We start from the raw sequence: 141,651 nt of genomic DNA, 5'->3' as shown, positions 1-141,651 counted from the left end.
AGCCTCTGTGAGGAATTTCCAGCTCGCTGGATCTTACTGAGCAGGATCACAGCAATCACCATGTACCCTGGAACTGCATCTCCAGCTCCCTGAAACACCGGCTGTGCAATGCCTTTCAGAGGTTGAGTCAGGAAGCTGGGTGGCAGGAGCCCTAGGTGTGTGTTGCATGACTCTCTTGCTATCTCATCCTCAGAGGAAAGATCTACTGCAGCTCCATCCAGACAGCCTTTGGTGTCTTTAATCCTCACTGTGGCAGATCGCCATTTTAGGCTTTAAAGCCTCCAGGTTTGGCAAAGATTGTGGTCATAATAGATAGACTTATCAAGTTACCTATTGAGATCACAGCCTGATGCTGCAGATATGGCAAAGACTGGCTCGAGGGGAAGGAAGGAGATCACGATGAGGGGAAGGAGATCATGAAGCTGCTTAATGCATTCATGTAGTAACATCCATTCTTTTAGACCAGGGTTCGAGCCAAGCTATGCTAAGAAGAAATAAAAGCTGATTTGGGTCTGCAAATTATCCATGCTCCAAACTCCTATTTATTATACCAGAAAACTGCTGGTGAAGGGGAATGAGTGCAGTAAGTGAGGCTGCTCTGTACTGGTAACATTTTGTCTGAATCAGGCACATTTCTCTGCTTCTAATTTCTTTGCTTTGCTGCTGGGCTTTGCTTGCAAATGGCACTTTATTGTTATTATTTTTACTTTTTAATTACAGTAGTTTAGTAATTGGAGGATTTTGGGGTGGGTTCTGTCAGGTCCAACGAGTCCTGTTCTTGGAAATCTCCTTTTGTTCTTTTTTTATTTTTATTTTTTTCCTGGCAGTGTTTTGGATAAATCTCACTCTGGTTTCAGAAAAAAATCTCTTTTGAGAAGTTGGCTGAGCTTTGTTTGTTTGCAGAGTCATTCCTCTCCCAGGAAATGCTCAGACAAGTTGAGAAATGGAGAGCAGGAGATGTTTTTGAACTGTGGAAGGAAAGAAATGTTGTGGGTGTTCCTCCTTCCACAAACATCAGTGGAAAGAGTAGTACTTGATGATGTTTTGAGAATTGATGGATTAAGACAAATTACAATCTCCACATCCAGGGCATACCGCAAAGTACTGAGGAAGAGTATTATAAGAGTTTGCACCCAGGTCTGTCAGCCTGGGCTTGTTTTATTTGAGCCCTGGAGAACCTGGGAGTTTTAACAGTAGACCAGTAGAAAAAGATCAAAGGTACCTTTGTCAGGTACACATCTTCAGGGTTGTAGCTATCCTGAGAAATTTTCCAACCCAAACAGTGGCGAGAGGATCACCTCTTAGAAATATCTTGTCCATGGTCTCCACACCTGAGTGAAAACAATTCTACAGACATGGGCTTGGCTGGTACTAAATGATTTCTCTGGCTGATCAGTTTGAAAATCTTTCCTTAATTAGTGAATCGATGCATAAAGGAGTGATTCCAACTCCCTTTTGAGGTTACTGTGCCTTGGGCCATGCTCCCATTGACACCCTTTTCCAGTGGAAGATGGAGCAAGACTGGGAGTTTCTGTTGGGGTCTCGCTCATTGACCATCTTGAGCTTCATCATACCGTGAGCTTGCATTACATACACGTACACCATCCCTGGCTACAAGGTACCTACAATATGAAAAAACAGGATGAGTACAAACATAGCAAGGAACCATGAGGCAGCAGGAAGATAATTGCAACTAGCTTGAAAGTATTGTGGGCCTCTTGGCCACTGCTACATCCCCACTGCAGTGTTTGAGCTACTGTGTGCAAACAAAGAGCAGGGAGGACGAGTTTCTACAATGACACTGCAGTCAGAGAACTTCATAAAAAATTCTTTATGCTTAGCCTCTATTAGTCTTGCAATGTTAATTAGGTCTCCTGGGATGTAAAACGTTCTTCCAGGACAATCTTTTGCTGGGAGGCAGAGTATGGATTGGAGAGATGATCATTCGTTGGGAACAGAAGGCTCAGAAATCCCCTTAGATAATTGGCAGGACCAGCTTATTCACTGATTCCCTGCAATAATAGCTGTCTATCTATGTGGGATATCCAAAATCCAGGAAACCTAATAGATAGAGTTAATTTTCCCTTTGTGTAGTCATCATTTTTAACTTTAGAAAACAATGGCTCTTTACAAACCAACACTTAGCCTCCAGAAATTTGCTGTTGAGGTCTCCTTAGGGCTCTGACTATCATCACTGATGTGTTTGACATGTTTAATGCTTAGATTCAACTAGCTAACTACCAAGAATTAGCCCTTAACCAGCTCTGCTGTGCCTTTGAAGTGAGAGGAGACATACGGTACACAGGGATGCTGCAAACTTCCCTGCATGTTTCTGTCTAGGGACTTCAAAACCTGTGGCAGCAAGAAAGGCTCCATCCAGAGGGATGACCATTTGCATCACGGTTCTTAGAGAGTCTCCATCCAGCATTTCCAGGGAGCCGTTTACCAACAACTAAAAAAACTTTACCTGGTCTTCCAGACTTAGCAGAGCAAGGCTACCAGTGTATTATACAACTACATCACACAACCTCCAGACAGAATATGTTATTAGGATTTATTAGGTTATAATCCTTTTTTGATTAAAAATTATAAATCAGCTCATGTTTGATGTTAACCCATAAATGCGTAGCACATGTTAAGCAAGACGGAGTATGCATGGCCCCTGGGCACGCATGGAGGAGCCCACCATGCCTCTTCCATCGATTTGCAGAAAATAAAGGACCTGATCAAAGGAGCGTGGCCCACTCTGTGTCGGGGACATGGCTTTCAAGAGGTTAACTCTCAGAGATGGAGCACGCTAAGCTGTTGTGTTTGATTTATTGTCCCTCCTTTCTTCTTGTTTCTCCTTGAAACATAAAAGCTTGCAGCCCACAGACTCTTGACATTTCTTTTAAATGCTCTTGTCATTCAGAAATTGCCACAGTCATCTCCCGTAACTTTGCACTTAGTGTTTCCAGCTTGTTTGGGGTTACTTGCAGAAATTGAAAAGGAAATACGAATAGATTACAGGGCTCAATCCTGCAAGATGGAGAGTCTTCTAGCTCTGAACCACTAAAGCACTTAACCATTTACTTAACTTCAAGGGTAGGAGTAGTCTGACAGAGCTGCGGTACCACCAACTGAATTATAATCTTGAGAATGAAATTGTGAAGATGTCTGCAAAATAAACAACCACTCCAGCTACCGAGGGCAGGTGACACTGTGGGGTTTTTAAAGGATCTTGTTGATTTATGAGCACAGATCTTACTTGCAGTGGAACCTGCTGCTTAAATGCTTCTCTAAATTCCTCCCTTCTGATGATTTGGGTTAGGTCCCCTGGCTCTTTGAATTCTCTTTCACACTGCAGGACTATTTTTCCACTCATCCTGACCATACCACGTAGGCATCCTTTTCTCTAATGCATGATAATGACGGATGGAGTGTCTTTCAATGGGTGAGACAGCTGAAGAGTTTTGCACCTTGTTATCCCAGGCCTGAACAGCTCAGTTGGAAACTCAGGCGTGGGCCTAGGCAGTCCTCTAGGGCTAAGAATAAAAGTTGAGGGTTAAGAAAATCCCAGGCTTCTGGAAAAGCGCCTTTATTTACTGCAGCACAGTGCAGGAATGTTCTATATTTGAATGGGGATAGAGGTGATCAGCTTGCAAATGGCACTACATGCAATATGAAAGCAAAATATCACCCACAGTACTGCCTTCTGGAAGACAGCCAGGGTGAAGACACCTATTAGGACCTGCACTAATTGCTGATAGGAAAGATTCTATGCTTCTAACCCGGGTGGTGTTGGTTACAGTCAGCACTTGGGTTTCTTACCTGCTTTCAACCTGATCTTCAATCCAAAGCTCATCTCCAGGAAACATTCCTAGTGACCTAGTCCTTGCATACATTTAGGTTTTTGTTTTTTTTTTTTTTTTTTTTTTTTTTTGGAAATTGTCTTCACTTACCCTTTCTGGTAGAATTTATTTTATTTTATTTTTTTTGTGACTGATGGTTCCAGAATCCTTTTCAGCCCTGAGCACTAGGGAACCTGAATACTAGCCAGCTCTTCTAAGGACACATGGAACTCATATTTCCTAGCTGAATCCTGACAGTTAACTTTGCAATAAATTTTTTTTTCTTTTCTTTTTTTTTTTTTTTGGATCCCACACACACCATAAATTGGAATAAAATTCTTAACTTTTTCAAGTTGCTTGTGGCTGAATTTAGCAGCTATTTAAATGAAAAGGCCGTGTAAGAAAAGCATGGCAGAGTGGTGGCAGACAGAGGTTTCAGATGTCCTCAGGCTGAGGAAAGGAATGGACCCAAGTCTTCAACTTCTTGGGTAGGTGCCTGAAGACAAGATTACTATGGAAAACGTGGTTCCTTCTCTTTTCACTGTGTCCTTTCAAATGCAATGCTTCTGGAGTCCAGAAAGCACCTTGCCTTCTGGCTAGGGCATCCTGGGCACTTCAGGCAAGCATCAGTGCTTGCAGGTGCCAACATCTACCTGGATATAGGACCTGGGTTGCCTTAGTGAAAACAAGGCATCCCCAGACACAGGGAAGATCAAATCTTCAAGGAGCCTCCTATGAAGCTTTTGCCATGGAAATGGAGACTTACAACTTTACAGGCACCCAAGTAGGATGGCATCATCTTTTTCCCAGATCACTCAGTTCAGCTGACGTGTTTCTGTTTTATGCAACTGCTGTTTTAAATGTTGCCCTTTGTGATTTGCAAGATGAGGCCTCAGGTGGCTTCAGGAAGCTGTGCTGTGTTGAGCAGGCACAGCTTTTTTCTCAATAATCCTGGCTAAGATAACAGCGACAAGTGACATGAAAGGTGCATTTTGCGTGACGTACATGGAAAAGCCAATTACATGTAATTAATGTTGGTTAAATGCTTTGAAGATGAAAAGCTTTTATATAAGCGTGATTAACATCAATTCTGTTGAAATGATTGTCTTTCTAATGTTTTAAGAAGCTTAATAGCATGTTTCAGCTTTTCAGTGTTTATCTCTGAGATGTGATGACCCCATGTAAAGCATTCACTGGAAAACTACATAAGAAAGACCTTCGGTGGGAGTTGACATTGGTCACAAACCAAGAGAAAAGACTGAGACGTTGTGGGACAGAGATGATTCACCTGTCAATAGCTCAATCTCTTACAAAGGTTCCTAATCAGCAAACCAGTTGAGTGATCCTCAAGCATTGTACTGATATGAGTTCTTAAATTGTGAGCAATCGCTGCAGGCTGACTTATGGAGTCGTCTGCAGAGCCTGCAGGATGGATTCAGTGTTAGAAGGTGCAGGATGAGGAACACCAGCTTATGCCTAGCAGGCATCCAGGATCTGGCCCAGGACCTAACAGACACCTCAGAATGGGAATTTTGCCACCAGTTTCAATGAACACAAGAAACGGCTACACTTTTGCATGCACAAAACTAAGCTGTTATTGACTGAAAGCTTATAGTCAATTGTCTTGCTCTGATGTACTTTGCTTTCCACTGTAAATAAAGTTGATTTCATTGCAAACCACTCGCAAGAGATGAGAAACAATGAGGGTTGGACACTGAACAATAGGCATTCTGAGAAAATAGTGAGTTCATACGCTGGCAGTTGTTATTTTCTGAAAATGAGTGCAGATGTTTTAGTATGCTGAAATCACTCAAGACTTTTATGGCAGAAAGAGGGCATGGAGTAAATAAACTGGTGACAGGTATAATGAAAGGCATTCAGTTTATTTTCTTGTTCAGAGAGATTTTATTCAAGGAAGCCCTGTTTTGCCTACCACAGGCAAATCCTTGAGACCATCTTGAAGACGTATTTCTGTGGGGAAAAAAAAAAAAAAAAAAAAAAAAGAATCGTGCAAGATCATGTAACAAACACAGGACTTCTGGATGACAATCAAGTGGGTTACTTAATTCTTTGTATGCAATTCCTAGAAAGCATCAGTTCTCAGAAAAGCCAGATATGAAGGCTCCACTCTTCATTTGCTGGGGCAGAAACACAAGGGCTCCATTTCCAGAAGCAAGGGGAATGCTATTTGTTCATGGTTTCCTTAGGGACACATCTCTCGGTGGTCAGCACATCCCCCAGAAACACCAGTGACGTGGCAGCGAGGAGCACTTGGGTCTAACAGAGACCTACAAGATCAATGCTCACCTTGTCAGCCCCCACCTGGCAAACAAGGTGAGACAACCCCAGCCTCATTTGGACCTGCTGGCACACACAGAAGATGGATGAAGTCCTCAGGGCTCATCTCTGTCAGTTCACTTGTATTAATACTTTGGCTGCTTTGCCTTTGCTGGGATTTCACCTCCAGCTAATGACTCTGTATTTGCTAATGCCATGTAGGAACATGCACTTTTTTTCCCCGTGGTGAAGATAAGCTGGTTCCAGAGAAGCACTCACCTTCAGCACAGCTCACAGCACGTTGCCAGCTTCGTCTTTCAAAAATACAATGTGTACAAATGTCAGCATCATTCCCGTGAGGCTGTTTCAGGAGCTCTCCCTGCAGACCCCAAGGTGTGCTGCTGGAAAATGGGCATTGCTTGTGCTGTACCCTTCCCTGACTTCTACCCTGCTTCAGGTTTTCAAGTCTTCCACCCTTCAAAAACATGAAATTCCCTGAAAAAGTTTTAGAGGAGAGAGCTCCTCAAAGGGAGGTGTGTGATAACTTCAGCTTTTGTTCCTGTGACCTGCCCTTGCCGGACTGAAAAGAGCTTCGAGCACACACCCAGGAGAGCAGGAAATCTCTCCTATGGATCACTTGTAAAATGGCCCAGTTTGAAAAACATGCTGCAGAAAGAATGAAGCCTGACTGCAAAGGAGAGTGTTTTTTTTCCTCCCGTGAATAGGATTTCAAACTAGCAGCCAAAGTGAATCATTATACATCCTTGCCATATGCCACTTTCAATCAATAAGGCCTTATGCTCTGCTAACAATCATCCTAAACTATACCTATTAACAAGAACGCACATTTTCATAGTAATATTCCATGCATGTCCCTGCACACAGACTGCAAACAGCCAAGAGTGATCACAGCCAAAGGGAGACGGAGTTTCTGAAACAACGGGCTAAGTGTGTGGACGTACACCACGCTGTAGAGGCTGCCGCTCTTACACGTGTAGGCTGCTTTTTGCTTTTAATGGCATACGCGTCTACAGACAGACTTTTTTTTTCTCTCTTGCAAGCTTTTGTTTTCTTGTTGATCCAGCCGGTGTCTCTCCTGATGATCCAAGATGATCTCAGGAGTGGCTGATGTGCTGAGGATATGGTGCAGCAGTAGCCACAAGGGGTACCAGATATGGCTTCAACAGGACCCCTTCAGTTAGAGGGGTGACAACAAAATTTAGCAAATCCTTGAACCTGAAGACTTGGAAAACTGCTATAAAAGAGATGCAGAGTTTCAGGGGTGCAGGAGCAGGAGGTATAGGTTGTATTTGCTGCTGTTCACCCTTGCTCTGATTCCCAATCACTATTTCTTTCACCTACTTTTATTGCAAACTCCTCGTGATGGGTGTCACTCCTCCAGAAATACTGTGCTTACTGCGGAAGTTATTGACTGAAATGCCACAGTCCAAGCTGCTCAGAGCAGCCGAGTCTTATTCCACGGGCATGAAGCATTGGGTAGATTCACCCGACTAAAGCAGAAATCTGTATTTGAGCTGGTCACCTGTGGCTTCCTTGCTAGTCAATGGAGAGCCAGTCAATACAGTCAATGGAGTCTACAGTGATTCATCTCATCCTAAAGCAGATGGTTAAAACAGAGCAGATGAATCGCATAATAAAACCGCTTATTTCTTCTTGCTGCCTGGAAAGCCCAGTGACTGTCTGCATGGAGACATCTACTCTGTAGAGACCTGAAATGAGGTGAGTCTAGTCCCACCACTCATGACCTGGCCCTGATGCAATGCTCTGTGCACATCTTGGGCTTTTGGCAGTGCACCTCTCTCTGAATTGTAGGGTGCACACAGAGAGCTACTGTTGGCCTGAGAGATGCCAGAGCAGAGGACAGTTGGCAGTCCCACACTCAAAAACATACTACCCCAGTCAACAGCCCACAGCCCCAGGTCCTCCAGTGTGTCCCCAGACCCTCCCAGACCTGCTCACATGTCAAGGACACAGGACACAAAATGGGTTTTGCATTGGGATCACATCAGTCCTGGGTGTCTGATCATACTCAGGCCAGACCATGCAATGTTCTAATGTCTACAGGTCCTGGAAAAGTAGAGTGGTCCCAATGCAGCTGAAACCTGTGGACACTACTAGATATAAACCAAACCAAACAAACAAGCAAAAAACAACCCACAACCTAACCCAACCAACCAAAAAAAACCACCCAACTTTTCTCTTTCCCTCAGATGTGAATTGAATCTTTGCTTATTTTCATGTTTCATAACTAAGGGTTGTTTCTGCAACCCCTGTGTAGCTATCTTACATACGGTCTACGTGATACCCTTCATGAGTAATCCTTGTGTGTTTTGCAAGGTTTGACATACTTTTTTTTTTTTTTTTTTTTTTCCAATCGAAAGCCATCACTGCTCAAACATTTCTGTGCTGTGAAATGACCCCCAGTCAACCAAAACCCCCTTCAAAAAATCCCTGCCTACGCTTAGTGCTGTGTGACCTTGCTTCCTGTGGGTGAGGGTGGGAAAGGGGAACGTGCTTACCTTTGAGTAAAGAGATGTGCAACTGTGGGTGTCAGGAATATCACCAGAATATAGCTGAGGTGGTGCAGTGCCCCTCTACTGGCTTTCCATGCAAGCACATACCCTTAATTGCATCACTGCAAAGATTTCACTTGTTTTTCTCCTCTCTGGCATGGTATGTGCTCACTGAATCTTGAAGTCCTTATACCTCAGACAAGTCTTCTTGCCTTGGATGAAGATTTGTAATCCTGGAAGGGTTGTTCAAAATTTATACCGGTAATTTTTCATATTTGAAGGTATTAATGATGTACAAGCTACCAGATTCGGTACAAGATAACTGGCTGAGCTGCTGTAGCCTACTTTATCTGTGAAGTAAATATGTGATCAAAGGAGAACTTCTGGCTTGAGAATGCATTAACACTACTGATATCAGCTGAAGTAATGACACTGCAAGTATTTGTTTAAGCACTTAGTGTAGCTGTTGACCCTACAGCATCCTTCTTTTTAACATCCACATACATTTCAAAATCTGCGGGACCTTTGGCAATGAGGGTAGTTAAAGCTGGACAGGAAATAGTTTGCCCATCATGAGAATGCTCAAGATTGTGAAATAAATCCAGCTTTATTCCTTGTGAGGATGAAAGCTCAGAACCACAGCCCCAGCACCCAGTCTGACCAAAAAACAAAACAAAACAAAACAAAAACATGGTCCCACCTAGCTTCATATACGGAAAAAGGGGGAAAAAAAATCCATATATGGAAAAAATCCTAACACTTTTGGCTACTGTTTGTGGAAGCTACAGGATGTGCCTGCCTCTAAAAAAGCCCTAAATCCCTGGGCATCCCCTGCAGGCACACACTGGGAACCCAACTGACCTTAGAGGGATGCCAGCAAAGGAGGTAGTGGGTACTTCACACAGGGAGGCTGCATTTACATCACTTTAAAGGTCCGTGGCTAATTGAAAGGGAGATTTGCATTTGCCAATGGAGTTTCAACCCTACTCTGTCCGCAGGCATGGTGTATTGCATAGTTTGGGATGTAGGACTGATTTCTTAAACGTGTCCTCTGTGACCCTTTGGAAGGATGGCAACTATTAAGGTCACTATTTTGTTACCAGTACTAAATCCAACAATGCAGGACAATCTCCTTCTCTTGGGTTGGTGTTTCAGAAACGGCCAGTGGGGCTGGCTCAGCATGGACACGTTGATCAAACACAAAAACTTATCCTGCAGCTGATAGAAGGTGCTTCCAGAGGGTGAGGTACTGGAGAAGTGCTTTAACCATGGCACACCACGGTCTCTCACCAGATTCAAATCCACACCCCCAGCAGCACCAGAAGTGTGTTTCCTACCCCACGCAGACCACATCTATTAGTATTTGTCATTGTTTTTTTCATCCTTCATTTCCCTTTACATAGTTTTATTTTTCCCAGTCAATAAGAATGATTTCATTCTTCTTAATTAGATTTTTTTTAGGCTTCCCATAGTAATTAATGCACTTTTCTTCAGCACTATAACCTATTACAGTAGTTAAAATATTAAATCATGACAGCTGCCAGATCTAAGGGACCAAGAAACATAGGTTTTTCAGTAGCCACTTTGTCTTCATCTTTTAAATTAGTTTGCAGCCTGCTTTACATTTTTGGGTAAGTAATAAGATTTGTTGATTGGAATGAAGAACGATATAAAAATAAATTGCATTGTACTTTTAATTACATAGTCTTAATTTTTGTGGTGACACTCCAGGCTCTCATATAATGTTGTTTAATGTTCGTATCTCTTTATTGATTTGATAATTTAAATACAAAAATGTTGTCTAATTTGCAAATTTCTACTTTCAGCGTTGGGGTACTGTGCTCATTAAGGAATCAGGGGAATTCTCTCTTTTCCCCCATCTCTTTCATGCACACCCAGGCATGTATGTTCCATGTTTTTTGTTGTTTTTTTTTTTTAGGCTCCAAATCCCAGCTACAAGATGTTTTTCTCCATCACCCTGAGCCTGAAATCCTCCCTGTACTCGACAGTTCAAGGAACTTGGTGTGAAATGAGCTGCTGCTCTGGGGTGGGGCTGGTTTGGGGAATCCTTGGAGGTGGTTGAAGGTAGAGGTGGGTAGGACAAGAGCTACCATTGGAAGACTTTGGCAGACTCTTTCTTCACCTGGGAAGTCAAACACCCTCACGGGACCAAGCATGTTTGGAGTCCACCCATCCTCTGCAGGGCACAAGGTGGAAAGATCTCACAAAAGTCCACAGAAATGGTAGGAAGAGACAATTTTGGTGGGTTCTATCAGTTTAGATTTTCCATGTGCCATTTTATAAGAACACAACCAGCCAGTGGTGTCTCAAACCTTCCTTTCTCCATCAAAAATGACACCTCCAACCTAACTCTTCCATCCACGTCAGCTCTCTTGGAGAGGAGCCACAGACATTGCTCCATCCTACCCCAGGCAGCCACCCTGCCAAATCCCACCTTTATGGACTGGTTTTGAGATGTTTGTCTTTCAGTTTTGGAGCTGCAGGCATATTGCAGAGTTTCTAGAAGTTCAGCAAAATTCAACTTTTCTTGCAAAAATCCATCACCATAAAACTGTTTTCCACCCCCTCTTCATTAATGATTTACTTTCTGTGGAATAAATGCACCAACTGAGGACAGAATCATTATTAAAATCTCAGTTAACAACACAATATCACTTTGGTCCTTTCATTTCCTCCACTATTATAAAATTCAAGATTCATTTCATCTATTAATATTAGCAATCTATTTTTTTTTAATTTTGACCAGACACAAATTAAAGGCAGAATGATATTATGGAAGCGACACCAGAACTTATTCCTTTTTCTGTAAAAGCTATTTTTTCCCCTTCCATCAGTTCTCTCCTTGCATCTAACGTTGGCTTCTTTTGCTCTGATATTCCCAGTGACTTCATTTGGTACCTGGCATTACTCCCATGGAAGTCAACTGGAAGACGCCAACAGCCTTCCCTGGAAGGCGATTAAAATCCAGGGTCAGTGGAAAGCTGAAGGCTGGCAGATGGGTTTGGGAACAAGAGAGCTGGGTTCTGGTCCTAGCTCTGCCACAAAATTGCTCTGTGACCCTGAACAAGTCATTTTATTTCTCTGTGCTGCAGTTACCATGTGTTTAAAATAGGAACAAGAGTGTTTGCTGTTTACCGTTCAAGTCTCCTAGCAAATAAAATGTGATGTATAAGAGCTAACTAAGCAAGAAGGCACAGATCCTGCTCGCTGGAAATCTGTCCTAAAGTAGCAGCAGGCTGTGAGAACAGGGCAGAACAGAGATGTACTTTATTTTTTCATAGAGCTCACAAATTGCTTCTGTTCCTTTTATAACAGATCATTGTCAGTGGGTTCTAATGAGATTTTCTTTGTGCCTCTGTTACACTAAACATAACTGATATTTCTTTGCAGCATTTCACACGGAAATGCTCTGCTCATCTGCAGTGTTTGCTTGTCAAAGAGAGGCTGGATTTTTAATAATCTCGAATAACTAACTTCTGTGGCTATGGCGCAGGTATCTGTTAACTTGTGCCTGCACCCCACAGCCCTGGGAGCTGCACAGCAGCTGAACATGCACAGGGTTGTTGTGATCTCCTCGGCTGCAAATGGAGGTTACTGCTGTTGCAGGGCCTCCCAAGCACTGCAGTGCTGAATTCCAATGATTTTGGTACCACCACCACCATCCCTGCATGGTCTTTGTCTAAAGCCTGCAGTGACAACAGGAGTACATCCCCATGCTGAGCTATTCCTAGCACTGGTGTTTTTCCTTTACCAAAATGGGTAAGGAAACACCTTACCCATTGAGGCTTAACCCCATCACTCTCCCCACTTGCAGAAGATACAAGGATATGTTGTGCTTTGCATGCACTTGGCAACTTGCTTTGTCTCACCCCGATCCCCCCTTCAGACCACACGCTTCTCTCTCCCTCAGCCTTTCCTCAAAGCCAGGTTTTCTACACCTCCAGGCATTCTTTTTGCACCTCTCTGGGCTTTTCCCAGCTGAGCCGTATCTTTCCCGAGGTGTGGAAATTGTTCTTGAGCCAAGCCCCTGCCTCTGCCAGGCTGAATGGAGAGATTGTCCCATGCCTCTTGCGGGGTGCCCCTCTGAACAGGATCCCAGCATCACTGCAGGATTTCAGCAGTGCTGGATTCCTGCAGAGCTCGTAAGCATCACAGCCCTGGATCCTTTCCGCACGACAGCAGCCTGGCCAATTGCTCCTCGTCTTGTATTTGAGAAATTGATTTTAACTCTCCTGACAGGGAGTGCAACATTTTAATTACTTCTGTGGATAAAGCCCGTTGCTCCCATTCTGATCAGGACTTAAGAGATAAGCAAAGCAAAGCTTATCAGAGATTCTGCAGAACCTCGAGCTGGAACCCAGGCCACCAGAACGTCCCCGGAGAGTTTGTTTGCCATACATCCTTCAGCCTTCTCATCCTTGTCCCATGTCATCCCTGGCACAGGGTTTGAATCTTTCTCCTCCCTTCATTATTACTGAAATCTTTTCAGATCTGGTGTTCGTAGCTGCAATCATTTAAATTATGGTAGGGGAGGTAATTAAGTGTCTGTGCGCTATCCCTCAGCATGGCTAGGCTACAACAACAGGGAAACATTGGTCACTTGATGGATTATTGATGACATCCCTGCTTCCAGCTCCTGCTTCTCAACACAAATGAGTGGCATTTGGTGACAAAAACAAAGAATGAGATCAGTGGCCTTTGGGAGCAAGAGCGGCCGAGTGGATATGAGGCCAGCAAAGTCAAGGTGTGAAGTGCAATGTTCTTTCCAAAGGACCTAATCCCAGTTGAGGGGACACCAAGAGACCTAAAAATAGATTAAACCTTGAGGTTCTTGCTAAACACATGAAGAGGCACTGCCCGTGCCAGGAACCTACGATCCCCTGGCATCGCAGCCAGCAGGGCTGGCTGCTCTCACTCGTGAATGCATTTCTCACCGATAACAGGCCAAAATGTCCAAGAGCTGAACTCTGGGGAGGGCTGGGAAGGGTACCAGATTCTTCTCAAAAGCAGCAGTGCTTTAGCTGCACCCGTATTGGCAATGTGTCACTTCTGTCAGGAAAACTGATGGACCAGTGATGGGAAGCTTAACAGAATAGTTTTTACACTTGGTACTTTTTATGATATGTGGTATGAAGCTAAGAAAATTGTCCGAAACAATGCATTTGAGCATCTGGGCAAGAAGCAGTTGATACGAGGGTGAAGACATAAGGCCCTTGTGGAGGAATATGAAACATGGGAATAGCTGGGATGAGCCCAGCAGGGATCCCTTTCCATTGAAAGAGAAAGATCTCTTTCAATGCTTGCTCCCCACATGTACATCACCAGCTGCCAGTACATGGAGATGAGCCTTCTCCGGGTGGTTTACACCAGCATTCCCCCATGAGGATAAAGAGGCAGTCACTTTATGCTGTAAAAGAAACCCCTGGACCCAAGGAAAACCACCACGATAGAGATGTCCAATTCATTACTCAATACATGTAACACAGTAATGTTGCACTTTAAAGCTCCGCGCATCTGCCTTGCTCTATTTATACTGTGGTCTTGAGTGTTTATCACCTTCTGCTAATGGCAGCAGAGTATTTGCCACAAAAACTTAATTATTTGCCTTCTCCAAGAGGGAATTTTTCCTGAGTCAAGCCTTCACGAGAGCAATGCAGGAAGCACTTGGCCCCACCGGGCATTCTTATACCCTAACCGCTGAAATCTGGGACAAAGGCCAATAATCCGGGACAAACTCTAAAAATACACCAAACACTCCGGGACATATTTTATTGGTCCTTCCAAGCATGCCTCGAGCGTGTCGGGAGGCACAAGGCCACAGGTAAAGGGTGCTGAAAGCCAAACCTCCAGCACGGTCCAGCTGGCTGCGGGCGTTTTGGCTGGGTGGCAGGAGGGATGGGGATGCTTCTCGTCAAAATGTTCCTGCTGGCATTTCGCAGGCAGAGTGATTTCAGAGGCACAGCGCCTCTGTACGAACCTTCCCATTGTTAGAGCTTAATTGCAAGTGGTTTAAAAATGCCAAGTCTGGGCTTTTCAATAAAAATTGGAATTTGAAAGATGTTCTTCTGCCAGCTGAACACCTGGGGAGGGAGGAAGGCGAGGGAGCTGGAGAGATGACAGGTCTTGGCTCCGTAGCTCCCGTACGCACTTTAAAACACCTGCATTTTCAGGTACAATATCAACAACTAAAGATAATGTGGGTAAATACCTACTGTCCTCCTTTATGGTGCTAACTCAAGTGGAGTTTCAGGGACCAGTCTATGGGCAGCAATCAAACACGTTCTTCTCACAGCTGAAGGGCTGTTGCATTCCCAGGCTCATTTTTAGGTGTTGCTAAACTCTGCAGGATCTGCTGGCAGGCACCCAAATAAGCGTGGCACTAAATGCTGCCCTGACCTGCTCCTAATGCACTCCAAGCCCAGAGGATGCTTCACACTCACCCTCTGCCTGCTGCCCCAGCCAGTGTCAGCACCAGCAGCTGCTGCATGAGGCAGAGCTGAACGACCAGAGGGACCTGGGGGGTCCTCACCCCAGCCCCAGGCTTGCAGCATTGCACCCTGGCATTATGCTGATGATGGGAAGATTTTTTCTGTCCTTGCTGCTTGCCCACCTCGTGCAGAGGCTTCGTAGACACACTCTATGGGAGCAAAATGGTCTGACGGTGGGACCTGTGTTTATTTATCTTCAGCCTTTCATGAAAGGAGTGTGGAGTGTTTTATGTGCACGGAGCAAGAAATTAATAGATTCCTATTTCTGGTGGCTGTCACACTTACTGTGATTGTCCCAAAGACATGATTTTGGTGTTTCAATCACCCATTTGGAGCATGTGGGCAGTCAAACATTTTGAGTGGAAAGGGTTTTACTGCCAAAGCACTTGATACGTTTGAATGGTTAAGGTGTTAGAAACATCTTGTTTCCACTGAGTTTAAGATGCATTGACTTCAGCTCTGCAACACGCCCTCTGGGAAGTCAGAGAGATTTAGTTTTTAGGAGGTAAGCATCATCAATATGAAACAATCATATTTGTATTTTACAGGGAAACTGAGGCAGGGGGCTTGAAACAATTAATGTGAATGTCTAAAGTGAGGTACAGAAGTCCACTTCCAGAAGCACTCAGCTTTTTCTGAGCCCTGGCCAGCTGCTGCAAAAGGAGCTTTAGTCCATGCAGTGCAGGGACATTCCTGCAGTGTTTAGGGGAAATTTGTTTAGGGGAAAATTGAGTCTCATCACTAAAAAGCCTAACAGACAAAAGCTTAATAAGACAAAGCCAGCAACCACATAACCTTAAGTACAGTGAATCTCAATGAAGAAAACACCTGAAAGGAACCTCAAGTATTAGGCAGCCTTTGATGCTATGTCCTGGGTTAAAAAAAGATAGGAAATGCAGCCCTTTACCGATTAAGCATATACCGTCTCTGCGGAATTAGTCATATGATGTCCATAATCCTTGTCTGAGCACAGAAGTCTCCAACTTGAGCATGGGTATGGTTGGTTCCCAGCTAGCTGGCAGGGCTCGAGGTAAGGATTAGAGCTGGACTCTGCTTTTTTGGGGAGGTAACACGGTAACGGTGCCGCCAGCACCCAGTGCTGGCAGCCCTCTGGAGCCTCCTCGCAATTAACTTCCCCACCCACAGTCCGGGCAAGTGTCCCTGGATTTAAAGGGAAATAATTACACAGCGACGCTGCTGCTTATAGCAGTAAAAATAACGAGCTATGCCCCAGAAGCCCTAGCAAAATTCGTGGATGAGTAAAGCGGCGCTAAGGATCCAGCGGGAACCAAGCTTCATCGTGTGCCAGGAGACACGTGCCGGCTGCTGGAATTTACACCTCAATATAATAAAAAACAACAGGGAAGAGCTCAAATTCCAGTGGCCTGCAAAACTACTGGGTTTTGGGTATCTCGGGAGCAGACCCCTTTTCTTGGTATGTTCCCCCCCGTCTGTCAACATCTGATGCCTTGCTCTTTAGTCTGGAGCTAAGAAAAGCTATTGAAAATAGCACCGTATTGCTTAGGGCCCGCTCTGTCTGCCCTACCACTCACTATTTTTACCGGCCTCACTGAAGCCAGACCGCAAAGGGCAAATTTGGCAACGTGGGTGGGCTTTTTTAGTGCGAAAATCAAGGGCTCGTTCAGACAGCAGCAAAGACCATATGCAGGAACGTCTGGAGGTCCAGGCTCTAATTTAAAGCTGCTTCAAGTATAGAAATCCCAACAAAGTTAATTGTAGTCGTGTTATGGAGAGGTGACACCAGTGGCTCCTTCAAAAGCCGAGGAAGGTTTAAATCTGCCTTTTAAAGTTATGCAAAGCCACCGGGAGCAGAGTCAGGCCGATAGCAGGTATGCGGTCCTCCTGGGAAATCCTGCAGGTGAGGCACTGACTGCGCAACTCCTGCATTGCCACACAGCACGGATAAAGACCTGGAGCAAAACCACCTTTCCTCCGTGCCCTGATAAGCACGCGACACCGCCCTGCCGTATGAATTGGCCTGTGCTTTTAAAACCTTCCTAATTACGACTGACAACTTCGAGTACTGTTATATTAAGAAACCGCTCTGTAGTGTGGGTTGGGTATTACTGCAAAGTACTGAATTACAATACAATGTGTAAAGTGACAATTTATTTACTCAAAGTTATTAATATATATGCATTATTTTTTTTTGTTTAGGGTGTTTTGTTTTGTTTTGTTTTTCTTTTTCTTTTTTTTTTTTCTTCTTTTCTTTCTTCTGAGGTGCTGGTAGCTTCTTTAGGCTGGGTGTTTTCCTACAAACAGCAGTCACTTTAGAAACCAGCATGGGAAGCCAGGTTGCTGTCTTGGGGTCCCAGGACATGGCTTTCGCCTACTGCAAGGAGCACAGATTTGGCTTCACAGGCCTGCAGAGGGGTCACTGCTACTGTGTCAGGGCTCTGCACCCTGCAATGAACCATGAGCTGCAAAATAAATCCATGCCAGTGAACACAGGAAAGGATAAGGGAAACACTGGGTCCCCTTACCCCAGTATTTTCCATGTTTTATAACACCTCTGTCAGTATAAATTTCCATTTGCTGAAGAAATTACATTTCACAAGAGCTACAATAGGATTTTAAGATAAATGACATGTGAGCACTGCAGTTTCGTACAGGCTTAAGTGATCCAAGTATCTTTATCACGTGCGGGGTATCAAAATACATGAATTTGACTTGTTCCGACAGTCACGCGAGAAAGATTGAGTGTCATATGATGCTGTGAAGCATAAAACCATCAGCTAAAATTTATTTTAGTGCAGGAGGGTTTTTTAACTGCTAAGTGTAATTATTTAAAAACGGCCTGAGCTGCGCAGCTCTAATGATAACTGGAAACAGGAAAAAGCTCTTGAAAACACCGCTCACAAAGGCACTGCTCTTACAGCTTGCTACCTTTCTTCATCGCTATTTCCGAAATTCTTGGAGGCTGGCAAAGTTTTCAAGTGTCATCTGGCGGAGGCTGTAACACTATCCCCAGCGCAATACTCAGTCCTGGGTGTTCACGTTGCAAGAGGAGAAAACATTTTAGCTTTTCGGGCCAGTAAACACCTCCCTGTGAAACAATGTAAGCAAGGCAGCCAGCCGCTGGGCTGCTCGGGGGACAAAGGAAAATTTGGGGTGCCATTTACACCGGGAAGAAAATCACCCCGGGCTCTGGCTCTCGGCCTCTTTGCTCCTCGTGGTGCCCGTGGCAGGGTGCCCAGGCACAAATGGCCACGTGTGTGGAGGCCTCAGGACAACGGCCAAAGAACACCAGGCCTTTTTCCGCAAAAATGATGATAGCTGTGTGTGGAGCTCTTTGCCTGAAGAGCACAAATTTGGGTGCTGGGGAAGGGGCTTCTTTATGGGGTGTAGAAATAGGGGCGGCGTTGGCCAGGGAGCGTTTCAGCGGGCGCTGCCTCAGCCAGGCCGGGCCGCCTGTCCCCCAAACACCTCCTTGTGGCTAACCATGTGGATGCCGGCACTAAGGAACAGATCACATTTTCCTGTCCCACACATCGCCCCATACTTCAGCTGTTTCATTCCCCTCGAATGAAATGAGCAGCCTTATAGGAAATGTCGGCCTGTTCCCTGTCTCTCCCCTCAAGGCGCTGCCCCAGCCAGGCCATCCACCTCTCCCTGTACCGTGTCCCTGTCACACCCTGCAGGGCCCTCTCAGCACATTGTTCCCCAAGGGTTCAGTGACAAAACAAGCCCTGGGTGCCTCCAGATTAAAAAAAACAACAACCAACCCAGATGTATGAGAACTGTTTCTGAATGGCCAGGGATGGATCCTTGACCACCCTGTCACAGACACACCCTCATCTTGTTTTCCCTGCATGCGAGGTGACATGACCTGATTCCCTCCTCACCTACCCATCACTGACTTCGTGGGCTTGCCTTTACTGCTTTTCACCCCACAACACCTACATTATTTTCTTGACCCTTTTTTGTGGCTTTACGGCTTGTCCTGCCCCATGTGCAGGCTACCTCTAACTTCTCCTGGGAGCCCGGTGTTGAAGTCACAGCCGCTGCATTCCTGCAGATGTGCCCTGCTGTACATACAGCAAACATACCGTGAATGATCCCATTAATCAGTTTATTGCGACTCCACCTAGGAATCCCATTCACAGCTACCAGCTTGTTACACAGGTGTTACACAGACAGAAAAACAAACCTCCAGCTTCAAAGAGGTTACAAGCTCGCACAAAAAGCCTCCCGCACTTTCCTGCGAGCTTCTCATTGTAAATAAATAAATAAATAAATAAATATTGAGGTATTTCTTCTTGGACCAAAACGCTTCTCAAACTTTCAAAGGAGTGATTCACATTTACTCTTATCTCCCTCCAGAGGGAAAAACAAATGGTTTTATGAATATTTTTGGCCTCACTCCCCATCAGATAGTCGGCAGGCTGACATGCCTTGTCCGATGATGGGGTTTCTGCTCCCCAAAGTCGGGCATGGCCGAACTTTGTCACCTTCCCTTCCTCTTCCTTCTCCCTAAGATTCCTTCGGGCTCCCTAATGCCGCGTTATTTAGTTTTAATTAAAATAAATTGCAGGCAGAGTTCAATTCCTGTAGCCCTGGCAATAGAGAAAACCCTATTAACCCTGAAAGGGCCTGAAAAATGGGGCTGCCGAGGTGCTTCCCCAGCGCTGCCACCCCCAGCTGCCGTCCCCATCCCTCCTGCAGCCTCCTTGGGGACATTTCTGGGCACGGGGGTGCTACGGGGCAGGCTGATCAGCAGCAGGACCCCCACGCCTGAAAGAAGAACCCTTATTCCAAGCAGGACACAGCTTCTTCCTACCACCTCCCCCCATTCCCCAGCTTCACCCCTCGGCCCCCCAAGCCCCCTTTTCCCCCTTACACCCCCATGCGGGGCGCGGCCGTGACGGGCAGCCCCGCTCCCCATTCAGCGGCCGCGGAGCCCCCACGCCGCTCCGCCTCCCTCCAGCCTCTTTGTATCAAACATCCGGGTTTCCCCCGCTGGCTCCGCTTCGCCTTCTCCTTTTTTTTTTTTTTTTTTTAGAAGCCATTTTGGACTCGGTTCAGGTTTTTTTTTTTTTTTTTTTTTAAACCTCCCTCCGACACCCGCTTTATTATTTTTTTCCTGCCTTTTTTAATCTTTATTTTTTCATCTTTATTTTTTAAGTGTCTTTTTCTTTTTTTTTTAATTTTTATATTTTATTTTTTTTTATTTTATTGTATTTTTGCCCCCCCCCCCCCCCTCCCATGTACATGGCAACTCCCGCGCCCGCTGCGCGCCCCTTCCGCGGGCTCTTGCCTTGCAGCTCGGCACCCCCCCGGGCTTCCAGGGGCCGTAACCTCGCAAAGTTTCGCCGCCGCTTCCCCTGTTTCTCTTGCCTGCGCTGGGAACGAGCGTGCCTGGCAAAGAAAAAAAAAAAGGGGGGGGAGGAAAAAAATCCCAAAAAATCGAGGAGGGGGGTTGCTGAGCGCCTGGCGCACGGCTGCGCGCACATTGCGCGGAGCGCAGCGGGGTGCGCGCAGGCGGGCGGGGGAGCTCGGGCTGCTGGGGGAGCCGGAGGGGCTGGGTTGGGAGGAGGAGGAGGAGGAGAAGAAGGAGGAGGAGGAGGAGGAGGAGGAGGAGGGGGAGTCGGTGTGTGGTGCACGCCGCGCTCCCAGCACAAAAGCCCAGGGAAAGAAACTCTTGGAAAGCTCGGAGCAAACGCCGGGGCCGGGCAGGAGCAGGTCGAGGCGGCCGGGCGCTGCGAGCGGGGCTGCTCCTCTCCACTGGATACATTTTGCAACTGCGAAGGAATTAAATCCGATTTTTCGGGATTTTTTTTCCTCTTCTTTTTTCTCTTTTTTTTTTTTTTTTTTTTTTTTTTAAAGAGGGCAGAGCCTCGCTTCCCTCCTCCTTTCGCTCTATCTCTCTCTTTTTTTATTATTATTATTTTATTTTTTTCCCCCCTTGGGGATAGAGGGGCGCACGAGGAAAAAAAAAATAAAGGGAAAGGAATTATGATCGCTTCGTGGCTGACTTTCGCCTTGCTTTGTGGAACTTTCTGTGCAGGTAAGAGCATTTCGGCGTGTTTACCTCCCGCTCGGGCTTGCGGTCGCCTCTCCAAATGCAGAATTGAATGGGCCGTGCAATTCTTTGCAGCCACCCTCCGGGCCGGCCGACTGGGGGAAGACCCCAACCCATTGGGGAACAGTCCCCCATGCCGCGATTTTCATTTTCTTTCATTTTTTTTTTTTCTCTTTATTTTTTTTTTTCTCGCCCCTCTCCTCCTGTTTGCCCCCCTGCTCTCAGGACGAGCCTTCCCCGTGCTGCTTTTTGTTCCCTTTCAGGCAGGCTGTGGGAATTAATGGCAATGTAAACACGGCGAGATATCGAGGAAACTTTACAAAAAAAAAAAAAGAAAAAAAAAGAAAGAAAAGGGTATTTGGTCCTGGGGCGGGGGAGGTGGGAAGGTGCTGGAGGAGTCCGGGGAGGGGGGAGAAGTTGGGAGCAACCCGGAGGAGACCTTTGGGGTGCCCCGGAGTTGCTCAGGTGGTGCCTTGTGTGCGCCCCGCTCCTGTAGCGCTGCGGTTGTGTAAGCCTTGGGAGGGGAGAAAGGACCCCCCCAGCACCCATGGGACCCCCCCGGGTCCCCCTTAGGGCCGCCGGCTGTTTGCACGGAGCGAGCATTTAATGGGGCCGCTCCGCGCTGCGGGGAGCTGGGAGAAAGTTGGGAAAAAGGGGGTGTGAGCGTGCGTGGGGAGGGGGTTAGGGGGGAGCACGCCCCCCCCGGGGGGACCAAGCTTTTGTTGCTCGGGGGTGGGCAGCTTTAGGATTGCTTTCAGTCCTCCCCCCTCTGTGGGACCGGCTTGAACCCCGAAGTTCAGCTGCAGCCTGGGGGGGGGGGGTGGGGGAGTTACCGAAACCGCCAGGAGCATCCCTGGGGAAGGGGGGGGCCCTCTTGTGCCCCCCTCTCCACTTGAAGTCCCCTTACCCCCCTCTTTCTTTCCCTCCTCTATTATTATTATTATCATTATCATTATTATTACCCCGCTCTTTATTATTGCTGTGTACAGACATCAGCTCTTTTGCCCCCCCCTCCCTCTCCTTGGTGACCCCCCCCCAAATAACCCCCTGCCCCGAGGCAGCGCTGGGCAGTAACTTGTTACTCTCCAGCCCCCCCTGGAGAGGTGGGGGGGACACCCATACACAGAAAGGGGGGGGCACATCAAGGGGGGGGGGGGGACACATCAAGGGGGGGGGGGCACCTACCCGAGGAGGGGGAGCCCCTTTCCTCCTGGGGGCTCTCAGGGGCTGGGATGCTGCAGCCGAGGGGTTCCCCACGGCGCCAACACCTCGCTCTCATTGCATTGCGAAAAGGTGTTTTTGGGGGGCTGGGGGGGGGGGTCCCTGCATCCTTTACCCCCCCCATTACCCCCTTCCTACCCCCCCCCAGCGGGGCCGGCCCCGGGGCTCTCCTGCAGCCGGGCTTCCTTTGTTCCGAGTGCCCATTAAATATGCGCTGCCACCGCCTGCCTCTGGCATGACAAACGGTGCCATCGCTTAATTATTACCATTTTTTGGTAAACTCACCCCAAAACCGGAGGAGGGGTGGGAGGGGAAAAGCGAAAAGAAAAGGAGCGGGGGGGGGGAGGCAAAAAAAATAAAACATGAATGGATTCGATGATGGGCAAAGCCAGCGTGGGTTTTTTTTATTTATCGTTATTATTATTTATTTTTTTAATATCTGATGGCTGGGACACTTGTGCGCAGCTTTGTTTCCGTGTGTTGGGAAGGGGGGGGGGGGAGAGAGGGGCTGGGATTTCCATCTCGGGGCTGCGAGGGCAGGTATTTGGGAGGCAGCGGGCGGTGCGGTGCCATCAGCAGTCGCGGGGCTCGGCGTTGCTATCAGCACAACAGCTCTCTTGGCTGGAAAATTCTATTATGTGCATAAAGGAGATTTATGGTCAATGTATTTTCTTGCCATATATCTTGGAATCCTTTTATCTCGTGTGATTCAATAAAAGGGATGGCTTCCGGGTCGTTTCTTTTTTTTTTTTTTCTTTCTGTTACTGTTGTTGTTTTTGTTTGGGGTGGGTTGGTTTGTTTGTTTTGGTGGGTTTGGGGTTTTGATTTTTCTTGTTTTGGTTGGGTTTTAACCTGTTCCTAGAGCTGTGCGTACAGTGGCAGAAATCTAACTTGGAGGGAAAAAAAACAAACAAACCCACCGTTGCTTTAAAAAAAAAAAAGAAAAATTAACCCCGAAAGCTTCTTAAATGTATCATGTTATAAAAAGGATAATCTGATTGGGCATACCTACGCTGATTCCCCCCCCGCCCCCCCGAAAATATGATAAAGAAACCCCAGAAAAATGAATATTACTCTGTTTGTTTGGAAGGGTCCCCTTGGATCATTCAGTCAGTGCATTAGCAATTCTGTAAATCCCTCCCTCTCTTTTAAAGCCTTTTCTGCGTTTCTTGTGATGTTTATGAGCATTTATCAACGTGATCTTTATTGTCCAGTTTTTCCTTAAGCTGCTCAGTCAGAAAAAAAAGAAAAAAAAGAAAAAAGGAGTGAAACCAACCCTGAATACCCAAAGTTGCAGCGTGTTGCTGGGGTTTCCGAGCGCTGGGCTTTGCTTGAAGTATGTCTTTTGTGTGTGTACATGTCAGGACTGGGCGAAAGTGGTGGGCTTTTCGAAAATCGCTTGACCTCCATTGTTGATGCTTCTCATCGCTACCTTGGCTGGCTGTAACAAAGCAAGCACGGGCTGCTATTCTTTTTTTAAAAAAAAAAAAAAAAAACCAAAAAAAAAATCTGCTATGCTTAATTTTTTGGAATACTGAGGATTCATTGAGGAAAACATTATGTTCATTTTTAGCCCTTTGTTTGCAAATTTTCTGCAGCCCAAATGTTCAGAAATCATGTTTTAATCTAGGAGCTATAGAAAATACAGAAGGTGTAAAAGGATTTGTCTTGCAGAAGGCATTGCTAGCACGCTTTTCCGAGCCATTACATTACTTTTATTTTGGTGCAAGTTTAAGTAATGCCATGCAGCAATGAACTGTGCTGCAAATGGATCTGGTCTGCTCTTTCACTGTCTTGTATTTATCCTCTTGTGCTTGAGAAAGGGAATAAAACTGGCTTCATTAGCTTGCTAATTAAACACAATGAAGTGTATGGCCCAAGGTTAATGGCAATGGCCTTTAAAAACACAAAACTCTTGAACAGGTGTTTGAGATATATATTTTTTTAATCTGTCATCAAATCCAGATAATTATACCACCGAGATAACCATTGTCACAGTTCCGTGGAGAAGAAAATGCCGTGGTAAAGGCGCGAGTGGTGCGGTGCATTATTTTTAGTGGCATTATTTATAAACTGGGTCCTGCGCAGCCTGGGTTTAGTCCCCCTCCCTTTCCCCCCTCCCCATTTCAGAGCATCTCCCGCGCTGTTCCTTCAGCGCACGCTTCTGTTCCTTGGGCAGGGTCACAAATTCGGGATCCCTGGACCAGGGCGAGAGCCTGATGTGAGCCCGGCCGGTCAGCCCAAGCATCCACGCACCGAAATTTCTGCCATTTCTCGTGTCTCTGAGCAGCCCATCGGGGCTGTGACACCCCTGCTCGCTTGATGAGACAGCGAGAGGCAGCCAATTAAAGCGGCGGGCTCTTGCTCTCCGCGTCAGGGCTGTCACCAACCTCCTGTCCAGTCTGGTCTCCATCAGCTAAAACATGCTTGTCAGGTTTTTTTGTGCTTGGCGTGACGCAACAGTTGTAGACCTCCCCTGCTGCCACTGAATAGATGGTAGAGAAGAAAGAAGCCGGCCAGCTTCACTTCTTATTTATTTATTTATATTTTTAAATTATTTTTCCTTCTTTTTCTTTATTTACTTCTGTTCTCTTTCCCTCCCTCCCACCATCATCCGTCCCTGGCACTCACACGGTGCCGCGCAGATCAACCCCGAGGGGTGTCCTGGCCTCGCCAGCCCTCGGGAGGATGCAGTGCTGTGGGTAGATGAAAGAGCAGCAGCAAATTCTGGAGCCCTGCTGCTGGGGGACCAGCCCAGGGGCTGAGCCACTATGCTTTTGTGGGGTCAGTTCCCTTGCAGGAGGGCTGCAGGTGTAAAAGGAACCAGCGGCCCGTCTGTCCTAGTTTATGGAGAGCAAAGGAGGTGGGAGGAAGAGGCAGTTTGAGTCTGGGCATCCAGCGAAGGCGTCCTTACGTGCTCTGTGCTCGTGGTGTTTGTTCCTCAAAAGGCAGGGCATCTGGAAAATAATTAAATAAAATAAAGGGAAGAAGTCAAAGCGGTTGGACTTTTGGGTGTTGTAGTGATAAGTGTTTTGGCTGTTGTGTTTCGGGGCCTGGTTCTAGGATTTCTAAAATTTTCTATTGTTGATAACTATTGACCACCTGGAGCTATGCTAGGACAGATTGAGGACTGTATGGGGTTGTGGTAGCACTACACCTCTCAGGCCTGTTAAAATCCAGCACCACCTACCCACCGCACCCAGGCCCGTTACTTCCAGCCCTGCTCTGAAAGTTGTAGAAGCGCTCGATAACCTGCACTGCTGCTTGTACAAGGCCAATTTAAGGCAGTTTCCTGGAAATCCCATCTCCAGGGAGAAGCAGAGGAGCATCCCCTTGGGGCTGGACACCCGCTGCAATTTGGGAACGCTGGAGGCAGGGAGATGATAACCTGTTGAGTGCAGCCCTGATTGGGACCCTAGTGAAAGCCCTGATGGGTTTTCCCTGGGCAGCTTCCTCTGCTGAAGGGACAATTTGTCCCTTGGAAAGGGTTGGTATCTGCTCTGGGGTGGGCATCCCCTCGCTTTGGGGCTGGAGGAGCAGGGTGGGAAGGGAGGAAATGCTTCCCAAAGGCAGCTGCAGGAAGCGGTGCGGCAGCACAGGGCTGCGTTCGGTGTCCCCACAGGACCCGGGTGCTCCAGAACGGGGTGGGAAGTTGGGAAGTGAGAACCACGGGGTTGAAATCTCTGCTTTAAAGAGGTGTTGTCTTTCCCTTTTATCCCTCCTTGGCCTTTGATTTTAAAACTAGCAGGGGGGTGTGATTTTCTTGCCTGGCCAATAGCGCTGCCTGGACCTGAATTATTCAGTGTAGCACTTGGCATTCTGCGCCCTGTTCCCACTTAAGCTCTTTTTCGCCTGTTCCTTCATGTGGAGATTTTCACATCAGTGAAATTGGATGTGTTTAAGAGAGGTGTTTGTGGCCACAGCCTGCATCAGTATAAGTTCTTCCTTCCCCTGCCTTTCCCCTCCATTAACCATTGAGGATCAACTGATGTCTAATATCCTTTCTTCATTAGTCCTTCATTCTGAAATAATTCTGAGTCTCATTAGTCGTTTGTTCTGTTCAGGTGTTTTAAAGAAAAACTCATTGCTATTTTTTCCCCGCTTTCCTAAACCTTCCTCATAAGTTGTCTTGGAGCCGTTGAAGTGAAGGGAGCAGAGAAGTAAATTAAAGATGAAACACTCTGCCTGCGTTCTGCAGACCCAGCACATTTTATGCTTAGATTTGAATATAACTGTTGGTCTTTTCCACCAATTTCATGTTCTTTTCTCTCTGTCATCTTCCTTCTTTAGTACAGGATGGTTTCAATTCAAACTAAAAGTTAAGAGCAGCAATTGTCAGTGTACACTGTAAAATAATAATATACTTCCCTCCAGCACACAAGTGCCTCTTATTTTGCCAGTATTTGAGTTTGGTCGCTCTGATTATGTTATTGCGTGTGGCATCAGTCCATCATGGTGCTTAAGAAAAAGAAAAAAAGTGTTACTGATGTCTAGGTGCTTTGGAAAAAAATGGCTCCTCTTTTACAAGGCGATACTCGTGTGGAGAGGGGGCCCCTGCCCCAAAGACAGAGCCCTGGGGGACAAGCACAGGAAGAAATTGCTGCACCAGGGACATGCTTACCCAAGCTCATACCAAAAATTTGCTCTTGGAGAAAATCTGCTCCTTTTGGGTTGGGCTGGCAGTGAGCAGGGACAGGTTTGCGCGCACAGGTTTGGGAGTTTGAATGGAAAAGCAGCACGGTGGAAAGGCTGAGCCTGTTTGTGAAGGTGCTGGTTACCCACTGTCATGAATAATTCCGCTGTGGCCAGCCCGGTGTGGTGTGGTGTTTCAGGGCAGGCTGGGTTTCTGGGCCAAGGGAGGCTCAGGGAGGAGGCCGCAGGGCTCGGTCTGCAGTGGTGGGCCTCAGAGGTGGAGGAGCTGAGGGGAGCACAGGAGTCAGACCCCTCTCTGTGTATATTTGTGTCCTATTCCTACAGCACGCAATGTATGGGACACAACAAACGTTTACCAACCTGTATTTGTTATTTTAACACCCAATGAGGCAGAGACCTACTGCTGTTTGGCACTGGGGGCCTGCCCTTTTCCATGACTGCCCTGAGGTGCTGGGAGTTGGATGCTGGTGAGCGTGTTGCTCATGGGCCTGTGACACAAGCTCTGACCACCACATAAACCTTTTTCAGCCACCTGGAATTAAATTTGCTGGAAAAAAGAGTGCTATGTTAACATATGATACCAGATGTATCAATGTGTTGTTTCCTGTCCCAGTCTCATACTGCCATGTCCATACATGCGCTCCTCTTTATTTAAAAAAAAAATAAAGTGTGTTCATGAAAAGATGCAGTGCTTTGCAGTCTGAGCTGTATTAATTTTCCATCCAAGTGGATGCTTGTGCGAATGCAGACCTGTGTTTTGAACTCTGCTCTTCACGTCTGATTTCCACCCTCATTTGATAACAGCAGAAGAGGCTCACAGCAGCAGAGGTAGTGCATGAACCCAGTAAAGCTGCAAGAGTCGAGTTCTCTGCAAGAGCAGAGAAAGGAACCAGCAGTGGGAGGGAAGAGCATGTCCCTGGCACTTGTCAGGGCAATCCGACATCCCAGGCCTGTACCAAATTGTCCCCAGCACAGCAGCAAAGGCTCTCATTTTAACAAGTGCACAGTAGCTGCCACTGCATGGTAGTATCCTAGGTGTTGTGACTGTCTTTCCTTTTTTTTTTTCTTTTTTTTTTCTTTTCTCTCTTTTTTACTACTGTTATTATTATTATTTAAAGCTTTTCCCATTATATAACCTGCTCTCTAACTGGTGGCAAAAGTTGAACTTTTATGTGCGGTGACTGTAGTGTTAATGCAATGCTTATTCCTAATTTATGGCTCCAAGGTGTGAGATTATAAGCCTCTTGAGTGGATGAGAGGGATAAAGTTAGCTCCATTTGTGCCTGATTTATCAAATGGTCAATCCGGGCTGCTAACTCTTCTTTCCTCTAATGTTGTCTGTTTAAAATGCATCACATAACGTGTGAAGCTTTTTTTTTTTTTTTTTTTTTTTAATTTTGCTTTTAGGAATAGTTTACGTGTACCTAATTTACCTCTGTAGACAGGTTTGAATTTGTGGGGAGGAAGGAATGGGAACGTGGGTCGGAAGGGAAGAGGTGTTCAATCACGCTCTGTCTCCTTTTTGCAACTTCTTAAAAGTGTTTCATAAAACGAGGGCATTTCAGGCTTTTTAAGCCCTTTTAGTGCTTTGCTCGTGTTTTGCAGTCTCTGGTTTGCTCCCGTGGACTGGTGCTGTTTGCAGTTCAGCTGAGCCCTGCAAACTCCGCCACTCTCCTGGGGCTCTATTTGCCATCTATACATCTTTTTATTATTATTTATTTATTTATTTTGGAAACAAGGGTGTTCAAGCTTTGCGGAGTTGACATTGAGGCAGAAAGCTGAGCACTCCTTTAGTGAAGCTGTTAAGGAGACCGGTACCGGTGTCAGGAGAGCTGTGAGCTGCCCTCACCTGTGTTTGAGTGCTGGGCATTTGCTGCGTGTTTGAGACTGAGATGCTACCAGGTGTGCTTGCAGAAGGCTCAGCAGCCAGCAGGGTGACACCGTGGCTGCTCATCGAGGTAACCTCAGGGGGAACTTTGTCCTGGCTGGCTTGCCTGGGACAACCCAGATGGCAGCACAACCCGGGCGCACGCGGCTCGTGGGTGTCTTGGTTCTTTCCCCAATGTGACAACCGAAACACAGCCGGCTTTTGTATTCCTGCTTTAGTTCCTGAGAGTAACTAATCGCTTCAGAATGCTAATTCTCCTATAGATGTGCAGGCTGAGAAGTTCAGCTCTCCTTCGGTTTTCATGGTGGGAGTATCCAGTTACAGCCCAGCAGCTATTGGGCAGCGCTCTGGTGCACTCCAGTTTGAACTCGACATCACTTTCACATGCATGCACAACTCACCAAGCAGTTTATTTTGGTAGGAAAACCTCTGCCCAGCCTTGTGCCTGGCATAACACATTTTCCAAAATACCTATTGTGGTCGTGCTGCCAGTGCTCTCCCACTTGGCAGTGAGATGCTACAAAGCGAGCTTGAGGTGGTGCCAGCAGGCACCAGTGCTGAGATAAAGACCTTAAGGAATGCCCTGCCATGAGATTCCTGTTCATGTCAAGCTTAGCTCAGCCAGGAGGAGAAGGGAAGATGCTGTGGCTGATACGCGGTGCTGCCTTGCCGGGGTCTGGCTGTGGGTAGGTTTGGTGGGATGCTGCAGGACCGGAGCATCTCTGGCTGAACCACTCTGCATGGGCGCCCTTGGGTGGGGATGTTGTCACGCTGTGCACTCTGTCATGCAGCCTCCTACTCTGTGTTTCCTTCTAAATAGTCCGAAGACAAATGTTTGTTTGTTTTTCTTTAGTAAAACATAAACTCATGGAGGTGAACGTTTTCATCTGCTCGCTGTTGTTTTTATTGCCTTGCTGTTATGATAGACCATAGTCCCTTCCTTGAGCTCCTGGTGCATCTTTTTAAAGTGCAAGCATGAAGCAGGGGGCAGGCTTGGCATGCTTCACCATAACACGAATTCCCGTGTAGATTTAATCACCTTTTAGTGTCTCGGAGCGTGCTCTCGACTGCCAGGCTTCTTCACATGGGCACTGATGGAGCATTTCTGATGGGCACGCCACGCTTGCTGTTGCTGGGCAGCTCGGTTCCCCTCCTGGCCAAAACTGGGTGGCACAAAGCTCCTCCTTCCTCTGTGTGGAAGGTGGTAGGCTCAAAAAAAAAACCTGCAATAAAAATAAACACTTCCCTACAACCGTAGCGTCATCCACCTGGCCCCGTGCCTGCTGGCACCAGCAGGGAGTTTGTCCCTGTGCACCCCTTCCTGGGGGGGCATTTTAACATTTATGTTGTACCTGAGATAACCGGGGAAGTCTTTTATAGATAATTTTTATGGCTATAGATAATTTTCCGTAGATAGCTTGTGCTGTCGTCTAATGGGACAGAGTTAGTGCTGCTAAAAGCAAACACGGGAAACCTCTTTCGATTGATGATAAAATTTCCTTTCCCACGCAATCCTGTACGGATTGACTATTTATTCTGTAAATAACAGCTACAAGAAACCCTTCAAAGGTAACGGGAAGCCCCAGAGGTAAATGAGATCGCTCTTACCCTGCTAGCAAAGTCAGATGCGAGCGTACCTCGGCGTGTGCCTGTGTCTGCAGGCTCCTTCCCGGTGCGTGGCTGATGAAAGAAGAAACCTGAGCGAGGGACGCGGCGTTCCTGCAGGAGAACCAGGGCCGGTTATTGCCCGACCGAGGCTTTTTGTGCATGGAAATGATTTCGAAAGAGCCAACGTGTAAAACTTTGAAGCGCAGTGCGACGAGATAAAGTCGGCTAAAAATAGGCCTGGATATGAAAGGCGGTTGAAAACTCAGAGGGAGGCGAGAGTCGTTTTACAGGCATTGTTGGTTGAGTTTCAGGGTCCCGGGAAAGGAAGATGAATGTCTTTCTGTTATAGTAACAGCTGCTCTCTGTCCATCGGGATCCAGTGTTTGCCCATCCAGCTCATAATAATTAAACAAAAGAGTTATTTCATAGCAGCCGTGGCAGAGGATTACGCTGGAATTTTATCTTTCTCCATTTAGACTTATCTCCGTCTATTAAAGAAAAATACAAAGTTAACCTCTCACCTGGGCTGGCTCTGGCTAATTACTACTGGGAGGAAGCCAGCACTTAACTGAGCAGCCAGACTTATCTTTAATAAATAAATAAATAAATAAAAAAGATCCAAGTGTCACTAATGCACTTGTCCTTAAAGAACACTTCAGCTTTCTTGTGTCCTGAGCTCTTGTGCTGTTGGTAACCCTGCAGGGTCATTCGTGGCATCCTAGTCTGGCTGCTTAGTGTCATGTACAGATTTTTGTTCTTCCCCTTTGAATTCTTTGGGATTTTTTTTGTCCCCTTCATTGCTACCCACTTGGAGGGCTAACAGATAGGGCCGTTGGCTTATCCACCCTAAAAGAGTTGTGGATGTGAAGTCTCGATGGGGCGCATCCCTCCGTGCAGCGAGCCCTGCTCACCACTTCGGTGCCACTTACCCTGCCCTGAAGGAGAAGAGGCCTGGCTGGGTTGTGGGGTTAGCAGCTGAGCGGCGCTATGTTTTTATTAATAATTTCCACTGGTGAAATATGGATCTGAGGTTTTCCTCATTCATTTAACCCTCGTAGTTAATAGGCAATAGTGGAAATGTACCATGTACACGATGATTGCGCTGACCTGATTTCACATGTATTTCTGATCTGACTTCTGTTTAAAAACGAGAAGAATTATATATAAAATTGATTTTGGGAGCCCTGGGAAGGAGAAGGAAACCATTTATTTCAACCCCCAAATTCCTTTGAGCTGTAGAAACATTGTCAAAGTAATTGTAGCCTTTTCAATTTTTCTGTGTAGATTTCTTTCTGTGTAGTCTAAGAAAAACTGTGCTCTGTTGATGGATGTCACTGTTTTTTAACTTGTGACAAATATCTCCCAAGGTATTGTTTGAGTGATGTAAAATTGGTTCATGTGTAAAATTCTAGCTTTTTCATGAATGCTTTATCATGGATATGTGAATGCCAGCTTCTTCTGGATTAAGGTGTTATACCTTTAGTGGTTTGCTGTGGGATATCATCTTAATCATTTTTGCTGTAATTTAATCATCTTAATTAAAATTGCATTGAATTGTGGAAAGTAATTTGGGTCTGGAGAGCAGTGGGTTTTGTATTTGTAGTTTTTTTTTTTTTTTCTTGTTAGGAGATGGTAATGGTCTTGGCAAGATTCTGCTAAAAATTAGCACAGTGTACAAAAACTCATGTTGCCAAGTTAGTACAGTATTTCTCCAGCTAATTGTGGCCTTGAAGGGTATAATATAAAAGGTCATCTTTGTTAGTGAACTGCAGGCTTCTCCTGCGAGACAGAAATCCATGTCCTTATCAAGGATGAAATCTTGGCTCCTTGGTTACACAATTGAGCTTTGCTATAATTTGGACATCATTAGGCTCTTTATTAAAGCAGCGGAACACTCTAATCAATCTTTGTGCTTTGCTTTCTTAAACGTATTTCTCTATGAGAATTTGTGTTATGACTTTCCTTTCTTCTTCTCCGTGAATCCTGCAAAGGGGTAGGGTCTGAAGATGGGGTTGGTTGCATTTTTTGTTTTGTTTTGTTTTTCTTCCATTTGGGATGGTCTTTGTGGAGATGGTTCCCATTTGCGGGCATGGTTTTGAGAGCCAAGGTGTTTGACCTCCTCTTCTCTTCCTCTTGTATTGAGAAGATGTAGGGGGTGGCCCTTCTGGAAGGAAGAGCTATTCCTTTTGGTTTGTGCTGTTTGAAAAAACAAATACACAAAACTTTATGAAACCAAACTGAATCGTAAAAGTGGTTACTTTTGTCTGTCTTTAAGCTCAAGCCAAAGGGTTCAATTTTTTTGAAAACAAAAACAAACAAACGCAAACAAAACTCTGTTTCAGTGGCACATAGTCATAGGGCAGAACTGTGCAGGAAAGGAGGTTGTGTGCTTTTTCCCCTTTTTTGTTGCCCCCTTTTTGTATCCTGGGTCTTGTTTTCATTCATGCCACATGTTGGCATTCCCAGGGACATAGTTTTGAGGCTCTGACTTCTGCATTGTAAAACATAGCCAGAGCTTAAAATCTCTTTGTTTGGCTGTTGTTTCTTTAACCAGCAGATATTTTTCTAGTTGGATAGATAAATGGATCTTTCTCACTTACTGGACAGTTTGATTTGATTTTGCACAGCTATAAAAGTTAAACTCGTGCTTTGGCAGAGCTTCATTCGCAGGGTTTTGGAGACTAAATCTTGGTGCCTCTCTCCCCGCTGTATTTGGGTTTGTGATGTTCTGGAAATGCTCATGTCCTTGAGACATTCACCGGTGTTAGAAACACTTGCAGAAGCAACAACAGCACAATCGGATCATCTCTGTAAAAGGCTGTCTCCTGCAATGGAAATGCCAGCTTAGCTTTCAGACATCCTGAAGATGATGCTCTGGGTGTGCCACACCAGTGGGATGTGAACATGCTGCTGTCACCAGCACAGATGGGACCAAAGCAGGGACATGCTCTATGGGAACAATGCCTGCACCCTTGGTGGTGTTTGGGTGAGTTGAAGTCTGTGGCCTGACACCCAAAGGCAGGGCTTTGAACCTCTAGATCATCTCAATGTTCCCATCATATGTTAGGCCAGGGAAAATGCTAGGAGGTGAATGCCTACAGTTGTTATCATTTTAATAATTTACCACATAGGTAGCTTCACCTCAAGCTCGGGTTCTGTGTCAAGCTCCTGGTTTTGCAGTTGGTCAGTGGGTGTGCCATGGCTTTGTTCAGAGTTTCACAGAATCACGGATTGCTTACGGATGAAGACAGCTCTGTCTAGGGACTTGTGGCATCCAGCAACTCCTCTTCAGGAATCCTGATTTTTCCTGAATTGGCTTTCCGAGGGCTCCCGTCTTCATGCTGGTACCACTGTCAGTGGCTCCTTGCTGTGTGGATGCACGCCAAAGATTTGGTGGCGTCTGAAATATTTTGCACCCCACCTCATTTACAGCCCTTCCAGCTGGTGCTTCCCCAGTTTCTGTCAAACAGATCCATGTGCTCTTCAGGAGCTCTCTCCAGGTTTCGTGGGTTTGTGCAAAAATTTTCTCTTTGAGCAATTACGGGAAGCCAACATTTCGGCTCAGAACAGGAGAGCTCTTTTCTTGGGCTGCAAGTTTTTAATGAAAGCTTTAGGTTATGAATGTGTCATCATCTCATTACTGTTCTTTACCGCTTGGCGTCCTGTTGGTGTAGGCTAGTTTAACTGTCTCCAGCCTAAATTGAGTGCTGCTTTCAGTATTTATAAACTCTACAACTGTTAAAACAAACTGAACCTCCAATTGCAGCAATGGTAGTGAGGTTGAAGACAAGGAGTTGTCTCCGAGGAATAGAGTCTATTATATGTTGGGTATAAATCAACCTCTGACTTGTGGGTGTTGGGAGGAAAATTTCCTTGGGGACTTGTAATCCAGAAGCAGCCTCCTATAAATCTGCTTGGGTCTTCTCCTGAAGCGTGTGGTGGTGCTGGAAAGCTGATTATGGATGTAGACTGTAGGTCTGGGAGCATGAAATACTACTGCTCCTTCCCATCCCGCCGCCGCGCCGGACGAACAGGTCTGAGCAGCAGATTATTGTCAGTGTTAAAAATGATGAGTTCGTTGTCCTGTTCTCTCCCTCCCTCCCAGTAAAACCTGCAGACTTGGCTTTAGATATTGGGAATTGAAAGCAAACAACTACCAATATAACTGGCTTGTTTTTATTTGCTATCTGGGGCTTCAAGTGTGAGAACGCACGCTGGTGGTGTTCTTGTGCTTTTTGTATTTCTTTTCCCATTGCTTGAGGGCTGGAAAGTATTTTCCTTTAAATGGAAGGTAACATTTTACATCTCCTCTAAATGTCTCTGAGAGATGGGTTTGCAGCAGACAAAAATCCAGCTCTTCACAGGGTAGTGAGAAACCCTGTGAAGGAAGAGAAAGGCAGAAGCTGATGCCGCCACATCTACAGGGACAGGTTGGCTGCTGTCAGCTGGGCATGGCAGTGCGTGAAGTTTGTCCTCTCATGTTTTCTTCAAACAGAGGATTTCTTGTCTTACTTGGGGTGTAATCCAGTTGCTAGCAGCTCTTTTAGTGCTGCAGGTTAAGGTACGGCTTGAAGAATGGGTTTGTGAGAGCAGCTCTGGTCCTTTTGGGGCTTTCCATGAAGGGCATGGTCTCCAGGAAGGAATATGGATGATGTCCCTGAGCTCTTCAGTCAGTGAAATTTTCCCGAGATGTCATCCCTGTGTTGTGCAGAAAAATAGTCTCAGGGGAGTTTTACTCTGTTCAGTTGCTGGGTGGGGTTCTTAGGTCTTCAGATCCCGGAGGCTGTAGGATCAGGCACCTGTTATAGGGCACGGAGCTTGTTCATACCTCATGTTGGTCACCTCCTCCTCATCCATGTGTCCATCCAGGTTTGTGTGCTGCTGATGGGGTATTTATAGAAGGTTTCTACTAATAGGACATGTGGCCAGTAGCAAGTGATACCGGGGCTTGGGTTGTGTTTTTTTATTTTTACTAACCTTTTTCTTTTAACATTTCTCATGCAACTTGTCGGCTTTTCTTGCGTCTTTTTGGGTGTGTGCTCTCCACCTTTCTCTCTCTTCAGAAGAAATTGTCAGTTCCGACTTCAGTAAACGTTTTCTCACTTGTCAGAACAAAAGCAGGCGAGCCTGGTAGTTTTTTTTTTTTTTATTTGTGTGTGTGCAGGGAATGTGTCAGGGTGTTTTTATGGGCAGTGCTGCCGAGCTTGTCAGCGGTGGCTAGGCCGGGAAAGCCAGGCTCCTTTGCAGATTACATATCTCCACAGATGTTTATCTCCTGTTTGCAGGGAAGGGTAGCCTGAAGTCAGTCCTGGTAGTTCAGTGAAGGTGACAGCTGTAAACACCGCTCCTCCAGGACCTTTGGCAGCAGACGCGTCCTCCTGCCTGATAGAGGAGGCGATGGGCGCTGTGGATGGGGCCTTCTCATGGCTTCTCCCAACAAGAGTGAAGTTGTCCTGTGGCGATGGTCGTGTTAGTCCCTCTGCTTTTGCAATGAACTCTGCTCCCTTGCCATCACGCACATATTTGTTGCTCCTCATGGCTGGAGGATCCCAAGTGGAAATGGAGGAAGCTCTCCCTGTCCTGTCCCTATGGAGGGGAAGGCCCTGTCCAAGCCCGCTCTTCAGAGCTTGAGTGACAAAGGGCCTGCTATTAGTCAGGAGTCCTTAAGCCCCTTGCCTGATAAAGGCTTTTTATTTATCTTTCTCCCAAGTGGCTGTTTGGGGTGGATGCTTGCAATTCTTTATGCATATTTCTTCTGCCGCTTCTCCCATTCAAAAGGCCCTGGAGAGGGGTTGAACCAAACCTGTGGGGCTGGAGCATCTGCGGCCCAGGGCAGCTCCCCCAGCTACTTTGATGTATAAATTACAAAAATCTGATACAAAATACAGATTTTGCAAAATCTGGGCATTGCTTGCTGTGATCCGATGCATTTTATCTGCAATTTAAAGATGTTGCGTGGCCTGTTCATGTATATGGACACTCACACGTATTGCTCCCCCTTTTTCCCCAATGGCATCTGGGTTGTGATGCTCTGCAGTAGTTTGGGGTTTTGTGGAGGATGAGCTGTCAAGAGTTAAATCGCAAGCAGGCAGCAAGTAACTGTGCTGAATTCAGCTGGCAATGCCCTACTAAGCCCTCTCTCCTTACTGTCACATCTTTGGAAATGCCTTTTATCTGGACTGTAAATTAAATTACTGTTGTTGATGTCGCTTCAAAGAAGCTGCAAGAATGAGTTAATGGGAGCTCCTGAGAGAGGTCTCCCAACGAAGTCTCCTCTTAATAAAATGTTAAGGCATCTCCTTTTGTCTCTTCTGTTCTAACTTTGGAGAATTAGGGAAATAATAGTTCTGTCTTTTCTGCTTCAACTTCTGTGGTATGTTTACAAAGGGGGGGGGAAAAAAGCCCTATAAATGTCTCAAGTATTATCTTTTCTTGCCAGTTTCATCATAAAAATATTTATTGAGGCCTCAAGGGCTCGAAGTGTTGTGGTCAATTTCGTGAAAGTAATGTGTTTGTTTTTATTTTTAGTGGTACTTCCAAAAAAAAAAAAAAAAAAAAAGGCCTGGAAGTACTTGTTTCCCTGTTTTTTTTGGTATTTCTTTACCAGATATGAAACTGAAAGAGGGGAGAATCAATTCCTTTCTGTTGCCAAAGCTGGCCAAGTGGCAGAAAGTGTATGTTTACAATAATGCTGGAGTTTAATAGCATGCAAAGCTTGTTGTTTTGTTTTGTTTAATTATCCTGTTTTTGGAGTTGTGGAGGGCCTGGTTCCCAGGGGAGGAGAGGAAGGGGACCTTTAGGAATGCCAAACATTAGTAGATTTGGAGAGGAAAGAGTGGGGTAGTCGGAAGATTTGCAGGAAGAGAGACAAGGAGGCTCGTTGATGTTTCCTTTCAGCACTTCCCTTGCTTTTTTGTTTCTGCACCTCTTCTGTCTCCGGATCTTGGTATCATGCGACTTAAAGCTTTTGATAGCTGCATCTCCTGTGTGTTTGTCTGTCCCTCTTTAACAGGAATTGAACAAACACGTGGTGTTTTGGTTGGAAGGCTGGTGGCATGTATGGCCCTTTGCTGAGCACCTAGGGACCCATTTACACAGAAGTCCTGGCAGATTTTAGCGTACAAGCTCTGAGAAGGATGGATTCAGTGCAGTGAGGCCAAAGCTGGAAAGAATTCAGATGTGATTGTAGTGTAATGGAGAAACGTTCCTGAGCTTTCTCAACACCGATGCCCCCTTTGAATTTTTCATGAAGAAACTCCTATTTATGGTCAGCCGTGCAGTTGAAAACCTACACTGACTCTGGGGCACTGACAGCCTGGTGGGTCCCTGAGCACCACTCAGGAATCCCTGGGTCAGAAAAGCACAGGGAAAAAATAGCTTGGAAGGTGTTTAAAAGTCTCAGACTGGTACCTTTGTATGAAATGTAGCTACCTATGTTGTTCTTAATATTTCCACCTGCAGCTGTAAAGACATAGGGCCCACTCCTCTCACGAGCTGTGGTGGCATCCAGCCAGGCCCGTAAGCAGGGCAGACGCTGACCCTAACTGAGACCAGGTTTTGAGGCAAGAGACTTTCTGAAAGTAACTGATGAGCTAATTCCCCTCATTTGCCATTGGAAGTGCAAACTTTGGAAATCCTGCCCTCAAGTCAGCCAGGAAAAAGACAAAAACCAGGTGGGGAAGGTCTCTGTGATGGGACATCGATCCAAAACCCAGCAGCAGCTTCTTGCCTGCCCGAGCACCCTGCAAGCTCCTCTCCTGGAGATGGTGCCTGACACAAACCTGATTTTTCCAAGCAAAAAATCATCTTTTCCACAAAACACAAAGGTCAGGGTGCGTGTGTGCAAACCTGCCACCTCTGAAGGCAACCAAGCAACCTTTGTCCTGTCAGGCCTCACCTCAGTTGCTCCATATCGCGTGCCCTTCAAGGTAAGCCGGGTAAGTGGCTAGGAGTCAAAGCAGGGAAAGAGAAATCCCATTTGAGGCTGACCTGATGCTACCTGACATTTTGCTTATTTGAGAAGAGGAGGTTCCGCATGGAAATGGCTAGTTCTGAGTTGCTACAGACCCTCGTGACATATTAATCTTGAGGGTGAATGACAGCTTTATAAGGCAAGGGTATTTTTACTCTACGGTAGACTTCTCTTCCACGTCCACCTACGTCTGCTTCTGTTGACCCGGTGCCAGGAGGAGATTTCTCCAGCCTGCCATCCAGCTTTCCATGACTGTAGGGTTTCGGGCACGCTGTCAGCACAGGACAAACCCAAGCCTCAGCATGGGAGCTGCTGTGTGCCATGCCCTTGTTGCAGCTCCTGGGACTTGGACTGGTAGTACAGGTGCAGCAGCGATTAAAAGGCGATTAAAAGCCTGTTGTTGGTGCTAAGAGTTGCTGGAAGGCTGGATTTTTGTCACTTTTGATGTCACCAGGAGGAAAGGCAGCATCTTGTTCCACTTATCCCCTCCCTCCAACCTCCAAAACCTGGCTGGCAAGGCGGCTGCTCCCCTTGCCCTTCCATGTCCTGCTTGGGGAAACAGCACGTTTCTCCCCATGCTCTCTGCTGGAAGCGACCAAAGCATGGGGAAAGCCAGAAGAAAGGGCCCTGTCCCACCAGGACATAAGGAGGAGGACACTGCCAGGGCAGCCAGCGAGCCAGGCACTTGGCCACACGGCTCTGTGCCCACGTACACTCCTGCAGTTGCATCTCATCCAACATTCCTCATCTCCTTGGCCCAATGCTCATTTCCAAGATAACCTGCTGGGTGCTTTTTAAAACCTACTGTAATCCCAACAGTGGCTTCGCCTGGTCTGAGGGCCACCACCCAGGCTGTGGGACAAGTGACACTGTCCATGGCAAGATCCAGCCTGGCAACCATGGGAGCAGATGCCAGGATGGACCAGGAGATGTGTTGGTGGGACATGAGGGTGGCAGTGGGAAGGTGAAGGACATCTGGGGATCTTTGGGTGGCTCCCTGGGTTTTTCATTTCCTACAGTGCTGTTGGTGTGGCTTTCAGTGCTCTTCAGGATTTTCCTTCCTAGAAGTTGTGTTAAAATCCCTGTGTGGAAAAGCTGCTGTTATCCTCACAGGAGCCAAGTTTTAGAGTGCCCTCTAATTTGAAATCACAGCTGAACCAAACTTGTTTCTTTTTTTTTTTTTTTCTTGTATGTGTGTTTGCATTCCTAAAAGTCATCCAGACTTTTCCTCTTCTTAAAAGCAGCAATGCTGCAAACCTCTCCAGCTGCTGTTACAAAACGAGTGAGCTGCTCTAGCTCCATTGAGTACATTGTCCTTGAAGCACTTCTGGAAATACCATGCAGATTGTAGGCCAGCTGCTGGTAAAAACTAGCTAGGTTTTCATACATACTGGACCCCAAAAAAGAAATGGTGTTTTGCTGTAGTGAGCTTTTTTCTCCTTCCCTTATTCTACAGCAACACATGTGAGGGGTCAGAAAGTGGAGTGAGAATCTCTGTGATTTTGGACTTTCCTTGTTGTCCTCACCTCTTTGTGAGCTGACTCTACTGTGCTCAACAGTTGTCCCGGCAGGAGAAGGGAGTAAGGGACAAATTTTCAATGAATGAGATAAATCAGACGAGGATGGAGTGGGGAGCAGGAGAGCTCCATCGGGGACAGGTACACTTGCACTGATCTTAATCCAGGCTGGCACTTGCAAATGTCTGTTTCCTCTAGAGGTTTCTCCAGGTCTGTCTCAGTCTAATACTCCTGAGCCCTATCCAGCTTCTCTAAAGTTTTCTATGTTCATAAGAGCATATCCTGGGCGCTTTTAAATTTAAGCCTGTGGTTTATGCACAGGTAATGATGAGCTGTTTGGAGCGTTCCCTGCCTAACCAACAGCATGGGTCAGGACCAAGTGCAGAGCAGCCAGTGGCTTCTGACTTGTTTTTCTTTTGGATATGTAGTCAAAAACTCCCCCAGCAGCATCTCCCCTCCTTTATGGAGGGGAATATTCACAAAACAGATCATGAAGAGCCAACTTCTTCAGCCTGTGCTACTCTGATTTATAAACCACATGTCCTTTGTGACCCCCATCTTAAACGGCCTCCTTTCCTGTTTGAGTCACCTCTTAATCCATAAACATTTTAATAAGGTGCAATTTTGGTTTTGTTTTCTTGCTGCACTGGCTTTTTGTCTGCAGTCATGTATCCTGCCTGAGACGTATTCAGGTGTCTGCAACTTTCTGCAACCAAGTGACCGAGATGTTGGCAGAGCTGATGAGATGCTGATGGTTGTATCCCGCTCACTGCTAATACGCCCAAGAAGTTTTGATTCTTTTGGGACAACTTGAGTTAGTCTTTGTTGAGTGAGATATTCCTGTTCTGCACTGAACACAGCATCTAAAGCAAAAACAAACAAAAAGCAAAGAGAAATCAAGATCAAGTGAAGTATTATGAGGTTCCACCTCTTCCAAAGTGAGCAGTTCTTCAAAGCCAGAGGCACTTACACTTGTACTTATTACAAGTAGGGTTTAAGCTTTATCATGAGGCTGATTTGCCATTCCTAGAGTCCAAGCCACTACATCCTCTGCCAGGGAGGATGCACGTCTCCTCCGCAAAGACCTCCCCATGTGTGGGCAGCAGAGCAGGTGAGTGCCAGCCCCTGGGTCTCTCTTGCTATGGGGAACCTTCAGCGCGTTGGCCATTCATTTCTCCTTGCAGAATTGCTGTTGTGTGAGCTCCTACAGCAAACTTTGCAGCACCAAAATGAACTCTTGAAATGTTGCTCGTGGTCCCGCAACGTGTGGCTTTAGACAACAGCTTTAAACTAGGCCACGCTCTGATTTTGGGGGAAGACAAGGCAAGCGGGAGCTGCGGCTCTGTGGCTGAGTAGGCGTGTTGTTGCAGTGAAATGAGCTACCACGTCCTCCCCTTCTGCTAGAAATTTTGCTGGAGATGAGATGTGAGAGTTGTTCACGGGGACACGGTTAGGTGACCTCCCAGGACCTCACTGAACTGTGGGTGAGAGCTTCCCTGCTACAATTTTAGAGCAGTACAGCCATCGTGCAGTTGTTACCTTACTGGAAAAAAATAAAATTTGGGGGGAGATTTTACTTGGTGGCTGCTTTAACTTAACTCTGGTCGTAGCTTGAGGGAAAACACCCATCTCTTCCTGCTGCGCACGAGGTCAGAGACCCCGCATACCTCGCCTGGAACCTAAAAGCACTCGGGGAGCTACGTGGCTAGTTTCACTAGGTGCACTCCAGATTGTGCTATGCTGATACAATGCCTGAAAACGCTGTGCGTGCTGTTTGGCCGTGGTTGTGTACTCTGCAGGCTCTGAAAAGCGCTGCTCTTCTCCAGGCAGGCAAGCTTGGAAAAGGAGGCTCTGGGGGGGGCTCAAGTGGCTGCGGACAGCTTCACAAATCCTCCCCCCCAGCCGCATTGAGCCTGGATCCGGTGGGGAGGGACGCTGCCCTTTGGAAGCGATTCACGAGCGTGAAATGCCGTCCAGCAGCATGCATTTCCCCCCCAGCCCCCCTCCTCTGGACAGCGAAATTTTTGTTTGTGCAAAAAATCAGGCAAAAACGTTGCCTTGAATGTTTAAAGCGTGCCTTGCGAGCTTGAACCACGCTCTCTTCCCTGAGCTGTAAAACATTTTGAATGGGCAGCCTGCTTTGAGAGGAGTTATTTAAGCGCGGAGAGCTCGGTGCAGTAGGTCATCAATGTATTGCACATATTACGGCCATGCCTTGGCATTTGTTTTTCGTTTGTAATCCAACACCCAGCTGCTTCGGCCTCCAACTACAAGCAGCTATTTAGCGGGTTCAGCTAGTGTGGAGGAATGCATTGTGGTGCTGTTTACTTCATTACGTGGAAGGCTTGTATGGAGCACAGGGAGGTTCAATTAAAAAAAAAAAAAAAAAAAAAAAAAAAACACAAAAGCTGAAAACCCAGGCCAGGAAACGAAAGCTTAATATAGACGTTAGCCCAAGACGGGGGTGAGGGATCCGACGGAGAAAATCGGGTTCCTGTTCTGCAGTCATTGCAAACATTCTTGGTGATGAGAGCAGAGATTACTTACACTGTGATAGGGAACTGGACCAAAAAAAAAAAAAGAGTATCCATCTCCTCGTCTGCTGCAGCTGTTCTGTTGCTTCTCCATCGCTGGCTGGGCAAAAATCTCGGAAAAACCCCACCCTGCGCAGTAAATGGGGGTTTCCTCTGGTGCATTATGCTAAATAACCTCTGGGTAGCCTGGCTTGTTGCTGGTCCCGATCCAGGTTAAGGCTTCCCTTGTGGATGTGGCAGTGCAGGTGCTTTCACCGAGCCTTTCCACTCCCCGTGCCCTAATTCCTGCAGTGGTGTGGGGCCAGCTGCCCTGCGTACTGGTTTATGCCCAGTGCCTTGGAAAATAGCTTTGCACAGAATCGCAGCCTGGTGAGGCTGGCAGCACCTCGGGGTCCCTCGGGCCCAGCCCCTGCCCCCGCAGGGCCACCCAGAGCAGGGTGCCCAGGCCCATGGCCAGGTGGCTTTTGGAGCTCTCCAAGGAGGAGACCCCACAGCCTCTGGGCTGCCTGGGGGTCAGGGGAACCTCCTGGGCTCCAATTTTCCCAGCTAATACATTGCCTCCAAAATAAGGAATGATTAATGGAGGCTTCTCCCATCTCCGTGCTGCAAGTGGCAGAGGAGGGATTTGAGGACAGAAACGGATTCAGGGAGCCCAGCCCATGTCCCTGACCAGTGAGTTTCAGCCACGGATGAATTTGGTGGGATTTGGGTTAGGGTGCTTAGCAGGACACCAGCTTGAGCTGGCCACGCTGTGTGCACCACAGCAGGGTGCATGTACCGGGTGTTGCTTTAAAAAAAAAAAAAAAGTGAGAGAAAGGAAAAATGGGCTTTCTTTTTTTAACTGGAAGCGCAGCATATGGTTGTAGCCTCTTGGAAGAGGCACTGCAGTGCAGTAGTACCTGCAAATCCTCCAGCAAACGGGGCGTGATGCTTGGCAATAGGGCTCTGAGGGTCTGAAGTGCTAGCACCTGCCCGGTTCACTTTGTGGCTGGGCTGAAATAAAACAAGAGTGATATAACAGCGTGGTGCTGTTGAACTCTGGATTCTTATAAATAAATAAAGAAATGTACAGCCTGAAAGGAACGAAGGTGGGATTAGGAAAAAAATCTGAAGGCAGCTTGGCTGTGTGACCTGGGTATGCTTCCCAGCTGGGCTTTTTTAAGTATGGGGTAGAGATCAGTCATTCCAGTTTTATTTATTTATTTTTTTTCCCCCCATTTTCTCCATTTGTCATTGGGCTTTCTCACGATGATATTGTCCTTGTTAACTGCTCACTCCTCTTGTGTGGACACTAAATGCCTCCAGGTAGGCGGTGAGGAGTTCAGAAGTGTAGATGGACACAGCTACTCAATGAGGAAGTTTTGAAACGTGTTTGTTTTTATTCGAGCAAAACGTCCCTTGGCATACGCTGCTGCTTCTGACTTGGCATTTATTTTTTTGGTTCAATGATCTGCTTTAAAGCCCATGTATCACTGACGTGGTTTTGGGGGATGCTGTTATATCCAGCAAACAAACTCTGCTGGGCTCTAGGAAGGGCTTAATGAGTAAAGGTTGGAGCCGTGACCTTTTCCACGTCTGTTGTTCCTGATGTGATCCTGCCACACAGCCTGGTGTCTGCCTGTCCCGCGTTTGCGGCAGGAGTCAGGGTTTTATCAGACCAACTCAGCATTGCTTATCAAATCCCTGGGCAGGAGTTCAGTTTCAGTGCCAGGAGGAGAAACTCCTTTCTGCAGAGGAATGAATTTGAGAGAAATTAGAGAGACCGTGAGTCCGTTCCTGCTCCCGTTCCCAGGGTATCGAGGTGATGGAGGCTGGGCAGTGAGTGTGGTCCCTCTCCCCGGGCAGAGAACCACGCAGAGCTCCCAAAATGAGCACGCAGGCAGCATCCTTCAGGAACGTACCATGCTTCTGTGTTGAAAAGAAAAAAAAAACAACACACACACTAAGCCTATTTGTAGCACAGCAAATAGGAAGAGGGAGTATTTTATTGAGAAGGGACCGAGACATCCCTTAATTCTGGTAAGCTCTTTGTCCTTTACGGCGGCAGTGGAGAAGGATCTTCCTGCCTCAAAGCTGATGCTTCCAGAAGGGCTTCTCCCCGTTCCGCAGCAGTCTTTACGTTCAGAGAGGTGTCGGATCCTTCAAACGTATTCAGCTGCGAAATGGTTATTATCCAGCTATTTTTATAGCGGAGGGCATGTAAAAGTGGCTGTGTGGATTTCATTTCGCTGTTTCCCCTGTCAGCGCAGGTTAGGTATCTTGTCATATTCTGCGGCGGCTTTCATTAAAGTGGTTTCCAAGCAATAGCACTTCAGTGTTTGTGTTTTGTTTCTCCCTCTCTCCCCACTTTTCTGGCAGCACGTTTCAGGCAGTTGAAGAAAGCTGGGCACGTTTGCGGCGCTTTCTCATCTAGCATGCACATTCTTCCCTGCAAACTGGGACCAGCTCTTATCTGCACCCCGTTTTTACAGATTCCCAAACCTTCCCGGTACCTGAAGTAAAAGCTGGTGGATGCCTTCTTATATCTTATAGGATAGTCTAAAAATAGAACGCTGCCCTTTTTAACAGAAGCATGTATTATTAAAAGAAGAATGAACAGGTGACAGAAATGGAATGAAATGCCCCATCTTCTTGCTTGAAGATGAGCTTTAAAATCCAAAACCCGAAACAGTCAACGTTTTTAAAAATGGGTGCACCTCTTCTGGAACTGCAGTGTAAAAACTTGCAATTTCTCAGCTGGTGATGAGGCTGTTGTTTGCCTTCGCAAATCTAGTTCCCAGGTGATGGGTGATTTTCCTCCAAGGGGAGCATCAGCAAGGATAGAGCTGGAGCCAGCATTTTCCTAACCACTACGTGCCCTTGCATCTCTGCCAGGGACTCGTGGGTGGTTTATATATAGTGATAACGGGGCCGATTGCGTTTGTCTTGCCTGGGATGTAGCAGTATAAAATGCTCCTAAATTGGGCTGGTAGCATCTGACACTGCACAGTCATTCACACGGTGCTGCGCTGTGTAAAATGATCCCGAGCTGCTGCGGTAGCATCTTGTATCCTCTGCTGGTGGAAATGGAGCGAACGAGATGCTCTCTGCCTTTTCTCATCTGAATGACCGGCTGGGACAAATTATTGAAGGGTGTTTGTAAGCAGTAGACCCTTCTCTTTGGCTCGGTTTTCTGCACGTTGCTGGTTGAATAACAGTGTGTATAATAAGCAATTAATGCCTATACATTTAATTTTAAAGGACACCGTAAATAACAGGTTTTACTTCCCTCCCTCCCCCAACTGTTGCATTGAATTTCCTTCCCTTTAATTATACTAACAAATGTGGAAAAATTTATAAATATTTATAGTGGACTTAGTGGCTTTATTCCACGAGCGAGTGAACATCCCAAGGTTGATTATAATCTTCCATTCAATTACAAATCAAAAGTATCTATTATACAACTTCAAGAATGAAACTCCAAACTTCTGCCAGAGGCAGAATGAAACATAATCGGACGTCAGGAATGCTGCTAGCACGAACCATGGTGTGGCTGACAAATGCATGTTTGTTATCCTTGATCTCAGCAGCTAAAAAGTGAATTCTGTGACTGTAGTTCTTGTCCGAGCTGTTAGCTGGGGTGGCACAGTGCATTTTAGATGCTGCCAATAACTAATTTCTGGAAAACAAGTGCCAGGCATTGTGCTTTGACGTTGACATTGATTCAGCAAATCTTTCAAAGTTTTAGGTTAATAGAGGATATTTAGGCAGGCATATTTAGGCCTGGGGGACACAAGTATTTTTTATTTTTGCCATCTTTTAGTGTAAAACCTCCAGTTTCAATAGCGCGTTTATATCCCAGATTTCGGCGCTCTGAGTTTCTTTTCTCATCCTTCCCATGTGTACTGGACTCAGGAGAAGAAATCCTCCTGACAGAGCAGGATGTTACATGGATTGCTCTGTATCTATTTATCCTGAAGAATATTAGAAGCAACCCCCCTTTATATTTCCTCAAAAAGCATTTTTACTTGTTTTTCTGCCTTTTTTCCTCACTGTAGAAGTGCCCTGCTGTTTCAGCGTGCCTTCTGCTGCTGCAATAAGAATATGTAGAGCCAAGTGAAGCTGTGGAAGGGTTGAGCATTGAGCCCATGGTGGGAAGTGAGAGCTAAAAGCTTGATACAGGAGGGATTGTTCTAAAACTAGTTTAAAACCAGTTAGCTTGCATCAGCACATGCCCGCCTTTGCTGTGTGACTGTATTCATCTGCAAAATTAATCTCTGCTAAACTGCTGGGACTGTCTCTGCGTGCTCCAGTTGCGTATCTGCACCAACTGCTCCAAAGGAGAACCTGCCTGAGCTTTCTGCAAATGAGAAAGGAGAGGAAATCTGGTCGGATGTGGCACGCTCAGCCTACATATGTATTTATTAGCATTGCAGATACAACCACTGAGTAATGGTCGGTCTGATTAAAATTTTCTTTAAAAGAAAATAGAAGACTTTCAAAGCTTCTCTCAGTTCTTTATTAGCCATTCCTCTTTGTGTCCTCCAGCTGCTGTAAGCCAGACAGGTAGACTTAATGGTACAGATTGTATTTTATAAAGAGTCCAGCATAAAAGAGTCCTAACTGGAGCTCATAATAGAGACAGTGATCATTATTAGCAATAAAAACTGGCAAAATCACTGGAAATGTATTGTGATTTTATAACTTCAGATGTTTTCCTTACATTATGATTAAATAAACGGGTCTCAAATTAGGAATCAAAGGCTTAAATTAGACTAATGTTCCCACAAGTTTCATGACGTTTGTTTTGACTTTGAAGAGCTGAAATAAAACCGCATCGTTTTATCCCTCTTCCCCCTCCCTTTTTATTAGTGAAGAGGATTGAAACGACAGCTTCGAAATATTGTGAATGTGTTCAGATGAAATGTGTTGGTACTGTTGGCTTTAATACGTGCTTTCGACTGCAAATAGCAGCTTTGAGTTGAAGTTTGAGTGGAAGACATGAGACACAGATTTTAAGCCTTTTTGTTATAATTTTATTTTATTTTATATTTTGAAAGTAAGTTGCAGTGATAGGTAAATATTATGTACTCCCTGTGTCTAGGCCCCTGGCGTTTGCCTCTTTGGTCTCTCGTTGCTTTACATCCCCATTACAGCCAACCCCATGGTATCACGTCTGTCAGCACCCCCTCCTATTCCTTCTCCCTTTCAGTGTATTTTCTCTGTACCCAGTATCACCACCTTTTTTAATATCCTTTTCCTCATATTTAAAGCACTGAGGTATCGAGGTGCTTTCCTGCCTTGCTGGTGTGATGCTGGTCTTCACCATCCATTTGCCTGGCTCTCCTGTGGGCCTCCTTGGCTGCAATTTCATGTACTTCTTAAACGGGTCTGTGAAGCAGCTTCTTTTTCCTCCAAATTGTTCTTTAAGATTCCCCAGCTCCCACAGAGAGCTGGTATTCACACATGCTAGGAGAAAGGCCCTTTGGATTTGCTGAAATAGATAATTCAGAGAATCCCGGAGAAGTGGTTCCATTGGAGGCTGAGGGCATTAACTTGCCAAGCCCCATGAATTTTAGATGGTGCCTGTGTAAATCACATTATCCGTGTGTCTTGTTTTGGATTTCTGTTCTTGTCTACAGTGCTGTCCCTTACCATTGTTTCTTCTCAAATTAAATTGCAAATTAAGGGATGGCAGGGCAGTGCAGAGCAGGAGGGAGTACAGGAACATTTCCTTATGTGCTTAACTGACTCCTAGCACAGGGAGAGCTGGGCCCTCATTATACCTTTGGATACTACTTTAACACAGCCCTTTCCACTGAGTGCCCCAACACCATGGTCCATTTTTGCCTTCCTGGAGCCTTCACATGTCCTTCACATAGACAACAGTGTCCTTCAGGTACTGAACAATGGCCAAATTTATTGCCTTGTGGCTCCTTCCTGATGCTGGAGTAGATAACGCAGCACAGTTGCTGGTTGAGGCCTAAGTCCAGTTCCATGAACCAAAGTCAGTGCTCTCTGCTGTGGGCATTCACCGTGTAGCTTTTGCTGTGTCCGATAAGTCACATCGCATCATATTTACATCGTCCCCATCCTGAATATCACCGATTTGGCCTTTCCAGCCCAGGAGGCCCCCAAGTGTGTGCAGAGCTTGAGCGCTTGGGGCAAACCGGGAGCCAAGAGTGAGGAGGAGGGGGAGAAAGCAAGGTCCTAATTTTTCTAAAGGAAAGCATGGCTGAACACCTGCTGTTCCCCAACAGAATAATATGAATTTGCATCAAAAAGAGGTCCCAATCAGTTGTGCTGGCTGCTTTTGAGGAGAGCAGTTGTGTCTGGAGGCATTCTGTTGGGGGAGATGTCTTCCAGTGAAAGCATTTTCCACACAACGGCCGTGGGGCCCACCCTGCGGCTGGCATTTAGAGAGGGGTGGAAATGCTATTTAAATTTCAAATGGCCTCAAGTTTTCACAGTTGCCATGTCAATAGATCAAGTTCCTTGAAATACATTTTAAGCGGAGTTTACACAGAGCCGCAGGAGCCCGCATTGACTCCCAGGCCTGCCTTTATTGTGCCTCCAGCAGCGGTAAGTCAATATGGCACATTGAAAGCAGCTCTGCTCCGCTGCCGAGTGAAAGTTAGTAAATTCCCCCATCTCCTTCCAGCTCTTTTCCTGGGCAGCAGCATGTTTAACTAGAGCCATTTAGCTCATGCTAAACTGAAATGGTCTTTCTTTTTTCTCCTTTTTGACTCCTTTTTTGGGAGGTGGTGATTAGATCAGGCTATGGAGCTCATCGCTCCTTCCAAAACTCCCAGCTGAAAAATCAACGCGGTGCAAGGGAAGGTAACAGGAAAACACGCGGGACCAGGGCAGCAGTGATAAGGGCCGACAGTTACTTCGTGCAGAACAATAGAAAATAAAACTCGGAAAACAAGAGGGGCCAGAAGAGTGGTCGTATTTCATTGCGGGAGCTGATAAAGGTTGCAAATCATAAATGCAAAGGTTCCAGAAACAACATCCTCTGGGACTGACCTGGTCTGACCCTGCCTACAACTGTCACCCTTTTCTAGTTGTAGGTCTTGTTCATTTGTCCTTGCTCCCAACCCAAAACACCTTTGAACCACAACATTTAGGGCTTGCAGCAGATGTGGCTTGTGGGCAGAGGCTGCAGGAGATGGGATCGTCTCCGAAGAGCACCAGGATAGGAGCTCCAAGTGTGGCTGGAGGTGGCTGCCCTGCACTTTGTCATAGCCCAGCTGTCAGAGTATGACTGTATCTGACAGAAATGTCAGGGGTTAAAACTGCCTGATGTTTTTCCCCTTTCTCTTTCCTGGGGAAACAGTGCATGGAGCGCTGTGCTTCTGCAAGCTATTGTTTATGGCAGCCGCTCGAATCAGATTTTGTCTCTGGTCTTCTAGCGCGCATATGTATTTGGTGTGTGGGTGCACGCACAGCACTGGAAACTGTTTTCTTTGATTTCTACAAGACGTTTGAAATGCTTCTGGGGATGTTGTGGCTCTAAACGTGTACTTCCTTCTCCATCATCTGTGCATGCATGAAAAATAGTCTTTTCTCCTTGGTGCAACTATCTTATGTAGTGACCCCGTTTGAGGTGCTCACAATAACCATTTCTTGACGCACTTTCCCAATGGATCTGAACATCCCCATCCATGCTGAGCAGATGCTACCAGGTACCTTTGGTTTTGAGTTTGACCTGCTTCAGTGCTTTGGGCTGTGGCATGATGCTGGCTGTCTGCAGCCCTAATCTTCGTGCTGTTGTAATGCATGAGGAAGCTGGTGCAGTACACAAGCTGGTGTCTAAATTTTGAATTCTGAATGCTCTGAGTTGTTTTGTTTCTGTTTGGATTGTGCCTACTACTTTTATACACTAGTGCTATCCTGCCAGGATAAATTGCTTTTGAAGTGACCACGCATTTCCTGAGAAATACAATTAACTTAAGCAAACAAATGAATGACCTGAGAAATTGCCTTGTGATGTTAGGCAATGGTGATGGAGCCTTTGGATCTACCACACAATAGAAGTTCCTCCCCCTTTCCCAGGGCTCTGGTAAAGCTCTGTGATTGTGGTGCCCCAAAAAAGATGCTAAAGATGGTTAGATTTACATTTTACTGGAAACAGAGAGAGGGTGGCATGGGAGAAACATATGCCTTGATTCCTAAATGGAGAAGAAGAAAATATTTAGGAAGGAAAAACAGTTCTGTGACTAATTATTTTTAATTGTTTTCTTTATAAAAAAGATCAAGATTGTTAGAGTGTTTCTTCCCCTCCAAAACATCTACAAGTGATCAGGCTACCAAACAGACTAATTAGATGTCAAATAGACTTCAGTTCTTAAATTGGTTTAGTTACACAATACAAAACATCGCATTGGGAAGCAGATGGCGTGTCATATTTAATATGTCTTGTAACTTGCCTGAAACCACTTCAAAGTTTTCTTAAAGAAAATGTTGCTACTACTGACCAAGCAAGATGCCGCTGAGCATCTCTCATCATAACGTCAAGGTGTTGGGCCAGGGTCTTGCAAATAGTCACTGACTTCAGGGGCTTTGAGGTATCATTTGAAAGGGTTTCTATTCAGAGGATAAAGAGCTGGCACTCTCTTAGAAAATTGGGACCTTTTAACGCTGGGCAAATTGGACGTCAGAAAAATTCAAAGCTGTAATATAAATAGTTTTGAAAAATCTTTCTCTGTCCCTGGACTACATAGAGAGATGAGTTCAACTGAGAAGCCTTTTGGGCTTTGCCTGCCTTCCACTGGAATCTAGAAGATATTTTTAATAGGAATATGGAGAAAGAAAAACCCGGCAGCAGCGTGGGGAACTGTTAGGCTTGTTTGCAGAAACATGAAAATGGCTCGATATCTTGTAACTCGAGTCATTACAGCATTAATAAAAACAGCATTAAATGCCGCCAGGCTGTTCCATTGCAACCTTAATTACTGAAAGAGTAGGAAACGAGTGTTTGGGTGACAAACAAGTTTAGGATTGTGGTGGAGATTAATACGAGAGTGGAGGGAGAGCTGTGCTTGAGTAATCAAAACTAGGGGATAACCTCAGTGGTATTTTGAATCCATGCCCACAGCTATGCTTCGGTGGCCTTGGAGGGTCTATTTTGTTGCATAGGTGGAAAAGTCTGTGACATGTTGACAGTGGCAATGAAAACAAAGTCAGTAACAGGTGAAGAGATGGTTTTTTTTCATAGGCTCTGGGATATATAAAAGGTCAGCGTAAGTATCCTCAGATGATTTCATGCTTGAAGAAACACAGCTCCCCATGGTGGGTTTACTAAATGTTATTAGAAGAACGTTAATTTGGGTTGGGGTTAAAAACAGAAAATAAAGCAGTGTAGGCAAAGAAGGTCAAGGGTTTAATTTCTCTCTAATATTCATTATTCATAAACAGTATTAGTTCCATTATTCAAAATTCATATTTCTAAAGAAAAGTGGTAAGCACAAAGGATTATTTCCAAATTAATATTTTAACCTGCTGTGCAAAGTTTAGACATATGGTATTCTCTGATCAAAACCTTATCCAAACTAGTGAAATTTCCTCCCTCTCTTCTATCTCTGTCTTCCTGAGCACATATATGGCTGGAGAAGCTGGGTAAGCTTTGCCATGGGGCATCCTCTTGTCAAAGATGCTTAATTGCCTTCAAGTCTACTAATCTAATATATGAACAAATACCGAAGCAATTAATTGTGTTGATTTAAAACCCATTTTTCCTCTTTTCCTCCCATTTCCCCCTCCCCAATCTCTTGCCACAGCCATCCTGTTGGGGACAGATTATCTATAGTAAAATTGGGCAGCACGTGGATGGTTTTGGTGGCCAAAGGAGGTGGTTTTCAGGGTGAGCGCTGTTTTAGGAGGGAAGGAGGAGATGAAGGAGCTCTGTTGTGTTGGTGGCAGAGGATGGGACAAGGCACAGTCTGAAACTGCTGTTGGGTGTGGGACCTTTGGTCATCACCATGGAGAAAGAGGAAAACCAGGCTGGATTACAGCTTCCCTGGGCAGGGAAAAGGGGAGCTGGCCCTTTCGAGTTGTTTTCTCACCCTTTAGTCCCCCTGCTGGTAACAGAGTTTATAATTAGCCTCATTAATACGGTACACGGGGCTTCAATCAATCTCTGGGCAATCGCTCCAAGGATATCCTGCTAAAGGAGTATATGATAAGTGCGTTTGGCACCAGGACGTGCTGAAGATTTTTGTCCGTGGTGCTAATTGCTGGTGTCAGCCTTCTGCTGCTGCCAGCGGCACGCGGGGCTGGAAATTTTCCTGAACGGCAAAGAGTTGCCTTGAAATGCAAACAGTCTTGCCTATATTTTGGTTCCTTTTATGCAGCAAGGGTTGTTTCGTTGGTACTCCTGGGAGGGATTTGAGGAGATGGTGTGGGAGCCCCTGCAAATGCAGGGGAGAGATGGGGTGGGCTTGAAAGGTGTTTCTCACCTTCAGTGTTTTAGCAAAATGTGTTTCTAAAAGCAAAGCAGAACTGAGAGTGTAAAATGAGAAAAGCACGGAGCAGGATGGCTTTGTGTTTTGTGTTTTTTCTTGCTTCTCCAAAGCACGAGTGCATGACAGCATGGTGCCACACAGAGCTGCAAGATTCATGCAATAGTTATTAACCAAGTGGAGGAGAATGGGAAAACGAATGCAAAAAGACGTTGATTAATTTGAGGTTTTCAAAAAAAAAATAGGCCATCCATGTGTTTGTGAGGTAGGCAGCTTTCCATCACGTGCATATCATGTCATCTCCTTTCATTCTCCTGTTGGCATGATTTTTCTTTTGGTACCCAGTAGGTTTCGTCCTGCGTGGGTTTGTGGACCTCAGAATTGTGCATTTACAGATCTTGTGGAACACTTTTCATTATTCTGCCAATAGACTTACTTTTAGTAGCTTGCTTCCTAGACCCTTCACAAGTAATCCCTATATCCTAGGTCTCCTGTTAGTGGTAGCTTGAAACTCCCCATCCTTTGCGTTGCAGCGGTGCCTCAGCTAATGGACTGGGTCCCATTCAGCTCTTTTATTTCTTTAAATGCAGAGGAAGACTGGAGACTTCGTTGTGTTGCAAAGGAGTTATGGAAACTTTCAGTACGATCGCACTTCTAATCTTGCGGTGGGAGTAAAGACGCTGGAGCAGTTTTGAGAAATCTGGGGGGAAGTGGGTTCTTGGGAGCCTTGACTGACTGCTGGTTTTTGGATGTTTGCTCACAGTTGGCTTCTCCACCCATCTTCTCTGTAGCTGGATACTAAGAAAAACTATTGGGAAGGGAGGTTATATTTTGCAGATAGTTCAAGTCTCCGCAATGTCTGTGCTGTTTAGAGAAGGTGAGAAAAGGAGAAAGTAAGAAGGTGGAAGCCAACAGAACGAAGCACCAGCCGCAGCGTGGACCTTGAGGATGACGTTGAATCCTGCCTTGCTCATAACTTTAATTACAAACATTTCACCTTTCATTTGCATGGGGGCAGGGCTCCAGCAGGAGCTCCTTGACCGTACGTTGGAATGAACAAAAGCAACTCAAGAAATGTGACCTACCGCCGCCTTTTGTTCTCGAAGCTATTTTCAGTGACTGTAGGCTTTGTTTGCGCTACGTCTGAAAAAACCTGTGCGGCAGTCTCAACTGGTGGGCTCCGGGAGGATGGGAAGGCCCTGTAACCATTTCCCCCATTTTATTTTCCATAAAGTGCAAGCATTTTAAACAGAAAACCTGACAAGTCGTTTCCTATCATGCATTGTAATTATCTATTATAATAGGGAATAAAGGATTAATTAGTTTTCAAGCTGCAGATATGATTTAATTAGTTTTCAAGCTGTATCTGAAACACCTGTCTTGGCAAAATCAAAGTGCTTTCAGTTAGGGGAATAAAAGAAAAAGGGGAGAAGGAGGGGAAGAGAGGGGGAGTCCAAACCTGGCAGTGCTCACCCGCTGCGGGTCGCTCCCCTACTTCGCATCCTCAGCAAGGCTTGATGTGCCTCTTCTTTTTTTGGGGGGAAACCCATGGATTTGGGGACAGGTCAGTGCTGAGTGGTCATTTTAGTTCAAACCACATTTTTTGTCTAGGTGAGCAGCTCCACGGTGGGCAGAAGCTTCTTTCCATTAGGATTAAGTGTGACTCGGGAGGAAAACGGGTGTAAAAGGGGAGGATTTGGGTAGGTTTTGCCGTGGCACCTGGCACTTGCAGGAAGGTGACCGCCCCAGCTGCAGCGTCGCTTGGGGCCAGCTCTGCTTCGAGTGCAGCTGCATCCTCTCCACTATCTTCATTTTCCAAAATAATAATAATAAAATTATCCTACAGGAAAATAAGCTGCTTCTTCCCCTTCTCCCCCCAAAACATATTTCTGGAAGAAGTTTCCAAAGGCGACTTTTTCATTTTTGGTGATCAGAAGAAACCGACCATTCGTATTTTGGGGCAGTATCTACAGATGTTTTGCTTGCATCTTTTTTATTTTTTATTTCCATCTCCCTTTCACCCCAACACTTTTATTTTGCCTTCTGCCTCGCACAGCAGCCCTACCCACCCGGCCAGCCGTGCCGCAGCGCGCTCTCTTCCTGTAGTAGTAGTATAAAGGTCGCGCTTCCCCGCCGTGATTTTTTTTTTTGGCCGGGTTATTTTTAACTGGGCACAGCCCCGGCCGTGCTTCTCCTCTCCCTGCAATCCTCCCTGCACGCGACGCAGCCCATGCGAGCAGAACCCCAACCCTGTCGCAGCTCCCTTCCTTTTTGCCTCCGTTGCTGTTATGCTGACGATTATTTTATTTATTTAATTATTATTATTATTTTATTTTTTTTTTGGAACCGCTGGGGCTCTGCGGTCGAGCTGTGCCTGGGCGCTCGCCAGCGGCTATAAATAGCCTTGTGTACAAGCAAGAAGCGCCTGAATGAGGTTGAGCGGCAGGAAAGGAAAAGCCCCTTTTGGCTTCCAGCTGGCCGCCGGCCAAGCAGCGCATTGCTTCAGCAGCCGAGCGCTCGGAGGTAGCGTGGGAAGGAGAGAGAGCAGGGAAGCGAGATGGTCTTTCTCCGGTGAGAGGTGCGTGTCTGGGCTTCGGCTGCCTTTTATGAATGGCAGCGCTCGAGGCAGGGGGGGTGCTGCCCGCTTGTTGCCCAGCTTTGAGTCCTGTAGGTTTGGGAAAGGGGAATGGGAACGGGCAGGCTGTGCCCGGGGCAGTGGGGAGGGTGCTGGTGTTACGGCAGCACCGAGAGGGTGCTGATGCGAGTGGAGAAAATACCCCAAATCAACCCTAAATATACACACGTTTCCCTCAATGCATAGACACCTGATTTAAATACATATTTTTTAATTTAGTCTTTTAGTTTTACATATATTTGCAAGAAAAATTCAAAAGTGCCCTTAAGTGCCATGTATAAAAGGAGGGATTAAATGGCACTGTTACTGGTAAGTGAGTTTCTACCAGAATACTCACAGCCACTTTTTCAATGAAGACTGAGCTGGAATGGGAAAATCCTGACCTTGCCCTGCGCTGTTCCTCTCTCCGCACCGATGGGCTTTCGAGGGGCTGCCATTGGCATGAGCTGGCTTTGTGGGAGGGCAGGACGAGGGTTTTGGCTTTCCATGTGCTAATGGAAAAACATCACGAAAGCCCACCGAACCTCCCTTCCGAGTACAGGCTGAATTCGCGATTTTTAATCTAAAGTTGGAGTATTTCAATGGGTTGTAAGCTGCCACAAATGGGGAAGAAATAGAAAAGTTTAGGCAATTTATTAATTCTTCTGTCTCCCAGTTATCATTTGTCTGCAAACTCAGCGAGGAACATTTCTGCTGAAAAAAAAAATAATGACATCCTTCAAGAAGTACAGTCAGTGATGTACTTAACTGGGCAAAGTTTCCTAAAATTTCAAAACTGGTGAATTAACACTGCAAAAAAAAGTAAGCAGGGCATTACGGATCGGCTGATATGCCGGGGAAGGCAGCATTAGTTTTTAATAGTGCTGGTAATGAGTTAATGATTGCTTATATGGCAGCCCCATCTATTGCAACGTTTATGGTCGTCTTTGCTGTGCCATGACTGAGCAGTTGCTGAAAGCATCCCTGCCCAAAATATTTGGAGATCCTGCAGGGTTTGCTTCAGAGGAGCCACACGCTGTGGTGCTTGCTCCCTTCACATGTTTTGGAGACCTTCTTTTTGGATGCTTCCTTCTAATTACATCGACAGTCCTGCAGTATAGATAGTGGAGCAACAGTAGAGTAAACAAATAAATCCCCTCTTTTTGGTTTCGTACCTATTCGTGTGCTATTGCTGCATTATAGTGCTGGCTAGTTTTTTCTTCTATAATTGAATAGTCTCAAAATGCAGAAATGGCACGCTATTTATTTGAACTGTTTAGTGGAAAATTAATTGGACTGTTTTTATGAGTGGTCCTTTGTGTCAGAGTCTTATTTTTAATGGGCTGATTTATGTAGCTAGAGTAAAAGGACTAAAAAAAAAAAAAGTCTCCCTCATGTGAACTGCTGAGGCTTCTTTTATGGAGTTCCAGGTTTGGATTTTGTCATTTCTGCTTCTGTAGGAGGGGGCGGAAAGTTTCGAGCAGCACAGCTGCGTGGCACAGCCTCGTCTGTGTGTGTGCTTCTGGTGGGGGAGAATGCAAAACATCCACGTTTTCCCTTGTGCTGTCGTGACACGGGGGCTGCTTTGATCTCCCCCGGCGAAACGCGAGATGCTGCAAGGGGATGGGGTGCTCCTGACACCGAGGGGGCTTTTCCAGCCCTTCACGTTCCTTGGGCAGCTGGTTCAGACAACGACCCTCTGGAGGCAGGGGCTGGGGTTGGGGCTGCAGGCTGGGAATGCCATTAGGGGCAACAGGAGTGACTGAGATCCACAGGAGCCTTCTGGGATGACACCAAGAAGTGTTTTTCCCTTGTTCGAAGTAGGCGATTTGTTCTGCTCCTTGGGGTTTGCTATCCGAGGTCAGCGACCAAATGCCAGCCCGAGCAGGGAGTCTGCAGATGATAATTTGGGGTGGCTGCAAAGCAGAGGAGGTGAGGGCACTGCCTGCAGTCCCACGGTGGTTTTAAGACTTCAGAGCTGTGGTTTCTGCCTTTGTTGGCACCGTGCTTGGCTATGGGAGGTCTCCATCCAAGGCACGGCGGGGGAGCCTCTCCACAGCGATACCTTCCTATCCAGGGAAACGTTCTTATCTCGGTGATAAAATTCTGGTTCTGTTGGTTTTGGCAAAGAGCCTGCTCCCCTTACAGTCACGACGACTGCACAAGTTAAATCGTTCAGCACGGGACAGACCTTTCGAGGGACCTGAGCAAAGCAAGGTGGCTGGAGAGCTGCTGCTCCGGTCCCTGTGAGCTCCCTCCTTCGCGGCGTCGGCACGTTGGTGGCAGCACGGGTTGTTGATAGGGAAGTGTTGTCCTCTAATAACTGAGAGATAGTGGATAAGGACGCATTAGTGGGGAAGGCGCTGCATGAGAAATCAGCACCAAAACACTCCAGAGTCTGCTGGCCGCCTGCAGATCTCGGGGCACTCCTGGGCTGTGCAATTCGTGGAAAATCCAAGAGTTGGTGCTAGCCCTGAGGCTGAAATTTGGCTTATTATGCTACAATACCTCTACATTTCACAGTTTTTTGTTTGTTTTCTTTCAGTTTTGACTGTATTGAGACCTCCTAGTCTGTAAGCACAGAAAACGCTGCACTGGGAGGCTGAAAATAATCTACCAATGTTTGCAAGATATTCGAGCCATCACGTGGAGCTTATGTATGCATCCAGCATGTGCTACTTGAAACTGTCTCCTGGCTAGGTGTACAAAAACCTGACATTGTGCTCAAACCACGTGTATATAAGGTGCTCCTTGCCCTAGGTGATCAAGTTGCATCACTTCGGGCTGGGTTGAAGGACTGCCAGGTCATGACAAGTGCGTTCAGTATGCGAAGAACAAGACGCGTCATCCCCGATCAGCAAGTCTCTGTCTTTGTTACTACTGTTAGGTACATCTTGGGTGTATTTATACGTACATGCATTGAAATTGTGGAAAGCGTGCTGGGAGTTCACACAGTTTTGCAGGGCTATTTCAGGAGCAAAACACCCTGAGTGATCCGGCTGCCTGTAGTCACTGGAGAGAGTGGGCTGCAAGCATCCCTACCTCATGTTTTCTTTCTGTATTTGAAACTCATGCTGGAGTATGAGATCAGAGTTGTCTTTTTGAGAGATGGAAAGCAAGTATTTGGGTGCACAGTGTAATCAGCAGTGTAATTACCCTTCTAATTAATGAAAGCCTTAGTTCTGACATTGGAAGGAGTGGTTGGGAAGAATGCACATCAATGTGCTGGGTTGTGGGTGTCCCTGACTCCTGCACTGAGCTCTGCTGGCTCAGGGTGCTGGGGCTGAGCTGCCGCAGGTCCCCGATGAGATACGCAGGGCAGGGACGCCAGCTATTAGGAGAGTGCTGCAGGCACCCTGCCATGGAGATAGAGGTGAAATCGCAGTGGCCTAATGCAGATTGGCACTAAACCTTGCCAAATTAAATGCTCAACCTTTCCTCTGTCAGGGGTTGCATTAACGGGTGGTGTAATTAAGAAAAAAACTAGTAATTTTGCGCTGAGAGAGAGTTGAGAGGGGTCTTGTGCCTAGAGTTGCAGGAGCCAATAATGTGGATGTCTGTCCAATTCAAGTGTTTGTACTTACAGGTTTCTAAAAAAAAAAAAAAAAAAAAAAGGCAGTAGGGAGAATTAATTCTAGTGCCAAGCAGAATTCCAGTTCCTGCTGTACCTGCTGTAAAACACTGTGACTTAAAGAAGTGGAGAGGATGGAATATGGTTAAAAGGAAAGGTAAAAACCCTTTCCATCAGTGGAGTGACAATAACAATCAGTTGCTCACTGCTGATCAGAGTTTTAGTTGTATTAAATGGGCATAGTTTCAGACTGTGCCTTCTTGTCACTTGTTTTGGTAAACTATAACAATAAAAACCACACAAATTAGCATGTGCACATTAAGGCAGAAGGAGGTTTTCATCCTGGCTGCATCATGTCCTCTCCCAGGGCTGTGCTGTCTCCCCAAAAAACTGCTGCTGATGGTTAACCATCATTTATTAAACTATAGTTCCACCTGCAACAAGCTGCATCATTGCAGGGAGAAAGGAGCTTTGTATCAGTCTGTTTTGGTGATTCTTACCCTCCTGGGCATCACAAGCTCATGTTGGCAGGCTTGCAGGCTGGATGCGGAGAGAAGAGCGAAGCAAAGAGAAAAAGCCTGATTTCTGCTTTTTCCCACCAAAGGAGAAGATCCCTGGGAGGGTAGCTCTTGTGCTGGGGTCTTGCTTTTCTTATAGCCCCATCTTTATAGCAGTTTAGAGCCCTGCTAATTAAAAACTTGCTCTTAAATTAGTTAATTGGAACTACATATTTCTCTTTTTTCTCTGTTGAAGAGGCAGATGTCATTCTATAACCCTTCACTTAAAAACAAGTGTAACATAACTTCCCTATTCAGAGAGGGTAAAGGCTGTGGGAGAAGGAGGTTGAAAATCAAACATCTTCTTATTCATTCTTAATTCTCTTTTGGTTTAACGTGCAGGGAAGTGGAAGCCTGGGTTGCTCACATGGTAAAGTGGTTTTAAAGCAGCTGAGCCAATTAAACTAGACTTTGTTTTCTGCTCCAGAGATGGCAGGATCTCAGCTGAAGCAATGATTCTGATGTGGTAGCCCAGACCTTCCTTCGAGTTCATGTTCCTCTGTTGAAGCTGTTTCTGATATTTGTTGGTTTTATTTGTTTGTTTGTTTGTTTGTTTTCGAGCCCTGTTGTTCAGTAGCTCTTCCATGTCTTCACGGGAAGCTGTGCAAAACTGAGCACTGTGGCTGTGGTGACTCTGCAGTGCTGGAAGGAAAATATTTGGGTTCTGGGTTGGGATTTGTGGGTCTGCTGGGTGGGAAGACAGAGCTCTCCAGGTCCTGTGAGGCCCCCAGTAGCCACGTAGGTGCTGCTGATCATGCCTGGGCTGCCTGAAGAGGCTGTGCTTGTCCTTCCATCTCTCTGAGGTGGCCCACATAATGGTTTAAGCCCAGCACATAGCTGAGCTCCACCACACTGATCCTCCTCCTGTAAAGGACAGGGGGAGAAAATGTGATGAACAAAGTAAATGGGTTGAGATAAGGACAGGGAGATCACTCTGCAATTACCATCACGGGTTGTACTCAGTGGAGGGGGATTAATATAATTTATTACCTATTACTAACAGGCTAGAGCGGTGAGAACCAAAAGCAAACTAAAAATACCTTCCCACTCCTCGTCTGCCCTCTCCTCCCTCCTCCCCCTGAGCAGTGCAGGGGAATGGGAATGGGACTGGGGGCTGCGGTCAGTCCCTGAGGCTTCGTCCCCGCTGCTCCCTCGTGGTCCCTCTGTGTCGTCCTGCCCAAACTGAGCCTGCGGGGGCTGCCCACAGGCAGCAGCTCCTCAAGAACTGCTCCCACACGGCTCCGTCCCACGGGGTCCATCCCCCAGGAGCAAACTGCTCCAGCACAAGTCCCCCATGGGTGGGCAGCAGCTCCCCCCAGTCCTCCTGCTCCTGCGTGGGCTCCTCTCCACGGGCTGCAGCTCCGGCCTGGGGCCTGCTCCTGCGGGGGCTCTCCATGGGCCGCAGCCTCCTCCAGGCCACATCCACCTGCTCCACCGGGGGCTCCTCCACCCATGGGGGGGCTGCAGCGTGGAGATCTGCTCCATGTGGGACCCATGGGTGCAGGGGGACAGCCTGATCCACCAGGGGCCTCTCCACAGGCCACAGGGGAACTTGTGCTGCATGCCTGGAGCACCTCCTGCCCTCCTGCTGCACTCTCCCTGGGGGCTGCAGGGCTGGGTCTCCCACAACTCTCACTCCTGTCCCCCAGCTGCTGTGGTACAGCAGGAGTTATTTCTCTCTTTCTTAAATCTGCTCTCCCAGAGGTCCAACCAACATTGCTCATGGCTTGGCTGTGGCCAGCCGTGGGTCCCTTTGGAGCAGCTGGAGCTGGCTCCTCTCTGACACGGGGCAGCTCCTGCACTCCTCACAGAGGCCACCCATGCAACCCCCAGCTACCAAACCCTTGCCACGTAAGCCCAACACACACTGTCACAGGTCTCCAGCTATCACAACTGCCCCAGTTGAGTGTCACGGCTCCTTGCAGGACACACAGGGCTGCAGCATCCAGCAGAGCCCTTCCAGCAGCAGCCCCAGCGAGGGACTGAAGGTGCTCCTTCAAGCAGTGCCACCTCACGGTTCGCTTACAGCGAGCAGGAGGTGTCAGCAGTTCTGTTTACGAGCCCCTGTCCTCTCCCCTGTAAGTCATTCCTGACAAAAGGAAGTTTAAACACTCGCATTGATTCCTGACTGGGAGTGCAAAACATCTGCACATGGCAGCGACGCTGAGATTTTTCAAAGCAGCCTGGAGGATTTAAAGTGCTTTTAACATCTCCGGCACGGCACTCCCAGGCCTTGGACCGTTGCTTTTAAGCATCTGTAAGTCACAAATAGATTTATGAGATAAAATGCTGGAGGCTGTTAGTCGTCTCAGCGCATACTTTTGTTATTATTTCTTTTGAGGAGAGCACGCGTGCTAAATTTACCCTTTTTAATGTTTGGAGATTGATACTCACAGATCTGGCCTCTCTAAAAGCATGTTGGGTTTTGTAAACAACGTGATGGCGAGGAAGTGAGATTTCTGGAGACTTTTTGTAAGTCTCCTTCTCCCTGTCTCTGAAGAAACTACACAAAATATAGTTCTTATGGTTTAACACATGATACATATAAGAAACCAAGATGCTTTTTAGTTTTCAAGGAAAAGCTGCTTTTTTAAAAACAACATTTTTTTAACAGAAGTGGTTAATTTTTTGTGCTTTTTAATAGAGTGAAAATGTTTCATACTTGAAAGCTCCCTTTGAATTTTTTTGAAGTGGCTAATTACATCTTTGCTGAGAAAAAAAAATAAAATCTGAATATTGTATAAGTCCCAGTATTTAGGGAAAATGTGGGAAAAGAAGAACTTCTATTCTAAACTATTTTGTGTGTCGGACATTTTGGAGATTCTTTCCTTTTGTGTCTTGCTCATCTCCATAGGAGGTACCCGGATAGTGCAGGTGACTGCTCCGCCGGGTTGGTACCTGGCTCCGTGCGATATCCCCATGCAAGCAGCCGGCCACGGCTGTGAAAAAGCTTGCGGGAGATCCCCGCAGATTGGCGCTGGTGTATGTTACCAGCTTGTCAGGACCCGCTTGACAAATTGAAAATTAGCCAAATGCTTTCGCGAGCCAAAAGTAGCCCGAGATGATGCGCCTGCTTTGTACCGAAGAGCTCTCTTCAGTCTTTAAGGTGACTGACTCCAAAATTATTAATAGTGCCCTAATAAACCTGGACAGTGATCCTATAAATTTCTACATGTTAGGGGGGTCAAGCAATGAAGTCAATATTAATTAATAGTCAAATGCAGTGTTTTATTTCATGTAATCAGCCTCCTGACAGCCTGAGCAGCCTTGGAGGTTCGTTACGCTCGAAGAGTGGGAGCAGTGCCAGAGCATCCCATGCTCCGTTGTTATAAAACAGCAAATAATCTTGAGCTGTTCCATGTAATAGCTGCAGATTTAATGTCACCTCTGTGATATGTGCCTCCAGGCCTTTTCAGAAGGGGAGATATTCTGGTGGACCTTCTGGTGGCTTCTCCATACTCTCCCACCAGCTCCCAGAGCAACCTGATCCCATCCATGGTCCAGCACAATGGGGCAAATTGAACTCTGGCATCACTTGAAGCTAATGTGGCTTCAGCACAACGCTGCTATAAAGGTTATGGGTTCTTGTCATGTGGGAATGTTGATGAAGGATCGTGCTGGAGGAAATGGGAGGAACAAAGGGAGAAGCAACCTTGGTGTTCCTCGAGCAGGGAGCGGAGAAATGGGGCTGTAGGAGGATGGGGGTGATGGGCTAGTGTGTTTTTTTTTCTGACTTTTTGTTCCCTTTATTTCCTACCTCATTTTCTCATGGAAGACTTAAATATCTTCTGAGGAGAAAGCATTAGGAGCAGGAAGAAAGAGAAAGCTAAAGAGTGGCTAGGATCAGACGGGCCAAAGCAACCAGCAAAAGTTGCCTTTATCATCAAGTTGCCTTGACCTCGGCATCAGGGGAGCTGGGGTGGTTGGTGGCTTACATGACTTTGTGGCGGCAGCTCCGAGACAGAAAGTTTCAGGGAGAAAGGAAGGACATGTGGAGAAGGAGAGGGGCTCCAGAGGGAGGGAAGAGGATGCCCTCAGGGGAACGTGCCAGCTCTGGTATAAACTAGATGACTTCAAAATTGTCTAGCATCCAATATGGGGGATATGTAAAGCCTTCAAGTTCTTTTTAAGGAGGAAGGATGGCGTTTGTGTATCAGGACTGTCAGTTTACTGTGCTCAAAAGCAAATCCATTTATTTGGAGGAACAGTTTATAGATTTTTCTACCTTTCAGTAGCTGCTCTGCAGCTTCTGGAAGTTCCTCATAAACTCTTCTCCTGTGAAAATACCTGTAATGTGCCCCAAATGCAAGCCTTCACTCCCTGAAAAGGGGGTGATGGGGAAGAAAGAGGATCAAAAAACAGCAGAATATTTTCCAGGCAGATGTGCAGATGCCTCTTGGCTGAGGATGTTTGGCAGCTCCAAGATTAACGCTTCATCCAGGTATTTGTATTTTCTTTCTAATCCGTTATTAGAGTGAATTAGGATACCTTTTGGCTGCCATCTCTTTTCCACACTGCAGGCTTCTCATAAGTTATTTATGTGGGAGATGTCACCTTATTAATTATGTTCCTATATAACCTTACGGTGCTGATGCAAAGCATTCCCCAGCGAGGAGGATTCACATGTGATGGAGCCGGGCTGGATCCACAGTCCTCGTCTTCAAACCTGCATCATACTTCATTCTTGCTGAAAAAAAAAACAAGAATTTGCAGAGATTTGTGGCCAGTTAACCCGGGCAATACTTCATTTTTGTTGAAGAAAAAAAGAGATTTGTGACTACCTAAACGTAGACTATTGGATTTTAAAAAGATCGCGTATACACACATGCACACATAAATACAATATGTGAATGTAAAATAAACACATATTCACTGCCAGTGCTACTTATGGTACATTAGTGCTTTAATTCAGCTGAAATATGTTGTGCCTGTCATGCTGTTGGAGTCAGAGTCGCAGTCGCAGGATCGCAGCATCCTCGCTGAAGGATCCTTCCCTGCGGGGCAGCACGGTGGTTTGTTCTCCAAGGAGGCAGCGCTGAAAAAAACTGAGTGTTTTGCTTTTTTCCAAAGCAAAATTTTGCTCTTTTCATCTTTTTTTTTTTTTTTTTTTTTTTTTTTTTTCCCCTGCTGTTGAATACAATTGTTTCGTTCTTAGAAAATGAGATTTTGATTGAAATCTTCCCTTCTCTGAGTTTTGGCCCCAGTTCAGCAGAGCGCATCTTGTGATTCTAGTTTACACCCATCATATATTTATAAATATTGTCCAAATGTCATGTTTAAGGCCTTTACCTGAAAGATATGGGCTAACACACGTATCCGAATGCTCTTCTGAATCTGGGTCTTTAATAACATTAGCCAGATGTTCAGCAGCCTGTTTTTGGGGGGCGTATGCAGATGGAGCGTAGGAGGGGAAGCTCTTCCTATCATTCTCTGCTTTTCTAACACTTACAGACATAGTTGTTCATCTTCCACATTTGTGTATCCAGATGCAGATGACAGTAAATGTTCTGAAAACGAACCATTTTTCAACAAAATTGTCGAAATCATTTCTGCAGAGCTTGGGGTTTCCTTCCATGAGCAGTTCTTATCCCAAGAGGTTTCCTAATGGGACGTTAGATGGCAGCGCTACGTGTCCACCTGTTCAGCTCTCTGCTCCTCGGTGGATGAATTTTTGGAAGGCAGCATGTCTTTCTCCATTTACCCTAAGAAAAAGCTGCTGGGTTGAAAGAGTTGTGCTTCTGCCATCCTTTCGTCAAGTATTTTTTTCGCATCTGGGCATTTTGGGTTTTGGGGTGTGAACCCCAGCTCATGTGGCCAGTTATAGCAAACTTGTGGCTGATGGGACATGCCCAACACTGGGGTGGTCCCACCAATCTTCCCTTCCCTTCCCTTCCCTTCCCTTCCCTTCCCTTCCCTTCCCTTCCCTTCCCTTCCCTTCCCTTCCCTTCCCTTCCCTTCCCTTCCCTTCCCTTCCCTTCCCTTCCCTTCCCTTCCCTTCCCTTCCCTTCCCTTCCCTTCCCTTCCCTTCCCTTCCCTTCCCTTCCCTTCCCTTCCCTTCCCTTCCCTTCCCTTCCCTTCCCTTCCCTTCCCTTCCCTTCCCTTCCCTTCCCTTCCCTAATTTTGTGTGTTTGAGGAAATAAATGAAGTTCTCTTGAAGATGCCTGCTGACGGGCTCTCCCCACTCCATCAGCGCTTTCTGGTTCAGAGCTGGGGGATTTTTAGCTGCAGCATCCAGGTTTTGAGTGCGTTTTGTTGAGCACATTGAAAATCTTTCCGGTTGGCAAAGCGCGTGTGCCTCCAATACTGGGTTCCCCAGCACTGCCGTGGATTTTCTTTTTTAGCTGGCTATCTCAAAATAGCTTGGTTGGGTCCCTTCTTGCTGCACTGGTGCAAAAGCAGGAGACATTCATGAAATTCATTCATTTGTTTGGGGACTGGTTTTGAAGTTGTTTTTCTTTTAGATTGATTGATGGCTTTCGTTTAATCCGTGGGGCCAAAAATTGCTCTTGGCTTGAGGAAGATGTGTTCCTGCAGCGTGGATTGAGATTCAGCTGCAATCTGGTGTGTCTTTTCCTAATGAGGAAGCTGTCTGCCTCCTCTCCCCCGTAGCATTTCTTGCTCTGTTTCTTGTCGGTTTTGTTCTCTTTAAGTGTGTGCCTTCCACAAAACCCAGTAGCTTGAGCATCTCCGAGCCTCAATTAGCCACATGCCTTGGAGAGGGGACGATTTAGGTCCTTCTGAGCTGCCACATTTCACTGAGATGTCACTTAGAGCAGACACAGAGCCCTTCTTGGTCCATCAGCATCGAAGTGGGGAGGAGAAGCGCTCTGTCCCTACCAAGCTGCACAAATTGGGATGATTACATAGCTGCTTTATGAACTAATTCCTCTGTCATGGGGTAGGCCTGAATGGGTGGATGTGGACTGATGCCCGCTGTTGGGCTTGGACATTCATTCCTGAGTCCTTTTTATGGGGAAAAAAAAGAAAAAGCGGCTGCAGGGGCTGGCTGAATTGGTGATGTGTTGGGGTCAGAGTTGGTTGAACTGGTGACGTGTTGGGGTTGAGTAGGAGCAAGGTTGGCCAGGGATCCAAGGTGCCTGCCTCAGCTGTGCTTCATTCTCCAGGATGGGAAAGATGCTGAACACCTCCATCCATCGCATAAAGCGTTTAAATATTTCAGTGTCTTGGCAGCTCTGAGCCTTAGAGCTGGGTTTTCAAAGGGTGTTGGTGGGTGTTGGTTTTTGGCCATATTCCTGTTTGACTTTGGTCCTCCTTGCTTTTTTTTCCCTGAGTGCTAAGAGGCTTGGGGTGAGAGGCTGCGACACATCTCCACGGGGGTCCTGCTGTGTTTGCAGGGGCACCCGGGGGAGCTCTGCAAGGGCATCCTGTGTCAAAAATCAGCCCGAAACACAAGCAGGGCTCACCAGACTCCCCCAGCTCCTGTTCCGTGCAGCAGCAGAGCGATGGGGACGGTCCTGGCCTACTTTGAAGCCAGAGGAAGGGAATGCGCGAGGGGAAGCAGGAGCTGAAGTTGCTAAGGAAACACGAGCGGGGATGCTTGCAGGGCTCTCACCTGATCCCTGCCACCGCCGCTCCTCGGCGCAGGTTCCCTTTCATATAAGCATCGTGTAGCCTCCCGGGTAAATTCACGGCCACAAAAACCTGCTCCGGTTGTTCCCCCTGGGCTCGTTTCTCCCCCAAGGGGCAGCAGCAGCAGCCCAGCAGTGCAGGAGGGGATGTGATCAGCTCCTGGGCTGCTGCAGGCACCGTGGGCAGCATCATGATCCCCTCCAGGGCCAGTCCCTGAGGGCTGCGTGGGGAAGGAGGCAAAAAGGGGATTTTCTCCTTTTAGGATGGCTTTGGGGGAATTGCCAGCTTTCCCTCGATAGGAAGAAACGCAGCAGGTTGTGGGGTTTCTCTGGCTGCCCCCATAGCATGGGACATAGGAACAGTGCTGGACCCATCCTTGCCACCCCGTTTCCATTGCTCTTCCAAGTGCAGCTCCCGTGCATCCCCCCAAACTACGAGTCCCAGGGTACTTTGCTATTTGGACGAGCTGTGCCAGGCAGCCTGCCTGCTGCTTAGCACAGTCCCTAAACACGAGAGATGACTTTCATCGAATTTATCATTATGCAGGTATTTTCTTTCCTGCAAATGTTTTATTTATTGCAGTGATTATTGATAGCTGCACTTAGCAATTCTGGTGAGGCAAAACAACCTTCTACAGTGACTGCTTGGTGTTTTTTTTTCCTTTTTTTTTTTTTTTTTGGTGCGTGTGGAATAAAAATCAATCCTTGGGAAAATTTGAATATCTGGATTCCTCTCAGCTTGTTTTAGTTCTTTTTTTTTTTCCCCCTCTATAAAATTTAATAATGCCTTGTAAATGCATTCATCAGCTGCTCCCGTGTTCTTTAATTGAGCGCAGATGAATCCTGAACGAAGGGGTTTTGTACAGCGCTGCTGTTCGCGTTTCGGCAGCCATCCATTCAGTTTGAGTGCTTTCGGGGGTGGATGTGGGACTGTTTGTGGGGCGATTATTTTCTTAAGTTGAGAATTAAACCATCAAGGAGTCCCACAACTGAAACTTTCCCATGCTGGCTGGCTCCTCGGGAAGCAGCCGGCTGCGTGTCGGAATTGGAAGCAGCTGGCTTTGCTTTGTAATTCATCAAGGGAGTGATTATCTCGCGATAATCTTGCTCCCTCCGTCTCCTGTTGCAGAAGCAAACAGAACTTCAGCTTGTATAAATGGAGTTCTGGCCTTCCGCCTTTTGCTACCAGGGGCCAAAATTTGGGTGTGCTGAGCCATCCCTCGAGCTGCTCAGTGTCCCCATGCTGGGACAGCTCAAGGCTCTGCCTGGAGCAGTGGCGCAGTCACTCAGGGACCACGTTGCACATCCCAAAAGGCACATGGGATAGGTGTGCATGGGGTCTGCAAGAGCCTGGGGTTCCTGAAGCACACAGAACTCTTTTTTTTAAAATGGAATATTTCTTGCTGGAGGCCTAGAACCAAAAACAGAATGAAAAAATAAGGTGGGACTCAGACAGCGTGGGATTGAGCCCTGGCCCAGGCTGCCCAGAGGCTGTGGGGTCTCCTCCTTGGAGAGCTCCAAAAGCCGCCTGGCCATGGGCCTGGGCACCCTGCTCTGGGTGGCCCTGCTGGGGCAGGGGCTGGGATGGAAGGACCCAAACCCACTCCTTGATTTTGTATCCCGTGCTTGGGTGCTGCGGCAGCAACTCGCTGACCTAGCCCGCAGGCTGAGATCATTCCGGTGGCTCTGGGCGAGATGAGCCGGGATAAGCTGAGCTCCTGTCCTTAAGAGCCTTGGCTACAGCTGAGCTCCCAACGGGCTGGCACGCAGGTGGCTGGCAGGTTTTGGGCTCTGCTTGGGGCCAGCCTCAGGTCCTTGAGCCCCGGTGCTGGCGGGGAGAGGGGTGGCACTGCCACCTCCGCGAATCCCAGTGCCCCTGTCCCCACCCTACCACCCAGCTTGGGGTTTTGCAATTCCAAGCTGCTTTCAGGTCCCATTTAAAAGGAAGGAGAAGACACGTAGCAGATGCTGTGCTCATCCCTGTGTTTATTCCTTGTATTTCCCTGCAAATCCCACCAGTTGGTACGTGAAGCCATGAGGTTGAAGGCGGCAGCTCCTTGCTGGTCGCCAGCACCGGCACAGCTGGCCAGGAGGTGAGGGATGCTCAGTGCTCACTCCTGTTCAAAATGCACTTGGTTTCTAAATTAGGACAGGGATTCTGCAGAAATACTTGGCACAGGTGAGTTGGAAGAAGGTTTTAAGGGTAAGCAGGTTATTTATACCCTGCCTTGCGTGCCCAGCTTGCTTTAGTGCTGCGAAGTCAGTCGTCTTTATTTTATGGAAGAAGACCTCTGCCGTAAATACTCCTCTAAGCACCCGTCCCAAGGAGGTGTGGGGCGGCTGTAGGGCATGATGGCCAAAGGGCACAGCTGGGGAAGGAGCTGCCATGGGACTCAGCACCTCCTGCACCTATCCTGCACTGTTCTGTCCCCTACAGCGTCCAGGAGGGAGCACCGGGCTGAGCAGTGCGTGGATGAGCAACCCAAACCAGGGTTAGAGGCTAGGGCATCTGTATCCTCGTGGTAACTTCATTTGAAACAGGACAATTAAATTGTTTTCCTCCTAGGGACATAGGGACGAGCTGGCCGTTGGGCAGCAGAACAAGTAAAAGGGGTTTGCAGGTGCCTCGTGGTTAAGGGGTGGAGGAAGAGGGGTTGCAGGAGCTGAAACCTGCGAGGTGTTAGAGGAAATCCCCGTCTTTCCGCCGAATGTCTGCAGCGATGTTTATCCTCACATTTGTCTCACGGAAAGAATTAAATGTCGGCTTACATGTGTTCATCAGCGCAGCCCTGAGGAGGTTTCTCCTATTCAAGAAATAAACACAGAGCTCGTTCGGCTTAAAATATTGCAGGCAGAGCTTCCTTCGGACGTCGCGCTGGCAGGGGGGAGCAGCTTATGGGAAGACGTGATTTCCTGGGGAGGTTTTAGTGAGGAAAGTCAGGGATTTCGTTTGTTTTCTAAACTTTCCTTGAGAATTTTGAGCTGCTCCGGTGCTGTGCTGAAGACCAGAGGCGCTCCAAACCCATCTCCGAAGCATCCCTGGGGTGGTCACGGGGTGGTAAGGGAGCCAAAATCCCTGTTAGCCTCCCCGTGTAGAGGAAAATGGATGCAGGCTTGAGCTGTTGGGCGGCTGTCTTCAACGTGGGCTGGAGCGGGCTGCTGGTTTTGTGTTTGCCTGCAAAAGCAGCACCCTCTGAGGGTGCTGAGATGGGCTGAGGGTGCTGAGATGGGCTGCCCCTGCGTGGCTGCAGGATGGAGCATCTCCATCCCCGTCAGTGCAAGAGTTCAGTGCTGCACACCTCCATCGTGCAGGGCGAGAAGGGGGAGTCTCGAAGGCTTTTCGCCCCTGCAGGTCATTTCAGTTTCCATTAGTCTTCTTAAATCTACTGTGGGGTTATTGCTGCCCTGATGGATGGAAAATTCGCCCCTCGTTTGTCTCACTAAGGCGCTGGGAAGTTGTACACCGGGAGGGCTACGCTGTGCGCTAGCTGCTCCCAGTCCCAGACAGATCATTTTAAATAGCGCCTTACTTTGCATTGTAAAAATAACCCTTCCCTCCTTTTTTTTTTTTCCTCTTTTTTTTTTTTTTTCCCCTCATTTTCTTTTTATTTTTCTCCTTTTTTTTCCCTCCATTGCTGGCCAGTCATTCGCCCACCACCCCAACCCCAATTGAGACCTGATGCGGAGGGGCAGATGAGGCAGCGAATGCATTCAGCCCGATGATTTCCACATGAGAAGGGCTCTGTGCCGGTGAAAGACGTGAACTCATTGCAGAAACCTCCCAAGAACAAAGCTTTGGAGAAAGGATCAACCTTATTAGCACATTTAAGGAGAAAGGGGGTTTGTCACTGTATCAGTTTATGCTTCAGCACATTAGTGTCGTAAATCTCTTTGTGGAAGGATTGATTAAAAAAAAAAAAAACAAAAAAAAACACTGTATTTGCTTCGCTCCCTAAAAACCCAGAAAAGAAGGAAAAAAAAATGAAATTCCCAGCACACTAGTTTGCTGTAAATCTTTTAAATAAAGTTTATGGGGTTTGATGGTTTGAAGCCTCCTGCAGTTAAAATGATTTTTTTTTTTTTTTCCAAGCAATCTTTTGGTTTCCCAAGTATTCTTCTGGCCTTTTCACTTGAAAAGGAAAGGCAAACTTTCATGAATTGAGCAGGGGCACTCTTTGAATGAAGCGAGGGTCAGTGCTTCTCTAGGCTTTTCTTTCCATTGTTTGAAGAATACACTGAGGATGCTAGGAGCAGATGTGCTGCTTCTATCCGGGCTTATTCTTCCCCTATTATGGATATGAGCTGCCTTTACATTAATTTCTCTAATGCTCGCTGCAGTTTAATCTACGGTACCTAACATGTTGGGGCTGTTTGTGGGCAAGGAGTAAGGCTTTTCTGGCGAGAGCTGGTGCTATACGTGGACACCGCCTCATTTTTAATCAACAAAAAGTAGGATGAAACGTATTGGCAGAAGGAAAAATCAGCAGAAATCTTTTGTTTCGGTGATTTATGTTCCCAGACAGCATATCCTGCGCGTGTGACTTGTCCTGAGGTGTATCTGCGTGTTGTCCTGGCACGGCTGGGATGGCCAAACTCAGTTTTTGGTGACGAGGGATGAACTGAACCTCACACAGCATCCATCCGTGGACTGGCGAATGTGAAATACCATTTGTAGCAGCACCTGCCAGTGGCATTTAGCTCCGGCTAAATAAATAAATAAACAAAATGTGAAAGGTGAAGGAGATTGCATTTAAAATAAGTGTATGGGAATGATTTATCTGCATTTCACAGTATACGGCGAGATCAGCCCTCCCAGCGCCCTGAGCACTAGACTACTAATGGCTTTTGTTTGGCCAGCGACTCTCAATCTAAGTGTGCTATAAATGAAATTGAGAACGGGCGTTTGTGGTCAGGAATGTTTTAATGTTAATGAAAAAGGAGTATGGTTTTTATTAGGGCGGAGGTAAAGCGGGGTCTGGCTTTGGAGCATCCATCGCAGGCAGCCAGTAACCTGGCAGGTTTTTTTTGCTTTGGGGAGAAATCTTGCAAAGCGGGCCTTGCTTCCGACTGTCTAAATTGCCGTGACGATCTGCCTGGTGTTACAGACATAGACAGCGTCCTTGCTTGAGCTCTGTCCCGTTAGGAAATGCTTCTATGTCACTGCGTGGTAGTGCCCGGGCTCCTGCTGTTGTGATGTCCTTCCAGGTAGGTTTTGTCTCGTGGGCACACATCATTGCAACCACCATTTCAAGGGCAGTATCTCTTTCATGAGGACTGTGTCTCTCTCTCACCCTCTGCGCCTCTCATCCTCTTGAAGCTGAACAGTTGTTTGGGTGATGGTATAAATGCATCCTCATCCCTACCTGTGTTTAGATCTCCTTCGGCTCACGAGCAATGCACCAGGAAGGGATGTGTCTGCTCTGCTGGAGCCACCTGTGGCACAGCCCTCCTTCATATTTCAGCCTTTTTGGCACCTGGTTCATGACCACATCATGTTTTAAAAGCAAGGCTAAACTTCGACCTGCCAAACTTACTCCATTCCCTGGTCAACCTGAGTTAGAGAGATGCTGTCATGAGCAGGGTATGCGGTGTGTTTGTGTGCTTGGAAGACTCTTCTTGGTCCCCAGCCACAGGCTGACCATTCGGGGAAGCGTTCAGCTGCCCAAAGGAGTCACCCAGCACCTTACTGCGACAGCCTTTAGATTTTGCAGGTGTTGAGGTTGTCGAGGCAGCTGTGAGGCACTAATTGAACCCTCTGCAGCGCGTGGACAGCGGGACCATATCCTTGGATTCCTGACTCTTTTCTGCAGGATGCTCTTTGGGCTTAGCATCCCTTCCAAGATAACAGTCTGCTTAAGCCTCTCAGATCGCTTAGCATTCAGCAGAGCTGCAAACAGCACGGTTGGCTGAGGAGCGAAATGATACTTGGTGTATCGGTTCCAAATCCGCCGGGGATACCCGCGATGTGGCAGGGGCGGCTGCTACCGAGGCGAAGCTCTGCTGAAGGAATTGGGACCAAGAAATCTGGCTGCGGTGAAATCTAATATCCGTGCTGGCGTTTGAGTTGAAAACCGTCTGCTCGAGCTCTCCTGCTATTCCAGGAAGATAAGGCGGTGTGCTTCCAAGAGGAACCGTGCCGACGTTGTGTCATGCATCTGTAAAGGGGGAATGGAAACAAGATTGGGAGGTTGAAATCTTGCACCTTAGGGAAATGGGGGTGAAGATGGGGGAGTGTCGCATGGAGGAGAAGGTACCTGGGAGGCACATCTGGCTGCTGTATAGGACTTCTCTGAAAAACCCTGTCAATTCCTCATCTCCTACTGAGGAGTTTGGGATTCCTGCTGTGCCCCAGAAATGATATTGCAGCTTCACTGGGCTTCACTGTGCATTGAAGTTCACGAGAAAGAGTCACTTGCTTTCTAGCACTGCTGTGACACGCTCTGTTCCCCCTGTCCCTAAGGCAGATAGTTTGCGAGGCGGGATTTCCCCAAAGCACTCGGTATTGACTCAGCCCTGCAAGGGGAGATATCTGCCGAGGGCCTCGTGAAACCCCTTCTGGAACTGCTCAGGTCTGGGGGGACTTGCACATGGGCTTTGATCGGGCTGCCTGCTGCTCTTTGAAACCCAGATTTTGTGTGTAGCAGATAGCTGGGATTCCTGGAGGCTTCATCCTTCAGTTCTACAGCAGCTCTTCGTCTTCCCTCTACAGTGACAATGGCTAGAAATGAAAGACCCTGACCCAAGGCAACTTGGGCACCTTCTTTTTGGGCTTCTTCTTCTTTTTCTTTGGGCACCTTCTGTTTTTATGCCAGGAAGATGCAGCCAGCATCCCTGGAGCTGGGAATGGGTTTTCCCATGCAGATGAGCTCTGAGAAGCAGCTTTCTGGTTTTCCCAGCACCAAAACACTGGGTGCAGTTGGGTGCTTGCACGCTTGAAGCTGGTGACCTGAAATGTTCTGTGTGGTTTGTTGTGATGCCTGGAAATGCGGCAGGGTGAGTCACAGAGAGAGCCTTAACCCAGGGAAACAGCGCTCTCAGAAGTGTTGGGAAGACTCAGGGGAAAAAAAAAAAAAAAGCCCAAGGGCTGTGTACTTTGTTCTTAATTAGCTCCGGCCTTAATTTAGCTTGTCCTAGCTATAGAAGGTAGCCTCGAGTGATGTGCTCGATGCGTCTCAGCGGGAGCACCACCGCTGCACGGGGACCTGGCTGCCTGAGCTGCGATGCCGCCGCTGCAACGAGCTTCACGCAGCCCCAGATCTCAGCAGTGACCTGCAAGTGCTTCCCCTTTCCCCATCCCACCTTGGTTTTGTTTTCTGGAAAGGGAAACCTGAGCACGTATGTGACAGAAAGCGTTGTTGCCAGAAGCTCTGGATGCTGCGCTGGGAAATGCTCTTTGGACTGCTGTTGTAACGCGCTCGCTCAGCACACCCTGTGTTTGCCTACCTGGTTTAAAGTGTTACCAGCTCCTGAATACAGAAACTGTTTGCAGGAATTCATTAGTTTTCCTGCTCTTGAGCTCTGCAGCTTTTAAGCAGTGGCTGCTAACGATTTGGTCTGATGTGCTGTTGAAAATAAAACGCAATATAAATGTAATGTGCAATAGCTACTCCTAAATGGCTGTGCCAACGTGGATATTCCTAATCTGGAGCAGAGATGAATTTTTAATCTGTTTTTGTTTCATTGCAATATATCCACGAGGCTAAATCGGAAAAAAAAAAAAAAAGTTATTCCAGGACAAGCATGTTTGCTAGCAGGTATCTGGGAGAACCGTGCCTGAACAGCTCTGCTGCAATCACCCCATGCGTGCACAAAGCACCGAGCGACTGCAGCCAGCAGTCGTGGGCTGCGATTTGAAGAGGGAGCCCACGATGTGGAAAATCCCTTGCAGGTGATATGTCAGTCATGCCTGAGGACCAGGAGGGAGGGATAACAGCACCTTTGCTTCCCAGTCGAGGGCGAGCAGCCTGGAAAACTCTCGGGCACTCTGGCCAGCAGAAATGCCATGTGTAGCTGCGGGGCTCCTCTGGCTACCATGTCCCCAGCTTTGAAGCAGTGCAGGATGCCACATTTTGCTTTTCAAAATAAAAAATGCTCTTTTTTTTTTCTTTTTATTTTGTTTATTTCTACACTTTTTCCCTTTCCCTTGTTTTTTTTTTTTCCTTCTGGGAGTAGAGGAGAGGGGGGTTGTGATGGTGTTCTTTAGCTATTTCTACATCCAGGCTGGGAATTACCCAAACTAAGACCTACAATATTTTTCTCTTAGCCCTGTAGGGTGGCTCAAAGCCTGGGTGCTAAACAGCACCCATCCCAGCACCCGCTGCAGAGGTCATAGAGCTGGCTCTGGATGTAGTGGGAATGAGGTGAAACTTCCCTTGGTTTTTAGGGTTTTCGTATAAATTGCTTTTGTAAGTTGGAAGAAGCCCTAAAAGTTTGTTTCATGGGTCACTCAAAACCACAACCCCCTTCATTGCTGCAAAAGAGAGCAGTTACCCGGACTTTACTGCCCTGTAAGGGGAGGATTTCAGGTGTCCATCCATCTCGATATGACTGGTGGGGAATGACCAGAACTGGAGGAGGTGGAAGGGAAGAGCAGAGGGAGGACAGGACCAGGGCTGCAGCTGAAGTCCTTGGTGAGGGTAGCACAGCAGTGAAGTCCTGCAGGAGCCAAGGTTACTGGGAGTCATTACAGCCCTGTGGCATCTCCTGGCCATAAGGGAACAGCTCATTTTATCTTAGCAAAACCCGCTGGGTGGTTTCACTGAGAACTGGGCATGGTGGCACGGCGGTGGTGGTGGCCCACCAGGAGTATTTGTTAATTCAATACTGTGCTCTACAATGCACATCCAACAGAAATCCTTGCTTTTCATCCAGCCCCAACATCATCTGCACTAAAACAACTGGTGATCAATGTGACTTTCCCTTGAATTCAAGGAAATCTCAGCAGAAGGCTGGAGCCCAGCTGGAAGCAGCAGCAAATGCCGTCTCTCCCTGATGGGGAAAGAGCCTCTTCCTTCCCCGTTAAAAAAAATTAATAGTCCTGAAATAGTCCTTTGTACTAATTGTCAGAAATACTTTGAACATCTCAGGAGTCTCCTCAAGTGTTTGCCAACAGCCTTGTTCAGGATGCAGAGGCCACGTTATTCTAGATCAAGAAAATTTCTCATTGTTGGGAACATCGCTGCGATAGTGCATTGGTCACAATAGGAGAGAGCTCTGGGCATGGGGGCTTCATCCATCCCTGGAGGTATTTAAGAGACCCGTGGACACGACACTAAGGGATATGGTTTAGTGATGGGAATCAGTAGGTCAGGCTGGTGGTTGGGCTTGGTGATCTTGAAGGTGTTTTCCAACCTAGATGATTCTGTGACTCTGATTGTAGGATCTCATATCAAGCCTGGCAGTGTGTTTACCTGCTTGGTTTAATGCTGTGCCTCAACCAGGTCACTCCCTTCTGCTATCAGCTCTCCCCGCCTAAGGTGGGAAGGAGAAACTCAGCGTGAGAGCAGAGCAAACCCCATCTGCACCCAGGGAAGGGTTGGGACCGCGCTGCCCCATAACCTTCGGGAGTTCCCAGATCCCTGGTCTGACAGCAGGTACCTGCTTCTGTGCCAAAACCACGGAGGGCGTGCATGTGTGTGGCTTTATGAAGAATTTGGGCAGAGTTTCTGTAATGTTGAAGCTGCTGGAGACGAGAGGATTTGAAGAAAAGTGGAGATGCTCAGGTGAAGGCAGCGTGCTGCTCTGAGGGTGGTGGGAACTGGCTCTGGAGTGTTACGGAGGGCGGGCTGAGATTTCAGGAGGCCAGAAGGCAAACGAAAAGTGAAGCTAAAAGTTCTTCCTCAGAGGTGTTTGCTTAAACAAGCGAAATAAAATAAAATCTCTTGGAAGCAGCTTTGCGCTAGTGCGCACCCGAAAGGTCTGACAATTCAAAGGAAAAAAAAGAAAATGCTAAAAAAAGAAACTAAAACTGTTTGAAAGGCAAGAGCCTTAGAAGAAGGGCCATTGGCATGTGCGGTGTGTTCTGAAATTGCTTAGCAGAGAATATTGAATTGGGGGGGTGAAGAAACGGAGGGAGAGACTAATTATATATAATCTTAAAATGAATTAGGTGATATAAATGTAATGAAAGCAAATCCTGTTCCTGGAGAGACTTTTCAGTTTGCATTTTGATATCCTAGGGCAATGGCATGTTGCTCTCTGACAGACAACCATTTGATTTGGAAATATGTGAATAATTGGGAAGTGGAACCTCTTTGAATTTGTTACTTTCCCCTCTAGCGTCTGAAGGACTAATTATAGGAAGAGCTGAGAATGCCCTATGCGGGCATGCATGCAGCCAATTTTATACTTTGCCGGTTGCATGAGTCACTGAACTGCATCCTGTGCTCTTTGATATGTGTCCTTGCTTGGAATATTATATATTTATTTTAGCGATGGAGAGATAAGCGCGCTACACTCCGTGTTGCTGAGCTCCTGCAAAACATCTTATAAATACACGAAGTCCTTGGCTCCTACTGGAGGCGATGCTCACAGCATGCACGAAACCACTGCTGCATGGGGAGGAGCAGGGGCAGCTATAGCGTGGGATGGGTGTAAAGCCACGAGCCTGCAGGCAAGAGCTGCAGTTCCCAAGCTGAGTTACAGTGTCTTATATTCAGCTTTTGTCTCCTGGGACTTGTGAAGTTTGGGATCTTCTGACATTGACGGGTCAAATGTTGCTGGCTGGTGCAGCCATTAATCATGGCTGGTTTGGATTCTGGGGCTTGGAGCTATGCCTTCTGCTCCGGTTCTCCCCACAAGTGACACCAGGATGAGAATATTTGCTGCCGTTAGTAGAACAGAGCTGGGATGGGGAGCTGCAAGGTGAACCAGGAGGCTTCACAGGATGGCAATGCAGGATGGGGCTGTGCTCGTGGGTGTGCATGAGGCCGAGCGTGGGCATCCTTTGTCTCGCCTTGTTCTGGCGATGGCCGCTTCAGAAGAGACAACGTGGTGAGGACCAGATGTATTTTAAGCCCTTGGGGCCATATTGAAATGCAAATGGAAATGAAATGGCGTGTTACATCCAAGAGCAGTCGTGGTGGTGCGGGCGAGAGCGCTGTGTTGGCAGAGCGCGCATCGGAAGGGGCGAGCTGGGTATCAGCCCGGACAATGCCTTCCGCTGTTGGGAAACCTGCACATCATGCAATGTTGTATCTGGGGCTCTGAGGTCATTGTTACACAGATTATTTAAGCCTGGATGCATTTTTAGCTGGACTTTGTCTAAAGAATAAACACAGCCAGGGCTGATTTCCAGTCATCAGCTAAACAGCCGGATCGAGGGCTTGAGTCAGCGATCCTTGCAAAACGTTCCTGGCTGTCTTCAAAAACATTCCCTAACACTTTTTTGCTTTTTAGAATTGTAATTGTACAATGTAAACGGAAGCACACGTTATTTTTACTTCATGAATGACTCTGCTGACGGGAACTTGTGTGCGTGTGTTTTGTTTCTTCTTCTCACATGGGTGCGTGGGGCTCTGCTTCTGACCTGCCTCCATGCATGCCTGAGACTGTAGCCTAAAGACGGGACTAGTCCTCTTCTGAGAATAAAGGAGCTTACTTATCTCCTTCCGAAAAAGCAGTGGCATGGGGATGGGAGTTAAATTTTTCACTAGACACGTGTCTTGTATCAGCACAACCAACACTTAGTCCCCATCCCACAAAGAAAGGTTGCTGGAAGCAGGACTTCAGCTGCTGCTTGCAAGGTTGCTAGGTCTGCCCTGGCTTTTGATGCAATTTGTACAACAGCTTCTGGTAGAAATGCCACTGTAAATTCAGATTTCAGGGTGAGAAAGCTAATCCCCATCAGTTATCCCAACATTTTATGGCAAGGAAGACACTATGTTGAATCCTCAATGCGCCAAGCTCAAACGTGGTTGTAAAATGCCAGCACGGACTGAGCACCATGGGGACTTCTCTTCTTGGCTTAGATTTTCAAACTGTGTAGTGGCTTGTAGTGCTTACTTTGAGACACTTAAAACTTGTTTTCATCCCCCTTGAGAATCATTTTAAGATAGCTGAGGCTGGCTGCCCTGCATGAGCATCTTCACTGCCTTTGAAACTCTTGGACCATGTCTTCTTCCAGGACACAGTGGAGTGGGCATGGACAGATTCCTCTGCTTCATTGTAGAAGTCACTTACAATGTCTCATTAGTGAATAATCACCATACTTTCCTCTCTAAATGGCAGGTATAAGTTCAGAGTATTTTTAAATGGTAATTTTGGGTTTGAGGACATGAAGTATGGCCAACGTACATTGGCCAGAAGGGACCAGAACAGAAGCCCACCCAGCCCAGTGGTCTGTCCCCAGCTATTGCCAAAAGACGCCTGGGGAAGAACATCAGGACAAGCAAACACACGTGATTGAGCACCCTGTAGGAAGGGTTACCCACAGCACCTGCCCTTTGTATGAGGAGCCACCTCCTCCAGGCCTGCTTTGGACCTGCATCCCGCCAGCTTTGATTGTAGCATCATCAGTGGCTTCACCCTTACAAAGCTGTGGCTATCCCTGAGATGGAGCAGATCAATCAGAGATATTATTCTCCAGTCTTAGTTCAGCATTAAGAAGAGCACGCGTCTTTGCGCTCACAAGAAGCCCTAGGATAGCTATAATAACAGATTATGTTTTGCTGGGGTTATTATATTAAAGAACATAAATCCCATACTGGAGTATTTATATTGGAAAGTTTGAAATGTGATGGATGCCCACGGGAGATGTCCACATGTAGCAGTGGGCTGAAACTCTCCCATAGTCTGATCTTTGCTCTGACCTTAAAAATAAAAGGCGGAGAGCTCTCCATCCTTGTGGCTTCGACAGTGCCCAGAGCTTCTCTGCCTGGGGCAGGTGCATTCACCTTCTTGTCTGTGTGAAGCAGGTGGACAGGCCTGCACCCTCCAAAAAGTTACCTAAAGCTTTGTTTGCTCTTCTTGGACAGCTGCCACACGTTCCCAAAGTTCATGAAAACTGGCTGAAAAGCCATGTTCAAGCCTAGTGGGTAGCTGCCTGGTTTTATTGCTCCACCGGCTGCCATCATAGGGAAACTTTTTGCATTGCCTTGGAATTTTTTTGTTTTATTTTATTTAGAGTAAAAAAGGAGTTTATTGCTGGTTTGTCTTCCATTTCTGCTCCTGCTGATTACCAGGAGTGCGCAGCAATGTCTCATACTGCACCTCTTTATTAGACAGGTGGGAGTAGTTTGCACGCCTGTCCCCCCGAGTGTATGTGAGCGTGGGGAGGCAGTGAGAAGATGTGTTCAGGATTGCATTTACTCATCTCTGTGTAGCTGCCAGACCTCCACGAGCCTGTTCCTGCAGGCACCTTTCTCGTCTTACAACGCACGCATGCAGAGGTAAATAAATGATTATTGCACCTCGCTGATGAAGCTCTTGAGGAGAAAGGAAAAGGGTTTGGCTGCAGCCTAAAATGAATGTATTGTAGGGTACGGAGGGAGTGTCTGATTTTTGCAGGGTGGTTTAAACAAGGATGAATTGATCCTTGGTTGCCCTTCTAGTGAAATCCAGAGGAGTGAGAGGGAAAGAAATGTAAAATATCTCCAGGCTGAAGCGGTCTGCTCTGTCATGGTTGGGTATGACCTGCTCTCTGAAATCAGGAAAGGTCTCTCCGCTGAGTATTCAGGTCAGTAGAGGGAGGATATCTGCATAAAATGATAGCTTAGAAATGCAGCCAGCTCTCACGTGGTGCTTCATACATAGATGCCTGTTGATCATCCTATTTATGTATGGGGGAACCAAGGCATGGCAAGTCAGGGGGATGAATTGTGGTGGAACCAGGAGGGTGACTTTGGCATCAGAGCAGTGCCAGTAACACTCAACATGATGTGAATCACCAGGGATAAAACCTTCTCTTGTCACTGCAACAGTTGTGTCATCAATTCTACCAACCATATACTGTTGTTTTCCTTTCAGCAACTCATCTGCCTCCACCACCTGGGTTCTCATTACATTTCCAGTCATAAATCCTTCCAAATACTCATGGCTTTCCTGAAAGTGCCCAGGGAAGAGCTCCTCCATCTCCTTGTTCTCGTATGTCAGCACCTGAATATGTGGGAGCAGCTTCAGAGATGTGGAGATTCCCACACCTATCTGTGGTTTGGAAGTCATCTAGGAGTACACTGCTGAATCCTAGAATATTATTTAATGTCATTTGATGCAATATTTGAGCTTAGTCACCGTGGGAATGGGCATCTAAATAGAGAATTGAACAGGAGGGGGATGCATGCAGTTTCTGGGATGGAGCCGTTAAGCTCGTGTCATCCAGAAAGCTTGGGCATGGATGGAAGGTAAATGCTTCTACTTCTATGCCAAAGTGGTCCAAAGCGTTTTAGTCTTCCTTATGGCTTGAAAACACTGCAAAACCCCAGGAAGGAGAGTACCTGCCCAAGAGCACACAGTTATTTTGATGCTTTCCACCTCTGGAACAGGCGAAGTTTCAGCTCTTTGGGACAGCTCTGCTCAGAAACACATTTATTTCAAAGTGCAATCCAGATGCTGGTGACTGCATGTAATCAAGATAAAAGCTAATAAGGTGATTTCATTTTTTTTTTCTCTCTTTACATAATAACTCTTCAGCATCTCTTGTATAACTTGTCTTTAGAGACTCGCTGTAGTTATCCAGCCGTTTCTTTTGTGCCTTTCATTATTGTAACAGAAACAATCACTGGAAATTGCATGATGCTATTGGATTGTGCTACATTCCTTCCTCAGGTCATTTGATGGTTGCTTTTTTCAATAGGCCCAAAGGAGAAAGGTATATTTCTGTAAACACGAGACAAGTCCTAGATGTGCTGTAGTCACTTGGGAGATACTCCATTGTAAAGGAGGCTTTTGAAATTGTTCATGTGGGATTTGCCATTAGGAGCATAAAGACTGCAGAAATGGACTTCTGATTCAGCTGACAACTTGCTTCTCATCCTGTGAAGAATTTTAGGAATGTCTTTACTTCCTTTTGGAGGGCTTAAGGCTAGTGTGCAATTGCAAAGGCTAGAGAGTGGCTTTTCTTCCTGCCTCCCCTTTCTTTCTCCCTAGGTTCAGCCTCCTTCTCAGTCTTTGGCTGAAGCCTGTTAACTCTTGAAATACCAGTGTATTGGGAAAAAGGCTTTCAAAAGTCAGCATATTTATGTTGTTGTTGTTATTTTGTTGTTGTTGTTTGTTTGTTTCCTTTTTTTTTTTTTTTCAAAAGTAGAATGATGTAAGTAGTGTAATAAATGTTGCTTGCTTCAAGGAGTTATCACCTATTTTCATACTGCTGTGGGCAGAACTGGGGAAACTCTGACTGGGATGTGGTAACGTGTGTTTGTCCTTCATCAGTTATAAATTATATAAACTATAAATTGTGCTGGTGCTTGTTTGTGCACTGTACTTAGGTTGTATTCTTACCTTTTGAGCTTAAACTTGCCAGGGCATCAGAGCATCAGTGATCACTCACACACTGGTGGTTGCAGGTAGGACCAGCAGCTAAAATTTATGCATTTTATTCTTTAGAACTTATTGAAATATGGGAATTTTGTCATTCTGTATTTCGTATGAGTATGGTCTTTGCCCCAAAGGCTTAATAACCCATCAAAACATTGACCATGAAATCCAAGCGGGCTGGGAACTGTGGCCCTTGCTGCAGCTCAGTTGAGGCTCTGGATCAGCCAACAAATGTTCATGATCAGGCTAGAATTGAGATTGGACCTCATACATTGGAAAGGAGGAAATCTGGTAAAATTTTTAATTTTCCCATGCCTTTTCTTCACCTGGCTGGCAAGGAGAAGCTAAATACCTGTAAAGCCATGGAGGAGCAGGGGGGTAACCTTACAAATTGAATTTCCAGGCAGAGAGAATCTTCCAGTGACAAAGAGTTGTGAGATTAATTCTTTCATGAGTCTACCACTCGCTTGTGTAATCTGCTGATAAAGTGAGTCCTCTCTAGGGTACGTTTGGATCTTCGTCAATGATGGAGTTTAAAACAGTGATTTTGAACCCTGTCCTGGCAGTTTAGAAAGATTGTGCTGTTTTATTTTCATTCTTCCTCCATCCTGCTGAGAAAACTGCCCAACTCCGAGTTTTGATCATTCAAGTGGAAGAGGGTGACAAGAAGACAAACAAACATCATTTAGTTCTTGGGGGCATGCTTTCCTGATGCCTGACCTTTTGGACTTCCAACATCTTCTTGTCCATTTACATGCATTACTGTTTTTCCAATTACCAGTGAATTAAATTTGGAATTGTGGTATTTGGAAATGTCAAGCAGAATCAATAGAAAAGCACTTGGGGCCCAATCTTAGTAGACTCAGCACATTTTAAAGCATATTTGAAATGTCCCTGCTGATAAATCTCGGAGGACCACGTGTAGATTATGAATCGAGGTGCTGCTCTTTGGGTACCAAAACTCTTGGTGGCTTACCAGGTGCGCAGTTTCAACATTATTTTAGGTGTGTATGGTGTGCTAGACACATCGGGCTCTGCCTAGAGAAGATCTTATAAATAAGGAGCTCTGAAAGGGCATTTCTGCAGGTGACAGCAGCACAGGAGGATGAAGGTGGTGGGATGGAGTAGAAGGACCGGGAAAGGTATCACTACATGGTTATCGCTCTTCAGGTCTCTTAATTCCACAAGGAGATGCTCCCGTATCCTCATCCCTTTGCCTCGAAGGAAATTGGTTTTGTAGGCTTGCTTTGAATGCTTTTCAAAACTTTGGTGTGCGGGGAGAAAATATTTATGAACATACATGATTTCACTTCCTCCTCCCATGCTCTTTTGAGACCTCATGCTGTCTCCTGAGGAGAATGGGAGAGAACAAACGATTTTGTTTTAAATGTCATTTCAGAATTTGCTGCATATTTTACTTAGTGATTTGTGGCATCTGGTCAAAATCTGCCCTCTGCTTGATTTTTAGGAGCGCAGTTGGAAATATCTTTATCTTGTCATTAATTTCTAATATTTTCTCGCCGAGATTGCAAAGTTTGGGGTTTGACACAACCTTCTCAGTAGGTTATTTGCACAACGTGTAGCCCAAGAGGGTCCTTTTTCATGCCAGAGAGTAGTTGTTGCTATCCAAAAGCAAATAAATTGTCTGCTTAATGCTTTTACAAATGTGCATCTTGAATTTAAGAAAAAAAAATACTAAAAAAAATGATAGGCTTGTTCAAAATCTCATGGATCGGGGAAAAAAACGACCTCTCCTTTATGGAAATCCTATAGCAAGCAAGGCACTTCCATAAATGTGGTGGTGGAAAGGGGTCATTGGAGAAAGGGTTGGCATTTTCCTGGTAGACTTGTGGCAAGGGCCCTGGACATGCAGGTGTCCTTTGGGGAGGTGGCACGTTGGGGACAAGGAGCCCAGCTCAGGTTTTTGGTGCGTAATGCCGCGTTGGTCGAGGCTGGCTTCGTTTTGTTTTTATCCTCCTGTGGGCAGCGGAGGAGTGTGTGCATGTCTGTTAAAAAAAAAGAAAAAAAAAAAAAAAGGAAAAAGAAATTGGGCCTTTTTGTGTGTTATTACTAATCCAGTTTGAGCACTGCTGTCCAAATTGCCTCGTTTGTGACCCCGAGTGCATTTAAACATGAACTGCAGAAGCACCATGGCATTAAATGCTTCTGATTGATCTCCCTGATGGCTTTATTAAAGAACTAAAACCTTTTTTGGGGAGACAGATACAGTTAGCAATGCAAAGGGAGAAATCTAATTACATTTTGGCTTTGTCCTTAACCGAAATGGTACAAAATAGGATTTTTCTAATGGCTAACTAAAATGATCTCTTCTTTAGATAAAATATAGGAACGACCAGCTGAGTTCAAGTAAAAAAAAAAACAACACACTGCTTCCAAAAATTGATTAACTGCTGGCAACGTTTCTGTCCTGCTGCACGCCAGTCCAGCCGCTGACCTGGCCAAACCTCCTTGGATCCCTCTGCCTGGCCGGAGAAATGATTTACGAAGCCTTTTTCTGCCCGATCCTCCCCTTTGGGCCAAGAGATTAATCTCACCAGCCACGCGTGTGCGCGCGCGCGCTCTGTATTTCACTGAGTCCTTTTTCTACCCACCTTCTTTGACTTAAAATACCAGGGAAATCATTCAGAAGGATTAAATCTTTATTGCATCTTTTCCCCTGGTTGGTGGTAATGTCTTAAAGCGTGCTCCTTCTATTTTACAAAACAGGTTTAACTAGCAGTTTGGGGGGAAATTGTAATAAAGATCTACTTCTTTTAAATAATTTCCTTGTTATCTTTTAACAGACTTAAGCCCAAGTTAAAAAAGAGATATATGGGGAGGGGATTGCTACACAGATGTCCGTGGAAGCTGTGAAGCGTGACTCATGGTGTGAATATAGAAGCCCTGAGTTGTCATCCCTGGTGAGCAGGGAGGATGTATTTCTTAATATTAAAGTTCCTTTTTTAATTTTAAAAGAAAATGACTTAAAGCCTCCTGTCCTTTTGAGACTGGTTGTCAATGGCATCATTGCAGGTTACCATGGCGATAGATGCTGAGATAATAGATTAACAGCCATTGATTGACTAGAAAACTTGAAGCTCTTTTATCGTGAGATATGCCAAATCTATTGACAGAAAACAGAATTCAAAGTAATATCCTCCCTTGGCGTTATGTTCTCAGTGCTGCACAGGCTGCTTTTACCTGAGCCAGCTCGAGAGCCAAAACGTTTTGAAATAGTTGATTTTTTACCAGGATTTTTAATTAGTCAAGGCACTGCCCTGGAGGATCTCCCACACCCAGCTGCCTGGAAGGGCTGAGCCTGGGGCTTGCTCCTGGGTGTCCGTGGGCATGGGGCTGGGCTGCCAGCCCCAGGGTCCCTGGGGGCACAGCAAACTTTTGGCTCATTTCTGGTACATGGGGCCTCGCTGATTCAAAGCTTTGGTAAAGAGCGAGGGATACGAGCAGGAATCTTTAAATCCTCACGCACAGTTACGTACTTAACCACAGATGTCATCACTGGTTTGATGCTTTGCCTAAAAACGTATTTTGACCTATTATTTAAGGACGGCAGGAATGAAATCACTGCGCTCGGGGAATACGCGCCGGAGCACCACGTACTAATTGTGGAGTCGTTATAGGCTCTGCAGAGATGCAACTGGGTGGTCTCTCTAGAGCAACGTTTTCCAAACTTTTCCAGTTGCAAGCTTCCCCTGGCTTGGTTTTGTGATCTGAAATGCTAGCAACAACAACTGGAGTTCCTTTAAACTTCAGACCGGCGTGAAACTTTGGGGCTGGTGTCTGGGGCGGGGAGAGTTTGGGGGCAGCAGCCCTATTTCATTGCCTTTCCCTCCTGCACCCAATGCCTCCTGGTGTGCTCTACACTTGTTTCCTCAACCAGATGATGTCCCTGTGCCAAAAGGCAGCCCTGGTGGCTGGGTGAGCATCCCTGTGGGTGCTGAGCAAGGGCAAGGGGCGTGCGTGTGCCCACGCTGCAGTGGCTCGCCCCGGAGGATGCTGCATGGCCAGGTGAGTGCCCGGCAGCCTCACAGTCCCCTGCCTGCCCGAACCGTGCCGTGGGTGGAGGGATAGCTCTTGGAAACAAAACCAAACCTCAAACAAAGGGCCCGACTTTCATAATCACACATGCAAGAATGCATCCGCAGTTGCTTAATTGCTACATGCAATTACCCTCCAAATTAGAGGGCAATTACCCCAATTCGGTGTACAATCTCTGTCATTTTATATTATAAAATTACATGTACAAATAGCTATATAGGGACATAACTAAGTGTTTGCAAATAACTTCAGTTGCATACACAGTTTCATGTATAAAGCCCGGTGGTTTTGACAGTTAGGCAAACAGACTGTCTGGGAAATCACTCCGTGTTTATGCAGACTATTTTGACACATCCCATCTTCTCGTATATACTTTCATTTTAGGTTTTAAAAAGGGGGCAGGCAGAGATAAGGAGCTGAGATTTATAGCAGCCTTCAGCCTTGGGGAAGATATTCCCTGTGTATCTAATTATGAGTTAGGAGCCCAGCAACTGCTAACACCTAGACCCGGCGCTGCTACACAGGATCCTGGCTATAATTTAGCGGCTGTCGGATAATGACACAGCCCTGTTGATCTGTCGGCAGCTCCAAATGAGGAGAGCAGAGCCTGAGTCTCAGATCAACAGCAAGGTCCCAAGGCTGAAGTCCTGCGGGTCAGGAGGACCCTGTTTAATGAGCTCCCCGTGTGCCTGGCGGCTCCCAGGTGCTCCCGTGGTCCTCCCGTGTTGCACGGCTCCTCTTCCATCATTACCTGCCTCGGATGGATGCTGGGGGCCTTGCTAGGCAAAACCCTGGTGATGCTCCGCTCATTTGGAGCAGAAAATCCACCTGAGGGAATCAGCCTGATGACAGCTTCTCAGGGCTGAATTCGGGTGCTGGTGGGTGGGCTCCCTCTGTCCTCATAGTGTTGGGGTGCTGGGTGTTGTTTGGGCTGGGTGGTGCTTCGAGGATGTTTGTGCACAGCTTCTGTTTGGGGAAGGCTGGGGAGAAGCCGTGCTGCATCGTCCCCGAAGCTCCAGCTTGGTGCAGCAGGGTGCCAGAAACCAAGCCGCTGGTGCAAAGCCTTAATTCTTCGTCATTCTTCGATTTCAAGCAGGGCTCAAGATTTTATTCCCTACACGGGGGTTTGTAGGTTGTGGTGTTAAAACCAGTTGGTGCTGCTGTGCACAAAGGGAAGCCCGTGTTCCAAGCCAAGCCTCGTTGCATCAGGTGTGCACAGGTGAAAGGAGAAAAGTGCTTCCCTTGCCCATTTTGGGGCAAAACCCTCTGATTCTTTCAGCTTGAAGCAAGCAGCAGGGCATGGCAGCAGCTTCCAGCCTGGCATTTCTTGCAGACCTCATGGGGTTTTGGGGAACTGGGTATGTGCCCTTGACCCAAGGGGGAAACAGGAGGCAGCAAGACCTTCATGCCTTGAAGAAGCAGGAGCAGAGGTTTCCTCCTCTTACCCCACCTCAGAGGGACAAAACCCACTTTGAACCCTTCCCTCCCTCCATTTCAAGGGGCTTTTAACACAGCAAATGCAGATAAGGTGTCCAGCTGCAAACTTTGCTCTCTGCCTGATCCATCCCAGAGCAAGGTGAGAGGGTTTCCTGATGAGCTGAAGCAGCGGGCACATCAACAGCTGCTCCTGGAGCTGTGTCCTTCATGCTGAGACCTTCTCGGGCACAAGCAGAAGGGTTTCCTGCAACTCCAGGCACCTAGCAGGCTGGGGATGCTCACCAAGGGGCTTTTTAAGAAGATCTAAAAGCAGGTAGCAAACACACGGGATTTTTAAAGCGTCTTCCGAAGGCGAGCATCCTTAAGAGCGGCGTTAAGGGAAACGTACGTGTATTTAGTCATTCATCCCAAACTTTGTACGTGCTTTTGTTCAACTTTGATAGGGGGAAAAAACTGCGAAAGGCCGTTTTCTTGGCGCGGTTGCTGTTTGCAGAGTTCGCTTTGCGTGTTTGCAAGCAGATCGTACTCTTAATCTGAAACTTGTTCCAGAAAAGACAACTGTCTTGGGGGAAGGGAGCCTGGGCTGAGCTCAGGATTTAGCGGGCTGAAGTTTCTCTTTTCAAAGCACAGTGGAAACCTCAAATCTCCCCGCAGCTTTGTGCATTGCATCGGCCCAGGTGGAGAAAGCAGAGGCTGCCCGATATTGCTTGAGGTTACAGACAGTGGTAGCTGAGCTGGGATTAGATTTTGGGGCTGCTTCCCAGGCAAATGGTTCATTAAATCTCCTCCTTTCTGGGAGATTTGGTTGGGGGAGGGAGAGGAAATTTCCATCTAGTGCAGAAGCAGGATTTGGGTTGGGCTGATGGGAACGATGTCACAAAATGCGATTCGAGGAATGGACCAATTTCCAGCAAGTATCAGCTGGAAGCCATGTTAAGTATCACAATGAAGCTAAGATATTTACTCATTCCTTTATAAATAAAAAGGCATCAGCCCCTCTGCACACGAGGCGATGCTCCCTCGCTTTCCTGCTGATTTAACTCTTATTTAGCAAAAACGCTTAATCTGCCCTAACAAAGCGCAGCGTAAGTAGCAGCAGAACAAATATCAAGGCTTTAACAAGGAGTGTCAATATTGACACTGTTCCGTGTTGAGGGATATTGGTAGGTTGTTTTTATTATAGTAAGCAACTTGTCAGAGGAAAACTCAGATGGAGCTTTGCAAGTGCCGATAAAACCTGCAGGTGCTATTGAAATTGAGCTCTTGTTCGTGTGTGCTTTGAATATAATTTCCAGTTCCTGAAGTCAGCTTTATGACTTGCTCATACCCCTCCTTCCTTCCAGTCTCTCCCACGATGCAGATGAAACATTCTTCCCAAAAAAGAGTTATCGAGGAATCGAACACCTCTTCAAAATGCAGAGAGATCTTTCCAGTCTGATGGGTTTGCTCCATACCACAAAAATTTTACCCATTGCTGAGGCCAGGTGTGTCGGTACTGGGAGCAGGCTGGGCACATCACCCCCAGCCCATATAGGAACCGTGGTCATACTTCTTGTGGTCACTCTTCTTGTGGTCACATTTCTTGTAGTCACACTTCTTGTGGTCATGCTTCTGCCCTGTACAGGGTCATCTTTTCTCAAGTGACAAGGGAAGGATGCAAGGAAGTGATCCCAAATCGCACCAGGGGAGGTTTAGATTGGACATTAGGAAGAATTTCTTGATGGAAAGGGTGCTTAGGCACTGGAACAAGCTGCCCAGGGAGGTGGTGCAGTCCCCATCCCTGAAGGTGTTAAGAGATATGGAAGTGGCACTAAGGGACGTGGTTTGGTGTCAGGACTCAGTAGGTCAGGACAATGGTTGGACCTGATGAGCTCGAAGATCTTTTCCAAGCTGCAGGATGCTGTGCAATCCTTACCTGCTGCCTGTGGCCAGCAGAAGGCTGCATCGACAGCTTGATTGCCATCAAGGCAAGGAGCTGGTGCCCATGCCTGGCTGGGTGTTTCCTCTGCCAGCTGTAAGCCACTCGCTGCTCCATGTCTCCTGAAAGTCAAATTGAATCACCTTTAGAGACCTTTCCGAAGTGGCTGCTTTGCCTCGTAGAGCAAGAATCAGAGATGAGGTTGCATTTAGATCATCCAGACGTGGCCCTGACCGCCTTAAACCCAACATTAAAAGTTGCACACACAGCCTTGGGAGAAGGCAGAGTCGTAAAAACACTGCAAAATTTTCCTGCCAGAAGCGTAGTTCTGCGGTTTGCAAAGCTCTGGCTATTCTGGGAGCACAGCACTTTCATTTCACCATCCTGCGGGACCCATTCATGTTTTTTTACCCAATTGTCAACACAGTTTATTGGGATACCAACATTTTTTTGTGATTGCGATCCATCAGTGTAACAGCCAGGTCTGACCTTGCCTTGGATGGGTGATCCCAAGGGCAGATGGCTGCAGGACATCTCAGGATTCGCAAAGCCACGCGCTTCGTGGTGCTATTTCTGGCTATCTGCTTACATCTCCTGTGTTTGGTTTCCTTCTTTCCACTCGTTTTAAACAAATCATCAAAATGCTGTGGTGCAGAGTATTTCCAAATAAAGAGAGGATTTCTAAGGTTTAAGACAAATTATGTCACATGCGGATATCACCATGTCCTTGCTTAACTCCTTTTTTAAACTGGTGTATCTATAATTGTGTTTCTGCTCTGCAGTCTGATGGCTGTGGAGGAATTGCTTTACTTTAGGGACTGCAGAAACTCCTTGGTCCTTTGATAAAAGGTTGAGTAAAAACACAGGGAGAGTCCTTGGTTTGTGGTGGCCAGAGGTCCATGTAGGGTGACCAAAGTTGTTCGGGGAATGGAGTTGCTTTTGCTGAGCGTCTTGCTTTGGTGGAAAGGCGACGTAATAAAAAAATGGCATTTAGCGTGAGGAGGCTGAGTGAAATAAGCCTGAACTGGGATCTAAGTGAGGACTTGGTACTGGTCTGTCCCTCCTCTGCAGGATGAATATTCTCCATTCCCAATTACGTCCTACCCGCATAATAAACCCTTTATTTTTAGGTGGTGTTTCCTGAAATAGCTGTGGAGAGGGAGGCTGTAACTACCTTGTGTGCCAGCCCAGCACGTGGCAAGCAGCACCCTGGGAGGATCTCTTTCCTAACCAGGCCTTCTGTGGTTAAAAAACACGGTGTGGATTGCCGTGCCACCTCCCCATGCTAGGGACCTGTGCTTGAGGCACTGGCCAGAGGGGGCCTTGGGGTCTGTGTGGGGCTCTTGACTTCACCACAGGCTCCTGGTGTGAGCTGAGGCCAACCTGATCCCTGCTCTCCACCTCAGATTGGCAAAGGAGAACACGCTGTGCTGAAGTTCATGTCTATGGCACGTGTAGTTCAATACCAACGCGTGCGTCACCCAAAGCAAGGCCCCGTGGAGATGCGCCTCCCGAGATCTGTGAATGATTTTGCTTGAACGTGCTTGGGCTTTGACTTTTGCTGCAGGACCAGGCCACGGGGAGGCAGAGACGAGGGAATGCATTTACTACAACGCCAACTGGGAGCTGGAGAAGACCAACCAGAGCGGCGTGGAGCGCTGCGAGGGGGAGAAGGACAAGCGGCTCCACTGCTACGCCTCCTGGAGAAACAACTCGGGATCCATCGAGCTGGTGAAGAAAGGCTGCTGGTTAGACGACTTCAACTGTTACGACAGGTAATAGCCTAACTGGTTTCCCTGAAGGCAGGTTTAATTGTTGCTCTAAGTGCAAAAGCTTGTGATTTTTGCATCGAGGAAAAGAAAGCAGGTCCAAGTCAATTGGCCCATTCATCCCCAGTAATTACCTCTGTTGCTAATGCAGCTCTCAAAATTGTCACTTTAGTTTCTAAATAGAGGCTGCAAAATGCACTTTAAGTTTTTTTGTTGTGTGGTGTTTTTTTTTTTCTTTCTTCTTTCCCTTAGCAAAGCTTTGATAATTCTGGCATGCTTTGAAAAACGTGTCCTGTACCATCAAACGAAGAGCAATATGTTCTTCCAAGAGCATTTGGCGATACAAAGGAAAACTTGGAATCATTTGGATCTCTCTAGAAAAAAAAAAAAACAAAAAAAAAACACAGATATCTGGGGGTGTTTAGAGGTTGAGATATTCTGGCATTTGTGATGTTGCAAAAAGTTTTGCTGTTCTTCGGCTGAGCGAAGAGATAGGCTGGGAGAAAGAGTGGGACAGCAAAAGTAACGCTCATGTTTGCGTGTTGCCGCAAGTAACGAGCTGAAAAGCAGAGCAGCTTTGTAGTATGAAGGCTCCAGCCTCATTAAATAGCTGGGAGAATAAGCTAGTCTTTTCTCATTTCCCTTAATGCAATTCTACAGAGGGGAAAATAACTCCAGCTGAAGAAAACGGCCCTCTGAAGTTTCCCGGTTCAAAAGGACAATGCTCAGTAGTTCAGAGCTCAGGCAGCGTTTCTGTTAAAAGCGAGAACAAAACAACAAACACCAACCAAACAAAGCCCAGCTCTATCAATAAGGAGGATCAGAATACAAAATTCAATGATTTCCCTCAGTGTCACACCCGCATAAGCTGCTGTCACCTTCGTTGCAATCACAGCATCGTTTTTCTAGCTTCCAGTCCTAAAGGTTTTAGGACACCAGGTCCTAAGCTGTCGGCTTTAGCTGGGACCAGCTCTGTCCGATGGCTGGAAGTTTTCCTTAGTCATTGCACGTTGTCCCTGGTCTTGTGCCTATTGTCTTGGCATGTCCCAGCTGTGAGTTAGTTCCTCATCTTCCTTCTCTTACTAGCTCTAGGCTTTCTTTCCTACCACACCTATTCCCTTGCCGGTTGCAGGGTTGGGCTCTGTGTAAAATTAACTTTTTATTTTTAACTGATAAATCAATCCTTCTTGGCCCATTAGTTTTTTTAATGCCAATCCTCCTGAGAACAGAAGGTCACTCTAGCTGGGTATTTCCAAGCAGAAGTGTTTACTGTAAACAGATTTCTCCTTTCAGTGCCTGCTTTCGTTTGCAGTGACACTTGTATTGTCACTGAGAGCCTCCGTGCAGGGATGTAGTGCTTCTTAATCTTTGTCATAATGTGTTGCTCCGTTACAACGGTAAAAAGTTTCCAGGGCTCCTCACAAGCCTTTTCTCAGCCCTGGGGTTGAGCATCCATTATCCTGCAGCCCGATTCTTCAAAGTCGCAGTTCAGGGCAGAGCTAAAAGATGTTCTGAGAATTAGCAAACAAGTGCAAGTGTTGAAAGCAGCATTTGAAATAAAGGTTAGCTTTAATTAAATAAGGGCTGTTTAAATCGAGTCTTTTTTTTTTTCTTTTTCCCTTGAGTGCCCTCTTCAGTCTTTCATGCAGGTAGCGTCGCATCCCACAATGGCAAAAACAGCTTAAAAGATGATTTTTGCAATCAGCAGTGCTGTGTTGATACCCTTCCTGTCTTCATCTGTGGCACCTTTGTGCTGGATGCTGAGCTGCTGGGTGCTGAGCTCCTTGGGCGATGCACCTGGAGCTCCCTGCAGTGTCCCCTGCATGCAGTACACAGCCCTGCTGGGTCCTCCTGCAACATCTCTGGGCTTAACACATTGGCAGCACTTAGTGTTACAAGGCAGGCATGTAACTGTGTCACGAGAAGGTGACGAATGCAGGAGAGCAGCAGTCAGGATGCTGAGGATGAGGGCTCCTTCCTCTGCTCTTTATAATAAGGAAACCAGAACGCGGCACATGTGCATTGAAGGCTGTAGGGGAAAGGGACTGGTTAAAAATCAACCGGGTGCTATTTGTTTATTTACACAGCCCCACCGGAGAGGTCGTGCTCACATTCCCTTGAAGAGCACGTGAACTGCCTCGAAACGTGCTCTCGCTGCCGTAGAAAAATGTGTCATTCTCTCCCACTGTATCATTTCTAATATTTGCTAAGTATAACATGTCAGATGTACCTGGATGGCTGCCCTGAGCGCGCACCAACTGAAAGACGGGGATAATGAACTGCAGATGTGGAGCAGGCTGTTTTCACTCATTAGCTTGATTTCTTAACCAACAGATTTAGCAAAGGATGTGTTTGCTATTGAAGACTCCAATACCGATGCTTTTAAATCCAAATGGCTTGTTATCTGATTTCAAGGAAAAGCATCTGGAAGCATTGCTTAACTTGTTGAAATATCTGTGTCCATTTGAATAACTCAAATAGCTGCTTTCTGCTTTGAAGTTGAAAAAGAAAAAGCCCCCCGAACCAACCAAGTGCTTCCCAGCTGAGGCCTGGCATGAGGCATTTCAGCTAAAACTGCCTTGTTTTTTTTTTCCCCGAAAGGAATAAAGTCCTCACAACTACCCTGCGTGGCGATTTAAGAGAGCCCTTTCCATCCTCCTCGTGGCATTATGTCAGTGATACCACAGAAAGGGAGGCTTGGCATGGGTTCATAAATGAGTAATAATGTCAAACGCATATGATTGTTTTGCTACTTCCTCCGAGTGGTTGAAGGAAGGAAGTTATGCATATAATTTAGCCGGTCTTCAGGAAATAGTTTGATACAGCTCTCTGCAGAGAGCGGCTCTGCGAGCGGAATAACTAAAAGCAGAGGGCAACGCCGCGAAAAGTGGCAGGGAAGGGAAGTGGGTATTTAAGAGACAGAAAGAAAGGACTGCTGGAGCCCTGCAGAAATCATCTCTTCTGCATCGATCTGTGGGAGAGGGAGGAGGGGGGGAAGTGGAGTTGCTCTGGCACGTGGAAGCCCCCTAACGCCTCGTGAAATGGGGAGGGAAACCTCAGCGCCGAGGAGGCTGCCTTGATAAAGGGGAAATTAGAAACGTGAGGGCTGCAACCTGAATTCCTTAAAGGCTTTCGTGCAGGTATAGGATTTTTTCTTAAAGGGGAAGGAGATGGCACTTGAAGATAAAACTTAAAAAAAAAACAACGCAACAACAAACCTCCAGCCTCCCTCCTGCCTTCAGCAATCAGAGGCACTGCAGGTGTCTTGCAGCGTGTACAGTTAGGGATGCTAACGCCAGTGAGAGCAGGCTTAGCTCAGCCCTCTTCATATGAGCTTTATGGCACAAGCTTTAATTGCACGCTCAAAACACCTCTCACCCCTAGCAGCATAGGTACAGGCTGCAGGAGAGGCACGACTCAGGATGCGAGGCACCTCTCTGTTGTTTTTCTGCTTCTCATTCACTTAGCGGAGCCTGCTGTTATTTATTATTCGCCATCTAATGTCTTCAGTACATATGGAAGCATTTGTTTCCTTTATGGCCTTTTCAAGGGTCTTTGCTATCCACCGGGGTATGTGAGTGCTGAGTTTCCTGTAAGCAGAGCCTGCCAGGCTGTGCCAGCAGGACAAGGCACATGGAGAAGACGATTTTGGGGATGTCTGTGTTTGTTCCTGAAGACGCAAGTTGGCTGACGTTGTTTTTCTCTTCCCTTTGCTGCTGTGTGTGTCCCTCCCTGACGCAGGCAGGAGTGTGTAGCCACAGAAGAAAATCCTCAAGTCTTTTTCTGCTGCTGCGAGGGCAACTATTGCAACGAGAAGTTCACCCACTTGCCTGAAGTAACCGGCCCAGAAGGTGAGTGACTGCTGTGGATGGGGAATTGCGGGGTTTCTTTGCCTTGACCCAGTTTATGATGACTTTGGGTTGCTGGATGCTGAGCACAAAAATGCATCTGACAGGACGCAAATTGTCATTTGCTTACAAAATCCCCAAATCCTTCTCCTAAGATTCTTTAAGAACAGTTTCTTAATGTAATGTAATTCTGGATAAAGTGTGTTGTACCAACACCTCGTCCATCACTAGTGAGGATTGGGTTTTCTTGGTGGTGGACGTTCACAGTGGGCTCTTACAAGCCCTCAGGGAAAAGGTCAGTGTAACTTACACAAGGGGGATCAAGACTCAATCTCTTAAAGGCATTTTGACACCTACTTCTTTAATTTTCATTTCACAAGGCTCCAAAAACCTCGGGCATCCAGAGTTTTTGCTTTTTATTGGCTGAAACGCAGCATTGTGTTGGTCTGAGCATTAAAAGGGAATGGGTGTGAGGTTTTGGATGTACTTCAAGGAAAAAAAAAGTCATAGTCAGTCCTGCTTTAGAGGCTAATAGAAAAGTGTTGGTTCCTTTTGCTGTAGGCTCACATTCAAGTATCATTCAATAAAAAATTATTAAAGCAGGTGTATCTTTTCCGTAAGATGATTCCTTTTGCTATCAACTACCTGCATTTACTGAGATGTTCCCAGAGACCATTATCAGATTTTCCTGGGCTTTCCTGTTAGGTTTTTAATTGTTTACATGGTTTTTATTATCTCCTGTTATTAATGTACCCGTAGCAACCTAGTAGCAAATACTCTTTCTCTCACAGTTTTTTTGTTTAATTTGGCAGGTCTTGCTATTTTTTCCTTCCCTGTCTCCAACATAGCAACATGGCTCCATTTAGTATTCCCATTGTTTGTGTCTCAACTGCACTGATGTAATTTGGAACAAGAACTACTGTGGGAATAGTGCATTTGATTGTGGCTCCTGCAGCATTTTACTGAAAACTGACGTCTTGTCAATCACTGCAAAAGGCAAAGCAGCTCCACGAGGGGTCTCGTACTCTGCTTGCTTCATATCTTCAGAAGGGTTAAGAGGAGGAAATTTTCAGCCTTTAGATATCTCAGTAAGAACGCCCATGTTAAATAAAGGTCAGGGGGAAGCTCAGTCTGTGAAGTGTGATTTGGACCATTGGACTGTTAGTAATGGCAATATGGAAAAGAGTAAATGGTGGAGCCTTGTGCAAGGATGTGATGAGACATGCCACTAAGATTTGTTGGCTTTGGAGCAGAAGGAAGGGCAGTGTTGGGTTATGTCTGGACAGGTAGCTCACAGTGTGGGTACGCTTCTAAAAGGTCTTTCCCCATGTTCTCCCTGCTCTTTCCTCACAGTCATATACGAGCCACCGCCACCAACACCCTCTCTGCTCAACATCCTGGTGTACTCTCTGCTCCCCATTGCTGTCCTGTCAATGGCCATCCTCTTGGCCTTCTGGATGTATCGGCACCGCAAGCCCCCCTACGGGCATGTCGACATCAATGAGGTGAGGAGGAATTTCTGGCTTCTCCAAGTCATTTCCCTCTGTTTGTACATTATGGTAGGCACAGAGACTGCTCAGTATATCTACAATACCGACTGGTTTGGGTTAGAAGGGACCTCAAATCCCATCCAGTTCCAACACATCCCACCAGCCCAGGCTGCCCTCAGCCCCATCCAGCCTGGCCTTGGGCACTGCCAGGGATGGGGCACCCACAGCTCCTCTGGGCATCCCGTTCTAGTGCCTCACCACCCTTATCGTGAACAATTTCTTCATTTTTCTTCAAATTTAACACTGTTCAGGTGGCCTAACTTTTCTTCTCCATCTTTTTGAAGTCAATGCTACAGTCGGCCCCGTGACAGCATTCGTACCCCCTGTGAGGTTGGTGGGTTTAGACCAGGTTATCACCATTTCCAAAATTCCTAAGGGATGGAGTTACACAACCCTGCTTGGTGGCTACCCTTCCTCCCAAACCGTCAAACCCATTGCCTAATTTCAGCCAACTTTGCAGAGGAGTGGAGATTGTAGAGATTAGAAAGTCCCTATCAGTTTTATGGGGTGAGAGGAGATGTTTTTTCCCTGTTGAAGCTCAGTTTTTATGAGCCATCAGAGAATGCATGCAGGAGGTCATCCTCACAGCCCAAAGCCATCGAGAACTGGTCTTTGCTGGCTCTGCTGTGCCCTGAGCCTTCTGGTTTCTTCTGAAGGGGCCAGCAGCTTTCTCTGCCGTCTTCCTCTGCCCTGTACAGACCATGCTGGGAGCCTTTCAAGGCTGAAAGTAGATAGGACAGAGCTCCATTGCCACATGTTGGGGCTGCATTGTTCTCCCGGCAGATACTATCTTTATAATGCTGACAGACCTGTTTACTGCCCACTGCTAGGGCTATGGGAAGCACTCCTAATTAAGTGCAAAGCAGTTGGAGGTTGTCGGTGTATTTTGCCGTTGGGTCACAAAGATGAAAAAGTTCCTACTTTTGGCAGGAGGTAGCCTTGAGGTCATCAGTGTTTTACAGCCCGAAATAGCCGTTGCTTTGAAAACACTGGAGAATTCAGGTTTTGCCAGAGGATGACAGGCAGTGGTTTGACACACCGAGTGACACTTGAAGGCACAGGTTGTTATATATGTTCTGTACAAATACCCTGCAAAGCAAAATAGGGAATTTAGTGCTGCTCTTGCTGTGAAGAGCACATCTCAATAATTTGGATGAAATAACAGGCCCCTTCTTCACACCTCTTTCCCCACACACAGTGTCTCCATTCCTCCCCCTTTGCTCTACAGTCCCACTTCAACTTGCGACAGTGTTTTTCTCTTGTGCAGGACCCCGGCCCACCACCTCCTTCTCCCCTGGTTGGCCTAAAGCCTCTGCAGCTCTTGGAGATCAAGGCGAGGGGACGCTTCGGCTGCGTGTGGAAGGCTCAGCTGATGAACGACTACGTGGCTGTGAAAATCTTCCCTATTCAGGTGAGAAGGGCATCACCTTCAGGGCTCGCTCGTAGGGCTGCCTGCCAGTGCTGAGATGCTCCGAATGCCTGTGGAGGTGTTTTTGAGACCATTACAAAGATGTATTTGGACTCTTCTGCTGGGAGAAAGAGTTCAAGGACCCTCCATCCCCTATACTTTTCTCTGTGTTACCTCATTACCGAATGCTTCCTGCAGTAGTTGTTGCTGCAAGAAGGGCAAACAAGCACATTTTAAAATCCACGGGATCACTGCAAATGGCCGTGTTGTTAAAAGCCGGTCTGCAATGCCCGAAGTGCACAAAGGACCAAATCCCTGTCTTTGTGTGTCCTGCCCCGGCACACAAATCCTAAACCCAGACCCCAACCTAGCAGTTTTCAGCTTGCAGAGGCACAGCCCTGGTGCTGTGCAAGCTCACGGCGTTGCAGCGTGTCTCTCAGCTCACGTCTTCCACTCCAGGAAACCTTTGAATGCTCCTGACTTGACTGTCTAGGAATGGTAAATGGAAAGAGTAGAGCAATCAAAAGTCAAATGAGAGAAGAATGACTAAAACGCCTTTGTGCTCCTCCGCTACCTCCTTATTCGTTAATTTTTTCTCCCTGTATTTGTTGTCATAGCATTGCTAAAGGAGATTTGCACATCTTCTGTCCATGCCAGCTGTGACCTACTAGTAAATATTCAATAGAGCCTAGATTAGATTTTGCAGTCGTAACAATTACGGCTACAATGCAGATCTGGGTGCTGCATGCACAGGCTTTATTTCTGCCTTCTTTCTTTGGAAATCTCAAGAAATCTTATTTCTCAGCGAGGCTGGGCAGGGGGGTGGAATCCGAACCCAAACATGCGCTTTAGGAATAGCTGAGGATAATTTTGGAGAAGCGAGACTGAGAACAGCAACTTCCATTCTTCCTCCGGCACCTACCCTCTAGGAAAACAGCCTCATTTTGAAGGGATGCATCACATCAAAATGCTGGAGAATGGTATTAAGAGGAACATGAGCGGCTCTGACTGAGCTGAAGGGGTTGTTTGCTTTAAAGGGAAGAGTGATCTTTGATGGTGCATTTCTCCCTGCTTTAGGATAAGCAATCTTGGCAGAGCGAGAGGGAGATTTTCAATACTCCTGGCATGAAGCATGAAAACCTTTTGCAATTTATCGCAGCAGAGAAAAGAGGGACAAACCTAGAGACAGAGCTCTGGCTGATCACAGCTTTCCACGACAAGGTAACGTATCGCTGCACATACATTTGGGGAAGGCAGAGGGCTGGCTGGGCATGAAGCAGCAGCGTTTGGTGTCTAATATTCTCCCAGAAGCTCCCCCATGGTCCAGTTAGTCTGCCACTGGTGCTAGTGGAGGGCTGCTCCTGCTCCCCTTATTCAGAGGCCCTTCTTTTGGCTTTCAAGGCTCTCCTGCACAAACACACAATGAAGAAAGGTGGGAGCTGGGGAGAGAGAGGTGGTACAAAAGGCCACGGCTCCTGTGTGCAGTGGTTGCTGTCTCATAGCACACGTAGATCCCAACCCAGCCCTTGCAGATAGGCTTTGTGTTTGCTTTTGAAACTCAGGGCATACCTCCTCTTTCACGGATTGCTTTAGTTATCAAACGTGACTAACACTTAAAATAAAACAAACATGCACAAATCGGGGTTGAGCCAGCAGCGTTATCCCTCTGTTTAATTCAAGGCCTAGTGAGTCAATCATTTCCACCACCAGCTGATACCATGCAACATCTTCTTGCATGCAAGGTTCTCCCTTTTCCTAAGCTGTTCGACTTGCTCTGTTTTGAGACCATTTTGTGCCTTCCAAGCCTTCCCTGGCAGATGAGTAGACTTGGGACTTATTTGGGAGATCAGACACTTTCTGTGCTGTCAAGGGCTGAGAACTCATAAATGCTTTGGGGTTTTACTTCTCCTTCATTTTCACTTTTGCTGGTGATATTTTTTACCTCTTAAATGAAGGTTTATGTTTCTCAAGCACTGATGAAAACCAGTTTTCTAAACTGATGAGTTTAGAAGCAGGGGCTGTGGTTAAGAACATGCGATGTCCTGTTTTACAGGGGTCTCTTACGGATTACCTGAAGGGCAACATCATCAGCTGGAATGAGCTCTGCCATGTAGCAGAAACCATGGCCCGTGGCTTGTCCTACCTACATGAAGATGTCCCTTGGTGCAAGGGTGAAGGGCACAAACCTGCTATAGCACACAGGTATGGCCTCTTTTGTGAACACTTTTCAAGTTTCCTGTTCAGCTATTCACAATCTGTTTGAAATGATGCTGTCAACCAGAGGAGGAGATTGTGCTTTTGGAAAGCGAATGCCTTTTAGCCCCAAAAATTCTATGCTAAGACAAGAATTTTTTCACCCACATCAGAAATGGCAAAGAGCAGGTAATCAGCATCTTGTCTGTGAAGCAGTATGTGTGCTTGGTGGTGGTTTATGGCAAATGTCTGAAGGGCAGGCGCTTCCCTCTGCCCTCAGCTCTTCTCTTGATGTGTGTAGGGAAGGGGAGCTTGGTTGCTGGAGAACCTCTATTGAAAGAGTCTGTGCTTGATGAGTTACATTATAATCCATGTATTTGTGTGGCCATCTGAAGATTTGGACCGTGTTCTTCCCTACGTGTGTTAGACTGATAACTCCACTGTATGTCTTCCCACAGAGCTTTCGAACATTGTGTTCTGATGAGAAAATGTAGAAATGTAGAAAATAGCTGCTATTTATTTTTCACGGTAGTTTTATGGTGCCCAAATCTCGCCAGGGTGCTTATGAGAGACAGCAGAGGAAGGGCACTGTGACCCCAAGACCTCCTGGCTCATATGTGGGTACAACAGGAATCCCAAATGAAGAGGGTGAAACCATCCTTGTTGCAGCGATGCTTGTCTTAGCCCTCGCCCATCCCTGCAGTCCCACGTCCTTTGCCCTGGTTTAAAACCTCGTAGATTCACAGAATGGTTTGGGTTGGAAGGGACCTTAAAGATCATCCATTTCCAACCCCATCACTACTGAGTCGTTCGCCAGCAGCAGGGCAGGAGGGGGAGCTTTCCCCAAGGGATTTGTGTGGGTTGTGTGGCTGTGGGCAGTAATCCACAGCCGTGCTCCCCCACTGCCCTTCATCGAGGAGATTCTTAAGCCCCATGCCCAGCTGCAGTAATCTGCGTCCAACCTAATGGGGCCGTCTTCCTACACGGCAAGATGATCTCTGTTTTTAAAAGGATGTCCCAGCCCCCGTGGGGCCCCCCCAAACCTTCAAGTTGGTGGGAGCTGGGGGCTGGTGAAAGAGCCTGCAGCTGCCTTTGTGCCGCTCCTGGGGCTGACCCTGTGGCCCTGACATTTGTCCCCGTGAAAATAAAGGCTGCGGTGTATGCATGAAAATTCCTGAGGGTGGGGAGCAGGGAAAAGCTACAGAAAGGCTTTAAAGCAACAGATCGTGCTCATTAGTGTCCCCATCCGTTTAATAAATGATAAAAGATGGAGAGCGTGCCACTGGGGTGAACTGAATACGTTCCTACAGAAGCGGGGTTTCAGGACACAGTGGATTTTCCTTGGATTACCCCATTCTTTTCTTTTGTGCTGCAAACAAACAAACAACGCTGAATGCTTTTTAAAGCTGGGGAGTCACTGAACGGGTTAACACAATGCCTGCGAAGATGCTGGAAGGCCAGGTGGGACTCCCTGAGTCGCTGCTCTGCAGACTTTGAGCAAACTCCTAGGACAGTGGCCCCGGCACAGCGGGATGGAGGTTATGGGATCGCTCGTCGGTGCTAAAGTGCCCCCACGTGGAAGCAGAAAATAAAATCTCTGGTGTCTAAATCAGGTTAACGCACCGACCACTTGTTGTCCACTCGCTCCCTTGTTCCCTGATTTCAAGGATGAGACTGAAAAGGGAATTTTCTCCTTCTCAGGCCGCTTTTTTACTAGCGACTATTTTAGGGTCCCTACTAATGGTGTTGGTGGGAATTCTCTTGGGCGTGGGTTGAATCAAGCCTTTCTCCCAGTCCTGGGTGTGTTTGCATTGAGTTCACTCTTGCCAGCTCAGGGTGCCCGTGGAAGGAAGGAAAGCATAGAAAAATGGGGAAGAGCATCGCATAATTCCTGTGCGGTCCCAGCTGAGCCACAGCTTTGTGAAAATCTCATGCACAATCTGTACCATCCTGGAGGGTGTAATCCACTAACACTGACCGAGCAAAGTCATTTATCTGTGTCGTTGGGTGATGGCTGCTTTCTAAGCCTTTGGGGAAACTGCTACAGCCTGGAGGCAGCCGGTCTCTAAGATGGCAGGTAGCAGGTTAGGGGTGTTTTTAGGTGCAACAGAGATGTGCAAATGTTTCTCAGGCTCTACAAGACTGCCCTGTGTCTTTGGATATCCCGCGGCCACAGCAGGCAGATTTCTGCTGTGTTCCTCTCTCAGGCTTCACAGCTGGAAGGGGAATAACCCACTTCCCCCACACTAATCCCCGAGCCAGCAATGCCCATCGTGCTGCGGATAGCTTGCTGTGTTGCTGCAATCTGGACAAACCTTCTGATGTTTTGAGCTAAGAATCAGGGCTGGGTGACACAGGATGGGTTTTGCACGTGATGCTTTCTCCACGGCCACAGGCAGCAGCTCTTTTCTCTGGTCCAGCAGTTTCTCTCTTCCCAAGGAATTTTGACAGGTCGCTCTAGCGCGGAACAATTGTATCTGCCCTCATTAATTATTTTGTGCAGGCCTGCAATGTCCTGCAATCAGCAGGGTCACCGAGTGAATTGATGATAGGGAAATTATAATGCTGAGCATACAGGACAATTGCCATCTGCTGTCTAAGGTCTGTAATTTAATTATATTGCCAAACATTCCCTTTCAGATGAAAATGCGGGGAGCCCGGGGAACGAGGCTGGGCTGGTTTAGTCATCTCGGTGCCATCCAGCCCCCCCCTCCCCAGCTCCTGCAGACTCACCTGAGCTGCCCCGAAGCAGCAGTGCTGCAGCACGGGGCTGACCCAAATGTCCCCTTGAAGTCATCTTCAAGCACAGCGCCAGCCTCTCCGCCGCAAAGGCTGACACCCACTGCTCAGCTGCGTGGGCAGCTCGTCTCCGTGGGGGCTCACCCCCTCCCCTGCTTTATTTCCAACCCAGGGGAAGCCAGTCCTGCAATTAAAGCAGAATTGTAATAGAAGACTGTGGCTGATGCCCAAGGAAGGCTTGGTCCTGGGTTTCCCTGTTTTAATGACACGTGGGAATAGCTCAAAGCTGCAGCAGGGAGGTTCGGATTAGACATTAGGAAAAACTTCACTGGGAGGGTAGTTAGACACTGCAACAGGCTTCCTAGCAAGGTGGTTGATGCCCCGTGCCCATCAGTGTTTAGGAGAAATTTGGATAATACTCATGCTGATGTTTTAGCTTTGGATTAGCCCCAAAGTAGTCTGACAGTTGGACTTGGTGATCTTGGTAGGTCTCTTCCTACTGGAACTGTTCTGTTCTGTTCTGTTCTGTTCTATTCTATTCTATTCTATTCTATTCTATTCTATTCTATTCTATTCTATTCTATTCTATTCTATTCTATTCTATTAATTCTATCCTAAATGGGATGAATATGTAGCCCTTTTTTTTCTTCCTTTGATACCTCTTGGAGGGGAAGGGAGGGATACGGAGTTATCCAGTGGTGTAAAGGCCTACAAAGGCTGTGGGTGGGAAACTCATTGTCTGGATTTCATTTTGCTGGTAATTTCCTCAGGACTTCTGCAGCTTGCCTGTCCTGAAGCTGTGCTTTCTCTCCCTCCTTTTCCCCGTTGCTCTCCCTGTGCCCTGCTTCCCCTCTGGGCAGGAAGAGGAGGTGGCACCGCCACGTGTTCAGGCGGCGCATCAAGGTCTGATCACACTCCCCCGGTACCCAGGGCTTGAGGATGCTCAGGGTTATGTGCCCGAAACATGCTGTAAATCACCCTCCTGCCGAGCGTGAGCTCCTGCAGAGAGCAGTGCTGGAGACCTTCACACCCTGTGAGGACAGCGCTCAGTGAAACTGTTTGCCAGCACCCCCGTGACACCGCTGCTGTGCCACCCTCGGTCACCCCTGCTTCCAGCAGGTGATGGCAGTCAACAAAAGCACCCAAAAAAATGCGTGGTTGGGGTCAGGGTGGCAGCAGTGGCCTCAGCACCTTCCCCGGGCTAGGTCAGGTCCCAGCCCAGCAGCACAGGGCTGCCTGGTGGCATCTCACGGACACCAGCAGCTGAATTTGCCAGCTGGGGAAGGAAGAAAGGAGCCGATCCACCCAGGGCTGCTAAACTTAGAGGTTACAAAGTGGTGTGTTGTGCTGTGATTCAGACCCATGCCGTAATAAAGCCTCCTAAACTCGCTTCTTGGCTCTCTCTAGGGACTTCAAGAGTAAAAACGTCTTGCTGAAGAACGACTTGACGGCGGTGCTGGCCGATTTTGGTCTAGCTGTACGGTTTGAACCTGGAAAACCTCCAGGGGACACTCATGGACAGGTAATCTTTATCTTTAAAAATAACATCGTAAAAAGTCAGCTTCTCGTGCGTAGAGGCGGTTTGTGCAGATGCGGGCTGGAGGCCGGGAGATTACGGGAATGTTTTCTTCTTCCTTGCGTAATTCATACGGGGGAAAGCACCTTTTTTTTCCCCTTAGCATGACCTTGCAAAGCAAGACCTAAGGAAACAGGAGCAGCATGCAATCCTGAGCCCAGACGCAGCTCTCAGCCCCTGGCCCTTTGTGATGGCAACCCAACCCTACATGGTGGTGCAAATGTGACATCTCCCCTGTCCCCCCATGCACCTTTTCCTTGCAGTGCCACTTCTGAGCATTTAATTTCCTCCAAGACAGGAACTTTCCAAACAATTAGATGTGCAGTCTGGCCTGGCCCTGGTGGCAAGCGACTTCTCCCTTCAAACACGGGACGTGATGTCTCTTTATTGCCTCAGTATTAAACATTAACACTCCTAAAACTATTCAGTTATTTTTAAGAATTCAGCCAGGCTCGCTGCCAGGGTGACCTTTCGCAATGGTGAACTTTGCGTGCTGGCTTTGCACTGTGTGAACAATTTCCTGCGTTTTGATCAATTTGGGATTTTCCACCTGTGAGCTGCAGCAAGTGGCCCCTCACTGTCTCTGGGCAGGGGTGCAGCAAGGGCAGCCGTTCCTCCGGGCACCTCCTGGGTTTTAGGAATGAATGTCTCCAATGCCATCTCCTTTCTTACCCTTACCTCACGTTAGCTCCTCACAGCTTTCCTCATTTTTGCTACCTTTCTTTGGATTTTTCCAGCATTTCCCATGCTTTCTTACATCTCTGTTTCCCTCTCTGCCCAATTCCTCAGGTAACAGCAAGATCAGATGAGAAACCCCTAAAGAAAAACATTAAAAGCGTTTCAGCTCCCATATTAAAAAGGTGCTTTTCACCTTGCTGTGCTGTCCTCTCTCCTACATCACGGGCTATGATTCTGCCCTATATATAGCCATAAATATCTGAGAAGTTTTGCAATATGCAAATTTTTTGGAAATTTTTGCAAGTTTTCCTTTTTCTACCATTTCAGGATACATTGATTTTACCCTTTTTCTTTTCTCTTTTTTTTTTTTTTCTTTTTTTCTTTTTCCTTTTCCCTTTTTTCTTTTTTCTTTTTCTTTTTTCTTTTCTCTTTTCCCTTTTTTCTTTTTTTTTTTCTCTTTTCCTTTATCTTTTTTCTTTTTTTCTTTTTTCTTTTTTTCTTTTTACATGTATATTTTTAGAGAAAGAGGATTCAATTTTCACCGACTGCAATAACCAAGTCTGGCTTGACCTCGGGGTGTTGTGTGTGTGTCTCCAAAGGCAGCATTTTCTCCTCCAGCATGTGCTGCTGGAGCAAGATGCAGTGGGATGCAGAGAATTTCATCCCTACTCGCTGTGCCTCGCTGCATCTGAGTTAGACCTATATTGTATGCTAAATGTATACAACACACGTAGCCATGCTCTTTGGCTTTTTCCTTCAGGTAGCTTATCTAGGCTCAAGTGAACTTACTGAGAATCGGTGTCAGAAGAAACAGCTCCCTTTTGGTTGTCTTCCGAGCGAGGTGCAAATTTAGCAGAAGTAGCCTTAAGGCTAATGAAAGCAGCTGTCATTCATCTCTGACCAACGGAGGCTGACGGACCCAACTGGATTTTAACTCGAGCTGTTTCTTTCTCTGTAGGTGGGAACGAGGAGGTATATGGCTCCCGAAGTGTTAGAGGGAGCAATCAACTTCCAACGAGACGCCTTCCTGAGAATAGACATGTATGCAATGGGACTGGTATTGTGGGAGTTAGTCTCCAGATGTAGAGCAGTTGATGGTAAGAATAAAGATCTGCCCCAGGAACAGCTCTGTTTCAGCATGGTTTGCTGGCCCAGAGAATGGGCCTGGCTTTGTTAAAGATAAATAATAAAGAAAATCAACGGCATATTCTTATTAGGCTGCTAACCTGTTTTTCATCTGCTTCATTTATAATGTAAACTGTCATTTTCTGTGGATAACAATCTTTGTAGTGTTCAAGTCTCAAAGTGCTTTTAATACCATCAAAGTTCACCATGTCCGCTTTCACAAGGGGTTTGATCCTAAAATGATGCTGCAAAATGGGTCATCTTTTCTGTCCAAGTAGCCCATCTGCTCTTGGTTACATCCTTGCTATTTGCAGGACCTTGCCTCTGGTCAGGGAAGCTATCATTTTGTTGTACTAGCTCCAAGGCTGCCTGCTCCAACTTCTACTTGTGCAGATATGGGTGCTCTGGGCTGAATATCAAGTTTGTGAATTAATAGTACCTCACCTGGGCTTCAGACATTGATGTTAATATTGTAGGAGCAAAGGAGAGCTTGATTATAATTAGGACATGAGCCTAGGAGTGTGGTTCTTCAAAAAGTTCCTGCCTAACCTGATAAAATGCCAGAGGAGCAGGGAAGTAAGAGCATAGCGGGGTGAAGCAGTTGTACCCAGGATCACTCTGCAGGTCTCTGTTAGATGCAGCAATGAGACTTCTCATTTGAGGCCCCTCAGATATCTATCTGGATTTTTGCTTTTTATTTTTGTGATCCCCTTTCAACTTTGCTTAGGAAGTAGCTGGCCAGGATACTCCAAGTGTCATACACAGCACCTTTATATCAGAGGGAAGACTTTGGGCTGAGGGAGAGTTACGCCGAACCCCATCTGCCATTTTAGGTCAGAAGCAATATTGTACAGAACCTTATTTAACAGATCTGTTCCATCATTATGGTCAGCATTGTTGACTTCATTGACAGACAGGCCTTGTCTTGCTCATTGAAGCTGAAAGGCAGTGAGTGTAATTTCAGAAACAGGGCATTGACTCAATTCCAGGTGGTGAGCATGGTTGTGTTATCAGTAGCTTCGGCTTGGAGATCACCAGTGCAGCTCTTTATAGTCTTGATTCCTCTTTGAAGAAGAGGAATGGAAGGTCATGAGCATTATCATGCCATCTGTTGGAACAAGCACTTCAGTTTGTTTTACTGACTGGCATTGTGTCAACAAGAATAATGATAAGCTGTTTTAGTGACTGTTTATTTTCAGAGTACCTAAACATCATTTCCTTGGTGTCGCAGTTCATGACCAGCTAAAGTGGTCAGTTCTTTTATTTTATTCTGGAAAGACCCTCTTGAATTACTCCCACTATTGCAAGAGGTCGCTTTTCGCTACTGAGAAATCATATGTAATGCCACTGAGCACCCTGAGAAAGCCCATTAGTTAAGCTGGGCTGCATTTTTCTAAGAGGGTATCTCCACATTGCCAAAGGCCAAATGACGTTTCAGTGATCAGGAGTTATTGCTGCAGTCCAGGGTCTGCACTGGCACTCAGAACAGTTTTCTCATTCTTGTGGCCCAGAGCAGTTCACAGCTGTAACAGATATAACAAAAGCATTCAGAAATCATTTTGTAGTTAGGAGCTGGTACTTGGGACAAGTGCATCTGGCTCTACTCTATCAGGGCTGACTTAAATCTATGAACATGCCAGATCACAAAGGAAGAGATTACAAGCACTGTAAATGTTTGACCTTGCTAGTCAGTGCCTAAAGTGAAATTATGCTCATGCCAAAACCTTTCTTTAGGTTATTTTGCTGCAGTGGGTTGAGGTTGCTCTGGAGCCACAGCTTACACACGAGGAAGATGTGGCTCTGTGGAGGCTGTGGCTCTACAGAGGCTGTTTCTGTACTAATCTGGTCCTTTGCTTGCACTTCAGGTCCGGTGGATGAATACATGCTGCCTTTCGAAGAAGAAATAGGTCAGCACCCATCCCTTGAGGACCTGCAAGAAGTGGTGGTTCACAAGAAGATGCGCCCCGTGTTCAAGGATCATTGGCTGAAACACCCCGTACGTCCCTCCTGGTTAATGGGGGAAGTTATTTCTTGCGTGAGGGGCACGAGGGATGTGGTTATGCATCACGTGTTAGCTTCAAAGGGAAAAATAGCAGGGAAATCTTCTAGTGATCTGGCAGGATTGAGGTGCCTTGAGGCACAAACTAAACTGCAGGTGACCTTTGTGTCTTCACCACTCCCAGGTGCTGTCCTAGCATAGTGGCCTCCTGCAGAGAGAGTCTGAGCCAGGGAATGAGGGCTTGCACGGCACCTTCACGTTCCCCTTTCTGTTTGTCCCTTTTTGTATTTGGAGGGTAAACTGGCTGATTAAAATCAGACAGAGCAAGTGAACGGGGAACGTGGCGTGGCGTGCTGTGCGTTTATTTAGTAGGACTCGTTTAATATGATTAAAGAATGGAAAATAAAGTCCCTTTGATTATTGAAGAGAGAATGATCCGTACCATCGGAGACATGTTCCTCACAAGCCAGATAGCATACAAGACTTGAGCAATTTTTTGAGGGAAAATTAATTAGACATGAAGGCAAACAGACAATGAGGTAAAATGCAGCATGGGTTTCCCAGAGGTAGATAATTTCAAATGAGTGTTTTTAATAAAAGAGCTGATTTTTCAGACTGGGAAAGTGAGCAGATCATGAAACCTCCCAGGGCTTCAGTAAGAAGCTAAATGCCTCTGTTTTGACCAAACTGCTGCTGTTTGGGCTAGATTCAGGTGTAGTAACTCATTGCCTAGACGTCAGGGAGAGCTGCTGGGTGTAGATAGAGTTGACTGTTCCAGTTTCTGGATGAGTGGGATTCAAATATGAGCAGTGCTCTTCCAGCAGTGTTGGATTCAGGTATTTTTTGGATATCTATAGAAGTGATTGCAAACAAAACAACTGCTTCATTAGTAACTGATACAGAACTGCCAGCTCCGGTGGTGTTATCATAGGAATCGTAATACTGGATGGCTCATTTTTTAAAGCTTTAACTGCTAAATCTCATGATGCACTTTGTTATTAAAAAAGAAAAAGAAAAAAAGGACTTTTGGGTCTATGAGAAACGCTAGATATGACCAAACCGTACAGCCTTAGAAGCCAGAAGCTTAAAAAGCGAAAAGAATCGAGTGAAGTAAATTTTAAAGTTAATCTCCTGCTGATTTGCATACCACGGAGAAATGATGCTTAGCTCTTCTTCCGTTCTCCGCAGGGCTTGGCGCAGCTCTGCGTGACCATCGAAGAGTGCTGGGACCACGACGCGGAGGCTCGGCTCTCGGCGGGCTGTGTCGAGGAGCGCATCGCTCAGATCCGCAAATCCGTAAACGGCACTACCTCGGACTGCCTCGTCTCCATCGTGACATCTGTCACCAACGTGGACTTGCCGCCCAAAGAGTCTAGTATCTAAGTCCTGGTTCACATTTGTCTTTCCAGACTCAGTGGATTTGAAAAAAAAAAAAAAAAAAAAAAAGAAAAGAAAAGAAAAAAAAAGTTTTAAAGAAAAACACACACAAAAAAACAAAAACGCAAAAATCCAACAAACACGTGAATGCAGCTGCTATTTTATCTTGACTTTTTATTATTATTGTTATTATTATTATTATTATTTTTTTGGATTGGATCAATTTTACCAGCACATTGCTCTACTGTATTAAAAAAATGGACATTTCAGCAAGCATTCAGGTGCCGACTAATGAATGCAGAAAAGGTGCAGGTACCTCAGAACCTCAACAAACTCACTTCAGTTCGTTTTTTTTTTTTTTTATTCAGTTTTCTGGGTTTCTCTTTATCAGTCTGTCTTCTGAGCGGAGCATCTGTGACATAAAGGAAAACCACCTACCATCTTAGAAAATGCAATGCTGCAAACTTTGGAGGAAACTTAAGACTGTTATATAAGATTACACCTTCCTCAAAAGGATTTTTTCCCCATTTTGTTTTGAGTTTTGGGTTCCGTTCCGTTTTTAGGGTTCTTTTTGGAAGTGAGCTTCAAAAAAAAACAGCAGATGTGTCTTTTACGGATCTAACGGGTGTCATTGTAACATGGAAAAAAAGTAACCGGGCAGAGAATGTTAATTCTTGGTGGTAGAATTGAAGGGGGGAGCGTAGAATAGGGGTGGGGAGAGTGACGTTGGACTTGGCAGCATTTGGGGAAACATCATTTGCTATGGAGCTACTTCTCAGGTAACCATTAGAGGAGAGGAAGGACATTTCTGGGCAGAGTATTAACGGCTGCAGCGTATGGAGAAAGCTGCGTTAAAGAGCCAGTGGCTGTAAGCAAGGTGCTCCTTCATCCTTCCTCCAGCTTCTGGGGCTTGGGTGGTAAAAGGAAAAAAAAAAAAAAAAAAAGCAGAACTATAATTACCTTTTATTTTTCAACTCCAGATAGTAACGGGAAGGATGCTTTTAAGCAGCATAATTGGAAGAGGTGGGAAAGTGCATTCTCAGAAGCACTTTGGTAAAATACTGGAAGATAGGAAAAAAATTTGCATCTCTCATGAAGCGTGAGTCATTTCAGGCAACTTGGCCTTGGGGTTGATTATCTGCCAGCCCAAGCCACCGGTGCAGATGGTGGAAAGAGGAAAAGCGTGAAAACCGGCTCTGTAAATTTCTTGTTTTCTTTTTAATTTGGGGTTGCAGGGAGGTGGAAATTACCTGAACCAGTGGCAGATGGCTCCTGTAGCATCCCAGAAGCCTAGGAACTGTACAGTTGCAGACTGCCGAGGCAGCTGAGCAGCAGCAGCAGCGATTCTCACGGCATCTCGCAGACTGGTTTCTTTGACGCTGCTTTCTCCTTACTCTGTGACTAAACTCTTTTGTCTTCAAGTGGTGCATATTCTGAAATACCGTTACTCTTATTATGCCATAAACTCGCTCTAGTCAGTGAATGTTCCTAATGCTGCTGATTCAACATTGAAATATTTTTTTAATTTGCAATACATGCAATGTTAAAAGAAAAAAAAAAAAAAGAAGAAAAAAAAATACACAAAACACACACACATACACACGTTACGTGGCTTCCGAGGTTTAAACTGAAAAAAAAAAATTAAAAACTTCATGACCACAGACCACCTCAAACCAGAAATACCTCAGAATTTTCTACTTGTATGAGTTTTATTATATATTTTGTTAGTTGTGTTGTCTTGTAGTAAGTATATTTTAATGTAAGTTGGCTTTTATGACAAGGGAGTTTTAAAAAAAGAAAAAAAAGAAAAAAAGTTCCAAAATCTTTTAGGAAGTGCTACCATTTTTTTGTTTGTTTGTTTTATAAAGCACCATTGTAAATAACTGTATACAGTTGTAGAATAACTGCCTATATAAGGTACCTGGGCATTATTCACTTTTATTTGTGAAGGCTGTTTCCATTCTGTGTTTTTTTTTTTTTTGTTTGTTTGTTTTTGTTTTTTGAGGTTTTTTTTTTTGGTCTGTTTTAGTGAAAGGACAGTACATCTTTTTTATTATTGTTATTATTGTTGGGTTTGTTTTTATTTTTTTTATTATTATTTTTATTTCTTTTGGTCTTTGAATATAACATGAATTATGTGTCTTGCTAGACTGACAAAGTTATGTCCATTGGATGGCCAGAACATCTAAATTTTTTCTTGTGTTAAGCCAAAACGCAGTCCTGAACTAATCACCCTTCAAAAAAAAAAAAAAAAACACACATGTAAAAAGTCTGTACTATATAGATGAATTGGGCTTGTTGTCACTGCTAAATTGCCAGTGTGGACCCTTGCACAAATGTAATTTACTAAGCAAACAAAATTGCTAATTGGAGAAAATATGGAGAAAATATAAAGTAAATTGAAATATATCTCTTGAAAAAATATAGCTTTAAAACCTAGAGGTCACAAATGAGGACGCGGTCCTTTCTCTCGAAGAGACATGAAGATAATTGCCTTAATTTGTCTATCTGAATAAAGTCTTAACCTATTCTTTCAAGTTACTGAATGTATATTGCATATTAGTATGTACACACATGTAATTGTGTTTCCGTGTGTAGGATTGGAAGTTTCTGTTCCTTAATGTGATTCTGTTGAGAACACCGTGACAAATCCAGATGGAACGACACCAGTTTGACCCAGCTGATGTCGCTGGCGAGGGCTGACATCTTTGGGGCTGATGCTGCGGCGTGCCCATGCTGCACGTTAAGCATGTGGGGTGGCTTTCCTGGTGGCACGCCATCGGCGGCTCGCTTAACGTGAAGCATGGTCGTAAAGGTTTGCAGGATCAGCGCTTTTCACGTTCTAATACATTTCTGCACTGAGATTTATATGAAAATGTGACTATGTTTTAGAAGTGAAGTGATGTAAGGGTTGGGGTGGAGTCTAGAGCAGAGTTAAGACTGAATGAATGCTTGTTTTGAGGTGGGCTTGCTCCCGTTTCCCCAGGAATGGGAGCTGGTTCACACTGCTGCAGAAAGAAAAAAAGCTGTACTGTCTTTTAACTGTCAATATCTGTTTGCTGTTCTGGATTTTTTCCTTCAGCATTATGTATAATGGCTAAAACAGGCTTATTACAGCAGTTGCTTTTTTTATCCTGATTTCTTTGAGAAGCTTTAAAGTATTTATTGAAAGTGCCATATGATTTTAATAGCCTATTAGACAGTCTCTTAAATCGTCTCTTCTGAGAAAGCATAAACAAAAAAATCTCACGTGTAGCTTACCTTACTGCGGGGAACTGTACCAACGTGGACCGAATGTTGATTGTATTGCCTGGTGTAATGGTTCCTTATAGATCATCTTGTCAGCAGGGTGCAGAAACTGGTTTTAAAAAGAATTTCCAAAACGCACGTGTGCTCGGTTACAAATTTTAACTCTATGTTGGTAATATGTGTGTCTTGCTACCGCAGCAGAGAAGGAAATCCTGAACTTTTACCTATTTCCAAATTTGTACCAGTTCAGCTAAAGTTGTTCTTTTAACTGGTATTTATTTATTTTATTACTGAAGACAAGCTCTGATGAACTTATCGGTCTTTAACCACTTGAGCTGTCAAGCAAGTAGTTTCCTCCTAGCTAATCTAGCATTTGAACTTTCATTGACAACATGATTTTGGTTTTGTTCAGTCTTGCAGAGGCTTTTTCCAGGTCAGCAACAGGGCATATCCATAGGTGTAGCTGTAATAAGCAATTGTGACTCTTTTCCTCTTAACACTCCCTTGAAAAAGCTGGGTACAACACATCTTGTATTAATTCCCAAACACCCAATTTCACTTCCCATTCTGATTTTGAGGAAGTAGCTCTTAAAAATTTTGTCGCAGAATTTTATTGTTGACCTTCTCCTCTTGCATAGCAGTTCTTGGGTAAATACGAACCATGAAACCAGTGGTAAAAATTCTCCATGACTCGAGGAGCCAGGATTCCCCTCTCTCCGGTCTTACTCCTTTTATTAATTTATTGCACTGGCTGGGGCGGTTTCCTAGGTGAAGGAAGTCTGAGCTTACATTTTGAGACTGGAAATACCACAGGAGCTGAAATTGCTTTCTTGAGGTGATAGAGCTGTGACTTGCTACTACAATTGCAATAGTACAGCAAGGCTGGAAACTGTACGTGTCTCCCCTTGAAATATATGTGCACACTCTAAGAGAAGGCTATTAACTGGTCTAACCATCAGTTAAGCGATACCTGGCCTACTCGTTATTCTGATTACAGATTTCAGCTAGTCCTGATCATGACGTTTTCTCTAGTGAAGACAAAAGAAAAGCACCTTTTTTTTTTTTTATTCTGCCTCAGTCTTTGGCTGAAATTTTCTTACGGAATAAACTATGCTTGGTAAAGTTACACCTATGGAAATGCCGAGGTCTTTGTGTTTCTGTTTGTTTCAAAGACAAGGTACGTGAGTACCCCCCAGTAACTCTGCTGCATTTTGCTGAGGTCTCGCGATTCACTGCTGTTTCTGTTGAAGTTGTTCAGCTCAGTGGGAGCAGCCTTGGGTCCTCTGAGTGCCAGTGTTGCTGGAGTGGGGTTTCCAGGTTGGTCGGACAGGCGTTTGCCATGAGGAATGCTAATCATCCCCCCTTAATATCATAGCATAGAAACTGGAGAGCACAGGTTTTATTCCTCTTGTGCTGCTTTCTAGGCAGACTGTCAGAATTTACCTGTTTTGCAGGTGAGAGGTCTGGTTTCACTTAGGAAGGAAGAAACTCCTACGGCAGAGGAAGGTGCTGGTTGATAATATTGTGACAGTGCTGTTGGTGCAGTCCTCTACAAGCCACACTCCCCTTGAGAAGTTGCTAAGCAGGAAGCGTCCCACAAACTATTATCACTTTTACATACAGAATATTGTTTGGTAACACTGTAAATAAAATAGACTATATAATAGAGGAAAATAAGGACATTTTGACTTTTTTACTTTTGGAAATATATATATATATATTTTAGTTACATATACAAACAAAAATTCTACATTGTGTGAGAATTCTTTTATACCACAAATTATTTTTGTAATGTCTAATATGTTTCTGCAGGGAAAAGGGAGAAAGGTCTGTGTACGCACAGCAAATAAATAAATATATATATATACTGTTTAAAATAAGTGTGCACTACATCAAAGTCTAGAGGGTAGAACAAAGTTAGCCTGAAACCAGCGTGAGGAGCAAGCTTGGATGTACTTGGACATGCTTTGAGGGCGGCACTGAGTATTTGTTTAATAGGTTATCGTGCATGTCACATCCCTTCTGCTAAAAATGCTTATTGCTTTTCTATGACCATCTTCAGTTTAACCAGGAAGTTTTTTTCATCTAATCATGCAGGTATCCGTGTGTGAGCAGGGTGTCTTTTGACATATGCCACGATGCTGCAGTGAGTTGTGAAGTCAGGGTGTTAAAAATTTACTGAGACCAAATAGTTGGGCTGATCTAACTCGCTGCCATATCCGTTTATAGCAGCTGCGTTTGCTGCGTTGACAATATGATCTGTAAGGAGCTGTTGCCAGTAGAGTCTTGATAAAAGCATTTCCCAGAAGTTCCTTCTCACTGAAGTGACACCAATAATCAGACTTCACCAGAACATGCAGATGTGCTCTGTGTTCCCAGTGTCAGATTTTACTGTCTGGGTCAGAGGCACTAAGGAAAAGGAGCACTGTCATGTCCAAAGTCCTACTTAGAAAAAGAGCATTCCTAATTTGTGTAACCAATCCAATGTATTCTAAAGGTGTTAAAGAAAAAGAAAAAAGAAAAAAAAAAAAAGGAAGAAGAAAAACCTTTAAAATATTTCTTTTCACTTAAGCTAACTTTGCTTGTTGGACCTAAAAATCACTCCAGTCTTTCATTCTCTTAATCTCAACAGCACAATGCTGGCAGGGTAAAAGGTAACTGAATAAAACCTAACACCAAACAATATGTTGTGCTACTTGAAAGCTGTTTTGACAGTGTGCCTTTTGAAATTAGTGCTTGAGTGATTTAGAGCAAACTCCTGTGATTGCTGAATCCTAATTCTCTCTGTTCTTGGTGAAGTCCTGGCCCTGTGGAAGCCCAGGGCAGAGTTGGCATCTAATTCAGTGGGACTGTGAGTGTGTGTGTTCCTGGAGCACTTTTTAAACAATACCTGGTCAATACCCTCACTCACCAACATGGGACTTCTTTTCTAATATTCTAGTCTTTGGGTGAAGCTCTGTTCCCTGATTGAAGTAATAACCTAATCAATTAAGCAGTAATCCTTTTTGTCGGGACACTTCCACAGAAAGAGGTCATACTTGTGTTACGTCCATCCAGCTGTTCTGAAATGTAATGCTATTCTGTTGTGCCTTTATTTTTCCATGTAAAAGCAACTGCTGTAAGCTTTTTTTTTTTTTTGATTTGATTTTCTTTCTTTCTTTTTTTTTTTTTTCTTTTTTCTTTCGTTTACTAGTTTTTTCTGTCTGAAAAAACTCTTTTCATTGCCCAGCTGTTATTTCTGGATGCAGTCTGTGATCCAGGTATTTCAAGAACCAATTACCTCAAACCTCATGTTAAACAGTGTTGCTATCTGGATTCTCCTTGATACTACAATATTGTAACATACACAAACAGGAACCTTGCTATGTGTTTATGTATATATATCATATACATATATACATGTATGTGTTATATATATATAAATGGAAAGTGATCCCCAAGGACTGAAGGAAAAAAGTAAAACTTTTGTTTTCCAACATTGAAACCAAAAGGGCTTCCCTGAAGCTCTATAATGGCATTGTGCTGGATATGTATTAAGAAAGTGTTTTCTGAAAAGTGCTTCCTTTGTTAGCCTTTTTATTTCAGTATTTTAATGGGGCAGATGATGTGATTAAAACACTATATCTGCATTTTTGGGTCCGTTTTGAAGCAGGGGCCTCTTAATCTTTCCAGTTGTTAAAAAAAACTATAAAACTCAGTATACAACATTCCAGTAAGGTTAGTATTGCAAAACTTTAGCATATTCTGGGAAGACTTCATTAGGGTTGTTTTTTTTTTTTTTTTTTTGTGAAATGGAGAATATTGGCCATACTTTACTCAACTTCTCCACTGTTCTAAGGAACTGAAATTTTATCAGTGGCCATCCTAGTCAATTAAAATTCTCATTCAGTAGTCAAAGGCATCTCTGGATTGCCACCCCCCTTAAAAATAAAAACCGCCAAATCAAAAAACAAAAAACATGAGGAGGAGGAAGTTGGAGGAGGAATCATAGCTCCTGAATGTGGACTAAGCATCAGAACAATTTCTGGATATCAGGAAACATGTTGCAAGACCTGATACCTGTTTAGCCCTTTCTTTTTTCCAACTACCTTCTCCAGAAAACCTTCTCATAAAAACAGGCCTTCAACCACAATGACTTCTCCTTAATGATACTTTGCCAAAGAGAATTGGATTCAGGATATTTTTTTTTCTGGAGAAAAATGACAACAACAACAAAAAAACCTTTCTCTTTATTAACATTCTACTGTATAAAAAAAAGTCTTTTTCTTTTTTCTTTTTTTTTTTTTTCATGTATCTATGTAACCAATGCACACTACAGTCTTCATTTTACTTAGCCAAAAAAAGTAACTTTCCAACTCAAATAGTAATTAGTTTAAAGTAAGAAATGAAGTTGTTTCCCTTTTCCCATTTTTTCTCCATCTAATGTCTCTATGGTTATTGATGGTTTACGATTATCTCTGTAAATAATTTGTGAAAGTATTAAAATCTCCCAGAAGCAGGCATTTTGCAATGCTGTTGGCCTTCCAATGGAATAAGTATGATGCAAAAGTGAATCTGTTAGTGGATCAGAATTGAAGGAGGTGGTTACTGCAAACTAAGTAACACTCTTGACCTCTTCTCTATGCCATAAGTCCGCACAATGCCATTGTCAATCTGCTCAAACTATCTGCTTATGAATTCTGCATGATCCTCATGATAGAGTTGAAAGCCTGATCTTTCACCTGTTAATTTTTTCACATTTGTCCTTAAGTTTGACAAATTTTATACTGTAAAGTTGACTTAAGTACAGTTTGATGTCAATTCTTGTGGAAAGAGCTTTCTGCATGTAACATTAGACACATACAGTTAAACAACACAGCATAGTACAAAACTCACAAGAAAATGTTTTGGCACCAGCAGAAAGAAATCTCACCCTAACCATTTGTCATTTTAAACCATCTTATTGTAAGTTTTACCAGCTTCTTCTAAATTTGTGCTTTATTTAAAGAAATAAAATAAAAATCCTAAGACTTGTCTAGCGTAGTGAAATATGTGTATATCAGTTTTAGGATAAATAGCTAAGTCTTATTACGCTGTGTTACTTAACTTGTATATATAGAGTATACATAAGAGTTTGCAGTAACCTGTTTCTCCAGGATTTCCAGTTTGAATGGATTTAAACTCAAACTATGAGATTACGTAAATGATTTAGAAGATTGCAGAATAAACTGAGTGTAAATTACAGGAAGCTCTATCAGATGGTGAAATAATTTTTAAAGAGTCTTTTGGTCCTTGGCTCAAATTCAATAAGTACTGTTTGTATACCAAGATATGTGAAATGTAAATGTTGTAGGTTATATTTCACTCTTGTAGCTATAAAAATGTAGAACAGAGATAGCTTGTACTACTGAGTTAACAAAAGATATACTAAAGTATCCTGTTAAAAAAGTATACAGAGAGTTAAGCTCGTTGCTGTAACCCCTTTTGGATTGAAGTGTGCTGATTTTTATATGTATATTATATATATATATATTCTGCAAAAGTATATATATATATAATGTATGTGTAAAAAGGCCTAATGCAGACATCCATTGTATTGCAGTTATGAAATGAAGACATTTTGGAAAAAAACATTGTATCATAGTTCATGAATTTGCAGTGGATCTTTGTTCCTTTTTACTGTGGTATTTTAGAAATGAGTCTCAAGTTTGACATTAGATCTGCCAAGTTGGAGTTTTGCTGCTTCAGCTTTGCACTGGGTGTCCGAATAAACCAGTATGAATGTAGTATTTGCCCTGTGTGAAGCAGCTACACCCCAACAGATAGGAGGAAAAAAACTAGAAAGAACTATTTCAAGTTTATCTTTTTGTATATGAAAATAAACAATAAATTACAAATAATTGCTTCTGTTGTTGCTGCGACGTTAAAACTCACTGCTTTTTGGTAATATCTTTGGCATCTATCTGAAGTATTTCCTTTTTATAGAACCTTTTGGTGTTTTAATGGCATCTCTGCTGCAAAACGAAATCCCTGCACAGGCATAGCTGACGCCTGCATTTCGATCCATAGTTTTCAAACCCCTCTAAGGGGAAGAGGGAATTAGCTCAGATAGCTGCGTCCTTTCAAGCGTGTTGCCCCTTGTAGCACCGTGGTAACAGTGCTTACTATTCCCAGAGACCTGTTCAAACACAACACTACGTACACACTAAGCTGTATCAATACAAGGTCCAGTAATACAGCTGCAAGCATCAGTGATGGGGGTTAAGCTAAATCCCAGGACCTTGCCCTGGAGTGTCTTCTTTTCTGCCAGCTCGAGCAGAGGAGCAGAACAGAGCAAGGGACACAAATCGCTTAAAATGGTTCCAACCGGATTTACAAAACCTTCTCTTCTAAGACTTTAATATTTGCTGGAAGTGGAAGTTACACTAACCCTAAGCTGGTGTTAGAGCCATAGCTGATCCGAGGCAACGCACCCCTGCTCACAGCATGTGAGGACAGCTGGATATTCGCTGGTGCAACTGTTAGCAAATTCCCTGCTGGCACAGTGCTGTGGGGTCTGTCACAGGTGGGGAAATGGCTTTGGTGTGAGGTACTGCTCAGAGCAAGTGTTGGACCTAGAATTGTAATAGAGCTTCCACTTCACATTTTTCCCCCTTCAACTTCAGCTGAATACCCTAAAAGATACAGTGAGGTTGGGGTGGACATGGAAAAATATTGAAAAATAATTTTTAAAAAAGAGTTTTTTATACTTGTGCCAGCATGGTGAGGAATGTAATCCCCCAAACATGAGGCAGGAAAGGCGTGTGCTCCACTTCAAAGTGAAGCATGGCAGGCCTTCTCCAGGCAAGTGATGGTGGGGAGTCCCAGCCCTTGTATTTTGGCATTTTTCATTGCTATACGCATCACTTTTCAGCAAAAATACTGCTTTATTGGAGCTGGGAAGGAAATGCTTATAGGTGTGGGTGCCTATGAGGGGTAAACATAATAATAATGATGCTGTCAGATTCCCTCATGAAGCACTTGATGTCCAGTCACCAAATGGCGGCACTGTCACCTGCCTGGGGACTGGTTTAAGCACACCTCTCCGGGCTGTCCCTGTGAGGGCGAGCCCTCTTTTATTTTATTTTTTTTTAAGCTTTCGGGAAAATCCCGTTTTACCCTTTATTAGCACATTATTCCACTGAGGCGACGCCACCATGGCGGGCTGACAGAGGGCGCTGCAGCGCGGCGCCGCCATCCTTCCTCTCTCCCTCCGCCATGGCGGCTCTGCCTCGCCATCGCCGCTTTTTGGGAGGCTTCGTTTGCGGGGCCGCTGCGGGAGCTGCCGCGTCTTGCTGGGCAGCCTGGAGGCTTCTCCGGAGCCAGAGCCAGCCGGAGCCGGCCCCCGAGCGGGTCCTGCCGGAGGGTAAGAGCTGAGGGGGCTGAGGGGACGCGGGGAGCCCCGGCTCCATAGCGCAGCGCGGGGCGGGAGCTGCTCCGCCTCAGCGCTGCCGCGCTCTCCACAGCCGCCCGTCCCCCCCCCCCCCCCCCCCAGCCGCTCCGTTCCCCCTTGGAGCTGCTGTTTTTTTGGCTGCTTCCTCCGTGGAGTGCCCGAAGTGGGCAAAGGAGGGCGGAGGGATGTTATATTGGGGGATTCAGGGCTGAAAATGGCGTTATAAGCGCGGCTTCCCGCTCGCAGCCAAGCGGTGCGTGAGGGGAGGGGGTGCCTGCGGCTGACAGGATGGCTGACCCTGTGGGCAGCTGCAGCAGCCCTGCGTGGTCTGGTCATTTGGCATGTCTTTGTAAAGATACAACAAACACACCTACACGTATGTTTACTTAGAATCCCACAGTTCGGGCAGGCCATAAATAAATTTCAGCCTTTTCCCCCCAGTTTCCCTAGGGTTTCAGGTGTGTAGGGAAGGGGTATTGAGGGTGCCTCAGGGTGTGGAGGGAGTTAATGTATTTCTCTGTAGTCTGAAGGCTTTAAAAGTAAGTAAGGTGGATGCAAATATTCCTCCATTAGAGAAAAATGTTTTAAAAAAAAACTTACAGTGAAGTTTTCCTCCATTCAGCAGCGTGTAACTACTCCTAGTGATGGTAGGACTTGTGCTTAACACCCTGATTTGCAAGGGGGAGTCTGATTTCTGGCTGAGTCCCTGAAAGGGGCAATCTGTGTGTTGATACCCTGTGTCCTGAACTCCTCTTTGGCTGATGAATCCCTAAATAAATGATAGTTTCTCCTGTAGAGGCCAACCCAGAGTAATTGCTGAGTAAATGTGTGCAGGCATTGCAGTGAATGAGTTAGTCCTAGAGCTCAGATCCTCCTGTGAGGGCATGATGGAAAGCACAGCTGTTTCTTGGTGGAAAGAAGTTTCACTGGATTGCTTTCCTAATTATTTTTGTCTTTAATTGTGGCAGTAATCTCAAATAGCTCCCTATACAGTATGTCCACATCCACAGAGATGCTTCTCTTACTGTCTTGTTTCTGATCGCATTTCATCTTTGGATTGCTTTCTGTTTATTTTTCTCTTCAGAACCAATAGAAGACTCTCTGCTGGAAAAATATGGATTCCCTGAAGCTGGAACAGAGACCAGATGTTACACAAATCATGCACTGTCTTACGATCAGGCAAAGCGCGTGCCTAGATGGGTGATTGAACATATTTCAAAACAGAAGACACTGGGTATGTAGGTGTTTATTTACTTAGATTTACGGCACTGAGAATAGGTTTTGCAGTTCACAGGATGCGGACCCAGCAATAGACTGGGAGAAAAACCCTGTAGTGATCTCTAGGTATGACTTTTTCCAGCTATTCACAATCTTACTGGAGGCAGTAGGCCTCTGGATGGATGTCAGCTCTGTTACATTTGAAGGCTGATATTGCTAGTGAATTAAAAGAGATCTGTCACTGCTGGTTGACAGGTCTCTTCAGTATTCCTTATCTTGCTGGGATTTGTCTAGTATTGCACGTATAAGACAGGTCTGCATGACACAGCCCAAGGGCTGAGTGTGAAGGGGAAGTGAAGAACTAGAGCTACCTTCCATGAGAAGAAGTTTCTGTTGTGAATTTATGAAACAGTCTAAAAGCACCAGATCGGTGTAGTTGAATCAGTATAAACCTTCTAAGTCATGTTGCAGGAGGGAAGCTTAACTTCTCTCTATTAAATATGAATGGATGGAGAGAAAGTAAAACTGAAAATTAAACTTCTTACCTTATTCAACCTGAAAAATTCAGTCTCAAGTCCCTCAAATTGTTCTTGCTTCCTTTGCTAGTGTAGTTATTTCTGTGGGACAATTTATGTCAGTTGAGGCACTGCCCCAAATGAGTCAATGCCTTTAATAACCAGACTGTTTCACCTATAGATCTTGAAGAGATTTGCTCAGAATGTGAAGAAAAGATGAATCTCTGTTTCTGAGATAAAAATGGAGCAGAGGGCATCAACAGTTATAATTGTTCAAAGCTAGATAATGCATAGCTACTCGCTGCAGACATTACCTACTTTGATGCAGTTCTGTTGTATTTTCTGACGTGCATTATCTAATAATCTCTTCCCTGTTCTTTATGCAAGACAGGCTTAGTGATTTTTGCTGTCAGTGCTGAGTGAAATGTGAATGGTATACAGTCATTATAAATCAAGTTTATAGCATTAGTTCAGCTTTTATAAGGTGAATTATTAGTAATGGATAACTTTATAATTGTAAAATGTTTTATGAAAGCAGTAGCCCTCTAAATATATCTTTATCACTGTCTTCAAATTACCTTTCAAAATTAAAAGCATGATCCTGAAAATATTTATAACCCACCCCTAAGTAGCATCATTGATTTCTCTTCTTTCTGAGAAGAAAGCAGTAGTTCCAGGCTTACTTTCAAGCAGGCCTTAAAAGTTGAATTGTTAAAACTTTTTCCAAATGATCAGGTACAACTAACTGCAAATTGAAAATATAGATCTTGAGACATTCAACTCAAGATTTATATATGAGAGCTATTGTAAGTGAGATTTGGGGCATACCTGTGTTGTTCACTTAAGTGTTTAAAAAGCACAGTGGGAAGGCATTAGCTTTAAATGTAAATGAGGTCTACATGTAATTACAGGAGGAATCCTCCATTTTATCAAAGCAGTGGACAGAGAATAAATCATGATATATTTTCCATTTTTCAAGTTTAATTGATAAATTATGCTTTGTGCTTTGTCTTAAATAGTGAGATGAAGTGTCTTTTTTTTTTTTTTTTAAAAAAAAGATAATTCTGTTGATTTGCATGCTGATAACATCATCGGTGTTGCTTCCTAAGCATCGATCCTGTGTTAAACTATTGTACCACATTCTTTACCAAAAAAAAAAACCAAACAGAAAAGTGAGAGCTCCTTCCTTCTACCTGCGCTGCATAAAGATGCTTTGACCACTCTCCGTTTTGCCATTACCTCTGTATTACCTCCATGGACATATGCACAGATGGCCAGTGAAGAAGAGGAAATTGATTACATATACTGGTTTCTGATCTGCATTATCAATATGTCTGCACATTTCCCACTCCTTCCCTTTCTTGTGGTCCTTAGATATTCTTGGATAGAGAAGCTGCCAAGGTGGAGAGCGTGGAGCACAGCATGCATAGGGTGTGTATGCACTCAGTAATATCACTGAATGTGTGTGCACAGTCAGCTGTAGAACACTTAACTTTAACAACTAACAGTGGTAATCATTGAAAATTGCCCTTCATGTTTTATTGCAAGAGAAAGTACTTTATGAAGTGCCAAGTTTGAGGAAAATTCTTGTGTGCACAGGTCCTGATTCATGCTTGAATGAAAAGAGAACATGTAATGGTCCTCTATATATTGTGTGTGTGAAATTTTGCCTGACACCCTGAATTTTATGAAGAAAAATCAGTATGCTGGGGATTCTTTGAATTATAGTGGCATTTGGAAAAAAAATGTGGACAACAGTGATGGTGCTTGAAGCTCTCCCACCACCTGTGTGGCCCTGTTGCACAGACACAGCGAAGTCAGCCCTTGGGTGTTCCTCAGCTGCCTCCATGGCACACCTTGCTCGTAATGGATGTTCATGGATGGATCCAAGGCTGTTCCCTAAGAAAAACAGTGTTTTGTTGGAGGTTGTCAGTGCCAGAATAATTCATGCAAGTCTTCTGGCCATCACCTTTTCAAGGAAGCGGCTGATTTTGGGATGAAGTTTTCTCAAAGTTGCAGCCTGCTCTGAGTAACTTCTTTCCCAAGGAGCAGACTGGGACTTCACACAGTGCAGGGACACAAAAAGGTGTATGCCCACGAAATCTATAAAAAAGCCACAGGCTCCCTGGCAGACGTAGCAGCTTAGTTTGGGCTGCCGTCTCTGAAACAGTTCAGCTAACTCCTCCCACAACCCTCTGCAAAAATAAACATAAAAACTGTCTTAAAGAAGACTTAAGCCAGGTCATTTTTGTGCATCATTTCCAAATGTCTGGAGAGGCAGCAGGGGAGTCCTAGAGAGGGGCAGGAAAGCTCTTCACTTAATTCTATGCACGTGAAGAACAAATGACTTGATGTTCTCTGGAATGGCCTTATTACCAGTGGGAAGTTTATAAAATAAAGCCATTCCACTTCCAGGCTAGACTTGGAAAAAGAAGAAATGCTTGTAGTGGCTCAAACGTTAAAAAATGGAACTGCTGCTGGTGAGGATTTGTGTATCTTAATTGTCCTAAAAGGAGAATCTGTACTGGTTTATATCTTTAGCAATCTTGCCTTTAATATTAGTGTGCCTTTATGATAAGGGTAAACTATTTTTCTTTCGTTTTTCTCTATAAAACAGTAAAAATGCAGTCTGTGGTAGGGAAGGGTAGTGGGAGTGGAGGTAGGAACTGGAGCATGGATCTGTAAGGAGAATTCTTCTCTTGTATGGCTGAGGAGAAGAATATTCAGATTATTGTGTTGAATCCTAAAGTGTGGGCAATTTGGTGAGATGTCCTGTTGTTGATAGTTTAATGATAACAATCCAGTGTGTTATTTCTTAGGCAATGCAGACCGAAGGCACTGTAAATTCAGACCAGATCCTAACATCCCTCTAATGTTCAGTGCTGTCAATGAAGACTACCTTGGGAGCGGGTGGTCGCGAGGACACATGGCACCAGCAGGAGATAACAAATTTTCAACAGTAGGATTTTTTAATTTATTTATGTTTATCGGAAAGGGTAAAAAGACTCTTAAGAGTAACGTATGATGTTCCTTTCACTGTTTTTAGATGGGATATGGTCTCATTGTTGAAGCACAGACCTGATTTCAGACTTAAAAGGTCTATTCTTGATTGAGCACTGTAGGATGCTCATGCAGTCTAATTCAGGTGTCCAAATTGAGTGAAATTTAGAGTCTCAAATGGGAACAAAGAAGGTGAGAACCTTCCCCAGCCAGACCTCACAAGTGTCTTCTGAAGCTCAGTCAAAGGGAGACGAGGAGAGATGACTTCATTTCAGCCAACAGGTGCTGAAATGTTTAAGGCTAGATTGGGCAAAGCAAAGATACTGTTAAGTACTGCTCTACATTGGCAAGAGGATTGACTGGATGATTTAAAAAGCTTTTTTTCCCCTTTCTGGCAATGTATATGAGGTAAATTAGAACCTTTTTGCCATAGTTCTTTCAGTCTATAAAATGTCTTCACCTGCCATTGGTTTGAATTGTAAGAAAAGCATGCCCTAATGCCTTGGCTGACTAACAAAGCAGCCTCGGATTTATTGGATCCTTATGCGAAATGTGCCTAATGCAGGCAATTTGTCAATTAAGAAGCAGTTTGAATTTGTATTTCTGCTCTGCGTAGTAGTATGCTCTGGGGCAGAGTGACAGCATGCTGGCATGTATCGGATCAAAATACCAGTCGTTTTATTTCTGCTGGAAGTGTCTTGCTGGGAGGTTAGTTGTGATACCTGGGCAGTTTTAGCAGATGAGCTACCTGCACAGAGAGATTCTCTACCTGGTTTGAAATGCAGTGAGGTAATACAGTCTTTCCAATACAGAGTTATAAAACCTTAATTTCACGGTTTAATTAGTGCAGGCAGTGTTTGCCCATTACTGTAAAAAGTTCTGTCAGCACCTTCACTTTGATGAAGAAGTATCTGAAAAACATTGACAGGGACAGAACCTGTGAAGATTCTGGGTAAAGATTTTGGATTTTTTTTTATACTGTATTTTCCTGCATATGTGTAGTTGTAGCCCCAGGTCATTCACATCTCGAGATATGCAAGCTTTAATTCAGAGAGGTTTCTGACACTTTTAAAGCAGAAAATTAAGCAGGTATGTAGCTGTTTGCATATTATGGTCCCATCATTTCATTACCTGCATCATATGTATTTGCAAGATTGTAAGATAGAGATGAATATTCTGTCTTTTGTTCTAACAGAAAGAAAAAGCTGGTGAATAATCACTCAAATAAATGAAAAGCATGATTGAAAGCATTGTCCCCTTTAAAATAAAGAGTATCTAGTTGCTTCCAAAGACAGTACAGTATTGGGAGTCTGTTAGCATGTTAATTACTACCATGCCTCTAGAATTGGACATTCTTGTACTGTTTCTGTCCAAAAAAAAAAAAAAAGAATAGATCCAATTTGCAAGGTTTGCTCCTCAGTTTTACACCTCTTATTCCAAACATTTTTGTAGATACTCTGACTCAGCTCTTGTCTGACCTTTTATTCTGATAATGGTAAAACTAAACTAGAAATGGCTTCTGATCCAAAAACTTAAAAAATGTGTTTACAGCTCGGATGTTTCAATGAAATGATACTATTTTCTTTCTTCATGCAGAGAGCTATGGCTGAAACGTTTTATCTCTCTAACATTGTGCCTCAGAATTATGAAAATAATGCTGGATTTTGGAACAGGTGAGAAATTACTTATAAGGAATTAACTAAATGAAAAATATGATCTGTAGAGATCATGTCAACCTTCTCTGAAAGGTAACTCACAGTCCTCACAATGCAAGAGCAGTATAATGGCTGCTTTAGCTCTTTATTCAGGAAAACTTTACAGGGCGTTTATTTAGAATAAAATCATTTATTCTGGCTGATGCGGGTAAAGGTACCAGGCTTAACATTTCCGTCCTTAAGGAAAAATAAGTAGGAGCAGGGAAAGGGTTTAGATCTAGTTTTAACATCTCCAAAAAATCACTTCCAATATCAGAGTATCCACATCTCTGTACGTGGACATCTGTTCACTTTGAATAAGAGAACTGAGTGCTCCCTGCTGAGCTGTGACTACTCCAGGGCTTTTTTAGGTATTTCTCGGAGTGCTGGCTTCCAAGTAGCAGTCAGGCAAGTTCTCTGTTGTTTGTGAATGCTGGCTGGATCAGCTGGGAGGTGAAGCGAGTGGAAGTAAATCTTACCTTTCTTTATGTAGGGTTTTTATTCTGTCATCCCCTTGAGCAGAAAAAAAGCCTAATAAAACGAGCATTCATTCTGTGCTTCTTGCATAGGGCTTAAAGAATGTGAAGACTCAGAAACAGGAGGGGAGAATGATGAATTTCACAAGGCTCACTCGAGGGAAGGTTGGCAAAATCGTGTACAGTATTGTACTAAAAGTATGTCAGAAATGCATCATCGTTCAACGACACGCACCTGCTTTCCAGTTTTACAAGAGTGCATATAAAATCATATGAGGCGTTCAGTAAGGTTACACTATTTTATAGACAAATAAAACGCTATAACATTTTAAGAGATGTTTCTGTTTTGTTTTAATACCTCGAGTATTTGAGCGTAAAATTTCCCTGTACTGAAGCTAAGCGCTGGAACCAGTTTAAGGCTGGAAACCCTCCTTATTTCTCTGGAGCGGGATTGGTGCCTGATCAGGAAATCATGGGGAGTATTTTAGAATTTCCCCTGCCACTATCAGCCCCATAATTTAAGCTGCTGTTATCACTTTCTACCAACCCCAGCACCTTATCGCCACAGTTTAAGTACACAAACCGGGTGTTTGTGTCACTTGTTTCGTCAGTCACTTTTTAAATGATACGTAGTTTTAAGGGTACTGTACCTCATATGTGTTGCATCCCTTCCTGTCTTTAGTACTCCCTTCCTTTCTTGATTTTAATCACTTCTTGAATTGTGTTTTGAGGTGCAGACAATACAGCTTAGACAGTTTAACAGTCTGATGATTTTTAAAGTGGTGTTTGCCCTTCAGCTGCGTGTTTTTGCTGCTTTCCCAGTTCCAGCTCTGATACGTGCCTTACTCTACACCGAGTTGACTCCATTTACTAACCCAGTTAAACTGATCCACATTTTGGTTTGGTTTGTTACATTTCTGCCAGATTTGAAAATCAGATCAACGGGTGAGATGAATGCTAGAGCCAGCGTGGAGTAGGACAGTGCAGCTGGGGCAAAAAAGGGGAGCAAGGGGAAAGAACTGCAGGACTGTCTTTCAGGAAACTTAGATAGTAAGATACTAGATTGGTTTCTTGATGTGGTCTAACTGTTCGTTTATCGTTTTCTTCCTACCAGCGTGCTTCTTTCTTCCCTTCTGTCTTGAGTGTAACTTCGTGGTTCCTGTAGTCTGATCTCTGAGCAAAGCTAATGAGAACAGAAAACAAAATTAGCTTGTGGTCAGTGCTTTGGCTTGTCACATGGCAGCGCACTATCACCAAAGAAAAATGGGTTAATTCCTGCTAATTCTGATTTGTGTGAGCTTTTTTAACTTACTAACCCATCACAGGAAAAAAAGTCTGGTTTTGGTCAGGGTTATGGACAGGTGAGGTGTGCTAAAGTTGGCCCAAGTGAGAGGTATGAGGAACAGGAGGGAGAAGGGGGAGAAACTTTCCCCCGTAAAAGCAGACATATTATCTGGGGTCGGCTGTCTCATGTTCTGGTCTCTTTGTCCATTTGAGTGAGGTACAGTTCTGCCTTTAGTAAAGGCCCAGTAGGTGCTCACTTTATGTAATTTCTGTAACACCTGGGGTGTTAGATCAGAGTGGTTACAATCTCCCATTTTCTGTAATAAAGCTGTAATCTGGAAAACTTTTTATTTGGGGAAGTATTTTATGCTGTAAACTGAATCAGCTAGTTTAGAAAACAAAAAGAACGTTAGTATTTCTGGAGTAACTCTTTTTAATTAGTTATATATCAAAAAAAGCAATAAGTAGGCTTAGCAGGAATGGCACATAATAACTGAAAGTTCTTTGAGCTACAGAAAGAGCTGCTTGTTTAGGACATTGGTTCCTTGGGGTGAACATACAAACGCAGTAGTGTGGTAGAACCATTTGAACAAGAATGCCACAGCCTGTTTAAAACAAGCGTCCTGCTAATCTAATCAATAGTTATCTTTCTGGTGTCAGGTATGGGATTAAGTAGAGAATTCAGATTTTCAAGTTAGGTGGCAAGGCTACAGGAACTATTTTCAGATGGGTGTGATAACACACACCTATCTATACATAAGTGAAACTGGAACAAGAGGGAAGTATGGCTTGGGCCTGCAGTTTACCTTCTTCGGCATGTCAATTAGTCATGTGAGTGTGGAGAAGTCCTCTTGCCCTTCACAGTCTTTTTTGAAGTTTGTTGTGTTAAGTTTTCCCAGCTGGCTCTACTCAGTCTGACAAATATGTTTCAGAATGGAAATGTATTGTCGGGAATTGACCGAGAGATTTGAGGATGTCTGGGTAGTTTCTGGACCTCTGACCTTGCCTCAAACAAATGATGATGGAAAGAAGAGTGTTACTTACCAGGTATGTACTGGGTTAATTGTGCAGTGGTTATACTTTTTTAAATTACTATTTAAGAACAGGTTTGATATCATTGCAGCGTGATAAAACAAAGTTAAACATCCTACTATGTACAATATGTCCAATAGTAGTTGGGACTAATTCATTAGAAATATCTTGCCTACGTGTTAAAAATATAATTTTAAAATGATTTGTTTTATTTACAATGAGAGAACTATTGAATGTCTTCGTGATTTGCAGTAAAACTATAGTCTGACTTCTGTGTGACAGTGTCTAAGCAGAGAGTTAGTGGATTTTGCTGATTTGAATGCATCTATGCAGTCACTAATGTATTTTTTAGAAACACGGCACTACAAAGGTAATGGGGGCTTTTCAAACCTATTTAGGGGATTGCAATGCCTGTGCTCTGCTAAAAGCAATTTCAAAAGCAGTTCCTTGGTGATATCCCATATGTATCACTTAAAATCCCAGTTGCAAGGCCTTATCTGAGAACAACAAAGTCAATTGAAAGACTTCATTCAAGTTCGGTAGGTTTTAGGTGAATGCAGTATAATTGCTTGTCCATTGTACTGATACCTATTTTGGTCCCCCATGTTATTATTTGTTTTAAATACCCTGAAGATACAGGTTTGATCAGGCACACTCTCTATTATCGCTGTTAGACAATCAGGAAAGGTTATCATGTTGAAAGGTGAATTTATGGTTGCTTGTCCTAACTTCTTGTAAGCATGCTTATAGACATCTGTAGGATCTGTAAGGTTCCTCGAAAACCTTACTATGCTCTTCTGCCCCTACTGTAATGACATATTATTGCTGTTTTCAGTTGTTGAATGCTAGCAAGCATAATGCAAATAATAGGGTATTTTGCACCTCTTGAAAAAAACACTTCTCCATGAAAATAAATGCTCAGATGAACTGCAGCGTCAGCTCGTGAGTGATTCAGCTGTCCAGCTAGGTCTCTGAGGAGCAATGAATGAGCTTGCTATAAAAACAAACCCTGTAGCTGAGGATTTGAGAGATGCTAAAAAGCAAGATGTTCGGCTTTCAATGCTAGCTTGTTTAGCAGTGAGATTTAGGCACTATTTCTCTGTTCTGAATGCGCTTGGAACTTTTTTTTGATTGAGCTTGGAAATCAGCAGTGACAGAATGTAATTTTTCCTGTTCACTTTTACCTGTTTACTTCTTTAAAACCTATCCCTTATATCACCCACACGTCTATAACCCTGACTGTGATGAAATCACTGCTTTGGTTTTTGTTTCTTTTTTTGTTTGTTTTCCTGACAGTCCTATGTTACGCACATAAAAACACAATAATTATAGTTCATCTTTTTCATGTTGGGTGGCAGTTGCAACCTTCAGTTCCAGCCTTGTATGCAGGTGCTGATTGGCACATCCTTCCACGAGGTCCTTAATGAAGTAGTGCAACAGAGAGAACCATCCATGCTGGCTTGTTTTTGTTTGTTTCCTTGGCTTTTTTTCTACTGCTATAGAAAGATACATCAGCCCACAGGAGTCCAGCACGTACCGGTGACAGTGTGAGGTATGTGGCAAAACCACGTAGCTGGGAGCAGAAGGGAAATGTTACTTTTCAGCAGTGTCAAGCTGAACATTTGGCTCACTGTCATACAGAATGGTACCGTAAGAGTTCTCCAGGTTTGCACATAGCTTGCTGGAATTTGTTTCCTTGTAGTTGTCAAGATATTGCATTTATTTACAATTAAAAATACAGTTCAGTCTTACATTGCAAAGAGCTAAAAATCCTGAGCAGACTTGAAAATTTTATAGGCTAAAACGATTTTCCAGGAAGCAGTTGAATCATTTATCAACTGCATCTATCAACCGTTTTGGTTTAATACTGCTCATCTTTATTTTTTTTTTCTCTAGAGAAAGTGTTTGCTTAGAAGAGGAAAGATTACCTTTTCTAAAATACAATTATGGCTCTACATTTTGGTTTTGAAATGTAAATGTTAGTATTCCACAGGTAAAAAATAACGGCAGGCACTGCATCTTACTGCCTTTATTCGAAGTAACTCGATACCAGGATCTGGTGCTGGAATAACAGTGGCACAAAATGTCCGTGCTGCTTTGATTATCATATCGTTCTGTTCTTGTCCGTTGCCAAGATGTCTTCATCATCTTTGGGTTTGATGACAACTCCGGTCTTTTACGAATGTTTTATCAGTTTTGGTCTTAATATAAACTATGAAGTGAAGTTCAGTGTGGAGTTGAAAAGGGTGGAACGATCACACTCACGTGTTCATTTCGCCATTTGGCCATTCATAAATCCTTCAGTCAGCTTCCTAGGATGAGATTCATTATATAGATTGATTTGTATTTAAGAACAGATAATACTGTCAGCAGGTGGAAAAATAAAATGTTGGTTGGGGGTGAGGTTGGGTTGAATATGCAATTATTTGAGTTGGATCCTGTTTGGGTACACTTCTAAGCATAAATAAATGCAGGCTGAGGATTGTTTGGTTATTGTGAGATTTCTTTATAGTATAAGTGCCTTTGTTTGCCATTGAAGCCCTCCTTTAGGAGGAGAAAGTTCAGAGTAGAGTGTTGAGGGATTTTTTTGGTTTTGATTTATTTTTTTTTCCTCCATCCATCAACACGTACTCTTAGAAGAGGGAACGCAACCTGTCAAAACAGTGAGGAGAAGTTCTTTTCAAACATACACAATTGCTGTCATTGCCATTGATTTTGGTAGTCTGGGCTTCAGCCCCTAAAACAAGAACACTTAAAATGTTTGCAGCTGAATGAGATGGGAAGGTACCTCTTAGCCATCTTTCAGGAGCAAACCCTGTAAGGTTCAAACAAGTGACTTAGAAATGAAAGGCTTTTAGACCTCATTGTTTGGGCTTATGAAGCTGATGTGGGAAGGTGTCCTTTTTCTTTGTGTGTGCTGTTTAGGGAAAAGTGCTGTAGTGTACACCAAAGTGCTGAGACTTGCAACGTGTCATCTGGCAACATAACTGTTAAGGCTGAGCTCCTTTCTGATGTTGTTCTCATCCTACAAGACTAGAGGTGTAGAAAAAGAAAAGACACAAGTACTACTGTGAATGTGTCCACGTTGATTTGCTTCAGTTCCTCTCTTCAATTGTAGTTTTCTTGTTTTTTGGCTAAAGAAGTGATGAAATATGTATCCGTGGCTTTACAGGCTGGTGTTTTTCTCATCAGACATCCAAAAAGGTTATTTTTAGATCACTATAGAGGAAAAACAGAGCATCGGTCATGGCATTGTTCCCAGTTCCTGCTTGGACTCTGGTACCATTTGCTGTTTAATTCCAGAAAGGGAATTAACCTTGAACTCCTTAGATGCCAACGTTGTTCTATCTATTGGCTGAACTTGCTGTATCCTCAGATATGTTCTGTCATTTCATCTGTCTCCAGCAGTGGCTTTTATTGCAAAGAGTAGATTGATGACCACGCTTGGTATCTGAAAAATACATTTTGAGAATGTATGTAAAATAGAATGCCAACAGGAAAAATCTGTTCTGTGTCGTTGGAGAGGCAGATGCAGGTTTTTCATCTTCGTCCAGATCAAATCAAAATGACATTGTCTCGTTTTGTACGTTGCTGCTCTCCAGTGACTGTCACTTCGGTGTTTTTCCTCTGTCAGCAGATTTGGAGTTGGAAATATAAATTTTGCAATAATTCTCCTGCATCGTGCTCAACCCTCCACTCTCTTATTCCCTATGCCACTGTAGTAAATGTTAATTTGAGAAAGGTTTCCCATTAAAGTAAGTATGGTTTAGATAACACTTTGTTTATTGCTTGAAGACAACATTTTCCTGTACTTTTTAGTGAGCTCGTTCTGGAATCAGGTCTACGGTTTAATTTTCAAAATGGAATGGCTGCTTTTCTAGGCTGGGCCAGAGTTGTACAACAACTGAACCAGAAAATACACTTACTTGTTATCTATTTCTGTGGCAAACAAGTCCCCGGGACACAAATCACACCTCTCAAATCTAAGATGGTACTTTATGGTTTCTGCAGTCAGGTTTCAAAAGCAGTAGAGATTCTCTTATAAGTTTCTTAGCCAGGAGAGCACGAATCTTTGTTAAAGGAAGAAATAAACCTGGGGGCTACTTGTTGGCTTTGCCAAATGTGCTCAAGGCTACACAGACACCTAGGGGATGTAGGTCCATTATACACGTCCCATAAAACCTGCGTTCAAATGGGTAGTTACTAGATCAGCTGGTGTAAATGACCAGAGAGCTGTCAGCCCTAAATTTAGACATGATGTACAAGTGAAAATAATAGACGCTGGGTTAAGATTGGAGGAGAAGAGACACCAAAGGTGCAGGGTAGATTTATGGGATTGCTTTTATTTAGCACTGTAGCACTCCTGAAGGTTCTTTTATTATAGGAAGAGTGGTGATAGGGGCTGTGGTGGATTCAGTGTTAAGTATAACCTAAGTGGATTTTGTGGGAGTAGTAGTCTGTCATCATGTAAACATGGCATTGGAATGCCTGTACACATCCTCTTGATTAAAACAAAGAAAAAAAAATATGGTGGAGCGTGTCCTTTAATGCTGTAATTGTGGTTTTAGGCAGAACTTTTTTTTACCATCTCTTGTTTCCTTTTTTTAATTTATTTTTTTTTTTAAGATTGCCAGATTTGGCGATAGCAAAATGACCATAACACTTTTTTTTCAGAAATACGTATATTTGGAGAACTTGGCTGTGCGTTTTTGTAACAGTTCATTAATACATTTTTATCAGTACTGTTTTCTATTTTCTGTGTTACCAGAACTGCCTTCACAACATTCAGTTCTTCTCAATGCTATCTGATAGAGTTCTCCCAAATACTGTGGGGGAAAAAAAACACACTATCAGCAGAATCAGTGCTGCCTAACACAAATCCAGAAGGAATTGGAGTGAAGGCGGTTAAAGCTGTCACAACAATCAAGTAAACAAATTATACTGATAGGAACGGGATTTTTTTACGTTGCCAGATTGTCTGCTTCTATATAGAATTCAATATCAAATTATAATGAGCTCCTGACTGTCAAACACAGGGTCGTATCAGCAGGAAGGATACTATCTGCAATAAAACATCTGATGGGCCTGGTCAGTGGCATGCTGTAAGTTGCAGCTAAAACGAAACAAGCCTCTCTTTAGAGAGAGGTGCAGTCTTATTTTGTGTGATGGGAATGTCCTTTTTAATTCAAGAAATGCGACGGACATCTTAATTTCGTTAATGGCCGGATGTAGATGGAAGTGTTGTTACCTGGAGAATTGTACGTGTGCTGTTTTCAGTCCATCCAGGCTTGCAGCATGGCTTTGTTTTAAACTCATGTTATTAAAGACAGGGTGGGATGGAAGAAATGGTTCCTGGAGTGCAGAGGTAAAATCTGCAGCTATCATTTTAATGTCTTTGTGATGGTACCCTTTGATGCAAGGACTCTTCAGCGTGTGCTGGCAGTTAAGTCATGATTGAATGTGATTTCTGTTTACCAGAATCTCAGATAATTGCCAGTCGAGAGCTGGCACTTGCTGATGAAAGGCTAGTCCCTTCTGCTAATTCTGTTGGTTGATTTTCATTTTCTAGTCACTAGGTGGCAAAATACTACTTTCACATTCATGAGTCCTTACTTTTAAAAATTATTCCTACCCTTTCAAAAGAAGATAAGTTTCTTACTGCTCAGGGCAGCTGCAACCAGTACAATGTAAAACAAAGATATGATAAAGCTTGTTTTAAAATGTCTAATCAGAATAACAGTTCTGCTACTGTTCTAATACAATCTTCTAGGTATTCTGCCATTACGCCCTTTATGTCAGAATGGAATTTTCTTTCTCATAAAGCCCAAATTGTGATTTTTAGGGACTGCTTTTTCCTGTCTTTATCTGATTACCCCCATGAAGGTGACATTATTTAATGCCATATGCTTTAACTTACCCTGGATGCTGTTAGCAAATGCCTTCATTCTTTATTGTGATATTTAAGCACTCTGCAGATATTATCAAATTTGTCCTTCTTCCAATTAAAAAAATAACTACAAGCAAGAATAGTTATGAAAAAATATTATGCAAAAAGCCAAGTTCAGGAAAATCCTCATCCAGTGACTTAGGTATGAGACTGAATTTATCAAAGTTCACTAAATTCTCCGTGTTTTAAGAAATCTTGTTGCTCCTGCCTTCACCTTTGTCTATCTGTGTGAGCTCGTTAAGTGCTTTAACTGCTGTTAGGTTTGTTGTTTTAGCAATATTTAAGCATCTCTAAATGTTAGGAATTGTGTGCGTTTTGATGGCCCATCCTTGTGACTGTTGTTCATGTTTAATTGGGCATAACATTGAGTATAACAAATTTAGACACACTTGTTGAATATCAATATCAGTGTCAATAATAATAATAATAATTAAAAAATAAATAAACACTATGCTGAAAATGGCATTGTCATAAAGTTGCATTATTAGATGACACCAGTTCAGTTACAGGGCTTCAGGCAGCACCAGATCACTGTGGAAAGCAAAATACAAGGGAATAAGCAGCTCCAAAAAGTTAGGGCAGTGAACATAAGTATGCTGAACAAATACAAACAAAAAAAGTGAAGTCATATCTGAAATTTCACATCAGTATCCCAAACGATGATGGGAAAGGAGTACTTTTACTGCTGCAAAAAGAGGATTTTTAGGTTTTGTGCATTTTTTTCCTTGTCACGAGGATGTTGACAATTGGAAAGTTTTAGCAAAAGTTTACAGGAATAGAGAAAACTTTCCTTGTGGCCTGCTCTCAGCAGGGTGAGAAAGCACGTGGGACAGCAGTGATTTTCAATATGCCATGGCTGTATTTTCTAGATTGTTGTATTAGCTCGTGAGATGTTTCTGAGTCACATACACTATTAAAAACTGCTGCTCTTTTCCAACTGGGACAGATAGCTGTTGCAGGCATTGATTGCGAAAAGATCGTCTGCTGCCTGTGGATAGACTAGCACAAATCAAAGTCAGCTTCTGTATGGATAATCTTAACCCATTTTCCCTTTTTTTGCATTAGGGGCATATGTTCCCTGCCTCTCTTAGGCATGCATTGAGGATGGGGGATAAAGGGGATGGCACAGGTCAGGTTAGTGACTCAGGCTGCTGTAGTTAAGTGGGAAGATCCTCTAGGTGGCAATAGGAAATGACTTGTTGAGTTTGTTTTTCTTACCAGTTGCTTCTGTTGCAAACTTCACTTCTGCAGAATCGCACATTGTTTCTCTCCCTGGCTGTTGGGCTGTGTGGTGGGCCAGTGATGTGGATTCATTCCTCTGCAGCTTCTGTGTCAACTCCCAGAGAAAGGCAAATTGTGGTATATTGAAGAACATAGTCATGGAAATATTACAGCATGCTCCAGAACTGCATTCATTTTTTAACAAGAATCACTGCATCACACTGGCAGCAGAGCTGATTGGTGATGCTTCCTGTGTGTGCTTCATATAAGTGCTAAAGTGCAGAAAAATCCTTGTCAGGCATATTTAGTCTGTCAGAGAAATGGGGCACCCTCTATCTTCCTTCTTTCCTACCTGCAGAAAGAGCTGGTGGCAGAGCTTTTACACCCTGTTTTGTGTAAGGAGAGGACGCTGCCGTGGACTCCGGCCATTTGGCAGGCTAAAAATTTGTCTTAATCATTTTAACGGTATTAGAACTCAGCAAAGTAATTGCAGAAAGAGTTTATTGCTACTCAGAGGATACGGTATAAAGCCTGTGCGCTACTTAAATTTTATTTAAATCCTCAAAAGAGAGCTTGTGTGGAACTGAAGTGGTACATAAATTGCATGTATGGCCATTGCCTGTGCTGAGTTGAGTTTTTTAGAACTGCTTTTCTCAAAAAAAAAAAAAACCTTCCTTTTTCTGGAAGTAGTCCTCTCTTTCCTTCTTTTCCTCCTTCCTTCATATACAGTGCATAAATGTGCATTATTTTGCATAGAATATATAGAAATATATCGGGGGGGCTTAATACTGCATAAGCATAGGGTCTGTTTTCCCTTAACACCCACTCCAGGCATTCAGCATTTCCATTTCGTACCTAACCACTCTCTGTGCAGCTCTGTTCATTCCCTCGCCTTTCTCTCCACCCACTCAAGTCCTCAGCCTCAATCCCCTGTTCCCTCTGCTAGCTCGCTCGCACACATTCACCTGTTTGTTTTACACATGCCATATATATCCCCTAATTGGAGGTGCTCCCAGCAGCTCCAGCTACCTGTTCACCCTTCCTCTGGTCTTTTATACAACAGACAGAGGATGCTGGTGTGTGTTTGTGCGTGGGAGGTGTTGAGGAGCGGAGAGGACAAAGCTAAGGAGGACCAAGGTGTTATGCAGGTATTTATAGCAGGAAAAAGTTTGCAAAGAGCCCTGGAGAAGGCAGCGCAGGCACAGGAATGATGTTGATGAGGGGTTGTTGGCCCAGGGGAATCTGGGGAGCAGGGTTTGTTCTCAGTATTGCCTTCCCTGGGGGGGGGGACACAGCAGCTTCAGGGTGCAGCACAGCTGTGCACAGCCTCTTCCTTCTTCTCTGCCCTGCCCTGGCAGCGTGCAGGAGGTGGGACTGCAGCACAGGCTCTGCAAGCTCCCTTCTCCACCAGGAAAAAAAGAGCTCCAGCCTTCAACAGCATCAGTCGCTGCCTGTGCTCGGGTGAATATGGAAATATGAATCCCCTCCTCCTCTCCCCATGGGGGCTTTTCATGCTGCTTAGCTCCCTCCCTCCCACCCCCAACACGTTGCATGTGCTCCCCAGTTTGAGTGCCAGCTATCTCAAGCAGGTTACACCCCGACACGCCTCGTTTTTGTAGTTCAGTGTAACCCACCAGGTATAACAGTGGGTCGAAGCGTAGTTTTCAGAGTGTTTTAAAATTACCTGTATGTCAGTCGGCTTTGATTATTTATGCAGTTGATCCTGAGGAGCTGCAACTGTGGTTTCACCCACACTGAATGCTAAATGTAAAGTGCTTTGACACTCGGGAGCTCTCATTTCCCTATCAAGACATCTGTCGTAGAAAAGGAAAGTAGCTTTGGCATAAGGCATTTATTTATTGCTTTCCGTTTTCAATCACTGCTAGATGTTTAGGCAGAGCTTTATTTAGGAGAGTGTTGGTGGCACAAGCAAGATCATTTCTGTAGAAAAGTGTAAACTACAGCAATGCTGTTAAATAGCCTAGTATGGGGAAGGGGAGGAAATATCTGTTTTTGGTAACAGAGTAAAGAAATCTTAAGAGCATGTTTGTCAGAGACTGTAGTAAAGTTACTGCTACGTTGTTGTGCAAAACCTGGAATAAATCATTTGTATTTAGAGGCTGGCCTTTCTCCTAAAGGTGCTTTTCTCTGGTTTCAGCCTAACCAGAGCTGGCATCAGAGGTAGAAGACACACGTCCAGCACTGAACGGTTAGAATAGACTGAAGTGAACTTTGTTTCAATAGCCACAGTCAAATTTAAATTTAAAAAATGTGTTTCCTTTTGCAGAAGTACCAACTACTCTCGGAATAAAGCATACGTAGGAAATATTTCTTCTGTGGTTGAGTTATACTGTATATATAAATCGACCAAGCATGTCTGAACTGATATACCAACTTAGCTTGTAAAATACTTGCAATTAATGTGATCAGTTGTGGCAGTGAAATAAATGCCTGCTTTCTCTGAAATTGTGTTTTAACTGCATCTAACAAAGGCTGTCAGAAATCAAATAAGCAGCCTTCGCTTCTGCAGGTATTGCAAGTACTGGAAATACTACCAAATTACTGGATTTGATGTGAAAACAAGATGCCTTTGTAGTTCTTGCAGGGAGTCTGTATCTTTTTCTTCTGCTGCCGTTAGAATAAAAGCATGAATTTTTGAAGGGTGGTTATGCAGAAGGGCTATGCAAAACTGAAACTTCTCCTGCGTGAGCCTGTTGTACCTTGTCGGCACGGCAGACCCAGTTCAGCAACACTGCAGGAAAAAAAGAAAAGCCTAACACAGTGCATGCATGAGCATCACTTTCTGAATAGAGATTACACTTATCTTCGACAGGTATCTTCCCTGGGACTAATTTTTGAGACAGGGTGGGGTATCTTCTGTGTAACATATGTGTGTGAGTTTAGTGGGCCTTGTGTGACATCAGATTCCTGATCATCCCATCCTGGTGCTTCAGTTAAATTCCTGGATCCTGATCCGATTGACACAGCAGGAAATCTATTACGTACAAGCTCATGAGTTGAATCATAGTGAATTCATGGAAGAAGCAGATTCATCAAATTATGCATTTTCTTTGGATAGACTTCCTTCAGGATACTGAGTCACCGAATGTACTTTATATCCAGATCCTCTCAAAAATGCATTTTCTTAGGTAATACAGCTTGTAAAAACATCCTGTATAAGGGTATTAGAGATATGAAAAATGACTGGCAGAAGGTAAGTGAGAGCTGATTTGAGATGGGTGTTAAAAGGTACGTGATTTGGAGCAGTCAGATCAGGATTCATGTAAAACGTATAGATCCAGCGTTACTGAAAACAGCGCTCAAAGCGTTAACAATGTGACGCAGCAGGACAAGAACCTCGACCATGCCTTCATGTCAGCTACGCTTACAGATCAGCACCAAAGGATTAGGGAGCTGGGCTCTTGGCTGACTCCCTGTTTCCAAATATGTTTTTCGGATTCGGTTCCAGTTCAGTTTCAGCTGTAACTGAAGTTGCTCTGGTTTGCAAGTGCTTGGGAGATTTAGGTTAAATTAATTCTTCTGCTGGAGCTCCTTGCTCTGGATCTTTACAAATATCTAGACAATGACAGGCTAATCTTTTGGCCTTTTGTCTGCATGGTTGTTTTTAACAGTGCAATGTGAAGTCAGTGGTGGTATGAGAAAGGCAGAGAACCTTCTGGGAGAGTCTTCTACCAACAGTGGCCAAACAACCCTGCAGTGAACCGTTCTCTGCCCTGCTTCTCCTCTTTGAGAAAGAGATTCAGAAATCAAATGACTAGCTCAGTCCTGACTGGCTGTATGAGGAGCTGCAATGAAATTGTGCTTTTCCACTTCAGCTTCTGGTCTGATAACATTGCACATGATTTCAGTGTGTAGTTATGTGCTGGGACTCCTTTTTAGAGGCAGTAGGATTGGTCTCACTTCTCTTTTCCCCTCGGTTGACAAGATCTGTGTCTTTTCTTTTGACAGGTAATTGGAAAGGATGATGTAGCTGTGCCATCCCACCTCTACAAGGTGATCCTTGCCAGACGGACCAGAACATCGACAGAGCCCTTGGTGCTGGGGGCTTTTGTGGTGCCAAACAATCCCATAGGCTTCAGT

The 141,651-nt window shown here is 45.2% G+C and overlaps 2 protein-coding genes across 2 annotated transcripts in view; both read left to right on the top strand.

The window, feature by feature from the left end:
* Positions 1–21,126: 21,126 nt before the first annotated feature.
* On the top strand, positions 21,127–110,727 carry ACVR2B (activin A receptor type 2B; the record flags this gene model as incomplete). The annotated part of the gene is made up of 11 exons (XM_084282324.1): positions 21,127–21,178; positions 91,809–92,016; positions 95,752–95,861; positions 97,212–97,363; positions 98,676–98,819; positions 99,894–100,037; positions 100,870–101,018; positions 105,156–105,270; positions 106,961–107,099; positions 108,993–109,123; positions 110,315–110,727. The coding sequence occupies 11 exons, from the start codon at positions 21,127–21,129 to the stop codon at positions 110,507–110,509; spliced, it is 1,539 nt and encodes a 512-aa protein (XP_084138450.1). The 3' UTR covers positions 110,510–110,727.
* A 10,261-nt stretch (positions 110,728–120,988) lies between these two features.
* EXOG (exo/endonuclease G) overlaps positions 120,989–141,651 on the top strand; it is a gene marked incomplete at its 5' end in the record, with an annotated part of 21,052 nt that continues 389 nt past the window's right edge. The window contains 6 exons of the mRNA XM_084306698.1: positions 120,989–121,136; positions 122,248–122,397; positions 125,716–125,855; positions 127,493–127,569; positions 130,283–130,397; positions 141,520–141,651. The exon at positions 141,520–141,651 is cut by the window's right edge and continues 389 nt beyond it. Of these exons, the coding sequence (XP_084162824.1) occupies positions 120,989–121,136; positions 122,248–122,397; positions 125,716–125,855; positions 127,493–127,569; positions 130,283–130,397; positions 141,520–141,651 (762 nt within the window). The remainder of the gene's footprint in view (positions 121,137–122,247; positions 122,398–125,715; positions 125,856–127,492; positions 127,570–130,282; positions 130,398–141,519) is intronic.

This window comes from Netta rufina, assembly GCF_964035555.1.
Source record: "Netta rufina genome assembly, chromosome: 2".
Taxonomy (NCBI): Eukaryota; Metazoa; Chordata; class Aves; order Anseriformes; family Anatidae; genus Netta; species Netta rufina.
This window is presented reverse-complemented; position numbering and strand designations above follow the sequence as displayed.